Raw genomic sequence first — 144,179 nt, 5'->3', positions numbered from 1 at the left:
TAATTCAACTTCATAGCAACTCTATAAGCTATAAATAACATCAAATTAATGAAATGAAATGAAATGAAATCAAATGAATTACATTTTAAATTTCCATTAAGCAAATCCCAGTGATATGGTGGGAACTTATTCTTACTCAGAAGGTTCAGTTCTCTACTCATGTTGCTCCTGGGTACCTAAGTTTCAGTAGCCCATTAAGTTCCTGTACTAAGCATCAGCAATCACTTCTGCACTTTCCAGGTGCCCCTAAAATGTAGTAATTGTCGTTTCTTAGACAATGGAAGGGATAGTTCTGTGAATTTTTTTGCTCTTTTATTTAATAGAAACACAGGTAAATTTACACCTCTAGCTTCAACCCTATTTTGTCCTTCCTGTGTAAAGAAAAATGCCTTAAGTTCCACGGGAAAGTGCTGATTTCCATTCCCTTTCTTTGCAGGTAGATATAGAAAATCATTGTACTATAGAAAAAGTGCTACCAGGTGTACATTTTTCAAAATACTTCATGGCAATTTCACTCTGAAGGAAATTACTGCTGTTGACACATTAATATTTCATGTTTGGTTTTGACACAGAGATAACTTGGAATATCTCTACACCATCTTCCTTAAATCTTATCAGCCAAAGAGTGTCCTGCCATTGCTCACCACCTTCTGACACTTCAAATGCTGGAGTGTGTCTCCTTGGTGTGTACCCCTCAGAAAATCCAGAGATTTGATCTGACTGCTCAAAATGTAGAAGTCCTTTGGAGAAGTAAAAGTTAAACCACGTTATCTAATCAAAATTTCAAAACACAGTAAAAGGGATGAAACTCCCAAGACCTCGGTTCTTATTCACCTTTAAAAAGAACGCACTTCACAGAGTCATAGAATCACAGAATGGTTTGTGTTGGAAGGAACCTTAGTTTCACCTATTCCAACCCCGCTGCCGTGGGTAGGGACATTGTCTGCTAGACCAGGCCCTGAACATTTCCAGGGATGGGGCATCCACAGCTTCTCTGGGCAGCCTATGCCACTGCCTCACCACTATCACAATTAAGAGTCATCAGATTCATCTTATGTCAAATCTGCCAGAATCTATCTTAGTTATTCAATGCTGAAGGACAATACTCCTATAAAAATCTATGTTAGGCTACGATGCCATTTTCACCAGTTCTCTGTCAGGGCACGGTATAAAACTTTAATGGGAAAACTGCAAAACAATTTGCTTTTTTCTGGAGCATACTTTTGTCATGGGAACAAAACATGGCAAGGAAAAAGGGTACCCACTCTGCCTAGGGCTCCTCTCTCCTTTCTCTGGGAGCACTTCTTCCCAGCACCCCAAATGCTGGACTCTCCAGGATGCTGCTCTGATCACAAAAAAAAAAGAAGCTGTCTTTCACAAGTGAGTCTTTTAAACCTTTTGCTAATGAGTTCCCAAGTGCTTTTTGGCCATAGATATTAAAGCTTGTGTGTTTGCGATTTCCCTGGCAAGCTGCCGTTCGTAAAAAGGATATAGTGTTTTCTTGGTCCTTTGCCCAAAGTAATTTTGTAAGGAACTGTAAGTGCATTTAGTACATGTCATTCATTGGAGAGAAGTCATTGTAATTGCATTTGATCACAATCAGTTTATGGCTCTTTTATCATGTTTTCATGCTGCATATCTACTCAAACATCATAGCAAAACTTAATGGCTACTGTTTTACTTCTGCGTAAAACATTTTATGGCCTTTTTGTGCAACCCACATTAGGTTTCAATCACCATTGCCCCATAGAGAGAGAAAAAAGTTGGATGAAGAACTATCAAAAGTCCTTAACTACATAAAATTTTATTTTAGGTCAACTTCCCATAAAAGATATTAAATGTATTTTGTGGTTTATTCTGCACGTTAACAATTTTAGAGGAGCTGCAATATTTCGGGGAAAGCAGTATGAAAGGGGGAAGTTAATTCACAGAAGATGTTTTACATTTGGGGTAGTTTTCCTTTGTAAAAGGATGGATCTAAATGTGGAAGGGGTGGCTGGAGAGTACTGCTGGTGCATTCTTGAAGCGGCTTTAAAAGCTCACTGTTGCCTCCACAAAATTCAGATTTCTGAAATTCTGCTGAGCCTTTTTAATCATTGCTTTAAATTTTTTATGTTCCATTCATAAAACCCAGCACAATTCTCGTGCCTTAAATTATATCTTTGGCTGCCTGAGTGCTGCTGAAGTTCCCAGCTGAAAAGTTTAATTAAAAGGGAAACTTTGACATGCTGCTGAGAAGATTAGTTCGCATTAGAATGGTGAGATAAAAGAAAATTTACTTCTAATCTAATTAACACCAATTAAAAGATGTAAAAGAATTTGCATCAGCCAATTGTTAATTACGCATCAATTTGCCTTTCCTGTGACAAAAAAAAAGGAAAACTTGACCTGTTTTGTTTTAGGATACCTATAGTGTGATGATATTGCCACAGTCATTTTTCATGTGAATTGGCTAAGATGGTAACACTTGCTTTGCATCGTCCTAGTGCTTTGGTTTGTGTTCAAGACTTTAGCAGAAGGTTATTTCAGCTTAATTGGTCTGTAACTTGACAACTATATGTAGGGATGATGGAAACACAAAAAAAAATTCCCAGTTTTACAGAAATCTATTGCATGTATGCGTATGTTTCTTCTCCTTAAATGTGATCGTTTGGAGGTGTGAGAGGGGCATGCCTGTCCACTTCAAAGTTTGTCTGTGTATTTACACATGCTTATATTTATCTTGATTCGTTTTTAAGATTATAGCTGGGATTGTCTGGTAATAAATATGGGTTTATTCCCTGTGTCTTGACTATGCTTTTATGAATGATGTAGTATTTTGGGAGAAGTGGTATGGCTAGTGAGCTTCTCAATTTGCTTCCAAGTGGAAGGCAGAAGGTATTTTATCACTGTATGGAAGGCACTTGCTGCATGCTTAAAGTGTTCTTTTTTAAGTTTGTTCTTTTTTTAGTTTTATGTGCATTTGATTTTTAAAAATTTATTTCTAGTTTTGCTTTTGCAGCTTTACAATTTTAAACAAGATGTTGAGCTCATTATGAAGAAAAGACCTAGAAAAGACTAGGGACTAGAGAGTAAGTCCTGTGAGGAGCATATAAGAGAGCTGGACTTGTTCAGTCTGGAGAAAGGGAGGCTCAGGGGAGCCTCTGCAGCTGCCTGAAAGGAGGGTGTAGCCAGGTGGGGGTCAACCTCTTCTTCCAGGCAGCAAGTGACTCCATGATGGAAAATGGCCTCAAGCTGCACTAGGGGAGGTTCAGGTTGAACAGCAGAAGGAATTTCTTCACAGAAAGTGTTGTTAAACATTGGCATGGACTGCCCATGGAGGTGGTTGAGTCACCATTCCTGGAGGTATTCAAGAAATCACTGAACATGGCACTTGGTGCCATGGTTCAGCTGACAAGGTGGTGATCAGTCAAAGGTTGGACTTGATAATCTCAGAGGCCTTTTCCAACCTGAATGATTCTGTGATTCTGTGACTGTTTACATTCTTTTAACTACTTTTATTTTTATTGAGGTTGTCATATTACTATTTTTTATACAAAAGTATTTTTTTGGCAACACAACCAGATCATGGTTTGTGATCATGGTTGCTGCTTCAGCCATCAGTAACCTGGAGGTAAATTTAACACAAGTTTCCTGAATCCATGTTTACTTTATTATCTTTCCTAATGCTTTTACTCACTGCCTATCTGTGCAGCTGATGGTGTAGATACAGTTTGCCTTCAACATAGCAAGCCTAACAGGATTATAAGGATGTCAAAGCTCTAAGCAGAGAAAGAAGGTTGGTGTGTCCAGAAACCAACTACAGAGGACAGCAGGTGTGTTTTGGGCTCTAAAAGAGCAGTTATGTCAACCTGCTTTAGGAGAGACATATGGGAAGGGGATTTGATAGCCACATTGTAAGTTGTGGGAACAAAAAAGGACAGGGAACGTGTCAAAGCGAATAGAAATATTTGTGCTACTGTATTGTTTGCAATCAAATGGTATAGAGTTGTAACAAGGTCTTAATTAAGAATTGCCCTGAATTTACTCATAATATTAAAAAACATAAGTGAATTACTTACCTCTGTAAAAATGTATCAAGTAACTCTTCTGTGTGTCTTCATGTTATGCCTTGCTGAGCTGTTCTTTACGCTTTATATTGCCTTTTGTGAAAAGCATCACAAAGGTTCTTTCTAAAGAAAACAAACCAGGAGCTAGAACATTAAGAATATATTATATATTTGACCAATCACTTTTATAAAGTCTGATGCAAGTCTTTAATCTGAGATCCTTGGAGAATGCTTTAGTTTTTAATATTTCTATGACCTTCTCCAGGGGACTGAAAAATTACTTTGAAGTAACAAAGTGGTGCATGGAGTTTTAGCAGTGTGATTCCCATTAAAGTCAGTAGGAGCCAGGTAGCTAAAACTCAACACAACTATGAAAACACACTCCTTGTGCAGTGTTAAGTAGTAAAGCAATTCTGTAACATGGCAGTGACATTTTACTGCATTTGCTGGCTTTATAGCTCCACTCAAGGCTTGCATTTTTACTGAAGTTTTACTGTTCAGTGAAAATAATAAAAGAATATTCAAAAGCAGGTGTAGGCTATTCTAGTAAAAGGCACAGCTGTAAGAAAAAGCTGGAAAATTACCTATGTCTTTAATGTGAAATGGCAACATCTATTTTGCAAACTCTAGTTTATCACCTGCAGATTGGCCATGCTGTAAGCATTTGTTTGAGGTGCCTGAAAATATTTCTCATTCTCTCAGCCCAGGGCCAAAATCAGCCCTTGGTGACCAATGGTGCTGCAGGTGATGGGGATTTCTCATCTCAGCCATGCTCCTGTCCAAGCAGAAATATGAACCACTGCTTCCCAGAGGTACTGATAGGTAAAGCAACCATCCAGAAGAGAGGCCTGATCTGACTAATACAATTTCTTTCTGAAATATCTCTACATTTGTTGAATATATTTACAGAATAAGCATTCATTCAGTCTTTGAACCTCAGCAAAGGCAGAGCAGCTTGGGGGGTTTATGCCTTTTTTTTTTTCCCCAAACTATCAGGGTGAGAACCTCCAAGAGGACAAAGTGTTTTCTGTTTCATGTTATTTCACCTGTGGACCAGCAAGACAAGGCTTTCTATGGAAATTACAGACATTTTCAAGACTTTGAACTGGAAATTCCAGTATTTAACTGGAAATTCTGGTATTCCAGTATTGTTCTGATGATTTATGTTGGATAGATCTCAAGGAAGTCTGTCACCACATTTTAATAATTGTCACCAGTTTCCAGTAGGGTGGCTTTTCTTTCAGTTCACTAATATTTTTAGTTTTGTTTGTCAAAGATCTCCATATGTGGTATTTTATATAAGCTTCTCATTCCACTCCAAACCCTGATGCAATAAGTTTCATGCTGTATAAAACCTGTATGTATTATTTTGTGTTAACCATGATAATCTGTCCTACATTTCTTTCTAGGAAACACAATCCATGAAATCAGAGGTATTTTTTATTTTCATTAATAACCTTTTGGCTCTTCTTGTTTTGCAAGTGCATAGTTTGATTCCATATTATAAAATCAAATTGCTCCATGTAATGCTGTTTTTTTCCCTCTGGAGCTACATTCAGAAATCCACAGAGTTGTCCTACTCCAAGGACCATTTAGAAATAATTGATAATACACTACAGCATTAACAATGCTTGGGAAATGAGAGTATCACAATCTGTAAGCAAAAGACAATTCCAAATTTTTCTGCCAAGGTTATATTTTCTTTGTCTGCTACTTTACGAGAAGGAAAAGTGTTAAGAGGGGCTGGCAATCAGAGCTCCATTCATCTCCTCAAATGTGGGCTTTGTCCATGCTGAACTTTGTCCAGTCTGAAGTACCTGGAATCAGCACATCTCCTTTGCGTTCATACGTCCAAAATCAAAACACCCTCTAAAAGGTCACAACACAATGAAATTGTTAAATGCTGATGAAGTTAATTTACAGCAGTGTGAGGCAACAAGTCAGCTGTTCTATACATCTTTCCTAAAATCAGAAAGGAGGATTTAAAGCTTCCAAATCTTGCATTTCACAGCAAGGTTCAGTAGCCATCTGGACAGCCTTCTAATGACATCCCTCCCTGGGCCTGCCATGCCCTCCTGATCAAGAAGCAGAGCTGTCTACCAGTGCTGCTGGCTGGGACGTGCTCCTTGGTGCAGTATTAGCTCACAGATGTTGCTTCTGAGAGGAGTCCTCCAAGATTCAAGAGAGGAGTGGAATACCTGATGAGGTGTATTGTCACAAAAGGCTGTTCAGGAAATAAATTTATAGCTAGCTTATTGGCTTCACAGGAAGCACTGAAAAATCAAAATCAATTACTCCAGAATCTTGGGGCCTGAGTTCATCTCTGACTGACATGACAACAGCCTACAGTACTCGAAAGATAAATCTAGCCATTAACATGTGACTACAGGTTCTTGATACAGCCAATGGTATGCTGACATTTGCATTTTCACCCCAAAATTGTGAAATGTGCATAGTGCATCTCATTACCTCAGTAATACTGAATTTTTATGCTGCTGGGCAAGTGTATTTATAGTGTTCAAGTTATAGCATATCACATTTTATAGCATCAAGTGTTTTGTCATTAACACCATCATTTCAGGTTTTCTTAAGCTGACTAAAAAACTTTCAGAATTAAATAACATGGAAAGATAGCAGGTAGTGCCCATATGTCCTTAATTCCCAAGTTTTTATTGTGTGGGTCTCAGCACAGTTTACCAGGAACTCCCCTAGTGGTTTTTCATAGAGAGGTGGTGGTAATTCATCTCTAATATGGGCACAGAGCTCCCAGAAGCTACAGGCTACAAGGAAATAAAATGACCCAAAGCACAAACTGCAGAGACAAAAATTCTGTGTCAAAGAGGGGTTTTGCAGCACTTCTGTTTTGAAACAGGACTCTGCATTTGACAGATAGTGTTGACTTCCATGGGTTCATCATTTCTGTGAAATAGATTCTCTGAGTTTTCTTGAGGGTTTTTAAAATACCATTTTCATACGTTCTGAAGAGGCCATAATGATGAAATACTGACTTAGACAATCGGAACCAGGCACAAGGCCAAGGACTTGCTCAGTTTTCCTCCTCTGCTAACCCGTGCATGTTTATACTGACCTGTTGGACAATGTATATTGATATTTCTTGCTGCATGACAATACAAAGTAACTCTTCTCATATGGTTAATTCAAACTGATGTTTCTGTAATTTTATAATAACACAGTGTATGAGAGTGCATCTGTATTTTCATGTTAAATTCAATTACTAGAAAAATCTTGCCTTTGATTTGCAATACATAGCAAGCATCTGAAAAACAGAAGAAATATCATTACATTAGCTTGGTAGACTTTTCAGGCTTACAGATGTAAACAGATTATGATTTTATTTAATAGACTATTATTTTATCATTCATTTCTCTTTAATTGAGAAGTATTTTGAAGTATGCAGAGACTGAATTGAATTATCATTACATACCTGGTCAGGGATCAGTCTAAATGATTCTTTAAGCAGTTTGGAAAAAAAAAATACTCATTGAAGACTTGTTAAGTCGTGTGAGAATATGCATTAAATGCTTATCTCTCCTGTGGGCATGTAGGTATCAGCTACTTAGTTTACTGTGTGAGGTTTAATGCTTTTCTTCTAATTTCTAATGAACTTTACCACCAGACTACTTGATCATGACTAAGCCTATGAACAATGCAAATGGAATTGCCCCCTGATGGTGAGGAATGGGGCCCAGATGGCCCTTAAAAGGTGATAATTAGGAAATATAGCATATCTGAGTAGCTAGAAAGAGAGAAATTTGTTGAAGACAGTCAATCTGTTTGAAGCAATGGTCTTTCCCTTAATTATATAGATTTTCATTTAAAGCTGCTTTAAAGTAAATTTTCCCAGAAAGTTTTATTTGCAACTGGAATCTAGAAACCACTGATTCTGCTTCTCCCTGTTTAAAATTCTCAGTGGAATCTGTCATGTTGTCTTCATAATTTAGGTGACAGGCTGGCTGTGTGTTTTGAGACAGTATTTTGGGCTGTAGGTATTCTTCTGCTGCAAAATGGCAGAAAAAATGGGAAGCACCAGAGATATAGATATTAGTCTGTTGTAAAACATAGGAATTGCCAGAATTCAACTGTAAACTCTGCTGGATGAGGATTTACTTGCTTCTATAATGATTTGTCACTGTTTTGAGTGTTTCATTGCCTTTCGGGGGTTTCATAAAAGCTCAGATTTTTATTTGTCTATTTAACTTTATAACTTTATTAAAACACTGTCATTTGGAAATATATCGTTGCTTTATATTATGGCTCAGATGCTAATGAAATAGTACCACAGGTTGTTTAAGGCTTTCCATTGTAGCTCTCCCTTTACAGCTACCTTGTGAAATGAGGTTTCATGTTGATTGTATTTGCTGTGTTGTGAGAAAAATGCCTGTGGGGAAGGGACATCCATATTGCTAGCTTCTGGGAGGATAGCCACAGGGGAAAGGGTCAAGTTCTCTATCAATCCACTGCTATTAATTTCCTACATTCAGTAAACCCTGTCCCTGAGAGTGATGTGACTCAAAATTTCAGAGAACAAGTAAATAGATGTAAAGGGAGAGCCATGTCACATGTTCTTTAACATATATACATCCTGACTTGAATTCAAGTATTGAACACAAGCCTGTGGGAAGTGGTTAGCAGTGAAATCTGTTGGGATGGCCTGCTTGTCCCAAGCTTACATCATGATTCACCATGTCAGAAATCTTCATTACAAAGGTTTGGAGCCTTGCAGACTGTGTTTTATTGCCGTGTGAGGGGACAGATTTGCTGACAAACTAGGGAAGGTGCTCCAGGAGGATTATTTTGTTCTGTACAATTTTTAATTCTGTCTCATATTTTGTGTTTTAGGAAAAAGTACCATGTTCTGACCCTGTCACATTAAAATGGAAATACAGGGCTCAGCAGTCGCTGTATTGCCTGGGCCCAAAAGTGCTCTGATCATCATTGCCTCTGTTACCCTTCCTTGTGTTGTGTGTTGTCCTTAGTTTCTAAATGCATTTTACACAGCTTCTCCTAGGCTGAGTTAGATCACCGAAAGGTCAAGTTTCTAGATCTTCAAATATTAGTGCATTACTGCTTCCTCTTCTGCTGGGGCATCCTCTTGCTAGGAACCAAAATCTAGTGCTAAAGAAAAGCCAGCCTGAGAGGAAAGCTACAGGAATATATTTTCTTCTTCTTCTTTTTTTTTTTTTTAATTTTCTTATTTCCAAGACTAAGGTAGTCTAGTGCGTAGGATGATATCTACATTCAGTTATCACTTCTGTGTCTGGAAGTCTTACTGCAAAAAGTAAAAATATTTCCAAGACTTTGAATACACTTATTTGATGATACAGATAATATGAAATGGCACTCTTAATATGAAGTGAGATTAAAAACATAGTCTTTGTTGCCAGTTTGTGATAGGTTAATCTGATATTGTTGTAATAGATCCATAAGTTGCTCATCAGGCTGATAGTTGTTTGAGCTCCAAGATTTATTTTTTTTTATTGTTTTGAAGCATGAACGCAAAGTTTGCAAAATTCTCATTTTAAGAGAGTTTTAAAACTATTAGCTATTACATAGAAAACAATGTCAATTATTAAGAATAGCTCTGGCTGGCAGCATTTAAATTCAAATGAATATAATTTTAGGAGACGTGACTACTGAAGTGCCAAAAATGTACCAGCTGTAAGTGTGTGTGTGGGTGTGGAAGCAGTAAATAAACACAGCAGATTTTGTCCTCCCTACCTCACATATCACAGCATACTGTAAATAAAAGTACAATTTCAACAAGGCCTGTGGGATTCACAATGTGCCTGACCCAGGAGTGGTCCAGACACAGACCCCAGTAATCAGCACCCGTATCAACAGCCAGATCCAGCGTGCAAGCGAGACCAATCATGGCGAGAATTGCCTGTGGCCTTGCATAATTTAGATGATTTTGTGGGTGTTGGAATAGCACTGTGTATTTGAACAGAAGCAGTTTAGCAAACATACAAAAGAGGTTCTTGTTCTTCTTGAGTGCGAGGTTTTCACACGCTCAGATACATGTCCATCCAAAGCAAGCAGCACATCCAAGTGGATGGGGTTAAAGGTGTGTAAACAGAAAGCAAAGGAGGCAGACAGTTGGTGTCTGCACCCAAGGAGCTGTTTGCCTGCTCATCAGTTCCAGAAGTGACTTTCCTTTTGACAAGCCATGTCGTTATCTTCCCACTCCTCCTTCCTTACCTGCTGCCTGCTCCAAGAGACTGTGCCTCCTTCCCTGCCATAAGGGAAAGCTTTGCTGCCACCCCATTGTGTCTCCCTGGTCTCTTAAGTGCTGCTTTTCTTTTTGTTCTGTTTTAAGCCAAATAAGTAAATCTCATCTGCTAGGCATGCTTGCACTGCTTCCTATGTTTCTCTAGGGCCAACATTTTGGGTTCCCTTCAGCTTTGAATGGAATAGTTGGGGTTATTCTGTTGCTCTTTTGCAGATGGTTTAAAAAAAAAAGGAAAAAAAGAGAGACTCTTACTGCCATTAATGTTATTTGTTATTCAAAAAGTAGTTTTAGTCTTTCTATCCATCCCAGACTACCAAAAAACTTCCAGAACATTCCAGATTCTGTCATTTAACAAGTAATTTATTGCAAGGTTAATTTTACATGGCAGGAAGGAGAAGTCAGAGGTGGAGGGTTACTGCATGGTGCTCTGATGTGATTCAGTGTGCTTGCTCTGTTTATTATAATTGATTGGGAATGGTTAAAGTACCTAACAGCTGCCTACTATATTGTGCTGATATTTATATGGTACTTTTATATTCTGTCTGAAACCATAAGCACAAAGGGCTTCTAAAGAATTAATATAAAACTTGCTTGTAAAATTCCAAGGTTTATAGCACGATTCGTTTGGTGCAGACCTGTTTGGTTTATGTGGGTGGATTCTACTTAACTCTGAACAATCCTTTTTCATGTTTCTCTCATACAGAAAAACTTCAGGTTTGAAAAGCTTAAAACATTTTATCTTACTGAGACAAGCTTAACATCTTTTTGTAAGGAATTATTTCTAAAGAACGTGACAGGTATACATGCAAGATTAATGTGGCATAGATATCCTGAAGTACTTTAAATCACTTGGGTAACCAGTGGCTACTTTTCCCTAGCCCTTGAAACCTTTTGTTTAGGATTAACTCTTTAGAAGCTTGCTTATTTTTCCTGTCAAATAGACAGCCCATGGTTTGATCCAGGACATGGTACCAGTGCAAACTGGCTCAGGACCATCTTTTCCCTTTATCCAGTGACCACACTTGTCATGAGACAGGCCTCTTCTGATACTTGCTCCACAGCTGAAGTTTTGCTTTTGTGTGTTTTACACCTAACCCTGGGTTTGGGGCTCCTGGTTTCCTGCTCTGGGTGGGGTAAACCACAAGCTGTTTTCCTCATGAGTCTGTAGCCATTGCAAGGCTTTGTACCACCTCCATCCAGCTGCTTTGGCCTTTTGTTGAAAAAGCACAAGAAGTTGAGGGAAAACCTGCAGCTCTTTTAGGTGCTGGCAAACCTGAATGTTGCAAATATTTCCTCTGGAGCCTCTCCCACTACTACTGTGGTCACTTCTCCAATTTCAATGACTTCCTGGGAGCCACTGATTTCAGTCCCACAAAAAGAGAGCAGGCATATTAGTCCCAAGTCACTGGCTTTGCTAAGGTCAAAGGAGGTGTAATGTGATTTTTTTCCAAGTCCCTTCTTACTGCAGGAGGCAGTGGGGCTGTCTTGGACATTTCTGCCTCTTGGAAGGCTGCTCCTCCCCCAGCTCATAGCCTCTTGCCTTCAGGATTGGTGTTTGATTGTGGAACTATTGCAACAGGTGGGCCAGACCTGCCCCATGACAAACTGAGCATGGCTGAGAAGCAGGTCTGTGTTAGCTGTGTGTGACACTGAGCATTAATCCTACCTGATGCTGTCACCCCACTCAGTTGTCTTGCTTTGGTGTTGTGTCTGCTGGAGCACTTGAGTCTGATTTCCTCCCTGAATGAGGTTTCAATGAATTTGCAACTGAAACACTAAAACTCACAAGATTTCAGCAAGTGTAATAATAGTGCTGAGAGTATTCTGGCTTTAAACTGTGGGGTTCCCACATTTCCAAACTTTTCTCTGCAATCAGCCAGTCCTGAGATGTATCTTTTAAAAAAAATCATCATGTAGGTCTATGACTCTAGAAAGCAAGGATCAAGAAAAAGCAGCACACCATGTTTTATAATGCCTGTAAATCTCAAGAGCACAGTGAGCATCCTGTATGTTGACAAAAATGAGGACAGGCATATACCCCTGTGAGTGTGGGTATTTGTGCTCATTTTCTCTTCATGGGCTGGATTCAGTTTTAATGACTGCATCAGCATGGCAAGATCATCCCTGCTTCTTCCCTCCCTTCCCACCTACCCCCCTCCTGGTCCGGATGTTAGTACACAATGTTAAACATATTCTTTCCTGGACATTTGCAAAAGAATAGGAAGATTACCTTATTTTCATGTCTATAGCCTGAATCACAGATAACTTATTCCCTGTTAGAAGTACTTATACTTGAAAATAAGGCTGTGGATAATCTGCACCCACAGAAAACCCGTATTAAATAAAGAGGCAGAAGCAGGGTGGGATTAGAGGAAGGAAAAACTAATTGGTCACACAGAAGGACCTCTTGGGTAAGTGGAGGAAGAACAAACTCCCAATCAGATGCATACACCTTATTTTGTTTTGGTTTGTATTTGAACAGCTAACCCATGGATTGCAGACATGAAAATCAGAGAGTAGGAATTTGTGATTTGAGTAAGCAGCAAAGCTGCCTGCTTTAACAGAGTGCTCCGTAGTGGGATATAAGGATTGTCTTCACTGGGGAAAGCAGTTGTGAGTTCAGGTAGCTAATATACATCTGCTGAGCTCAGGTAAAAACACAGTGAAGACAAGGCACTTGGGTTTTGTTCTGAGGTCATACCCTGACTCCACATGGAGTTAACCTTCTGACAAAAATGAAGTATCTAGTTTCCACTGTCTTTCTACCTGCCCATATCTGCCATGCACAAGTTATTTCAGTAGGGAAAAAAAAAAAAAAGGCAAGCTGCTTTTTTATCAGGGAGAAGCCTGAGGTGATGGAATCCTCAGCCTTACAGAAATATAAATGACCAGGCTTTGATTCCTGCAGAAGGTTTAAGGCTGATTATTTTAAGAACCGTTGAAACCTGAAGCCGCAGCCCTCTGATTACAGTCCTAGTCTGTATTTGACATAGTGCAGTAATGATTTCTAACATCTATTTTAGTTTGGATTTAGGGAGAGAGAGGCAACCTACATTGAAGTATATTACCATGCTCTGACTTGTGTGCATTGTGTAGGAGGTTTAAGTCAGATTATTTTAAGAACTCAACAAGCCTGAAACAGCATTTTTATGATTATAGCTTTCCATCCCACCCCCCCTCCTCCCGCATCCTTTCCACCCAGAGCAGTACTGAATTCTAACATCTCTTTTAGCTGGCTTTAGAGCAGAGCCAGCCTACACTGAATTGGCCTCTTTTGATGCTACAGTATTGACTGAGGGGAGGGACAGATGGAACAAAAATCCTAATTGCCCAAACTTACAATAGGTTCCCAGCAGCAGCCGCCACAAAAGAAATGTTAATGCAGTAAAAGGTAAATGGAAGCAAGCTAAACCCAACTTGTGGACAATTCAAAACCTACATCAATTTATTTTAAACTGCTTCCTGCAGTTTGTGAACACCTTCCTTGTCATAGTAGCATTATATTTGTTTTTACATTAGTCACTGCTCTGCAGAAGTCTTATCGTGCTTCTGCAATTTGTAAAGTAACTGGAAAATGTCATCTGGAATGAGGAACAAATGACTTCCTATGGTCCAGGCCAACTCTCTTGAAGTTATTTTTTGCAAGTGGTCAACTTCCCTTGCACAGTCTTCACAGCTGCAGCTGAATACTGTCCTTTCTAGCAGTGAGAGTTGAGGGTATCTGCAAGCACAACAGATGGCAGTAGTATTTTGATGCTTCAGCCATAAAATGAGGGGGCAAAATGTCATTATTCATCCATCCATCTCACAACAATTCTACTAACATGTCATTCATCACATTTATATTTGCTATGTTTTCTGGTCTATTTCCATTTTCTGATACTCTTACCTGAACATTTGCCTTTTGAAATGTAGATCCTACATCATGGGAGGTGCATTGCAGGAAGTGTGTGTCCCTGTTCCATGCCATGAAAAACGTCCCCTCATTAAATGGATTCTAAGAATGAGTATCTTTGGATGACCATAATTACTTTTTCTAATGAGTACAGCTGAGGATCACTTTGCTGGTTTCTAAACTTCCACACTAGGCATTAATTCAAGATACAATTCAAGATACATTAATTTAAGATACAACTTCAACAACAATGCTTTTTCCTGGAGTGTAAAGGATCTGTAGTCACAGAGCAAGCCCCCTTATGTTAGAACAAATATTCATTATTTGGGAAGATGATCCATTCTCTAAAGAGACATCAGTCATAAGTAATTAATATGTAATTTTCTTAACTTTTGTTTGGGATGATTTTCACAGACTGTCTGGAGTCCACTGTTCTACAGTTGATGGATTCCTGCAATTACACTCTCAGGAGAAGCAAATACCACTGTCCTTTAGAATTAAAGTATGGGGGGAACTGATGCATATTTAGCCCAGAAGATTTTAATTTTTTTGTTCCTGTTGATGAAAATCACCCTGTTGATGAAAATCATTAACGAAAAACAGTAAGTTTACAAGGACTGTGACTGGAAACTAAATCCTGACATGACTGACTCAGTACCTTACTGAATTGGGCAGTCAGGCTCCTCCCCTTGCCTTGTCATGATCACACATGTCACACCAGCAAAGTCTCTCACATGGACAAGAACAGAGGACAAAGCCCTCAGCCACTGGGCAAGGAAGAAGAAAGTTATTAATGTGACTGCATGTTTAATTAGAAGCTTTCCTATTTGCTAGACATACAAATTAATAGACTCTGCCATCATGATAGTTTTCTAAGAAAAATTAATCTCTCAGATGCGACTGTACTTGTCCAGCCATGGAGTCACGTTCAGTGACATGGTTGGTGTCTCCCTGCTCCTCTGCACCCAGAAGGAGGCAGTCAGAGTCTTGGAGATGAAGCAAGAGATGCCTTCACTTTTGCTGGTTATTAGTGTGAATGTGTTTACATGAACATGCATGTATGATGATGTGTGCTTTTATTGCACAAAAACCCCCCAAAGTTATCTGTATGCTTTGACATTATTCCTTATGCAGCTCCAGCTGGGTTCAAGATTTACATTTTAATTATAAAGTGCTTTTTCCTACTTCTGCCTGATTATTAACCCCTTCTTTGCCTGGCACATGCACCACTGGTGGCAACACTGTGAAAACAGTGTTCCTGAGGTCCAGTATCAGAGGTCCCTGGGGAAATGCATCTGCTGCTACATGGAGGTCAGTAGCAGAAACATCTCCCCTTCTCCCATTTCCCTTTCTGCCTCCTTTTCCAGGTGACAAAGAGTGAAACTTGGGTTCTTGTGAGCCAAATTACTTCCATCCTGTAGTGGCCCACTACTGTGGGGCACTTGGTTTCAGTGCCTGGCAGCAGTGTTGCTCGCCGGTCCCCTCCATGCTAACAATTCAGGGTCCGTATGTTTAGTTATAAAAGTCAAAGGTTAAGTGATTTGGGAATAAAATGTCACTTAATGCGACAGAAACACGACAGAACTGAACCCGCTGAGGCTTGCGTTACTCCTGGGGTTTTCTTTTTGCTTGCAGGCTCAGTGTTAAGTAATTTTATTAACTGAGGAGGGGGAAACATATTATTCGCTAACATTTTTATCCTCATTGCAAAATTTATTGTGTGTTGTTTCATAAGGTTTTGAAAGCGACATAATTGTAAAGGCAAGGAAAGTAAAAATGAAACATGTTTGGGTTTTGGGTGGTTTTTTGGTTTTGTTTTTTTTTTTCTTTGAGGTGTTATTTAAAACATTGTGTGATTAGTTGAAAGATTAATTGTTGCTTGTGGCTAAACAGATGATAAATTTAAAAATTATATTATTACAGTGTGTCAGCATAAAAGCTCTGTGTCCCAAGTGTGTCGCCTTTTTATGTTTCTGTTGACAAGGTTCACATTTTATAGCACACTACCACAAAGTGTTGACACATATTCAGATCACTGATTAAATGTTTTAAAAACGTGCCACTCAGAAACTAACCCTGATGGTCTTGGAGACCGGCATTTTAGGAGTCTGAATGCATTTCCCTTCATCAGTTAGGCTGTAGCACAGTGAGCAGTATTAATTAACAATTCTTTTTTTCTTGAATTCTTTCTTTTTTACACTGTAGTACATTACTTAAGAACAGAGCAAGTTGTATTTTTCAGCACATGTTTTTTTGGTTGTCTTTAGTATGGTGTTAAAATTACACCTTAAATAGCTACTCTGAAAGATACCTAGACACTGAAATGGGGGTAGAGAAAATCATCTTTCTTATGCCGGAATTTATGAAGGTGTATTTTGGTTTGGAGGCTTTTTTGCTTTTGCTTATTGCTAACACTTTGGTTTGTCTGTCTTGAGACCATTGGACAATATTAAAAAGTACAACTCAGTGTGTTTGTAATTTCAAGCTGGAGATATTCTCCTTATTTTGAAGATTTCACTTATAACTTGTTCCAAGTCAGATTTGCCACCTCAGGTGTTTTCTTCTGCATGGAATTGCCTGCAGATAGTCAAGCTTCTTCCAGACCCACCATTCAAGTTTGCTTCAAAACTTTTTATTGTCTGGTCTCACAGGTTGCTGGGCAATTCCCATTCCCACTGCTGTCACAGAAGGGCTATTTCTCGCAGAAGACTCATAGAATAAAAAGCAAAACTAATCTGAAAGCACAGCTTCGGATGTAGGTGGTTCCTCCCCAGACCTGTTCTCTTTTGCAAATTCAGGCTTCTTTATAGTTTCTGCCCCCATCCATTTTCTGTTCTTGGAAGCCAAGCAGCCTGTATGCAGGATAACAAAGGTGTGCTATTAGTTGATTGTAAAAGTCCCTCCTGTGGCTTGTCATGTGTTTGAGCCTCTGGAGCCTGAGCCCAGCATGGGAAGCTCCTGCTTTGGGTAGCAACTTCTGGGTAGCTTTTTCACTGTCTGTCCTTCAAAGGAAAAGAATTATTCCTCATTAGAAGAGCATTACTTTTCATTTGAGATAGGCTGTAGAACTTAACCTGATATTTTCTGCTGCATTTTTCTAAGGTTGTAGAAGTATGAAACATGCTATATATTACTGTTTGTGACTCCTATTTCCTTTCTCAGTGTTTGAGACTATTTCTGGAGTGAAAAGTTTAGTCGAGTAAGAATATCCAGTTGACAAATTAGTCTTGCTATTTCATGGAAAAGGAATGCTTAAAATACTATGAACATACCTATAATTTTCTCATCTCTTGGTTCACTGGTAGATTTTATTGTGCCTATTATTGTCCATCAAACTCTATTCATATTATGAGTGCCATCTGTATTCTGTTTTGTTGTCTTGCAGTGCAACTGTTTAGAGATATTTTTGGTTTTGCTCTCAAAAACACTACTAAAATTTTGTGCAAATTCGGAAGCTGACTGGCTGAGTGAAGAAGGAATTTTCAATTGCAGTATTTATAGCCTTTTGCATGTTTTGTTTCCAAAATATTATCCCTCATGAAAAACAGGTGAGGCCTCATCTTCAGTTTCTAGTGAAAACTCCCTATTAAATATTTTTAATTAAAAAACATGTGACAGAAGACTTCTCCCCGTCCTTATGAATGGAAATAACCTGTTGTGGGGCAGCCAAGTTCTGTTTCTACATCTGTAAGCCCTGGAAAGCATCCTATATGTGCTTAAATAGAGCAGATGAGAGAGATTTATCAATCTCCCTTCTGCTCTTGATGTTGACCTGTCTCTTGTTTTCCTTTCCTGTTGTGCCACTGAGGAGCATTTCTCAAATGTCTGGGCTGTGATACACACCTGTCCATGGGCCCATTGTGCAGCCACATGTACGACAAGTCCCTCTGGTCACCACCTCATGTGAGACCCACCCTTCTTGTTTTGCTCCTGCCATGTTGGGGCTGCCACCCTTCTGCTTGTCCTCTCTGCCAGCAGGAGATTTGGTCAAGCTTGTACAACACAGGGTGGTAGGTATTTATTAAAGAGAGAGAAACCATGATTTTCCTCAGGAAGGTAGTTCAGCCCATCCCTGAGAAAGCTGTGATAAAGCATTCCATGGGGGACTGCCTCTTTATCAACAGACTGCCTAAAGGAAACATAACTTGTGTAAGGTCAATACCTGATACTTAGTTGACTAAAGAATGTTAAAAGGCAAACTAATAAAATCCTGGCTCCATTAAACCAGTGAGGTTTTGATTTTGTTGAATTCAGAGGTGTCAATGTAATTCTTCCATATGCTCTGGAAAACCATCTCTGGCGGTTGGGTAAATATCTGGACACGGGGCACCTGAAGCAAACCTCTTGTTTGGTGAAGTGACCGACACAGAAATGCAGGATCAGTGGGCTCAGCTTGGGATTTCCCAAGATAAACAAGAATGCATTACTTCAATATTGGCTTAATTTATATTTTTGAAAAATTAAATACCTTCTGAGCAATTGCAAATGGAGCCATCACAGCACTAACAGACATGAAAATGCATCCATCGCTTTGCTCACGCTACAAAAAAGCCTGCACCCAAACTCCCAGTTGGGTATTATTTCCTGGATTTACTACAAAAAGAACAATGCATGTTTATTAAAAACAGAGTGGCTTTTAGCAGCAGCAGTAGCTCCGCACACAATACACCAAAGCACAACAGGGGCCTTCTCCCGGCAATTGATGTGGAGAAGACCTTTGGCAGAGCAATATGGAAATTCGCATTCAGTGGCTTGATTAATTTGGAGTTTGGAAGCCACCTTCCCGAGATGGATGACAGTGGCTTATTAAATAAATAAATAAGGAGCAAGCTGAAGTCGCGCCGGCGTTATAGCATCAGATTTATGTCATCTGCGCAGGCAGAAAAGGCCTTTGTGGCCGCTATTGTTCGGGCTGTCAGCGGAGGCCTTGGCAGCGCCTTTTGTCAGGACTTGTGTCGGGGGTAATGATGGGGAGATGACGGCGGTTGGTCTGTTTGATGTAACCCAGTTTTATGGACGCCGGAGTTGGCATCCGCGCACGCGGGCGGAAGAAAATAAGCGTGCCGGGGTGCCAGGCCTGCCTGCCCTCGGCTCCCCTCCGCAGAGCCCGCTGGGGAGGATGCCAGCCGCGGCCTCGGGCTGTCACCAGCGAGCTGAAAGGGGAGCAAAGGTGGCCCTTGGGATGGCACATCGCGTCTGCTCCCCACCAGCGCGGCTCCCCGCTCCCCAGGCTCTGGAGCTGGGGAGCGTGTGCAGGTGCTGTGGGAGCAGCAGAAGCAAGCAGCGGGGTTCGGAGCACATGTGCCTAAAATTATGTGGAAGTAATTAAGAGTTGTCTGGTACAAATCAAAATAACGTGGTGTATGATTGTAACCTGGCACAGTCAGGGTAGAAGTAGGGTAGGAACATTAGAAAAAGTGCTGCACCACAAGTTACTGCATGACATTTTTAGAGGGGCGAAGGAACCCTGATTTAATATCTTTTCAGGAGAATTGATCTGCAATCCCTGTGGTTTTTGCTAAGATCTTTGTACTTTCACCTTGATATTTTAATGTCCAAAAAAGCAGAAGTCTTTAAAAAGAAAAACTTCATTTGGAGTCCCCTGTGATTCATTTTCTCAGAAGAAACATAAAAGAAGTTCATATTGCTCATGTGGGAGTCACTTAGCTCTTCCACACTACACATGAAAAGTACATAGATCACTGCAAGTCATCAAAAATGTGAGCACACTAACCTGAAGGGTGAAAGATAAAAAACCCTCTCATTTTAGAAACAACTAACAGCAACCCACTTTATTATGCCACAAAGCCAATATCATTGGGTAAAAAATTAAAGACTATTTGCGCCCACTGAGAGTACCTGTCCAGTCAGAGCTCTGTGGCTACAGATGAGTTTGCATGAGGACTGAACAGTTGCCATTCACATTGGAGGTCTCAGTCAATTAAAGTCAATTAAACTCCACAAATGCAGAACTGAATAACTGGGAATGTATTATAAAGTCTTCTTGAACTTCCTACTTTGGCATTGTTTTGGAGGAAAGTACCTAAAAGTGAACTGAGTTTAACATCAGTGAACCCAGTGAGAAAGATTCTTCATCCAAAAGCCATTTTTTGAGGACTGGAGGGAGGGGAGAGTGTTAGAACAAAGTCATCATGATTCTTACTTAATTTGTGAATAGATTTTATACAAAATTCCACAGTATTAAACAAACAAACAAACAAACAAACAAGCAGTAAGCCTGGACAAACTGTTAGTGTCTCATACCACTACTAACTACATGGTAAAGAGATTTGCCAGGGTGGAATTACAGCACAGAAGTTTGCTATAAAATCCACTGGACAGAATTTAATCTCCTTTGTATAATACAAAATCCATAAAAATACTGCTCATTATTCTGGATTATGCCCAAACTTTAGTCTTTTTGGAACCAGGAGTATTAGTTCTTTGTTGTGTGCATGTAATGGAGAAAAACGTTTTCTTGAACCAGCTTACTTACTCTTAAATTGGAGGGGGAGCTGAATGTAAAGAAGAAATCAATTTCACTGGCTAGTATTTCCCCATTATCTAGATGTGTGTGCTGCAGGTGACACCACTTTGCATGAGGATTCCAGAGGAATGCTTGTCAAGGTCTGTGATGTTACTAAGATTGCATGGTATAGAATTGGTATATTAACTGAGATCTGTAATAAAGTGATTTCATTTAAGAAACTGCGCATTCTGTTCACCTTCATGTAACTGTCTGAGTTCAGTGTGAGCAATGCCAATATGCTTTGAAAAGCTGTGTAGGTTGGTAAAACAGAACTGCTGTGGTAAGATAAGAAGGCCTGTACTGCATGAAACACTTAAAATTCAAGGGCTAAACTTTGTAGATAACCATACATGTCAATTTAGACTAAGTATTGTAAATTCGTGTTAAATATCTAACTTTGGGAAGTATTGTATCTAACTAACTTTGGAAAATATTCATGTTATATATCTTTAACTTTGGAATATATTTCAGTAACATTACATAGAATACTTTGTGTGATATTTTTAAATAACTCCTGCAAATGTACCATCAGCTTCTCAAAGTGGTTAATGGTTGCCTTGGTGCAGTTTTCATCCACAGCTGGCACAAGTTTTCATCCACAGTAACCTTCTAGAAACAGAAAATCCTCTTTCCAAAAGGTCTTCACTATTCTTTGTGACTTCAGTTGGTGAATTGAGAGCTTTGAGTATTTTGGAAGAAGCAGACCTCATTTTGCAGCATTTATCTACCCTAATTTACCCATGTAAAAACCCACAAAAACAACAAAAACCCAAAATTGTTTTTGAAACCTCCTTCTGCTGTGCATGCTGTGACTTCTCGTTATCTCTGGAGCTATTCTTGCATGTGCTCAGTTGTGAGTGCAAATTACTGTTAGACAATGTCTTGAGGTGGTATTCAAAATGTTTTAAAGAAATTAGGGCATGTATCAAAAGGAGGGCACCTAGTTATGGTTTGCACTGAAAATAGTACACCAAAAATCTGGAATGTTACTTGGGGTGAAACAAAGCCCATATTTTCATTTTGCAGAAGTATCAAGAACACCTTCTAATCCACTCAAATATTGTTCATTCACCACCACTGTAAACATGAATATAAGCCAGGCAATCACTCTGATTACCAGTGTAATGTTCAACACCTGCACACATCAGAGAATTTGTTTGGTTTGGCAGGGTCTCAGGTATACCACTGTCTGAAAGCCTCTGATTATCACTGATTTAGCCATGCAGACTCTTAGGAAGAAAATAGATTTAAACAAGATGACTCTCTTTAAATGTGTACCAGGAGTTAGCTAATGACATTTCTCTTTTTCCTATTCAGTCATGGAAATCAGTGGGAATTTTACCAGAGCAGTGTTTTATCAAGAATGTTGGGCATGTGATTTCTAAAGTAGTCTCCTTTGATAAAATGTTCGGGTTTGTTTCCTGATCTTTTTTTTAAGTATATGGGTCTGGTGTCCTATCAATCTTCTCAAATCTCCTTCTTTTCTCTCTATTTGACTACATTTCCTTTCGTACTGTGTAATTATGTAGGATTTACTCCTTTTTGTTTGCTTGTTTGTGGCAAATAGTTCCAGTTGCTTTTCTTGGGGGACAGGAAGGATTTTTAGGTGAGGATCTGGTTCCCCAGGTACTGAGATCACCATTTCAGTTAAAGCCTGAATTCTCAAGCAGCCCTTAGAGTGCAGTCAGACGTACATTCCAGGAAACTTTGTCCCACTAGCTGGCTGTACAAAGAGAGCAAGGCTGTTACCTTGACATTTCCTTTGCAGATCCTTGCACCCCTCCCATCTGGCCAATCTGATTAAGTTTTATTAGGAAAAAAATAGCACCTTCTAATTGGTTAAATGTTTTTGCTAAAATTGTTTTCCATATTCTTGATGCTAAGGGACTAGAAGAAAAATTAAATTCCAAAATTCCTCTTTGATGTATGCATTAATATATCTCAAGACCCAGAATCAAACAAAATTCATGGACAGCTATGTCTGAGAAGCAATGACTGCTTCAGGTGTGTATACCAACTAGTAAAAGATAATTTCAATTCAGAAAACTGTGTTTGTGTTAAAACAATGCACTTGGAGATCTTTCTACAGCTGTTTTGTAATGTGCTGAAATGTTTTTTGCTTATTTCTGAGCTAAGTTTCTAGGTCCTAACCAAATCTTCCAAAAAGAGAATGAAAAAGAGAGAAAATCTTTTTGGAGTATGCTCTGACCTATAAAAGCACCGCTCTGCAGGAGTTACAAATGGCTTTTTGGCTAAGTTCAGCAGCTGAAAGGGCCTCTACTTTTGTCTCCAGCCCTGACAATAGCTGTGGAGAAGAATGTCTTCTTTAAAATTTCTGAGGATCAGGCTGAACCTTCAGCTGCCAGAGTTTTGCCTCTCCTCTTCCCTGAACACTCCATCCCCTCCCCCAACACCCCCCCCCCCAAAAAAAAAATAAAAATTAAAGGGCTTAATCCTGCTTCCATTGAAATTGATGTAACTTTGTCACTTGTCAGTATTTTTTTTAAGGTAGGCTCCTCTCTTTGGGCTGCTGGAAGTATTTTTAGGTTACTTTTTAGTATACTTCTAGGCTGAAACCAGGTTTCATATTTTATGATACAATATAAAAATAGCTGAGGAAAGGAGACAAGATTTCTATTCTGTAAAAACTGTTTGGGTTTGCTAATAAGCAGTAGAAAGCTGGTGTTTTCTACATGGTTGTAGACAGTGTAAGCTCTCCTATTATTTGTTGCAAGCTTCTGTATCAGGGCTACAGGCAGCTGTCCCCCAGCACTGGGGATCCAGCACCAGCAGGCTCTCTGGATTCAGTAAGTAAAGCAGTTATTCCAGGAAATAGCTGAGCTCTCAGCAGGCCTCCTTGTTTATTTCTTTTTTTTTAAAGGAGTGCCTTGGTGCCTATATTTTTGATATTCCAGTGCTACCCCACCTGCCCTGGCAGTGAGATCTGGGCTCAGACTCACCATCGCTCTGACCAGGTTCAAACTCCAAAAATGCCCAAGTTGTTCAGCCATCTGCATTTTTAATCAAAGATCCATTGTTCTTCCTGTTGAAACTCAGCAAGAAAGAAACGCCAATAACTTCTTCTATAGCAGAAATGTATCTGTGTCTCAGTTCTCCCCAAACCAGCTGGTATCCTGGAGCACAGGACTTCTTGGAGAACGTGGGCAGTAGGGGACACCCAGGATCCCCTTCCCTGGGACAAACTCATATGCACAGTGACCTGCACCTCCTTTTGTCCAGCCAAGTTTTAGGACAAAGAGGTGCCTGTGAGGGAGCTCCTGCTGGACTGGAGATGTTCTGCTGTAGGGAGAGGACCCATCAGAGCACACTGACCATCCCTTGGTCCTCACAAAGAGCTGCAGAGGAACAGGAACATCATAGGAACTGCAGGAATAGCATAGGGACTGCAGGAATAGCATAGGAAGCTGCAGAGGACACCAGAATACCATAGGAAGGGTTAACAGCCTCTTTAACTGCAATTGTCTTAAATTACTAAGACAGAAGTCTTGAGATGTAGCTGTAGCTTTTAAAATGCAAGTTGTTAGGGTAACTTCTTGTTAGGTCAGTAAAGGGAGAGAGGCAGATCTTCCAACCCAAAGCAGCAGGCTTTTCCTTTGGAAATACCTGATTTTCTTGGTTGATAAATAGGGATCACCTACACAGGTAATACATTTACAGGTAATGCATTTGGTTACCAATATGAGATGTAATGAAATCCGCTTCTGAACTGGTAAAGTACTTAAATTGAAAAAGCTGTGATGCCACCAAAAAGGTGACAGTCCTGAAGTAGCTGGGGAAGCAGAAAAATCATTCTGCACCCAAAATAAGTCTCATGGTAAGCTGGTGAAAAAAAGAAAATATTATCCTAAAAGACATGGATTTCCAAAGGACTGTATCTCTGAATATATATCTGTGAATTTGTAGAACTGCTAGAAAAATACATCATGCTTTGCAGAGGAATGTAAAATGGGCATCAGATTGACAGATTTTGAGAGAATTATTGTAAGGGAATAATGCCGCATTTTTCATTATTCGTATTTTTCATATCAAAAGCACAGATCTTCAGTTTAACAGTTCCAGGGTTTTATTTGAAGGGGGAAAATGACATATAGAGACTTCCAAGAGACTTCTGGTAGCAGCAACCATTTTGAGCAGAGGCTGTGTTTGCTGGGTACAATACAGTGTCATGTAGAAAAGCTTAAATTACTTCTGAGTGAGCTAGCTCAGGAAGTCAGAGCAACGTAATTGCATTAAGTGCTCTACTCAAGCTAATGTTTTTTTCTGCTTGCACCAAGACAGCTTTGATATGTCTGATGGCATTACATTAGGTGTGTCAACTTGCCTAATGCACAGAGTAATGCATGGTGCCTAAAGAGCTGGAAGCCCAAGATAGGTGCCATGAAAGGTTCTGACACTGTGTTACAAACTCGCTTTCCTACAGCAGGGAAGCATCACGTGTGTGTTTGCGGGCGCTGTACGAAATCTATATAATCTATTTCATATAATGTCAGGCATAATGTAAGGCCTTAGAGGAGGATTAAATCAGAAAGAAAAAGGAACAAAAGTGGGATCATTTGGCCTCCTGAGGCCCTTAAGGGAATGGAAAACAAGTGTAACAATGTGATGATTGTAGCTCCAAGTTGTCTCCTTGGTGTGACACTGTTGTGGGGCTCCCTTGTGTACCTATGAACTGTGGGGTTTGCCTGTGCACCCCACCGAAGGCAGCCTTGGATGTGCCCGGCGCCACTCCAAAATCACAGTTCACCGGGATAAAATGGAGAGCAGTGAATTTCTTTAAGGGTAGAGAAGCCCAGAGGATAATGCAGTCATTTAACTGCCTTGCCTGGCTTGATGTATGAAGTGGATTCTCGAGTAGTTCCCATAACATTTTGCTGGTGGTTTAATCATTACCAAGAGAAAAGCCTAAAGAATGCAGAGAACAGGACACCGCACTTGTGGGTTTTTTTCAGGGGTAGTGTTTTCTTCTGTTTTTAAGAAACGCATGTCTTTGATGAGATATGGCTGCAGGCTACCATTTTACATTTTATGGCTGCAGGCTACCATTTTACATTTTATGTCAGCTACCTTTTGTCAGTAGCTCATTATTGATGCTGTATTCTGTTTTAATTCACACTGCTCTGCTAATCAATTACAGCATTTATCCATTAATCAGGTGTTCTGACAGGGTCAATAACTGCTTTGCAGTTTTGTGGAGTGTTGTGCCTTATCAAGCGAGTAGCAACAGTCAGTGGATTAGTTAGCACGGTGTTGTTTTTGCAGGATGGTGGACTTTCAGGGGAGTAAATACCTAGTGAGGCTTCTGGCAGTTATCTGGGTTTTTTGGATTCCTTGTCAAAAACCTCATCTGTTTGCAAAATTTGTCCTCGCTGGTGGGTGTGCGAGTGCAAGTGCATGAATGCGTGCGCTCACGCATGTGAGCCTGCATGCACCCATGTGTGCCTGCCTTCCCCCATCTGTGTGTGTACAAATAGATGTAGGTGCCCTGTAGCCTAAATATCCACCTTATAAAACGTGCCAGCTCAGCTCCATGGCTTGTAACAACTATACTGGTGGTAAATCATCACCAGCATTAAAGGGTTTTTTTCATTTTAGCAAGTGGTATAGATAACAGAGGGGGCAACACTTAATTGGACAGTTACAGTTTTGGTAGTTAAGTTACCGTCTATAATGATGGTAACAGGTTTCAATTATCTTTTTTATGACAGATGTACCAACATTTAATTGTTTCTCGTCAAGTGTGGAAAGAAAAGACACTTCTGTAGATTTTTCAATTCTTCTACATGTCACTTAGCTGTCTGCACCATTGTTTGAGCTCCTTTCTCTCATCCTTTTTGCAGCAATGAGTTGTGTCATTCCCTCATGATCAGCACTTTTGTTGTCTTTGTTTTTTGCTGTACCTCAGAAGTCCATCTTTTCTTTCATCTCCTTCCCATTCATGCATGAGGGAACAGTTGTGCTCTGTTGTGGGGATGTTCCGCTGGATTTCAAACAGTAGGGTTTCTTTTTATTCTCTTCTAAGTAGTACAATGGGGCTGAATGTCTGTTGCAGAATGCACACACTAATATGCCAGGTTATTTGGTTTCTAAGAAGTCAATAAAAATGCTACATTTAGGTTCAGTACTTGGCTTGCTTTTTTTCTGCTGTTTGCCTTTCAGTCTTCAGTTATAAATCTGTTTGTTTGTTTCTGGTTATAAAATATAATCCTTGATATTAAATCCAAGCGTGGAATCAACAAACACTTAGGAAAAAATGTTACTGGCGATGGAGTATTTTCACACTAGCAGATTTGGCAGACTCTGTCTTCCCTGATAAGGAAGGGAAAAGTGCCGCCAAATCTAATTAATGAGGTCTATAACAGGAAAGGAGAGAGAGGGAGTACAGGGCGGGGGGTAGATGCAATCATGAGTTCATCTTGGCAAAACTTTCTTGTTTCTTGGAGACTTAGCTAGTCTTTGCATTTAAGAAAAGGTAGCTTTAGTAGATTTCATTTTTAAGGAATTTTCCTTTTTGCTTGTGCATGTACTTAGTTTATAAACACTTGTTCAAAATCCATTTCAACAGCAAAAGGCTAAAGACATAAAAAGCTAGAGATATCTTCAGACACTTTGTTCTCATACTCGGGAACAATCTTCAAAATCCTTCTTAATGAGGTCATAAAAGAAAAAAAATCGAACAAGTGGTACTTGTGTACCTCTCTAGGATGTGTCATCGGGGTCACTTGCCACTAGGTTATCCTATTTAAAAAGGGATTGGGATAGTTCAATCAAGCATTGCATTAAGAGAGAGACTTTGATTAATTCCTTCTCTTCTCTATTGTGCTATAGATAATTTCAGTAAATTTGTGATACTTTCTTCTTAGTCAGTGTTGAGGCTTAGCGTTCTCAATGCGTCATGCTGAGTATTAGCATTTATTGGGCCTATTTGGCTGAAGTAAAGACGAGTGTAGGCTGCAGACAGCCCTCTAATCTTTGACAAGTGAGGCCATTCTTTCAACATTACCGTTATCTCAGGTCATAGAGAGAAAGTGTTCTCTTGCAAGGTTTGCTGCAGGAACAAATATGTCATGTAAAGGAAGGGGAAGAAGAAACAGTAAGTAGGCTGATGATTTATTACAGATTTCTTTTTAGAAAAAATAGACGTGACTTTTACGGAGAAAATTACTGTCTTGAGTAACTTGTTCGTTTTGTGACACAATGGGAGAGAATTAAAGAAAGGCAAAGCTGAGCCTTGTTACCAACTTGTGCCGTGACTAGAGACTTGAAATGCAGCAGAACTGCAATTCAGAACCCAGCTATGATTGCATTATATCTATACTTCTCGAAACCTAACTTTTAATTTTTTTAAAGTGATTAGCTTTGGTGGGAAATTTCCTTTTTCATTAAAAAGGAGAAAACCTCAAAGGACCTGTTCTGGCAATGAAGAAATCATGTTGTGTCCTATTTCTCAACTTAACATGCACTTTTTTCCATTTAAATGTAGGTCTTTAGAATTTTCATGATATGTCTTTTATTCATTGCAAAAAATTTCTCTCTTTATGTTGTTTGGTGTAATCTCCCTTCTCTTCCCCGGCTGATTTTGAAAATGTGTGTGATAGTTGCTCCGGAGATTCAAGGCCCTGTTGGGTATACACATATTTAGGCGCTCTTTGAAAAGTGGATTTTTGACCTGATAGACCGTAACGGCTCCCAGGGAGCCACTATGGTCATTGTGTAAATCCTTCTTAGTTTTCGGTTTACTCACTTGATATACCGTAACGGCTCTTAGGGCCGTTATGGTCTTTTGTGGTAATCCAGCTGCTGCACATGCGTGTGAAGCTTTTGTGCCTGGAAATCCTGGGGAAGTTTTGTTGGGAGCGTAGCGGGCACGTTCAGAATTGCTTCCTTTCTGGTGGGATGGGATGAAATGGCTGGAGGAAAAAGTGATGGCTCTTCTTCCTTTCCCTCTGGCAGTTGCCAAAAATACTGGGGCACCTAAAGGACCAACAGACTGCCAAAATATGTATACAAAAAAGTCACAAAACCTACTGTTGTATGTACAAAATGTCATATAGAAAGACTGATTTGGTTCAAAATGTTCACAAGAGTGTTAACAGCTGATTTTTATTTATGCAGTTGTTTCATTTATGTCTAAGATGTGTCAGGCTACTGCCCAGTGGGATTTTTGACAACTGAGTTATTGACCCTTGAAAACGGGGAGTTGTAAGTGAAAGGCTGATATAGTCGTAACTATAGCAACACTGTCAGTGTTCCTGTAATTATTAACTTTTTTTAATAAAAAAATTAAGATGCTGTTTCTTTTCTCAAAGAAGCCTCTATTACAAACTGATGATGCCACCATGGAGATGTGATATGTTGAAACAATGCATGTCAACTAATTACTTAAATAATTAAAGTGCTGCTAAAGTATCAAAAAGAACCAAACATCGCTTGCATGTATGAGTGAGGCCTATTGGTTCAAACTGTTCGTACCAGGCAGGTTTAGCCATCATTTTGTGCTGTGTAAACTGTTAGAAGGCTTCATTTTCATTACTTGTGCAACTTTTCACAGAGTGCTCTCCTGAGGGAGTCAATGTTTGTACTGAGGCTGCAGGCAGAGATTCAGACATTGATTTGGAGTTAATTCTTTTTGTATGGGACCAAGTGATTTGACTGCAATGCGTGTGCCTGCTCTTAGCATGGAGAGCGGCTGCGACTCCCACAGATGCAGTTTTCCATGGGCTGTTTGGCAGACAGCACTTCAGGTTGTGATGCCAGTGGATTGACAGAGCCTGTGCTGCACCCTGCCTTTGCTAAGAGCTGCCAGAAGTCGCAGATCTCTATCCTGGCATGACTTAAGCACCTGTGGGACATATCTTCCTTGTACCACTTCCCATGCTTTTCTCCCAACTCTTGCTCAGTGGTGGCTGTCAGCTGATGTGTTTCAGGTGGGGCACATTCAAAAAATGGTGCTGCTGTTCTGGAGTAACCTCTCACCCCCACAGGGACACAGTCAAAGACTGCCTGTCTCATCTGAGTATGGTTTTCCAGGACTATATGCATGCATGTTTTGGGGTGGAATCAAGAGGAGAGGGAAAGACTGTCATATTTCAGCAGGATCTCCTGAGCTGCAGACCACTTGCAGAACACTGTTATGGTTTTCTAAGGTTTGGCAAGTCTCTGAAGATTTTATGATTGACCTAGAGTTTATTTGCATTCTATAACCCACCTTCTCACAAGGATGAGAAATGTCTGTTTCTATATAAAACTTGAGCACCTTCATATTTAATGTAAGCACAGAAAGAATTTAACATTGCCACAAATGACAGCAAATCCTCTATTTTCTTATTCCTTACGATACAAACTATTGATAGTACTATATTTAATTGAGTTCTTTAATTCCTTCTGTTGAACAATCAGTTGCTAAGCTTTCCTTAGCCAGGTTTTAGATAATGGCTTTTGTTTTTGCTTAGCCATCTGTCCCTGTATTAATTGTCCTTTTTCCCTAGCAGTCACCCATAATTTTGGCAAACTGGTTCCTGAGGTTGGTCTAAATTCCTTTTGCTTAATTTTCTATTGTTGGACACTGTTACCTTTAGCATTTCACACATTTAATAGATGCAGTTCTGGCTACTGAATGGAAGTTCAGTCACTTGCACTGCGTTGCAGGGAGCTGAAGTTTCTTTATTTTTATGCAACATTAAGTGCTGGCAAAGCAATCTAGAGACCTAAATTAAAATGATTGTGCGTGTGTACAGAAAATCAGTGTGTAGGCCACATAAAAATATTTTTCTGTTTTCTCTATGAAATGAGGTCACAAGTCACACTTTGAAGGCTTCAGAAGAGATTCTTCTGGGATGACCATCGAAGTCCCCATTTAATTTCCATTCTCAATGCTGAATGACTGTGTTCTGTGTATTTTACACATCTACCCCAGCCTTTTGCTGGAAGGCTCCTCAACCAGGCCCTGGTTCACAGTGGTGGTTAGTTAAGTGATACTACACAAGTGCTCAGACTCTTCATATTAAGCTCAGCTTATTGGCTGAATCAAGATCCCACTGTCTCCTTTTTGCTTCCTCCTCTTCCTCCCTGGTGCTCCCATCCTTAACTCCTTTTTCCACTGCATTCCTCAAAGACTTATGCCACTCTACTCCTGTTTTCCTTAAGTGATACAGTTGGCTGCCCTGAGTTAATACTGATGCTTCATCAAGAGACTCCTCAGTCCCTGCTTCACTGATTCTTCCCTCACCACTGACCTTGTCCTCTTCCTCTTTCTTGCCTTTTTTATCTTTAAATTACATCTTCACCTTGTTCTTTTAATCTTGCCTTTGACCTTGTTTTCTTCAGACTTCCTAAGTGAATGCCTACTATGCCTTCTTTTTTGCATCCCTGGGTGATGGTGTGGTTTCTTTTCCATGGTCTTACCTTCTTTCTTTGTTCATCTCTCCCACAGTCCTTCCTTGTCTTCTGTGGTGGCTCGGCTGGGGACATACCCTGGCAGAGTCTGCCTTGCCACTTGCACAAAACTAAAACCCATTCCTCCTTGTGAGATGTGCCTGGGGGCCATCTCACCAAGACCCTAGGCATTTGTCACCCCTCTCCTGGCCAACTGGGTCGTCCTGCCTTGCTGTGTGCTGGCTGTTCAGGACTGCCTCTTGCTCTGACTCACCTCTAGAGCTGCTTGTTGCATGTTGTCAGCTTCAGTTTTTCGTGTGTGTGGTGCCCAGGTCCTGGGCTATCCTCACTTCATTACTCTGCCAGACCTGTAAGCTTCTTGTACTCACAATTACCCTTTCATTCTTTTCCTCCTGTTGATGATTTTTAGGCTTCTTCCTTACTGGCCCTCAAACATGAATAGTCTTACCAAGTTCTCCATCTTCTTCTCGTGTTTTTAAAGCCACCCGATTGTTCCTTGTGGTAGGTTAAACATTGGTTTGTTGATTGCTATTTCCAAGGAGTGGAAAAGGTGTACAGGGTAATAAAAGTGCATTTTGAATCAAGATGTGAATGTCTGTTAAAATAGCATGGTAATAAATATACTGCAGCCACCTGAAACCTTATTTGTCTTTCCGGCCTCTTTTGTCTTCACTTCACCATAATTCAGTCTGTCCTGGTCTAGAATCTGTCTTCTGTTTGTTTTCTTCATAACAGGAATGTTTTTGCCGAGGTTAGAAAATAATGAAACAGAATATTTTAAGATTAGTATAATTACAACCACATGCAACTTAACTACTGGTGATTTATTTTTGAAACTAATATAAGCCACAGCGTCATGAAAAAAGTTACTTACTAATAGTTATAATATCCTTTTTGTGGATCAAAATCTAACAACATCTTCAAAATGCTCAAGTTAGCATGTTTTCCCACCATGTTGTCATCTGCTTGGGACGGGAACAGAGTCTGTTCTAAGGCCTCAGCTGCAGTTTTCACAGCTCAGACTGGGCCCTTAGAAGAGGGAAGGAGAACATAATTTAGATTGGAAAAGACCCTTAAGATACTCTTGGCAAGAGTGTGCCCCACCTTATCCTGGTGCTTCTCAAAAGGGAAAAAGGAAATAATTGTTATCTATTCTCCCAAACCCCCACTTTTGTGGTTCAGTTTAATGTCTCTGCGTACTGCTGTAAATGCCTGGTTTAGCCATTAGTCTTTCTTCCCCTCTATTAACAAATACTGGTAATGAATTGGTGAAACAGCCCCTAAATCCCCTCCTTTGCCTCCAAAGTAGTATGAGCAGGGTCAAGGAAAAGAGGATATGAGTGTTCTCTTTTTCATGGCTAAAAATGTTGAGCTCCAAGAGACGAAGTGGAAAGAAGGACTGTCACTTGTGGCAAAAAAACACATGGCTTGTTTATTCTGCCAGGGGTTTGTCAAAGACAGCAGTAACATGAGGGGCAGCACTGCTTTGGCTCACTGAGACACAGCTTCAGTCTGCAGCAGCTGTAAATACGTAGGGTCACACCTGAACTTGCACGATCCACAGGATGCCCACAGTGTGTAGATGCAAAGACCTCAGGCTTTGCAAAAGCAAGGCAGAGCCCATCGATAAGTAATGGTGGAACAGCCTTCAGTCTGGAATATTTGGGGTCCTGGGGAGACTTTGTATTCCACTGGAGAACTCCCACTCTGTTGCCTTTGCTGGTGATGCAGGAACAGGTAGTTTATTCCAGCAAAGTATGAAGACTGTTTGAGACTAAAAGTTGGGGGGAAAAACAGTTTTATTATTCCTTGGATTTAGGGAAGGTAATTCTTTTTTGCCACTTTCCATTGATCAGTGCTGCTGTTGTACTATGCCATGTTGGGTCTTCTTATATACATACATGTATACATATGTACATATATGAACATTTACATAGGTACATGTATATGTGCACAAATACATACACAGATTGTGTATGTAGATAGATATATAAAGGCACACAAATATACAAACACAAGCATGCACACATATAAATATCCACCTCAGACTATTGTGGCTGCTGGCCAAAAGAAAACCTTACCTTTAAGGGTGGACCTATTTTAATGTCTGCTTGGTGTCTCACATTCTGTTCTGGCTTGCACACAGAACTAGTGAGGTCATTGTTTTGCATGTTCTCCTTTAAACACAAATGACATGGATAAAAGGAGAAAGGCTTTGCTTGCTGGATGTATTCTAGAGAAGAAAGTGAATATTTCACAATTTTTTTTCACCACATCTGATGTTAATCTCTGTCAACAAATTTTGCTATTACTGAAACACCAGCTCAACTAAACTGTTATTCAGGAAGAAGATAAAAATTGAAACATCCATAACATTCTTCCTATCAGCAAGGAAACAGATGATGCCAAACAAGGCACCAAGTGAAACTAAGACTGATTCAAACCATCCAAATTCCTGATATATAATATTAAGTTTGGAAGGTACTGTTTCTTAATATTCTTACAGATTACTGGCATGCACTGCAGAATTAAAATGTATCTCAATGCCTTTACACTAAACTATATATAAAATGTTACCCAAACAAAAAAGTTGGCTGATTCAGTAATGGAATAATTTTTCTCTTTATGCAGGACAAAAAACATGTCACCTAACTGCCTTATTTCTTAAGCCTAAACCTATATTCATGACACAGGTTGTTAAGTAAGACTTAAAGGAAAGCCAAGCAATGCCTTTTTGCATTTTCACAGGGATTTTTTATCCTCACAAGGTTATATATCAGTGAGTTGAGAGAGTCTGTCTGTCACTCAATTTTTATACGGATGTGGAATGCTATAACACTTACTTAAAGAAACACAGCTGCTCATTTAAATGTCATAAAAGCTGTTATGTGGAAGTAGACTTAATCCTATTTCTCCTTATAGATTTTATTTTCCTGTAATCCAGGACTTTTGCTTATCTATAATGTACCATCATTATGAGCTAAAAGCCATTTTCTTTATATGTGCAGATTGCAAGGGAGGCAGTGGATTTTTCTTCTTCACTTATTTTTAGATAAATATTGAACAGCCTATGTCAAGAATTTAGAGGAGGAAACCCCTCCCTCTTAAACTAAGTTGGAAGAATTTTTTCTTCATGGGTCTCCCAAGCAAGCTGTGTGCTTGGTGACCTCTTCTGTCTCTTTCTTCCCTTCCCTCTCTGCCAACTTCTCTTTAATGTCCAACTCTTCCCCTCCCCTCCAGGCAGCCATTAAAGACGAGGCTGTTTTCTAAATTTTAGTTTTAAGAGCGGGGAACCAATGATGAAGATGTGTGTTGTGATGCAGTGAGATAGGAAATCCCCATTTAACAGAGCTGCCATATCTGGGAGAAAAGGAATATCCTGTGGAACAAGGCTGCTGGTGAGGGGAGAACCTTTGGTTCTTAAGCTTTGCCTAAGTGTCAGTGGGCCTTTTCATGTGTTCACTGGCCACAAGTAATCTCACCTGGGAAATACAGAATAGAAACTTCCACAGGGCATGCCATAAAATAAGAGTGCTTGGACTTGCACTTGCACAGGCCCATCAGGTACCCCCAAAAAGAGCTGCTACTTGATAATTTGACCCTTTCTTTTTCTTTTCTTTTCTTTTTATTTTTTTTAGTGAAAAGAAATCTTACTGATTTGCAGAGAAGTTGATTTTCACCCCATCTGGCTTTCAGTCTGGATGATTTTTTTAAAGTGTCCATGTTGATGATGAAATGACTCTCAAATGGGATGGGACTTTCACAGTGGGGGATCTGAAACAGAGACCTGGGGAGCCATGGGTTTAGGTCAGGTTTCTGAGTTTCCTGGCATGTGGCAAAGCTAATCTGAAGAGTTCCATTAAAACGTTCAGAGATTTAAATTATAAAAGTATTTTAGGAATAGGGCTAAGAAAAAACCCCGAAACAAAACAAAACTATAGTAATCTTCTGATTTAGTGTTAAAATGTATTCCTTGGCTAATGTTTATCCCTCATCACACATTCATATTATCTGCCTGGTAGGTTCAGCACCTTTATGGTCTCTGAGCTTGCCTACACAGCAAAGGTTATGCCTGGAAGGACAGGCTGTCATGATATGACCGATGTGTTCCTTAAAATTGGCTCCCTGCTGTGGGCACCCTGGGGTGGGCTTCAGCTCCCCCAGGCATGCTCAGCTCCTCAAGGGACATCAGGAGCTGCCTGAGTCAGGAGGAGGATTATGGCTGCATCTGCCCTTGAAAGGTGCACCCAGGGCTTTGACCACTCCCCCCAGATATGCACCCATGGGGGTGCAGGACCTGACCCAGCAGCTCAGCAGAGTGAGGGGTTTGTCCCTTTCAGGGTAGCAAATGCTGATCGCTCACTGTGGGGAACTCTGTGCACAGAGAGGTGCTGAGCTTGAAGACACTGGTGGGTGCTAAATTTGCAATTTTTAGTTTGCTGACCTTACTAAGGAGATGGTTTTGGAGGGCCATTGCAGAGTTAGGGTTTGGCATTCCCATATAACAAAATTATCCTTCAGCTGCTTATGTGAAAGATCAAAATGAGCTGACAACTGTCATCTATTTATCATTAACATCACTGTATTTGTTATTCCTTTAATCCTGATTCCTGAAATCTCACCTTTAACTTTTTTTTTCTTACTTTTCAAGAAAATTTTTGTCTTTTAAAAATCTTGATAATACAAAGACACAGAACCAGAAAATAATGCCTCACCTTTAACTTTTTTTTTCCTTTTCAAGAAAATTTTTGTCTTTTAAAAATCTTGATAGTACAAAGTCAAAGACACAGAACCAGAAAATAATGTTTCAATATGTACTTTAAAAATACTGCAATTTTTAATGCATCACATTGTTAACAGTTTTTTTTCATTTTTGGAGGTCTTAGCAAATAAAAAATGAACAGCTTTTTTTTTTTTCAAGAGACGTATGGAATAAGGGACAGATGCAGGATAAATACTGAAGAAAATATGGATATTTCATTGTCCTCTGTACAATAACAGTAATAATGTTTAATTTTGTAATGTACTGGAAAAGGCAGGGAAAAAAGGAAGTTTCATTATTGTATAATAAAGCACCTAAATAGTGTTTATTTAGTGGAGATCATTAAGGTTCTGTCTTTATAATGTTTTTTAATCCACCCACTGCTTCTAGTTTCGTATGTTTTAACATTGGATAATAGAACAGAGATGTAGTTAAAGGCATGAAAATATAGAAGTCAGAATTTTCATGCATTCCTTGCTATATTTTGAAATTAATAAAATAAGAGCTGGTTTTCAATTGATATAATTTTCAAAGGAAATAGGGCTGGGCTTATTATTGTTACTACCACAATCAGCATAGAAAGAGTCCAACATTTTGCTAACATTGAGTAGTGCTAGCAGCACAGAAGATTCATTTGATCTTATATAATGTTTTCATGGTTAATAAGATTTTCATATGACATTTTTGCATGATTATAAGTGCTGGAATTTCATTGCAGTAGGCATTAACTCCTGCGATTGAAGTTAAGGGAGATTTCTTTCTTTTTTTTTTTTAATAGCTAATCAAGAGTTTAACTGCCTCTGGGGCATTTTAAGAAAATGTTATACTGTACTTAACGAACATTATACTACAAATAAGAGTGATATTCCTGTAATTAAAACAGTCTGGATATTGCTTAATGAATGTTTTTCTTATCTTAATGTGTAGGCAGTAAGGATTCATGTAGTTGCCTTTATTAACTTGTGGAGTTAGTTAAAAAGCTGGTTAAAACAGTAAGTCCATATCAGGTCAATATAAAATGCTTATGTAGGGATTTCATTGCTCTTATAAATCCACTAGTTAAAAAATAAACACAGATGCTTGTTTGTGCCATCCTGAGCCATATTGCAGGGTAGTATTTCTGCCTGTAGACATTTCCAAAGTTAAGTGTTGCCTGGAGCACTGCAGGATTTGTAAGCGTTCTTCTTTATCGTCCGTTTAGGAAATATTTTTAAATTTCCACCAGGCTTGTATTCAAAGCCAGAGAGCAGTTGGTTTTCAATTAGTGTGGCCACAATTGCTGTTGAACTAAAAGCATTGTGTATTCGTTCTTTTTTTCTGTCATATTGCATCAGCTTTGATGTAATTACAACATTTTCCTTTTTTTTTGGATGTAATTGCAGTGCATTGTAGTTTTATAGCTCTGTTCTTCAGCAATTTAATATTTACTAATTGCTTGCTAAATTGTTCTTCACTGCTCAGTTATTTGGTGCAGAAAACATTCTGAATAAGCCCAGTTTAATACAAAATAATTCTTTGATTTAGTAATTCCTCCACATAATAATTCTACAGAATAATGCTTGGCTAAACAGAAATGATATTTTTACTTTTAATCTTATTTTGAAAATATCATGTAAGTTTGCTTTTTTTTTCCTACAGCTAAAATTGAGCATCTTTATATTGTTTAAAAGATATTTACCACCTGGATTGCATCCGTATACATCTAAGTCTCAATTTTGCACAAGTCTCTGTACAAAAACCCCAAAAAAGTGGATTGACCCATGTGTAGTCTAAGAACACATGGAAATGGAACAGTTTCATAATTCAAAATTAATCCCCAGTACTGGAGGAACTTAAGCATATGGTTAACTGTAAGTGTTTGACTAGTCTTTTTGATTTCTCTGGGCTAGGCACATGCTCGAGTGGGTTTACAGGAGCAGTTTCAAAATGTGGAGAAGACTGCAATATTGCTTTTTCTTATATGGTGAAAATGTCTGTGCTTTATTTAGTATTATAATTTACCTATGTTTCTAAGTACAGAAATCATCAAAATGTTTGTGGTTTGACTAAGCGTAGAGTGACGTAAATTGCAAATTGAGATAAAATATGGTCTACCAGTAAAAAATTTCTAGAAGTGTGAAGGAATTGTAAACTATCCCCACCACAACCAAAACTATGAAGACAACAGTTTGTAATAAAATATCAGAAATTCTGGAAGACCTGAAGTGGGTAACAAATGCCTTCTTTCTTCTGACTTCTGCAGCACTCGTATATTGACACTCCATTCATTTCCTTCTGCCAAATATTGTCAGTCACAACTTCGGTGTAATTTTATGTTAACTCAGATATAAATCAGAAGTGATTTCAAGGACTGTACTGTTTTCCTTTTCTCTCACGCCATGCAGACATGGATATCTAACTTGCACAGGCTCTGGTGAACACAGTGACTCTCTGTTGTGGATGGCAAGATCATTTTAACAGGCAGGAGTGGCACTTTATTGATTCTGACTTTATCAAGTGCCTGTTTCTTACTTTGTATATAACTCATTAGCAGCCTGCCCCTAAACTGCTCAGGAGTCTTTGGATGAGTTTGGGACTCGGACTTTAATCACAGTAATTAGCGTGGAATTTTTGAATCCTGGTCTGGATCTTGACCTTGCAGCATTTAGCCAATGCGCGCACAGCTGGACCGGTGGCAGCGGCTGCAAGAGCTCCGGAGTGGGGATGCTCCCGGGGTCCTGGTGTGGGAACCGACGCGGAGGCAGTGGAGGGGAGTGGGGAAGAAAAGAGGGGAAAAGCACATTCAGTAAGAATAGAAATTCTGCCCAAACGTTGTTACCATTATTGTGCACGTACACCGAGATGGGTGGGTGCAAAGTCAGTGTGTGAAAAGGCTGGGACAGATTTAGGAGCAAGGGAAGTAAGTACCTGATGGAGGGGACAACTGGAAGAGCCAAGAGTGGTTTTGCAGTGATATAAAGAATCTCTTAAAAGTTCAGCTTTTCTGCAGAGGACACTGGGATGGGTCTGACTGTATAAAAGTGCAACCATTGCAGACTTGAGGGTTTTATATATTCACTTCCTAAGACAGATTTTGGCGGGGGATGTTCCAGGACAGCTTTTTGGTTATAGATGCCTGGTCCTCCCCTTGAGCTGGAAGATTCTCAGCCTCCAAAGGCATGTTTTTTCCTTTATGCCACACAGCTCTGATAACACTTGGTGCATTTTTGTCTGTACACAAAACCCAAAACCAGGTAAGTCTAAGCAAATCATACATCAAAGTCACACATCCAAAGCGAAATCTTCTTACTTCTCAATGCATACCTTAGAAAAGGCTAATTTATGTGTAGTTTTTTTCTAAATCTCTCAATATTGGTATTGGATCTTCATCTTTATTGTGGGATGTTTTTGTTATTTAAAATGTGTTGCAAATTTCTGTTGCAGCTTCTAGTTGCAATACTTTTAAAAAAATGTTATGCAAGAATTTTGCTTAAAAAAACACACAGCTAGAAAAAAATTTGCAATATCTCTTTACAGTGTTGTAGATTTTTAAAATGCAACTTAGAAACTGAATTAGTTAAATAAATGAAAGCACTTAAAATTTTCTTGAAACAAAAACTGTCCATACTTAGCATTTATTTCTATATCTTTATATTTAGAAAGACAGAGAAATTGACTGTTATCCTTACTGCATGTTTCCATGTGGCAAAGTGAATGTGTTACAGACAGACAGAGTGCTTTTCCAGTGGCCTGTGGTGCCATGGGTCTGATGAAGCAGCAGAAAGCATCCCAAGAAGCCCCATACCTTGTCAATGGTAAAAGCAAAGCGAGGTACAGCTCGGCTCGAGAATGCTTTATGGGCATGACGAGTTATTCAGAGTTATCCACACCGTAAGGAAGGGAGCAAAGCCTCAACTGTATGTCACATATGCTAAAGCTCCCCAAGACAGGACACCAATTAACCTTGGATGATAGCAAACACACACACACACACAGGCTGCCCGAGAGGAGCAGCCTGTTGCCATTAGTAGGAAGCAGCAGCCCTTGTCACCCTCAGCCATTATTTAAATCTCTTTTAAAATTCACTTCTTAAGTCAAAGGACCGTAGCACTCTCCTCTTCCTCACAAACAGGCTATTTTTGCTGCCCTGAAAACAGGACACGTTAGTAATATGAGAAGCCAGTGGTCCTTTTATTTTTATCCTCGCTGTCTAATTTGGCCATTTTGAATTGAGAAGAAAAAAAATGCCTGATCTTCAGTCAAAGCAATTTAAGGCATGATGGAGTTCAGAGTGAACCAAAACAACAGGGTCAAATGTAGTTGAAAGAACATGGTGGGGTAAATAAAAGGTCTTTTTTTTTTTTTACATTTAGTGCTGGTGGGAGGAGAAAGTTTGGTTAACTATTTAACCTATGATAGCCTTTTATCATTTTATAGCTTAGGGGTCCATAATTTTAAGGTTTTGCCAGTAAGTTCCTGGTTTGTATTCAATCTTTCCTCTTGTGCCCAGTTATATGACTTACATTGATTTACTGGAGATAGGAAAAAATTATAAATAAAAAGCAGACAAAGACACATCTTTTTCCTAAAATTGCTTTCCAGCATCTTTGGATTTGGTGCTTAGTTTTCATTTCCACTCACACTTCTCTGTGTCATGATTTCTTTTTTTTTTTTAATTTTTTATTTTTCTTTTTTTTTTGATCAGTGGGGCTCTCCTTCCCCATTTGGTTCAGCTCTCTGTTTTTTGGCTATAATGCAATGTGTCCTGATCACTTGGAGTGAGTGCTTGTGAAAGGTCACTTGGAAGCCCCCTTTACATTTCTCCCTGCAACAGTTTTTCCAGCAGGCAAGTGCTCTCAGGAGCAGCCCCCTCCAATCTGTCCTTTTTGATAGCCAAAGCTGGTTGTTACGGGGGTTAAATTTCGTAATTCACTGAGTTTTTGTGAGCGCTTCTTCAACTCACCACTCTCAGTCCCGCGGTGGGCGCAGACCGCCTGTCTCCCTTAGGATGCTGAGGGAGTGCTAGGATTTATTCTTTCACCTTCTTCACTTTTGGGAGGCCAATTTTATACCTTTATGTCTTCCATCAGCTTCAGGGGAATTAATCTTCACATTAAGTCTGTGAAACATAGCATCAGCCTTATGGTGGGAAGTTTAAAATCAGACAAAGCCTCTCCTGGTAAAGAAAACTGCTTGTCAAGAGATCTCAAACCATGAGAGCTGGTGGCTTCTGCCTGCCCTGGAAAGGGCTTGGGTTTGGGGGGGTTTCTTAATTAGTTTTTTGAGGGTCAGGGAAATGACCGTACTGAGTCTGGAACAAAGGAAGAAATCAAAATGTAAAGCTGAGTGTTTGGTATGTTGATAACCCCCCAGTTTTAATTTCAGCATAATTGGATCAGGGTGAGCGGCAGTTGTTACGTAAAGTTCTTTCCCTTACATTTTATTCAAAAGTAAATATTTTTGCTCTTCACTTTTAACCTGAGTGTTGTTTTTTTTTTTTGTTTTTGTTTTTTGTTTTTTTTTTTCCTAAAGAAGAGCTGCTTGCTTTGCCTGGATTTATTTCCTCTAGGACAGCACTAAGATTTTGGGGACCTGTATTCTGATGGTAAAGCTTGTGACATGAGCTTTTGTTTTCCATTGGAGGAAATGTTAGCATTTTTTCACATGTTAACTTTTAAACAATTAGGAGGAATTTCTTTTCCTTGAAAACTGCTGTCCTTTTCTTTTTCCTCCCCTTTTCTCTCTTCTTGATATTTTTATTTCCCTTTTATATGGAGACTTGTAGATTTTGTCACTTCAAACGTTAGCTGTTCCTCCTCTTTTCTTTCACTTTACAATACACACTAGGAGATTTTTTTTTTTTTGCATATTCCTTCCCTTTCTCTGTGAGATATTGTAGTTCACCAAATTTAAAACACTACAGTATTTAGAATCCCCGCAGTGCCATTTTAAGTATTTGGACCTGGAAAATGCCCCAAGTAATAACTACCTGAATTGCTTTTAATTACACAATATAGCTGCATCATTTTACTTCAGATTCTTTTTGATTGATGCTGTAAGGCAATTGTAACCATGGATGATGGGATTAAGTGCCTCTTGAAGTGACTTTAGCTTCTTGTGGGAACAAAGGGAAAGAAGAGAACACTTAGTCCCTTTTTGAGTGAACAGCCTTTTTTCACTTGCTATATAAAGAAATACAATTAACAAACATTATCCCCAGAGGTGAATTGAAATGTACATGCGGACAATAACCGCTCTTGACTGCAATTAGACATATATGATCCGAGGTATTTTGGCCATTCATTAGTGCTAATTGTTTGAGAAACAAGCCCAGAGAACAAATGATTAAAATGTTAGTGCCATAACCGGGATTATTAGCATGTGTGATAAAATGCATGCGCCGCAGCTGTACCAATAAAACTCTCCAGCGAGTCGCTTTGATTCGACAAACACTCAGCGCGGCTGCGAGCCCGAGTATTTGCACAGGGCCTGCTGATGTTTATAACAAACAACTTGTATCTTCTTTTCTTAATTAGAAAGAATTACTATGCAAATTGTGGGGCTTTGTAATTCCATAGAAGTTTCCTTTGTTTTTGGCAGATTATTTGTGTGCGGTAGCGTGCTACTCCCCGGTAAATTCAACACGGGAAAACCATTACATTTTCTCTGGAGTGGGGTTTTTTTGCACATATTGCAGAAATTATTTGTATGACATTTTCCTGCATTAGCTGGGTCTTTTTCAGGGGGGGTTGTGGGTCTTGGATCACTTCTGCCCTTCTTCCACAGCTCCACAGATATCAGTTACATGCACAGAGGTCAAAAATACATGTGGAAATTATCCAGATTTTTTAATAGTTTTAGTGAAGTGTCTAAAAATGCTCTTTGCAAACACTTTGCCAACACTGTGCCAAAGATTGTAGAAGGAAAGATTTGGCCTATTGAACAATGAATATTTTTCTATGTGTTTTGCAGGTCTTCTAGGGGTGATTTGATGTAGCAAATAAACAGGGAACAGAGGCACAGGTTAAAGTGCTGGAAATCACTTGTGCCAGTACTTTATTTTGTAACCATATCTTGTTGGCTCCAATGTGACTGCACAGGTGTGTGCATTTAAATACGTGTATGAGTATGAGCAATGCTGGAATGTGAAAATGCAGTTTACAGCAGGGAAATTTGCATAATTTGGGGTAATTTTACTCTTCGCAGTCACGCTGTATGGCTTCAAACTGCAGTGTCTCTTAGTAGTCAAATAGGTTTTCTTTGCTCCTTCCAGAGGATGAACTATTCACTCTTGGGTGAAATGGTTCTCAGAGGACCATGAGAAACTTTAACTTGCCATCTACTTTTACATATTTGATGAAGACTTTAGTAGAGTGTTATGTTTGCTGAAGAAATTTAGTTTTATTTCCAAGACCCAAGAGCACTCAGCATGCTGCCAGATGCTATGAATGAAAATATGCTGCTGTAAAACAATTTAATGAGCATTACCCAATAGCCTAGTCCTTGTTTTAACTTACAGTGCTTAAAGGAAGAAACATTGTCTTAGCAAATTCACTTGGCTTTTGTCCATGTGTTTAGTTTAAAGCATAGTCAAGCTTAGTTTGAATCATTAAAATACTTGGAGCCAGGAAACATATGTAAGATTTTCCTCCTCTTTATGGCACAGGGTTAACAGTATAATCGAGACTGCAGTGCTGTGTGGGTTTTTTGTCCTAAAAAAGCAACTGCTGGGGATTTTTTCATTCTATCAACATAACAGAAGTCAAGATAATCAGGGGAGTGTTTCCTACCAGAGTAGCTAACTGCTCATATACAGAGCACCCCAAGCCTTGCCACTGTTTAAAATAAGTCTATAGACAAATGGATCTATTAATTAATCCATGTGTTCCTCTGCTTTTTTGTTGTAGAACATAAAATATGACTTTGCGATGAAAATGCACAGCGAGGATTAAAGAATATATGTCAAAGAATATATGTCAAAGAATTAGCATTGATACCATTTACTGCAGTCATACCTAAGGATACTTGTTGAAAACTCCTATTTTATATGAATAAAAATAAAATTTCTAGAGCTCTTAGTTTTGAAAGGAGAAAGATTCTGTGTTGACACCACCTCTTGCTGTGTATATTTTTTTCCTGGCCATACTTTTTGAAAACATTATTTCTGCTTCAAGTTACTAAGATATCCCATAAAACTAATAATTTGACATGTCAACAATGTATTTTTTATAATAATTCATGTCCTGAAAAACCTGTTGTTTGAGCCTATGTGGCTACAAAGTTGTTTAGCTGAGGAGATACAATAGTCACTGGGAAGTAGCATTTCCAGCATTAAGCCTATTAAGTGATGGTGCTTTAATGGATTAAGTCTATCACTTCTTTGGAGTCAGGTGGTCTGCTGAGGAAGCTGTACTACTCCTCCATCTAAACACAAGTTCACAGACCTGGATGGTGACACCTCACTAAATCTGGTCTGCAGATAATGGTGCTTTCACCTACACAACACTGCACACCACGTGTGTGGCATGCGGAGCAGGGCTGCCTTCGTGGGGCTTGCAGCAGTGAGAGGGAAAACGGCTGGTCAAACAGCCCTTGGTTTGATGACAGCCCAGAAGAAATCCTGGGAAACGTGTGACAGAAGATACATCTCATCTCAGCATGCTCTGAGATTATGGTGTTAGCCGCGTCTATCAGGTTTCTGGCAGGTTGGAGGGTTGGTGAGAGGCAGTCATTAAGGGTGCTCCAGGGGCTGCTTGGCTCCCGGCTGGAGTTAACTATTAATGGGCTGAGCTCTTTGACTCCTTTGTGCCCTTGGGAACCACAAGGCTGAAGCCATCAGAGAAAGAGAATAGAAACTAATCACTTTTGTTCCCTCATATATGTTATGGGAAAGATTGCAGACTTCTTTACTGACCTCTGTGTCACATTGAAAGAAGATTCTCCTCTTTCCATTTGAGATAAACCACTCTTCCCCCTCGTCCTTGTTCTCCCAAAGTGTACTACTGCAAGAAAATGAGATTAAGTGGATTTGTGTAGCGGCCACTTGAGTTGCCACAAGTTCTGTCATCACCCCCACTTCAGCCTGAAGCATGGAACATGAAGTAGTTTGTGAGAGAGAGGCAAAGAGAACACTTTGAGGGGCTCAGTGGGTCTCAGTTGCATGTCTCCAGGTGTTGATGGGACCTCCTACACCTGAGTCTTGAAGCTGTTGCTGTTATTAAAAAGGGTAGCACTGGCATTTTTAATAAAATAATGTCTATGTAACTGCCAAGTTGTCCCATTTCTTAAACTGAATTAAGCATTACCAGGCATGTTGCAAAGAAGAGCCCAGCAGTGGTCTTTGTAGGCTCTTAAAATGGATCCACACAGGATATGCAGACATGCAGCAGATGAGATGATGGAATCATTTTCCTTTTCAATTTAGTTTACTGAGGTAAAATGTGATAAAAGCTTTTTTCATATTTTTAACCCAACTCTTATATTCGGCTTTGAGGGTGCACACTCTAGGGGAAGAGAGGGTTCTTCAACAGTTTCAGCTTAGAAAAGTGAGTGTTACAGTGGTCTGTCAGTGACATGCCACATTGGTTCTGATTTGGATTGACTGAACTCGTTTCCAGGCATTTGAGTCATGTTTGCTTTGAAGAAAACCCACATGTGTGTGTAGCCATGTGTCATCCAAGTCTAGCAACTTGGGAAGCATTATTAAGAGGGGCACAGGAAAATGCATGGGTCCCTGACATGATGTGATAATGACATGTTCAGCATGGTGCTAGGAAAGCTTTGCATTATTCAAAGTGCTGAATAATATACATGATAATGCATAATGGTGTTATATGGTAGGATTATTTTGTGGTGTAAGTGCCTTGTGCTTAGTATGAAGGTAAATTGTATTATTTTGTCCTCATCTTTGATGTAGCAGAATAGGCCTGGGGGGTACAGCATGCAGTGGGGAGGAACAGGAGAAGGCAAGGGTTTGGTTTTTTTTGGAAGGCCAAGAAATACAGTGGCACCCTCTATAATTTATTTCTCTGTGCTTGTAATTATGGAGCAAAGTAAGCTCCCCACAGCACTCAAGAGCAGTGTCCTCTGCAGTCCCACAGCCTCCAAGTGCACTAACCCAGCTCCTGCCTGGAGCAAGTCAGCTGAGCCCTCACCAGGAATATTGAGGCCCCCACACCTCACACCTACGGGCCACAGGGATGTTATCCTCTCAAGCCACGTGGCACCAAAGGCTCACACCTGCACTGATGTGTGGTGCACAAAGAATTTACAAATTTAAACAGAAATCACAGCCAAAAAACTGCTGCTGATGCTGTTGGGTTTATGAACTCTGTCAATAGAAGTCTGTGCTGTGGATGTGAAAGTCTGAAGAGAATAGCAAGGTTCCACACTACATGGGATTTTCATTCTTTTTTCTTCATTTCCCCCTCCATCCATCTTGCTTATTTAAAATTTGCATGCAAATACATTTGTTGATATAATGCTACGGTTGCAAAATGAACTTCACAAACCTGTGTTTGTTTTAACCAGCACCCCTGCTTCGTTCACAGCATGGCATCCAGCTCCTGGAGGAAATGTGGCAGATAGCAGTCTCCTCCCCAAAGCAGTCCTGATCCATTCCCAGCACAGTCTGCATCCTACAGAGGAGTCTTATGACAGGGAAAAAAAAACATCCACTACCCTTCTGTATTTCATACTTGCTGTAGCACCCAGAATAGGCAGTGTAATTAAAGCTACATGGATAAACCTCAGCCCTGGCAGGTCTTCAATTATGATTAAGTCTACAACTTCTATTGAACACAGTGGTTTTGGAGTTTTATATTGTAATTAACTGTAATACTGATATCTCCCTAACTTGTCTCTTCCAAAGGGAAAAAATATGTAAGTAGCCCAAAACCAGTCACTATCTAGATAGGAATGTTTTGCTTTTAAAATACAGTCAAGTATGATTTACAGCATTGCTGCCAATAGTCTAATTTCAACAATATCCTTTACAGGGTGGATTCTCTTCTGCCAGCTGGTGTTCTTAAGCTTAGCTATCGCTTTACATCATCACACAAGTATGTTCCCAGACGGGCTGTGCTCTATGTACCTGCGGATGATGAAAAGAAGATAAGAAAAATCCCATCACTGAATGTAGATTGTGCAGTGTTGGACTGTGAAGATGGTGTGGCTCTGAACAGAAAGGTAATTAAAAATTATCTGTGTGATATAATCAGCACTAAAGAGAACTTGTGGAAAAACATTGCCTTTGCCTTGAGGAAGTGACAACCAGAAAGACAAAGATAACTCTTAAGATATACAGAGTAATGTCACAGTGATAGGCTTTGTGAAGGCGTTGGGAAAATCTGGTTACCCAGAACTCAAAGAGATCCCGTGTGAGTAAGCGGGGAGGGAGTTTTGCAGGAATACAGAACTGGGCATAAGCTGTCATCACAGAAGAGTGGGAGATACTGTTATTATTGCAACACATTTCTTAGGGAAGAGGAAGAAACAGTCTGTAAGAAGAGAAGTGGGAAAGGAAGCGTTAGTTCAGAATCACCAGGTGGGCAGTTTGTTATTGAAATAAAAGCATCTTCAGATTGTGAGCAAAACAGCGTGAGTCTGTTTGGTGTGTAAGCATTGGGGTGTTTGGAAAGATATACTTGCTGAAATTTTGGGGGGGAATGCTGTTAAGGATGTTTCTCAAGGAAGGATAAGTTAGATCCTGACCATATCAGTGTTTGGAATGGGGATGGAGAGCAGAGTGGGAGATGGATGTAGATGTGTCAAGTATCTGTGCCAAGTTTTTGTTAACATTAAACTGGAAAAACAGAAAATGATCTAGCATGCATTCAGTTTTGCTTGCAAACCATTTTTTTTTAATATATGGAAGTAACCATTTTAGTATGTTCCACATCTTAGAACCATAGAATCATTGGAAAAGACCTTTAAGATCACTGAGTCCAACCTTAAACATAAGTGCCAATTCAGACATCTTAAACAATGTATACAAGAAATTGGTGCAAATGTTTCCTAATGAAGGCTATTTCTCAACAGGAATGTAAGTTTGCTGTCACATTATTTTCATATTTGTTGGTTTTCCTAACTGTGTCTCTGTGCTTCAGACTACAGCAAGCACTGTTTAGGGTTTGAGGTATATAATATCTATTTATAGGTACATAAATAACTTGCCCAGAAAGTTAGGAAAACAGGCTTGAAAATTTTCCCATGTCCTCTCAAAAATGCGGACAAAATTTTATGATTTTCTTTTTCTTGTGAGTTAATGCTTTCCAGAAGGACTCTCTTGGATAGTGCTCTTTAACCTTCAGCTCTTTACAGGTATGTTGGAAAAGAAAAAATTTACAGAGTTTGCATGTACCTATGTTTATTCTGAAAAGTGAAAGTAGCAGTCCTGGATGTTCCTGTGTGCTGCTGAAGATGATTGGAAAACATTTTTCAGTTGCTAAAATTCTGTGTTGAAAGACTAGGATTATATCTCCTGTCACAGTGAATTAGTATTGTTTCATCACATTTCAGAGGCTGCTGCTGTAAGATGATACAAGATGTAGTTGTGTATCAAACTGAAGTATTTTTAGGTGCAGCTTAATTATATCAAATAATTTATAGCATAAGCATTTATTTGTAATAAACGATGACAGAAAAACAAAATTTTATGATCAAGATGACAAAGTTGACAGTAGCAATTTCTCAAGGGTGGTAAAATTCTAGCTCTGTTAAAGTGAAGTTGTGCCACTGGGTATAAGATTTCAAGGAAATTAAGGGGAAAATTGGTAATGGAAACTTGACACGACAGATGAGCCACTGCCTCAGCTTAAATGCAAAAAGAAAGCAGACAAGAGGTAAAAGTGGAGACGAGCTACCAAGAAGTAACAGAAAGTGTGGTCCAGGCTCGTTAGGAGCAGAATGAGGAAGTTCAGAGCTTGTCTGGAATCAAAACTGGTGAGGGATGAGCAGAACAGCAAAAATGGCTGCTATAAATGTATCAGCAGGAAAAATGAGAATAAAAACCAGTCAAATAGATGCACTGCTCCATAAAACTGCAGGCTTTACTGTCAGAGTCTGCCCAGTCTCAGACCTAGAAGCAAAACTCTGGGGAGGGAGGGAGCAGCCACAGTAGGGGAGGATAGAGTTAGGGTCTATTTAAATAAGCTGGTTTGTGGGAGCAGACAGGACACTCTGGAGCCTCTCAGGGAGCTGTCGTGTGTCATCAGGAAGCTGCTGTCTGTCATCACTGAAAGGTCAAGGCTGGGGGATGTTCCTGAAGCCTGGAGAAAGGCACTTCTGCCCAAAAGGCCCTGGGTGCAGTTGTACAACAAGCTGCACAGGGTCACTGGTGTGTCCTTCAGCACGAAGCATCCCCCAGGGCCCTGCTGGCACAGCTGCACCCAGCAGGTCCAGGGAAGGGGCTGGTCCTTCCCCTCCACTTGTTTTTGACAGTGTCTTTGTGGAGTCCCTGTGCCAAGCTGTGGATCCCAGGACAAGAGAGAGGCTGAGCAGTGGGAAGGAGCCCATGAAGGGCCATCGGGCTGATCATGGCACAGGAGGAGAGGCTGAGGGGCTGAGTTTCTTCATCCTGGAGAAGAGATGGCTGAGTTGGGTCTTGATGGACACTTTGCTTCCTGAGGGGAGCTGAATGGGTGCAGAGCCAGACTCTTCTCAGAGGAGCTCAGAAATGGAAAAAGTTAAAAAACTGGGCACAGGTTGCATGAGGGGAGATGCTGACTGGAGAAATGGGGAAAACATGGGGAAGACAAAGGAAAAAAACAAGACAAGGGAAAAATGTCTTGCCCATGCAGGTGGTCAGAGACTGAAGAGATTGTCCATTGGTGGTGTATCCTTCCCCCCTAAGGGTATTCAAGCCTTGGCTGGATGAAACTGTGATTGGCCTGGTGTCAAGCAGTAGTTAGTGCTGCTTTGAGGTGGTCTCCTGAGATCTCTTCTAACCTGAATTAGACTCTGTGATTGCATGATTTAGTAGAGAAGCCTAATTCAAAGCGATTAGAAGTTTGAATTTCATTTTTAGATCTGCCACGGATAGACGGGAAGAGTTTGAGACATAGGTTCTATGAATGTGAAGCTGAAATTATTATTGCTCTTGAAGCTTAATTTATTAATGTTTATGAGGTGTTTGGAGACTTTGTGTGAAAGATATGTCAAGAACATGCATTGAAATACAGTGTTCAGTGGCCCATTGCAAATGGGTCATTTCAAACTGAGGGGAAAAAAAACCCTAGGAAACACAGCAGTGCTGAGTCTGTCCTTTATTCATTCTTCTTAAATGCTACTAATGAATTCGACTATTTATTGCTGTATCTTATATTACTTTAAATGCTACTTATGGACTTCCTTCAAACTGCTGCAGAAATGTTGAATTTGGGGAAAACCAGGACCTGACTAAAGGTTCACAGTCCCTTGGGCTAAACTAGCCTGTCTACAGATCTTTATTTGCATGAAGTCCAAGCAGCAAGCTTAAACCACATCTAAGGGGTCTATTTTAACAAGATGCTGTGTGGTTTACATTAGGATTAAGTTAAAATTTGACAGATCAATAATCTGGCATGTCAGCAGCTCTATTTGCTTGATCATTCAGAAGGAAACGAGGAAGATGAGCTTCCTATTACTGAAACTGGTAACATTTGCAAAACTACATTTGGTTGCAGTAGCAGCTTTTGAAGCTGGGGCCGTAAAATAAAAATATTTAACTATTTTCTATGCAGTATTTTCTCTCTGTGAAGTTTTGAAAGATTTCCTTCCCTGTGTCTTACCCTTACAATTATGTTTTCTAATGGCTGACAGAGAGTACCAAAAGGGGGGAACCCATACCCATACCCTAATCTCCTTACCATTTCAGTGCCTTCATTTCTTACCTTCAAGAACTACAGCATTGACCACAACTTCAGGTGTCATCTCTTTCCCCTTCTTTTGAATATCTGATATTTTGACTAAATAAAAAAAAAAAAAGTAAAAACCTCACAGCATTCATGAGGAGAAAATATTTCAGTGAATTTTCTGAGAAGAACCAGTGGGAAGAAATGGCTAATAAGGAAGTAGTTATAGTATGCTGAGTACTAACCCTCAAAGTAGGGTTAGACCTGGTATGAGTAGCACAGGGGCTTTTGCAACACCTTTGGGACCAGGCAGAGTGGTAGGAGGGCTTCAAAAATTCGGAATAGGAAAGCTGATAAGGAGATATGCTGGTGTTGCTGAAAATTTCTTTTACAAAAGAAAGTCTTGCTGAACATACCCTACAAGTCATGCTGTTCTCTAATCCTGGCTGGGGATCCACATGCCGTTTTTACAGGTTCAGATGCATAGTGCCATATGATGTAGACTGTCAGCTGCCTCTCAAGGTTTCTGACTCTGTAAGACTTTGGGTATTTCTACAAAAGTAATTTAAGTTTTGGTTGTGGGAACAATTGAATATTAGTAAAGGGAAGTTACCTTCTCTGAGGTACTATTCACAGAAAAAGATAGGACATCTTTGCCACTGATGTACATGTACATTTTAAAGAAATTACTCAGAATTATGGGCTTGGTGATATTTTAAAGTGAACAGTTCAAATAAAAATTCTAAACTTATAAAATTAGAAATAATACAGATTGCAGTGTTGATATGTCACAAATGCATCATGCTCTTAGAGACAAAAATAGGTTGTATCTATTTCAGCTCTTCACAGGAAAAGGTCTGAATATGCTTTCATTTTGATTGTAAAAAATAAAAAGGTTTTAAAAATGGCTGCATTGATATGCTTGTATGATTCATATAAGCCAGCAAGCTGAATTGCACCTTATGAAAGATCTCTGTGTAGGAGCTGAGCTGTCTCAAGGGCTCTCAGCCAAGCCAGCAGTCCCTGCTGTAGCTTTTCTCTGTGGAGCTGCATCACTCACTGTGCTGGTAGGTCAGGTGGATCTATTGTCAGGTGGAAACTTCTCTCTTCCTGTTGGAGGAAGGAAAATTTCCATGTCAGTGCATTCATTTTCCAAGGACACAGTGAGCTGAGATTTTGTAGTTAGTTCCCATGGGTTATGTAAAGTTACCACCTTTATAAGAGTTTTCTAGAAATGCATTTTTTTCCAGCAGGATCCTGTCTTGGTGGTGCTGTTCTTTATAGCATTCAGGGGGAGTTAGCTGCCAGGTTAGCCTAGCAAGAAAACAGCTGGGGTTGCTACTATAGCCTTTATATATCTTTCTGAGTCCTTGGCAAGAGTTTTGGAGAGTTTAAATGTCTCCAAACCAATGCTATTTGTGGTTTTATCTTGTTTGTGGTTGGCAGGGTGGTTTTGAAAACCTGGGTGCACTCTGCAGATCCCTTCAGTGTGCCATCAGGCCAGGCAGGGCACAGTCCCTCCTGCCAAAGATGACCTTTGAAAATTCTCACAGGCAAATTTTTAATGTGATAGGATTTGGCCTTTTCTTTCCAGGGGGAACGCCAGTGTTATAATTAAGAATCAAAACAAAGCCCCACGTTCCCTCTGCTCATGTTTTTTTTGTATCAGAGGTGTAAAAGCAATCCCTTGGAGTGTACATATGGCTGAGAAACGTCTGTGCACTCCTCTAACATAAATTACTTGAAAACAGGAAATTTTATTGTTGATCCTCAGGAACTATATAGAGCTCATTCATCCAATAGAAAATTATTGATATTCAGGGCTTCACTGTAAAATTATGTCAGACTGATTAGATTTTGATCTCCTAAGCTTTATTTAATGTGAATCATCATTATGTTGCTTTGTCTCTTAGAAAAACCTTGCTTTCTCCTCCAGCACTTAAGCAAGAGAAGCTGGGGAAGAGGAAACCTCAGCTCTGTCCTTTCTCCATGTGCCTTCCTTGAGAGGGAAGTGGTGGCTCCTGAGCTTCTCCTGTTCTTCCCAGTTTCCTCAGCACTGAGGGGAAATTTCGTTGTGTTAGGAGGAGGTAAATGGAAGGACCTATCTTACTAATCTGAAGCATGTCTTCTCAGAATCATAGCATAAATATGTTCCTACCTAACATCATGGAGCCACTTAAAAATTAATTGTGCTGTGTCATGGAAGAAGGAAAAATCATTTAATTATTTTGAATTGTCTGTTTTAAAAAAATAGGATTAAAGCCTGGCCACCTTTCAAAGTGTTCCATTATGAATAACACATATGTAAGAGATGACTCTTAGTTCATTACAGTTAAGAGCAGATCATCCACAAACATGCTGATTTTATGGAGATTTCTCCCTGTGAGAATGCCTCCTCCATCTCTCTAGTGATCTCATCCTGGGGTCAGAACAAACAGCACGCCAGAGAGAGGGCATCCTTGCCTACCATTTTCCCCTTAATCTGAGACCTCCTGACCTTTTTAGTCCTTATCATTGATGACAAGAGGCTCTTGCATATAAAACAACACTTCAACTAAATTCGGGGGTGGAGATAAATACTTGAAATGGGTCAGTGTGGTATACAAAAAAAAGTGAGGCTTTCTTTGTTGAGATGAATTTCCTTATGGATGTTATTGAAGGATTTTATAGTATTAGTGGACGAAAGCTCCTGTTGGTTTCCATAAATCTCTAGTTACTTCAATTAAACCCAACAGTTTTCCTGTATTATATGATGATAATCTCTTTTTTTTTTCTTTTTTTTTCTTTTTTTTTTAATAAAGCCATGTTGGTTAGGATTTATCAATGCTGCAGGTATTTCTCTAGGCTCATAGTGAGACTGTTAGCTAGTACTTCATAGGCACAGTTGCATGAAACATTGATAACTAGGTTATTTTACCAGGTCTTTGCTTTATTTATAATAAATTAGTACTGTACCTAATTGTATTCCTCCTACAGGGAGAAGGCTTGCTGATAAAGTGTGTAGAGAATGATTAAATGTACACAGGCGCATAGTAGGGTGACTTCTTTTCAAAAGATGCACAAAATTAAAATGGGAATGCTGCTTTCCCCACTGGCTTGCCATTATTAAAAGTCTGAGTAGCATGGGAAATTTCTTCTGTAGGAATTGGGGAGTCCAAAAGTCTCTCTGGTTTATTGTAGGGGAGCTTGACTGTACGGTGAAACTCTGCAAGGCCTTTTTGATCCTTGAAGAGTTCTGATGAATATACATTTTTATGAAAGTTGTAAAGTGTTTTCATTTCCTCATTAATCCCACCATGGTCCTGGAAGAACTGCCACTCCTGAGTACTGACTGTGACAATAAAAGTTTTTGTTCCTATTGTTTTACTCTACAAGCCAATCATCTTCCTTACATAAAGATTTGAGGATTCATAAGGAGATCGCAATATTCAGCAATTTTCTTCTTAATGAGCTCAGTAATGCCTGTTTCTCTTCGAGCAGAGCCTTTGAATTGCCAGTTATTTCTTTTCCACTGATTCAGATGTATCCAATTAAGTTTGACTTGGACATGTACTGATGTAACTATTACTGCTGACAGAATGGTGTCTAGAAAATTAGGGAAAATGTCTTGGCTCAGTATTAACGGGGTTTTCCGGCAGGAATACATTAATAGACCTGGTAAAATATTTTAAAATATACATTTTATATTTGTATGGACTTGTAAGTCACAATCCTTCACTTTTGTCTGTAGTCGACTGTCTGCAGGCACATCAGCACACCTGGGTACTAAAGGCTGACTGCAGGATTAGAATGGATTGCTATACATTTCTGGACCAAGTTTCAATATTTCATCTGTTCTCGTAGCAGGAAGGACCTGGCTACACAGCCATTGAGCACCTATCATTTAGTTTGAAGCTGTTATGTTTCAAGTATGCAACAGAAAACCATGCTAATTCTAAGAAATTCAGTTTACACGGGTAGCTGAGAAACAATCGGTGGGATCAAATTTTAGCACTTCTTTTGTATGCAAAGCCATGTTCTGTGTTGTGTTGTGTTGTGTTGTGTTGTGTTGTGTTGTGTTGTGTTGTGTTGTGAGGGCTCCAGTGGGGTGAGGAAGTTATAAAGGTACTGCCCCTGTCTTACTCACAGGGCTACTCAGCATTTAACACTGTTTGCTTCTTTGCTTTTTTTTTGTTGGCAATTAGCAGGCATTGAAAAGTGTTTGTTTATCCAAGTTTCTATTGCAATTAATCTTGAAACCTAGTCGTGAACTTCAGATTCCATTGTGCTCATAGCCAGTAGTCCACCCTGCTTATTCTTCCTCATTGCAAGGCCCACACTTCAAAAACAGAGTGGCGAGTGAAGTGTGAGGAAACCCAGAGACTCTCATTAACAGGGACATGGACCAGAAAGTGGTAGGACACACAGAGAATACAGCCCCTTGCCCTCTTTGGTAAACTTGTCTACAAGGTATCTCTATGGTCACACGTGGCCCTGTGGTCTGATTTGGGCAAGATAGGTAGGGAAGGAAAGGTGGAAATGCATGGTATTTTTCCCATTGCGTTGGCGCCATCAAAGCTGGACCTATCCCACTGAAGAGTGGGAAGAACCTCAGAGATACTCAGAAGATTATGAGGAAATCTGTGGTTTATTTTATCAAGCTGTTTAAACAATACCTCTTCACCTGGGGTTTAATAGCGTTATTAGGTAGCAAAACAAGGAAATGTGGTGAGATGCTGGGTCAGGTGGAGAAACAGCACAACCAAATATGGAAGTTGCAGATGGAGGTGAAGGTGTTGTTGTCATGGCTAGGCTTGGGAATCTCAGCAGGTGTCAGCTGCCAAGATACCCAAAAAATCATGAAGTTTAATGTCTGTGTCTTTGGGTTCATCTACTGTTCTTCTGGAGACCTGATAAAAGGATCCTAGCACTCAGTGGTGGGAGCTAAACCACCAGTACCTGTGCAAAAGCCTCATTTCCTTCCACTGTATGAGCAGGAGTCCACAGTACTGACAGTGCTATGGATTCTGCTGTCCTTATTCAGATAACATTTCACATTTCATGAATTAAGGACATTTGTGTCAAAATTAGTAACTCAGACTTAAGCCTTTAGGGAGTTTTATCCTCTTCCTCCTATACACCAGCATATATTGAATTGAAGTCATGTGAACTGTGCTGGTTGTGAAATAAGCATAGAACCATCTAAAACCAGGCCTTTATTTCCACTGTGAATCGAACCCCATGCCATGGCATCCCTTTAACTTAAAGTGGAGCAATTTATCTCTGTTCAACAGAAGACAAAACACATGGATTATGATTTCCTAAAGCCCTGGTTTTTACATATTCTGTGAATTACTTTCTTCTCCAAATTGTGAAAGATTGTAAAGCTGTGCTTTATATACCAAAAGGATACACTTTCATGGAACAAGCTGATACCCAAAATCTCTGGCTCACTGACAGTGGAGGGCATCCAGAGCCACAAATCTAATGTGCCCACACATACAGAATAGTGCACAATATGCAAATATTGCAATTTTTCTAGCCCCTGTCATAAAAGCCACAACAAATGGGGATGGAGCATTAGGAACTATATGCATTTTTAAATTCCCACCTAAACCTGCACAGCTCTGACGGCTCCACAGTATGCAGTAGGCTCTAAGGACATGAAAGCTTTTAACGCTTCCTTAGGTTACATATTGCCATGCCCAGAATTTGGGGTCCAAGCAAGAAATTCTTTTACAAAGAAGTTAAAAAACTGCCAGTTTTTAAAATTATTATTATGGGTAAGTCAAAACATCCAGCTGCATTTGAAAAGTTGCTGTTTTGACAGTGGTTTTTATAGCTGTATGGAGCATGAGCAGTTGTTAGCATATTTGAATGCGCTGTACAAAGCATAGTGTATTATTCTCCAAAAACAAGTGCACATGTCTGCAAATCCAGCCTGCTACAGATGTGGATGTTAGTGTCAGCTGCTTTGCTGAGGTTGCTCCTCTTTCTTTTTGGCTGTAATATCACAAAGTGAACTGCCTTTTTGTCTATCAATAAGGAAATTGATAAGCTGACTGTGGAGTTGATCAGCATTTTGCATCTTTTTGAAAGCATAAATGAAATTCTAGTGTTTTCTGAGTCTGACTAACAATTTCTATCTTTAGGGCAGCTTGGTTGATCTGAGATTACTGCTTTAACTCCTGCATAACATAGGGCTGCCTACTGTGGCTTGGTGTAATGGCTCTTTTGCAATCCTTCTTTCACTGCAGTGCAGTAGGGCTACCCTCTCCAGAACAATGTACTTACCAGTTATTTCAAGACTGGGAGAAAATGATTATAAATACTCTTCTTTATTTTGATCACTGAGCTCCAGAAGACCATAAATCCTTGTGTTGTTCCTCATTTGGGAGCAAATGGTTATAAAGATCCTGGCTGTTCATTTTAGGATGATTATAAACCATGACTTGCTCATTCTTTCCTCCTTATTTGTTACAGCCTCTTGCTAGATTGCCTCAAAATAGCTGCTCCTATGCCAGAGTTAAGATAACTCTATCTTCTAAGGTTTCACAATACAATTGTGCATTAAAAGGGGATATACGTAACAAATTGGTATTTTCTTCCAGTTTAGTCAGGTTATTTGGTTACATTTTAAGCTTTGATTCCGCACAGACCAAATCTTCCACTCATTAACCAATTATTTTTAAATAGAATATTTATAGATCATAATTTAGTATGCATTTTCTTGAGAAAAAGGGCAAATTAATACATGTAAACATGGATGAATTTATTTAAATATGCTGTCCACAAAATCCTTACAATATGTAAACAACATTTGTTATGCCTTGGAGATAACATATGATTGGACTCACGAGACCCTGTTTATCCTACCAAACAGTTTCTTTTATAACTTCAAAGGGAATTTTATATATTTATGGCAATTGCAGGGTGTTAAGTGCAGCTAGACAGAAATTATACCTCAGCTATTTAGTTAATGCCAATAGGGATTAAATTAGATTTTATAGCTGTTAGTAGAAGTCTGTTTTGTAGCTAACAAGTGGGATTTTTAAATCCTGGAAAGCATAATCCTATTATAAAACTGGCAGCTGAATTAACATTATCTAGGAAGCAAGTCTTCACGGATTAACATTTTTTGACATTAACAAAGAAAAACTAATGCTACAGGGATATTAGATGCTTTTCCCAAAAGTAGGGAAAAAGGAAAGTGAATATAGGACAAGATAAATGGCACAAATAGTGCAGGAGGGAAAAATGGAGTGAAATATGCATGAGGGGAAATCTGGGAGTGGTCATGTTCTGCCTCAAATACAAAAGAAATACACTGAGTAGGAAGAGATACCACAATTGATAATTCAAATATAACCCACACATTGATTTGTACGTGCCTTATGGCTAATTCTCAGTTATCCAAATGAGCATGGGACAGCCACAGAGGCCTTCTCCTGTCCTGGGAGGCTGCCTCTGCATTCCAGCTGTAGGAACACTGACAGCAGTGCAGAAGGAACACTGATTCCTTTGCTGAAAGGCCCATCAAGCTGTTCCACAGAGACCCTGATGAAGTTCTCCTTACACTCTTTGAAGAACAGTTCTGGGACAGTTGCTGTAGGCAGTGGAACAGGGGATGAGTGGGACAATGAACTTGCTTGTCCTGCAATACGTAGCCTGAATAGCTATAAGGGTATGTACCGTGTCATATTTAAATTAAAAAATCTTTGTCCACATTATAATTGCAGAACAAAATTTTTATTATTTAAAATTGTGAATTATGCATCTCCTGTAAATTATTTTAAAGGTTCTGTGGTTAAAATCCAAGGTTTTACTTAATCACAGTTACAGCACTGAAATAATGAAATTAGTAATCTTCTGTGTGGAGGGCTAAGAAGAATCCACTTAATAAACCTTCCAATCACAAAAACATGACAATTTCTTCTAGATTTTGCAACATCATATTCAGTGTTGTTGACCCAGTACATTTTATGTTTTATTTACGATTTTATGGTAACTTCTTTTGGCTTCCATCTTGTCTCATAAATTTCTTCTTTCTTATAAAATAGAGAATTTCAATAATTGCAAATGAGTGTGAAATATCTAAGCGGCCAAACTATCTGTCCTCCTCTGAAGGGAGTGCCATGAGGAAGAACCTTGGAGCCATTATTTCAGAGGGAAAACATAAATCATTTGGCATTAACAGGACCAACATTTATACCTCGTTGTGTGCATTTTGCACCAATGACAATGAACCCTAATAGGAATAAGAGGTAGTTGTTTGCCCACTATTGGGGCTCTTTTTCAAAAATCCGTGCTCCAAATGTGTTCTTCTATTCCATGTGCAACAGACTGTAAGCTTGGTGCTTTAAAGCAGACAGGGATTTTTTAGCCACTGCCACAGCCCTCTGAGGTGCTGAGAACGTTCAGAGAAGTGGGAGAACATGTGCCTGTGATTTCCCACATCAGGAAGGACGTGAACCTGATGTCTCCCCTTTATCATGAAGCACATGATAAAGGATCTATCTTTCCTTCCTCCTTAAATAATGAGCAATGCTATGGCATTTTGTTTCCAGGTTTGCTGTCAGAGTTGGAAGGTATACAGACCCGGCCTATAAGACAGGTTGTTTTTAAAATGTTCATCTATCGCCTCAGCTTGGGTCAATAGGCTTAGCTGTTCATTTTTCATATGGAAGCAGCTGTCAAATGAGAAATAAAGAAAGATTATGTGGAATGAGACTGTTATATGACCAGGGAGTTGCAGCCACATCACCTGACTGGATACTCATCATCTGCCTTCAGACTCTGGAAGACAGAGATGGAGATGCAAGCAGGCAATTGGCTTAGTGAGAGAAGACCTTTCCTCCAGATGATCCTATGCCTGCTGTGACTGGGTGCTGCCTGACTGTGAAAGAAGTCATTGAATGGGGAGGAAGGGATGAAGGATGCCTGGCTCTGCCACCCAGCACTCTTGTATCTGAGTATGTGTTTTTCTGGAGTAGATGCTTTGTAGAAGCTTGTTCAAGGCCTACATGTGGAAAACAACAGCAGCATCACCTGAACGTTGCCAGCCAGGGCACCTGACCTCAGAATCTGGCTTCATGTTGTCAAATTTGCTTATCATCCATGAAGTACTGTGGAAGTGCTGAGAAGAAAAAGAAATGCCCAGAAATGTGAAGGTGGGTTGTGGTTTTCAGTGCTTGAGGCTGTTACAAGCAGCCCTGCACACATATGCTTTATTTTGTAGCTAGAGGTGATCCGTACACTGAGCAACCTCTGAGTAGTGCTTGATGTGAATTGACAGAAACTAGCAGAAAGAGCAACTAGCTTCTGGCCTCTGACATCAATTCCCATTCCTGGTCATCAGACATCACCTCTTCCTACATCCACCTCTTCATTGAGGTGTGGTGCTACATAGCAAAACATTGCATGGTTCATGCCTTCATGGGGGTGATGTTTCCTGCAGGAAGAGCAGCAGCTCTTTGCCATAAGCAAGAGCTCTCAGAGACCTCCCCCCCTTTTCTTTTATTTTTTTTTTAATGTAATCCCTGGAATTTCATTGTGCTACTGGTGGTGAACAGAGCTACAAGTCTCACCTGTCAAAGCCATATAGTCTTGGAAAGCAGATGAAGGTCAAAATAATAACAATAACAATAACAATAACAATAACAATAACAATAACAATAACAATAACAATAACAATAACAATAATAATAATAATAATGTATTTTGTGTATATTTAACAGGTAGTGTCAAGAAGTCCAGATAATGGCAGAGGCAACATCTATGAGCTGGTTGTGTCCACTGTAGCTGGAGGTAAAGAGGCTCTTTGCCAGTGTGGTCCAAGAGTTGGCAGGAAGTTGGTTCCTCACACCCTCAGGAAAAGAGGGTGTGAGGAAATGCTAGGGAAGCAAATAAGGTGCTGCTGAGGAACAGTGGAACAAAGCAGCAGCTTCTCAGCTCAGTGAAGTCTTGCCTGGGGCTTCACATTGGGCTGCCTATAGGCCCTTTTTTTACTCTCACTCTTCAAGAGAAGAGAGCTTGTGCTACCTTTTAAATGGGCAAGATACACACAGGAAGTTCCTACCTTGTCAGCCAGACAAGTGGCTTTCTTACACCCTGAACTCCATAAGTGTAGTAAACTTAGAATGTGTAGTAAATCTGCTATGGCTATCAACCCAAATTCCTTGAGTGAAGCAGAGCATTTATAGAATTGTGTCTTTTTTTGTTTTACTGATGAATGTATCTGGCAGGGGAAAGTAGAACTTCCATTTGGGATCATTTGTCGCATTAGCACATTTTCTTTGAAGTTGCTTTATGCAGCAGTGTCAAAAGCTTTCTCACATCTTGACTGCCCTCCACAGTCTCTCAACACCTCTCTCGAAGTAAGTGGCTAAAGCTGGAGGTTGTATTTCAGGAGCAGCTTCACCAGTGCTTAGTAATTATCATGAAATCATGACATCAGCTTGTTTTGAACGGTCTTCTTTACCAAGGTAGAATTAATAGATATCATGAACAATAGACTTTGTTCTTACTTCATCATGCAGCTTCTCAATTTCAGATATTTTGAAGCATCCTTAGCACTGGAACATGTTAAATTTAGACAGCTGCGTTCAAGAGTGCTATTCCTAGACACACTGGTGATCCCTGAATGTGCTCTTAAGTGCTTGAAAGTCTGCTTTTGTGCCTACTCAGCAGAGTTTCTGTCTTCTCCTGGTGGCTTGTCTCTTTGATGCCAAGGTTATCAGACATATATATTCTGTCTGAGGCCCTTGAGCAATCAAAATTTGCCTAGCAGACTCTGACAAGAGACACATGCAAAGCACATAAGCCATGGGGTTTTTATTTTAAAATGGCTAGGCTAGGACGGAGGAAATATGCCACCATGGACATAATGGTCATGTCCATGGTGGCATGGGTAAAAGGCTTACTGAAAGCTGATGGATCAGGGTCAGAGGAGAAGCCAGAATACAGGAATGCCTTGATGGTGACTGATGAAGGAGAGACTGTGGACAAATATTTCTTTTAACAATTGAAGGAAGTATCTCAAATTCTTCTGACTCTCATGGAGAACTTTAACTATGCTAGAATCTACTGACAGGAGCATGTGATGGATCGCAAGAAACCCAGATTTCTGGAATGCAAGAAAGACAAATTTTTGGTGCAAATGCCGAGCAACTAACTAGAGGAGATGCTTTGCTGGAATCCTGAATGAAAATAAACTGTCAGTCAATAGCAGTTTTGGCTGCAGGAGCTGTCAGATGCTGGAGTTTATGATCCTGAAGGCAGTGATGAAGGCAAGGACACAAGACTTCAGCTGGTAGACAGAATGATTCCACATTAGGCTTTCCCTTAAGGCAAGGAAGCTCATAAGGGCTAGTCAGACTTCCGTGACAATCTGCACAAAATGCAAAAAAAAAAAAAAAATCATCTGAAGGGTGGAAGAACAGGCAGGCATGGCAGACGGCCAGCTTGCTGAAAAGGGAACTCTTGATTTAACTCAAACACAAAAATGAAGCATACAGGAAATGGATGCAGGAATGGACTGCCTAGGAGGAATGCAGAAATATTACCTGGGTATGTAAGCACAGAATAAGGAAGGCCAAAGACTGGCTGGAATCAACAGCCACAGCCTGCCTGAAGGAAGGTGCTGACTGGAGAAAAAGGGAATAAAGTCTTTGCCATGCAGGTGGTCAGATATTGAAAGAGGTTGCTCAGTGCACTGGTCTATCCTTGCTCCATGGGAGCATCCAAGCCCTGGCTGGGTTAGGCCCTTATCAGCCTGGTGCAGAGTGGTAGTTAACCCTGCTTTGAGGAGGCAGATGGATGAGGTGATCTCCTGAGGTCTTTTTCCTTCCTGAAATAGACATGTGATTGCATGATTTTCTTGGTGGTTAGAAGACTTGTCCAGGAAGCCAGCAGTACAGGCCTATTTGTCCTTATCTGGAGTGATGGCAGCAGCACCCTGCTTGCTAAATAAAACTCTGGTGCTCCATCTGTATGTATGCACCCCTGTGGCAGAAACATCCTCCACCTTGCTTTAAATAAGTAGATATTAACTGGGCCACAGACCAAATCTAGGCCTGAACCTGACTTTCTAGCTTAGTGATCAGGACACGAACCTAAGAAAAGACAGACCTGGATTTTTATCTGTGCTCCAGGGACAGCTTGTACATTTTGGTCTATGGCTTTTTTTTTTCAAGCATCACAGTGCATGTGTCCCTGTATGGTTCTATTCCTCGTTTGCTGACATAATCAAGAAATCAGGCCCTCAACAGACATGAAACTGATACCATTGCTATACTACCAGGGAAATTTTCGTTTCTGCATCATTAGCCTGCCAGCTCCATGAGCAGCTTGTCCTGTTTAAAGACCTTGAAACAATTTGTGCAGTTTTTACTGCTTTTCTAATTGTAACTGGAAAATTATATATTTTACTTATAATTGCTAAGAGCTATTTTCTCCCTTTCTCTGTACTCTTCCCTCACCAGTTGCATGATTGCAACCACAATATTGTTGCAGTTCAATAAACAATTCTTCCCTTTGTTGGCAGTGCCTGGTTAGAGACCGAGATTATCAGAAAAATTAAAAAACAATGTTCTTACAGCTGCTGAATCCAGCAGCTGGTTAGTACCAGTTTCACCATCAATGAGGCTGAGCAAGTGTTCCTCAGATCCCATTAACAGGTCAACTTTCCTTACCATTAGTCTGAGAATTATCAACTCTTACTGTCCATAGCCATAAATATTGTTAGCAAATTAAAGGCAAGATTTCTCAAAGTCAGAGATTAAAGGCAAGAAGCTTGCTGTCAACTTTTTCTTCAACAGAAGTAGAGTGTTACACTGTTATTCCAAATTATGTTCATCTAGAGATGTAGCTTTGAAATGAACAGCTGCAACTGTGGTGTGCTTGAGCATTTTGTAGAATTAAGTCAGAGACTTCACTGATACATATTTTATTTGCAAGTAAAAATTCAAAGCACTGTATCACTCCGCTGGGCTGACCCATATGTGAGGGTCTGTATGTGCAGCAGGTTTTACTGATCCTTTTGTAGAAGGTGGTGGAGGAGGAGGAGCAGCTCAACTGGGTTAAGCACAGTAGATGGTTTAGATAGGAGCTTCTGGCTACCCTGCTGCTCTTGCAGTTGATTAGCTGTTTTCAGTAATTATGCATTTCCATCAGGGGTGCAATGGTTATCACCTCTGGTAATGAGATTACTCCCATTTCATACAAGTGTAATGTTCTGCCGGTTCCCTTTTGGCACTTTACACGTTTCCGTGCCTCGCGCTTTCAGCACTCGCCGAGGTTGCGCACCATCTTCTCTCCTATGGACCCATCGAACCATGCAAATGGGTTCCCCAGCATTTGTCAGTCTCATGGAAGCAACCTGTAGGCCTGCCAAGGTAGCCTCACAGCATGTGCAGTAAAGAGCTTGCTTTGCAGTAACCACAGTGAACTAGTTCTGGGGTTTTTTTGGTTGTTGTTGTTGTGGTGGTTTTTTCCCAAGTGGCTGCACCAGGCTGTCACAGAATGGGAATTACGTTTTTCATTTATGTGAAAGCATCACTGTAACCCATGACATAGAATCCCAAAGCATGGCTTTGAGCCCCATTCACCACAGTAGGAAAGGCACCATCCTTTCATGACAATATTGAAAAACTTGCAGACTTTGCTTGGATTTCCTAAATACAGAATACTCATTCCCCAAAGCACTGTTAAAAATCATTACTGTCAATTACAGGACAAGCCAGAGAAGTGGATACTAATGTTGTATCTGACTTAGACAATTGATTTTTCCATTCTTCTGGTGGAAATTTCCCTGGAAATTTTTTAAATGGCAAGAAGGAGAGATACCCTACAAAAGGAGAAGTAAGTAATTGAAGAAGGTACAAAATTGTAGTGCACACTTCTGGAGCATAACAAAGAGGAAGGAGTACGCAGTGAAACATTATACTGCACAGAGCTGCAGATTCCAGGCATTCCTTTTGATGGAGCCTCTGAAGGAAGTATAGAGGCTGTGTATCCCTTTTGAGGCAGCTTTACAGGTCACAGATCTGGCCTAAACAAAAGTATTTTTTTTCTAAACTACTCCTTTCATTTTCCTCCTCCTCATGTCAGGACTCCAGCAGAGTTTTGTAAGCAGTCCAAGGGCCATCCTGGCAGCATCTACCTCCCTGCCTCTGGGGACTGATTCCAGGTCATAGATCAGAGGGAAGGTAGACTTCACAGAGTGCCTTGGCGCAAGCACACCTCCTTTCATAGATTTTTTTTTCCTTCCAGAGTGTGGCATGAAAAGGGCAACACTGTAGGCTACCAATCAACCACCTCCTTAAAATAAACCCCATCATCACAGTATCTTTCATGTAGATATCCCAGGGAGTAAGCTGTGTGGTGCAAAGAAGGGCATCTGGTTTTCACCCTGTTCTGGAAATCCAGTGAGTACATAAATGCAGGTTCTGCCAAGAAATGTAAATGCCAGTGCTTGAGCGGCAGCCTTGGAGTGTGGAGACATCCTGGACTCTCCATGTGATTCCAGAAGCCACGTGACAAGTTCCTTTAATGCTTTTTGTCATTAAAATTGGTCCAAGATACCAAAAGATAAGCTATTAAATTCCCCGTCTGTGTGAAGCTGCCAGATTTCCAAAAAGAAAGAATCCTATCAGGAGACCAGAAAACAACACTACCTCTGCAGAAAACCTCTCCCTGTCACTTCCAGAAAAGGTCTTCATCCTGAAGGTGCTTCTAAAACTAAGTGCTTCCAAGCAATGGCATTTAGGGGAAAAGACACTGAAGGTGCCTTCTTTAAGAATGGGAAGACCTGAGGCTCCAGAACCAAGAGGAGGCACAAGGAGCTGCCAGAGGAAGCCTGCTGCTCAAAGAAACAGTCTCCTCCCTTCCTGCTTTTCCATGGATCGTTTCTTGCCCAGGGCTCTTGTTTGCAACATGCTAAAATGAAACAGGGTGGTGCATTTGCTCTCTCTGAGCTTTAGAGGGTCAGGCTTTTGGAGGCCAGGCACCAATTGTGACATTAAATTGAAAAGATCTACATTTCAACAGACTCAGACATTCAATTTGTGCTTGAAAAGTCAGAAGCCCTATTTCTGTGAACCTGCTATTTAAGAGAAGATTTGACTGTGCTCTTTAATTCAATCTAATATGCAGATTCTAGTTACATACTCATTTCTTCTCTATCTGAGAATAACAGTAGTATAAAAAAAATACAAAACTTGAGATTTTTTTCATCATTGCATGAGGTCACTAAGCCAGGGTCATGTATGTGTTGTGAAGACAAAACCAAATTTTCATTGAAAGGGTTTTATAAGGGACTTGCATTGTTGCAGAGGGAAACACACGTGAAAAATCTCACTATTGAACTTGTTACTTCATGTAAAGCGGGAGCTGCAATAATAAGAAAAAAAAATCAAATGTAATTTCCTGAAAAGGTGGGAGGTGGAGAGAATGTATTTTAATAGCAGTTATATCATTAACTCTTTGAGATTCCAGTGTATTTCAGTGTTCTCCAAACACAGCTGTACAGTAAAAGTGCCAGTGCTGGCACAAGCAGCATCTGAGAAAGTTCCCCATTGTGCCAAGACTGTGACATTGCGTTCTGCTGGAGATCTCTTTGGCTTCGTTTCATGCATACCTAGCAGATTTAGCAGATTGTGAAAATGAATGTTTTCCATTCTCATGGCTGATTTTTGCATGCATCTGTTCACTCATCTAAACCTTAGTTACATGCTGCTATGAGAATGAAAGGGTATAATTTTTTCCTTGGAAATTGGGATTGTTTCATGCACCACAATTTCTGCTTAAGGATCCTGCACAGCAATTGTGAAACACTTGTCTCACTAATGTCTTAGAAAAAATTATAGCTACAGGGATGCATTTCTCTCTCCTTCTGCATGCATATCTGGGCTTCATGTAGTAGGAATTATGTGCATAAATCAAGAGAAAAGTACTCCCCCTAGAATGGAAAATACCTGTTGGCAGGTACCAAAAGATAAATATTTAAACATGGCATTTGCATATAACATTAATAAACCCACACTGATTATGTCGCAAATTCTGTATTGTAATTCACAGTGCTTACTTCATATACCAGGTTGCAAGTTACTGCGAGTGCACAGAGTTTGCCAAATTGTTTGAATATTGTAGCTGTGCTATATTACAGGGCTTACACAGGCATTTATGTGCTGAACGCTCCTCATTTTATTTTTCTTGAAAAAACATAGCCTGGCAATTAGGTCGATACAATGAGCTTGAATAGGGTTATGAGAGAAAATGGATGTATGTGACACTCCAGAATTAACAGTGTTTGCACTCTTGCTTCTTAAAAGTTACCTTTCTGGCATGTAATATATTTATGCTGTAATTTCTCTGTGTTAACCATTGTAAATAACCTTTAATATTTTTTTTTTCCATAAAGGAAGAGTTAAAATGGCTTAACCACCTTCTCATAGGAGATCTAGGCAAAGACAAAGGCTGAGATTCAGATAGCTCTCAGCCCACACAGCCCTTGCAACCTGCTAGTAAACAGCAGAAGTCTGGAGTTTTTCTTCAAAATTATTTGTGTTCTGCAGATTTGTATTGCCTTTGTTGCAGAGATGTACTTCTCTGAGCCTTGTCCCCATGCCACCAAAATTAACATGCACCATCTGAAAGGTAAAGACAACAATACAAAGCCAAAAAGCCATCAGTAGGAGCATTGTGCCCCACAGCACTCTTAGCACACTCGCTTCTTGTGCATCCAAAGCACCCATTAAACCTTTATATCACTCTTCAGAGACTTTAATTTCTTTTTCCATAGCATAAAGTTTACTGGTTCTTCTCTTTTCTAAGGCACCCTCTTTGCTGGGTAGTCACACAAAAGGAACAGAGCTAAAAAGTGAGTCACATTAGTCATGCTGCGTAAGGTCCAGTGAAGTGGATTTCCAATTATTGCTAATTTATTCAGGGGTAAATTGTTGCACTGCGAGGGGGCTAGCAGTAGGGGTGGGTGCAGAGCCAGCGGGCGCCTGGCAGGGCACGCTGTGCTCAGGCTGTCATGGTTGCTGCATTTCCCAGAGCCTGGCTTCAAGCTGCAAGCACACACATGCAGAGGCCCCTCCGCCATCTCACAGAGGGACGAAGGGAAGATTGGGTTTCATTGTTCCCTTGCTCCTCTGGTCTCACTGTGGGGACCCAGATTGCACATGGGAGCAGAGCTGGACTTGCTCACGGGAACATCAGCTCTGCCCTTGGGCTGGGTCCTACAGAGGCTTCTGTGAGGATGGGGTGCTTCCCACTCATCTCTGTCACCTGAACATATAGCACTGCTGTAGGCAACACCCAGGGACCCAAGAGGTCTCAGGGTGAGCCTGCACTGTCACACACACCAAGCCACAGAGACAAATGAGAAAGTGTGGCCATCAGCAGCAGTGTGCTTTAGCTGGCATGCTGTAGTCCAGCGAGCTCTTTGTGGAGCACATCTCTTCTCCCTTGTGCCCTGACAGTGTTGCTCCTTTAGCTTTGTCAACAGAGTGTGTTCCAAACCATTGCACACCAGGCACTGCTCAGCTCTGCATTATCTTCCTTCCAGCTTCCATGGCCCCAGTAAGGACACGTAGGAGAATTTGTATTTCATTTTCAAGACCCTGTCTTGTGCAAGCTAGTACATATGCTGCCCACGTTCTGCAATGTAGGGTAGGAAAAATCCCCATTCACCTCATAGAGCAGCTAGTCAGTGCTTTCCTATGCAATTGGAAAGCTCTCATGTATGGGCACCTCAGCCAGTGTGATCAGAGCACTGGATAAAGACACCTTTGCAATTTTTAGCCACACAGTGTTGTGGTTGAGAGCGGCTGGTTTGGTTTTAGTGGTAAGCTGTGTGTTTCTGGCTGGGCAAAGTAGCTGCCCATGGGAACCAAGTCTATCTGGGCCCTTCCCCAAGGGCCACTCTCTCTGCTCTGACTAAAGGGTATTTCCCAGTTGAGCTTGCCAACTTTTCTCTGGAAAGGAGCTAGCTACTAATTTTCACAAGCTGTGTCTTAGTGAACTTTTCAGGACCTTCTAAAAAGCTGAGGATCTTTTCAATGAAGTTCAGACATGCTACTTTAAAAGTCTCATTTAGCCCATCCAAACCTCTAAGTCAAAGACAATCAAAGTATTGTTTCATAGCAATTTTCTCTGCTGAGGGATCACGGTGGTACTTGCAGAGCCAGAAAATCTGTATTTTCCTTCTTAGACTAGGAAGAAATACACTGAAACAGGTGGGGGTTGGAGCTTTACAGGTTGGAATTAATCCTGCTGTCTCTTGCAATAATTTAAAATTTCCATTCTGTTAAACTCAAAGGAAAATAATTTTTCTTCAAGGAAACAAAATGCCCTTAGACTTTTTATGACCCTGCATGCTAGGGGGTAGCAACAATAAGAATAACCAATCTTATTTTACCAATTCCTATATAGTTTATGATGCTTTGCAAAACTTTCCTGCATATTTTTAATATGTGTGTGCTAATTTGTCATAGAATTACAGGTTTGGGCAAAAGGTTGTATAGTGTTTACACTTGTGAAGATTTTGTTAAACTGGAATGCTGCTGTATTCTCCACTGGTCTGATATTTTACATAATGGAGATGTAAGGTTTCTTCTTGCCTTCCCCTTTTTTTCTTTTTCCATTGCAAAATGTAAGAGCTGAGAAGCAATTACAAATGGTGTTTTTTCTTTTGGCAACTAAAAACTGTTAATAGTTGGAAAGTTATGTTTGCAGCATAGATTGCTAATAAAATTCGCCTCTTCCTGCCAAAATCAGAGATTCCAATTTTCAACATCTCCCCAGTCTCTCTCTCTGCACGAGCCATTCACACCGAACTCACTGCACTTCTGGCTGTTTTGCTCGTGCACTCTGTCAAAAAATATTTTCTGCATCTCTAATTTCATCAAGACATGCTTGACTGCGAGTGTCAGCATCACCGAGCAGTGGTGTTTAATTCAAAATCCGCTGCGTCCGTGGCTGCGGCAGCTGAACAACTGAAATATCAGTGAGGAACCAGACCACCGAGGTGCCGCGGTTTGTTGGCGTGTTTGTGCAATTAGGTGGGAAACGTCACTCTTGTGTGACTGCCCGTGCTTCAGCAGTGCTCTGTTGACCACCTAGCATCCATTTCCAGTATTTACGTCAGCAAAGGGTAGCATGTAAAAGCTCAGGATGAAATGGTTGTGTGTACCGTGTTATGAGAAATTTAAAAATTCTCTCTTTTCGTCTTGCTTAAGTCATAGTAACACATTTTTAAATAGCAGTCTGCAGTGATATTTATCTCATCATGCAATTGCCAAGGTATTTTTTACACTGAGACACAGTCAGCAGTGTTCAGGCTTTGGTAGTTCTGAAGTCAGATGTGGGTAGGACGGCAACAGTAAGAGCAAAGACTTTAAAAAAATAGATAGAAAAATGTGGGGTGTCTTCCTGTCTCTTAAATATGGATTATTTTGGTGAACATCAGTCTCTTTTGAAGTCAAGCTTTAACATCAACGTGTCCTCGCTTTCACTGTTGATTGTGATCTACCCTGGACACAATGGTGTTTTTCTCCTATCCTGGCTATTTTATTGTCCTTATTTTATTGCCCTGCTTTCAGCTCTGGTATGCTGGGAGAGGTGGATGCCCAGGCTGTCAAGTGAGTGACATCAAGGCATTGCACTTCTATTCAGAGCTGGACATGGTATTGTACAGTGAGGGGTCACGTGTTGGGAGCAGGCAGCTGCCTGGGCACTCAGAGGTGTGGGGTACAGCTGGGCCAGTGCGCCCAACATGGAAAACTGGCCAGTGAACTCAGTTCACATTGTGTGTAAATCCAAACATTGCTGATCTTCCCCTGAACATATTTAGCAAGGAAATTAGGTTTAAGGGGTGATTGTTTTGAATGATGAGCTGCTCATTACATCTGTTTTCCTTGACTGCTGATGTGAAATAATTGACAGATGAAATGTGAGAGGATAATTTCATGTTTCACACCAGTGGGTCCATTTTGTTTGGTACCCTTCTCACATGATTGGGGAAGACTAGTGTCATATGAATCCTTTGCCTAACTGAATGGTGAATCAGCAGGTCAATGGTGAGGTCATACCAAGACCTCCTGAAAAGCTTTTTATTGTTATTTGCGTTGAATTGGGTTTTGTGTCTGAGTAGGTTTCATGATGCAGCATGCAGTTTAAATACTTTCCCCTTGGTTCACATTTATTCCTGTTTGGCACTGCCAAGGATTGCAACTCTCTGACAGAAACAATACTTGGTAACAGCCCCTTCTCTGGCAGGTTTAGCAGAGTCACCAGTGGCTGGTCAGACACAGACAGTGGCCAGTGCTTGCAGTCCAGGGATAAAATCTTTGTCTTGACAATGAGCAGTGCTTGCATGAGCTTATGTGATACCTTTTTAGAGGAAAATGGGTTATTGGGCTCTGCCTGCATCAGGCAAGCTCAGAAGAGAAGGGCCATACACAAGTGAAACAAAACCTATCGTAGGTTTTATCCTGGTAGACAGGCCTGAAGTATCCTTAACTGCTTGCTTTGCTTCAGATGCAACTGGCACACAGCAGAGGAAGCCCTGTGTGCTGTGAAATGAAATGACTGATCCAAACCACAGCAGGTAGTCATGGTGGAAATGAGACCTTAGTCACAAGGAACAGCTCCCCAGAGCAGTCACCAGTGCTCAAAGGCTGCTGCCCGGTGCAGAGCTTGCAAAACAAGGCAAAAGTGCAAAAATCAGCCTTCTTTCTCCACTAGAGATGGGAAGTTAATTTTTGTGTTGTAATCCTGAAGCTTCGTGGATATCTATAAAATAGTATTTGTCTCATGTCTTTCTGTGGCAATGCTTGACTCTGAAAAGATAACAGCATTTCCTTCTGCCGCCCCCGTGACAGAAGAGGGTGGGTGAGTCAGAGCATGGCTGCTAATGTGAGCACAACATTGGTGACACCATCCTGGCATTCAGAGTGCTAATCCTTTCCGTATTTCTGAGGTGCCTGTCAGTAGAGTTTCCTTGATGCACCAGTGCTCTGGGAATAGAGCAGATTTCTAACTTACAGAGGGCTCTGCACAATTGCCACCTCACACACTCCTAGCACAAGATAAATAATTGCTCTAGGTTTGTGCTTCTATCACTGGTACTATTCTTGTGGCTGTTCCCGGTCCTGATGCTCGGTCTCCCTGCCAGCAGGTGCGGGAAGCTCAGCGAGGGTGGTCCCTGTGAGAGGGTATCCTGTGTTTCTCAACAACAGCTTCTCCAGCCGGCGGATGAGCCCCAGAGGGAGTCCTAGACAGTCCTGCTCTGGGCAGAAGAAGTTGGCAGCCACATAGGGCCTCAAGGATGTCGTTTATAAAGCCGGGAAAAAATCCCCTCCCGTGGTGTGGTGCTCTGTGCCAAGGCCATCATCCTTCCAGCCAAGGCGGGCTGGATGGGTCTCCCACAAGAGCCTGTCAACCCCTTTCATTAGGCAGCCAGAGGGGCTGCTGCTGAGTGATGCACGGCACCTCCTTCCACCCCATGCGTGCTTCCTGCCAGCCCAGGAACAAGAGGCTGCGATTGGAAATCAAACTGCGGTTTTTCTGCATGAATGTGCAGGGCACATTGGTATTAGAAAACACCACCCCCCCCCCCCCCCCCCCTTTATTTATTTATTTAAAATAAACAGTTTGGGTTGTTTGTTTTTTCCCTGGCATCAGTGGTTTTGTTCTCACCCCCCCACACCCTCGTCCAGAGGCGTGTGTATGTGGGGGGTTATTCGGGATGTGGATTTCAGGGTTTTGTCCGTGTTGTTACAGCGAATGCATCACCTGCGTGACTCAGTCATTCTTTGGCTGCCTGGGGAGAGAGGCCTTCAAGAGCAGTTGCAACAATAATCCTGTCTCATTACGGCCCATGGCACTGCTGCTGTGAAAGTAGGCAAGCTAGCAGATCTCCTTCTTAGAAAATACCAGTCTAGCCGTGCGGAAAAACTACCTTCTATTACTGGGTAGTCAACACTCTACTGTGGGCTTCCGTAGATGGGGTAATTTAAATCACAATAATTAAAATGAAAAAGTGATGCCAGGATAGAGCAATTTCCTTTTCCTTCAACTGATATCTCTAGTGGGAAAAGAAACTGCAAAAATCTCTGTTGATAACAAAAGAAAAAAATCAAATAGCCTGCAGGTATATTAAATATTTGTAAAAAGCAGATTTACAAAATCCTCATGATTCTCTGTGTTTGTCTGGTGATCTTTTCCCCTGCATTTGGGGGAAAATGCTCAGACTCTCTGCAGTCAGTGGGTCCTACTTTAAGTCACTAGCTCAGTTCCACTCTAGTGGTCTGCCAGGCTTTGCAAAACCACAGCCCATTCACTGGCATTTCCTCCTTGCCACACATTTTCTGGTGAATACCCATCCTTCAAGTATAAGGGATGGAACAATTTTAGGTAAAGATTTATGAAATCCTCTCCATAAGAAAGAACTGTGAACTGTCACTGAAGGCACTTCCTATGAATTCATCTCTTTCTGTAAAACTGTGGTTCTATTACAGCCTTTGTCCTGCTATAGCAACAATCATGGGGCAGCAGAAAGCTGCTTCCCTCAGCCCATCCTGCAGCCATGGCTTCCCCAGAAGCTTTCCCTTTGCCTGCTTCCAGGCCCAGCCAAAGAGCTCCCTGGAGCTGCATGGGGCCCTCCAAATGGGGGCTTCTGGAGCTGGAGTTTGGCTCACTCACACTCCCGCTGAGTGGCCAGAATGGCACTGCCGTATTTTAGAGAATTCACTGCAGGAACATCCTCCCAAACCATAGATGTCCTTGCCAAGGAAGGGTAGTCAAGCTTATGTTTTCCATAAGAAAGATGTTTCCTGAATGATAATTTTTTTTCTCTGATTCTCTGTATTAACTTTTTTTTTTTAAAGAGAAAATATTTCTTCTCACATGTGACTGTGTATTTTAAATATAATTAAAGGAAAACTAGTCCTTTTTTTCTCTCTCTAAAGAGTTGAATTTATACATTTTAATATGAAGATATTCTCAGTAGGGAGCAGGAGCCTATCATTGGCTTCTAATACAGGCAACACAAATTGCAAATCTAAAAGAAAGGGCTATGGAACAGAAAGGGGAAGCGAATTTTAGATGCAGAGGGAGAATACAAGTATTTAGACCATATCTGTAGCTATAAAGCTAGAGATAAAAGGCTTTTTCCTTTATATTTTCTTTTTATTGTTTTTTTATAGTGCAGTACAATACAAACATTACAACCTGGCTGACTCCTGCAGAGATGCCAGGCACTAGCATCGTGTCCAAAAATTAGCTTTATACATATGCTAAATTAAAGATTGGCAGCCGCAGCAGCACAAATCCCATATTGGCAGCAGTTTGCAAATCCCACGTTGGCAGTCTTCTCCACATGAAAGAAGAGAGGAAATACAAAGGGCAAAAAGCCCAAGAGTCTTTCTCTAGCAAATAGCAGCGAATGGAACACAGAAACTATCTGCAGGGGAAAAAAATGTCCAGATTACTGGAGATAAAAGAATATAGCTGAATCTGTGATGAGCTCGAACAAGGGCCCATTTACACCTTTCAGAGAAAGAGACATTATTAGTAAGCAAGTTATTTTGGTGGAAAGGGTGGGAGTCTGCTGCCAGACAGAGGACAGCACTAGCCCCTGCACGATCTGCAATCAAGGGGAACTGGATTCTTCTTCAACACTCGTGCAAAGATTCCTTTCAATCTCTTTAATTTGGCTTTTGCTAAATATATTGGACCTAAAGCATATAGGGTGAATTGGGTTCTCCTTTAAAAATTGTGTGTTTTGATTTATCTGCAGAAAAAAATTAACTGCATGTTTTATGAACCAATCAAAATTGTCATTGCTTTTAATTCATTCATCCAAACATCCATGTTTTCATGTTAATTCTGTTTATAACTGTGTTCAGGGTGTGTTTTACAGCAACAAGTGGTTTCTCTTACATGTATGGTTGGCAGCAGGTCAATGTAGGTCTGCTCAGTTGGGATGGATTACTTAGCTGCATCAACCTGCCCATCTATGTAATTTTGGCTGGTCTGGCTCGCTTCTTTTGGGACATAGGTCTGGGGCACAGTATCCCCTGCCCTGCTGCATTTGCCTTTCCCCCCCCACCCCTGCAGAGTGTGGGGCACTGGTCACCATATCAGATAACCTGCCATGGAAACTGTGCCATTTCCAGGATGCTGTTTGATTTTCAGCAGCTCACACAATACAGAAGCATGTGCTGGGAGAAAACAAAGACCCTATAAAGGGGATCAGAGCTGTGCTTGGAGTCTCCAGCCACCAGTACCGTCTCCTGTGCCATCCAGGCCATGCACAGGGAGAGCCAGGATGCAGGTGGATCTGGAATTACAGAGCACTCCAATGTCCGTCCTGCAGGAGAGGGAGAGGCAGGGGGTCCAGCAGCCACAGTGAAGATTTAGCAGCAGTGTGAGAGCTGCAGGATGAGAAGGACCACATAGATAGCTGATGAACTCCCTTGCAAAGAGGGAACAAAACCACTGCTATGGCCACCTGGAAGCTGGTGATTGCGCAGCTTTTTCTGCTACACTGCCAAACATTCATGACTGCAAAGTGAAAGCCAGCAGAGCTGTTGGCCCTCTCTTCCCACAGGTGATAGACACATGGGTTGTCAAAGTACTCCTCACTTGCATTGGCTTTCCAGCTGCATCAAGAGATGGAATCTAAAGGCTGGACATGGGATTTAGATGCAGAGAACGTGTTGTTACTGTATTATTCATTAGCTGACCTCTGCTAGTCATGCTCTGGACAAAGGCCCTTTCGTTTTCCACTGAGGCACTCACTGAAGCCTGGCTATGCTCCACATTTGTGGTGGCTTTCTCTGCCAAGTCTGATTTTGCACGTTCACTCTGTGGAGTCTTCTCTCAACTCTGCAGCCCTGGTTTTGTTCCCAGGGTTTCTCTAGAGCCTGTAAGACCAGCTGTGTCCTTGAGTTGTCTGCCTTTGGCTGCGGATGCCAAGATGCTTCAAACAAGAAAAATTACCAAGTGGCATGTTCCAAGCAAATCAAAAAGCAGCTCTGTTTCACACAATGAATAGTGAGAATCATTTTCCTTTCTATAGTGTGGCAATGAGCATCAGTCAAAAAGCAAGAGTATATTCATGAAATAATCCAGTCAAGGACTATTAATCACAAAGGGCCTGCCACTCCTTCCAAGGATCTCTCATCCGGTGTAGGTAGAAGGAGGAAGTTGTTTTCTTCCTACTCCTGGGAACAGATAATTTTTGACAGCCTCTCTGAAAGACGAATGCATTAAGACCCGCTTCCAAAATACAAGACAGTGAGGAGAAAGAGCTTAAACTGACTTTTTGGTGATGACTCTGACCATATGAAGGCATCACACAGGCCAGAGGATGTGACTTGGACCCATGCTATTCTAGGCTGATGAACGCGCATCTTGGCTCATGCCAAGCATATCCTTATTCCGTGATTGCATACTGTGCCTGCAGTACATTAAACCATGAGAGAAGAGTTCTGGGCAGGTTGGTCTGGAAAAGCTTGCTGTGCAGAGGATCTCTTTTGTTATCTCAAGTTCAAGTTTGATTTTTATGGATCCTGAAGCATTAGATGAAGTTTAGAGGAAGATCTGTAATTATGTGTAGGCTTTGCTGTGTAAAATTCCTGGCTCTCACAAAATCAATATCATGTAATTCATAGCCATTAATCCTAGTGAGTAAGCCTGTAAGGAGAAAGTCCTTAAGCCATGGAAAGTTTAAGCCCTGTGTCTGCTCCTGGACACAGAGAATTTTTGACAGCCTCTGTGAAAGATGAATGCATCAAGAGCAGCTTCCAAAACACAAGAGAGTGAGGAGATAGAGCTTAGGCTGACTTTTTGGTGATGACTCTGGCCATTTGAAGGCATCGCACAGACTGGAGGATGTGACTTGGATCCATGCTATTCTAGGCTGACAAATGTGCATCTTGGCTCACGCATCAAAGTTAAGCTACTCTCCTCATGAATCATCATGGTCCTGCACATAAGGGAAGGTAACCACATCCAAGGGACAGCCAGGTGGCTTTGGAAGGGTGGGAATGGAAGGGGAATGAGAAGGAATCCATGAGAAATCCATGGTTAGCTGAGGGAAGTCCAGTCATTTTTGTGCACACCCACAGCCTCTGATCTGGGCCAAAGTTGCCCTTTTAGAAATTTTGAACAACCTTCACCTGGCAGAGGGACCTTATGTTGCATCAGTGCTTCACATCATGTGGTCAAAATTATTTTTAAATCTTGGATTAGGTGCTTTAATCATTAGGCACACTTCCCCGCTGACAACAGCTTTGGTTTTTGTAACTTCATAGTTCTTATCCAAAATGCTAGTGATGATTCTCTTTTATTATGTTCAAGAACTTACCGCTTTTAGTGAAGTGTTCAAACACTTGAATTATTTGTACATCTTGCATCTTGATTATAGTTAAACCAAACAAGACATATTTATCTCTTTTAATCTCTTTTTTTCCACTTTGCTCCTTTTTGCTTCCATAGAAACTTATTTCTACTCATTATGGTCTTTCTGATGACAAAGTGACCAGAATTAGAAGTAAAAACTGGCAGTGCTGTTGTTGCTGAGCTGTGAAGAGCTGGAGATGACATGATACAGCTCCATTGGCCCTTTTTTTGATTACTGCACAGTCGTATAGCACATCCCTCTCTCATTCTCATCCCTCATTAGCCACACTGCCACTTCAGCTTTGTCTTTTGCACTCATGGTCCGTGGCTTTGAATTTTGATTTTATCCCTACCTCTTCTTTATTTAATTCTCATCCTCTTGAACCTTTTTATTTCCTCTTTTATTTCATGCTACGGCCACTAGAAATTTTTACTAGGATGATGTTCACATTTTCTCCAAGACCATCAATGCAGATGCAAATTAGAGAAAAAATCCAGCAGGAGTACCCTGGCCACTTTTCTTAACTCACTCTGATTATTTAACGTTTATTTCAGCTTATGATCTGCTTAACAATCTTTTCCAGCAATGCATCTTTTCCCCCACTGAACATTAATTTTGTGTGTTCAGATCGCAGTGGTAAAACATGTAAATTGCACTGAATATGTGAGAAAATCTTGAGCAGTAAAATGCTGCTGCAATGCATAATTGTTGGAATTGTCCTCCTGACTCCACTGCGTTATTTTCCTTCTATTATATCACAATGGCATGAGCACATATATCAAAAAGCTGAAACGTGTAGGAATCATGACCGTCTACTCCTCCCCCATGTCCTGTCAGTTTCTTCATCCCAGATTAGTGTCTGTTGGCTTGGGAAGCAAAGAGGGAGCAGATGGACCACAAAATGAGATTCTGTAACCTTCTTACCCAATAGATCTGCTTTCTGCATGTATTCAGACATATTTACTTACTGTAGTGACAATTATCAGTTTTATTTCTTTTAAGAAAACCAAACAACTTCAGCTCAGTATGAAAGAGCAAACTAATTTGTCTTCTGGCACTGTTACTGTCCATATAATTTCAAATCAATTAGGAGAAATGTGGCTGGATTCCTATCTGCACAATACCTGAATATGCCCATTAAATTCATAGACATGCTTAGGTATAAGGGGACAAATACAGCATGTACCTTCTCTGAACCTTTAGGTAACTTTTAATTCTTCATAACACAGGTCATAAGAGCACAGTTGCTTGTTTTCTGGTATACTTTGTTTGAATATATCATTTGGACAGCCAGATAAAGCATCTTTTTATTTGCTAATAAAGGGAGTTGGATACAAACATAACCAAATAATAATAACTAAAAATCTTCAAAACCATTCTGTGATTCTATGAAAATGCATCAAGCAAAAAATTCCCTTTATTCAGAAACTTGCATGTTTCCTGTGCCTTATTCAAGGTGTACCCATTGAGAGCACTACATGTATTTTAAATGAGAAGAAATAAATAAATGTTTGGTTAGGGTGTAGCTGTGAATGGAAACTGCCCTTAGCCATGCAGTATGTCAGGACAACCATACACTGAGCTCAGATCCACTGCTAGTGTAATATTCTTATGGCAGCTAATATGTAAACCTCTGCTTTACATATTAGCAAAATGCTGTGTCTCATCTGGGATAGGAGACACCAGCCCTGAAAATGCTGAGGTGAGATTCAGCTTGACTGTTGTAACTCCCTAGGAAGAAGGTGCTTCAGCTGTGGGATCTGGGTGTCTCCAAGGAATAAATAATCTCAATGCCTCAGGCAGCCACTCAAGAAGATAAATCTCCTTGTAGATATACTGACCTCTGTAACAAAACCTCTAGAAAAAACCTTAGAGCAGACACCAAACTTGTAGATGACTCAGGCTGGCTGCAAGGAATCCAAGTATATTGTGACGACGCATTTGGCCAAATACAATGCAACAAGCTCCTGTAATGAAAAAAGTGCCTTCACTCTCACGCTGAGCCAATGGGACTTGTCCAACAAGTATATGGCACACATATGGCCCTGCACTGGAAGCACTGGGTTTCTTCCTTAGGAGGAAAAAGGAACGTGTTAAACCTAGTGATTAGAACCCAGAGTTTTAGGATGTTTAGGAACTGGGGAAAATAAAATCAAGATGTAGAGACTCTGAGATCAAGAATTGCCTGGCTGCCTTATATACACGAGTGCATTGCCAAGAGCTGCAGGTGTTCAATCAGGCTGCTTTTATTTGAGGTGCCTAACATGGATTTTGAAACCACCATGTAGGCAACCCGGCTTGAAAATTGACCTTAATTTCTTCTAATTGCATGTCTTATTCTTCATTATTTTTCTTGTTAGAGACAGAATTTTGAAAGGCGATTCACTAGTGCAGCTATTTTTGACTCATCGCTGCCTGTCTTACTTTGTGTTATTTAATGGGTTCCAGTGGCCATATGCTGCAGAGAATCCTGGAACAAAGTGAGTAAACTGGGAGGCATTGCTCAGAAGGATAAATTTCACAGTTGGAAACACACTTAATACTAAGCCTTCTAACCAGTTTTTCCAGAAATCGCAAGCTTGATTGCCATGATATCTGAACATGGCATTAGCTGCTCTAATGAGGAAAATAATTGATATGCTATGGAAATTAGGTCTAATTAGATCTTGTTAAGATAAATATCTCAGTTCAGCTGAAAACTTGAAGAGATACATTTTGCAGCATTCCAGATTATAAATATGACCCTTGTTCTTCACCCCCCTCTGCGTCTTGGGTTACTACTGGTAGAAATGGATGTGAAAAGCCTCCTTATCACAATCACTACATTCTATACCCACTTGACATGGAATAGGTGACAAAGATGCTGGATAGTTTAAACTTTACATAGCTTAAAACCCATGTAGTTTTTACATTGGCTTTAGACAAAGAGACAAATTTCAGAACTGTGCAACAAAATGTGTTCTGCATATTCATTTTCTTATATTAAACAAATATATTAATGTTTATAAATTTTCAGATCCATGGCAAACAATGTTCTTCAGTGCTTTTTACCACTGTTTTCAGTGACTTTAGAACAACATGCATGCCAAATTATATCAATACCATCTTAATGGAGGACAAATATTGAATGCAAATGCTAACAAAATCAAAGCTCCTTTTAAATTTAGAAGGAAAAAAGAAAGCAAGTGAAAAAATATATAAGGTGGGCCATCCAAAAGGTGGCTAAATTTCATTAGTATTTAGACCAAGTAGATGACTTATACCCTCTAAGTATACTTTTCAAGGTACTGCCAAGCAATGGGCCAAAGTCATCTCTCCTCTTCATTGGTGGAGTTGCCATGGGACTCAGAGCAAGATGAAACTTTGTGGGCAGCTGCTTTGTTTTCTTACATCTTGCAAAAAAACACAGATTCAAAATATTTACTGTCCCACTGGGCTTGAGCTTCCATCTTGCACACTTCATTAGTATTTAGACCAAGTAGATGACTTATACCTCTAAGTATACTTTTCAAGGTACTGCCAAGCAGTGGGCCAAAGTCATCTCTCCTCTTCATTGGTGGAGTTGCCATGGAGTTGACACTTCTGCAGTGCGAAAGGGACAGGAATCAGTCTTCTGCAATACTTTTGGTTTGATGTTTTTCCATTCTCACAGAATAAGCTATTTAAAGTGTATCCTTTAGAAGTCTGTCTTCAGATATTGTTTTTTCAGATCCACTGAGCTAATGACCTACAAGCCCTAAAACAACTTATCATGCAACATCACAGGCCATTTTAAAAACGTAACATATCAAGGAGTCACTTTCCCTTATTTGATGCAGTTCCTTTGCCATCAGCCTGGCAGGGCTGGCAGTTTTAGACAGCTGTTTCTGTCCCCTGCAGTCACCAGCTTGCCTTCTGGGGAGCAGAATGTGCTGGGGGCAGAGCTCCCTCTGCCCCCTCTGCAGAGCCCCAGAGACATTGCCTTGGTGCACCAGTGCCACTGGGAGCCAAGGGCATGGGGAAAGCACAGGGGACCAGTCTGGGCTGGGGGATTTGTCCATGAGGATACCACTCCAGGAGGCAGATCCACCAGGCAGTCACTGCAATGATGAGGGTCTGATGGCTAAAAGCACAAAATCTTTTTTTAGGCAAATCCACCCCCTTTGAAAAACAAGAAAACAAAAATCCATCTGTATGTCCTCTTCGTGGCCAGTCTTGAGCAAGGGGAAAGGTGAATGATCTGATGCTTGCAGTCATGGTTCCTGACAGCTTTCCAATGTCCCTGTGTCTTGATAAATACATACCTCTGTCCATTGACCTTTTTTCTTATGAGTGTGGGGAAAACTAGCTCGCAGGGCATCTACTGTGTCATTTCCCTGGATGAAGGAGAATAATAAGTGAGTAAAACAAGATGACTCTTCCTATGACCTTTAAATATTAATAAATTAAATATCTATTTGCATCACTCATTTTCTATTATTAATGTATTTCTCTTCTGTTTTTCTTGGTCTGCCTGGTCATTAACACCAGAAGATTCTGCATCTTCCATTTCAGAAAGTACTTGCAAGAATTGAGAAGATTCCCAAAGATTCCCTCCATGTAAATATGTACATATATAGTCACTGGATGAGATACCACGCAGACCAGCAGCAGATGTATGCAGATTTCTTCTGTGGCAGTCTGTAGCAATGATTTCACTATTTAAATAGCACAGCACTAAAGCAGCAGTTGGGATTTTTTAAAAAAATCTATTTACTCTTTTTGTTACAAACCTAATAATTGCAGAAATGAGAAATCAGCCTGCAAACAGTCCAAATTTAAATAAAATCACCCCCACACTAGACTATAACAGTGGCAGATGGACAGAGGAAGAAAGTGTATATAGTCATATTTTTTGCCATTATAGTATAGACCCTTTCAGATTGCAGCAAGCAACTTGCCATCTGCAAATCTGAGTCTTTCCTTTTCTGCTGAGGCACTGATTCAAAAATCATGATTTGTGAAGTTTGAGTTAAAGTATTAAGAGGCTTATCTCTCATTTTAAAGGCATACTGATCTCCTGATTTTACTTCAAACACATGGGAAAAGCATCCTGAAAATTTCCCCAGCTTCTTCTTAAGACAAAACCCAGAGCCACTGGCTCACTCTTAGGTATGTGGTGAGGTAATGGGTTCTGCACATGAATAGCTTTTTGTCAAATAGTCTCTTATTGCTGTTGTTCCCGGCCTTTTGTTTGGTTTACTCTTTGAGGAAGCGATTTGCTCTATGCCTATAGGATATGTAGATCACACTGGGCACCTTCCTTACAGCAGCACACGTACTGACAGCAGCAATGGGCATTGGGGTTTAACGCTGACCCTCTGAAGGGAGAAGAATCTGATCACTGCATAAATGTCATTGATTTTTTCGGGCCAGATCTTCATTTAAATGGCTGCTGATTTAGTGGGTGTGTCAATTTAATACAGATTTTCAAACAAAATCTGGGCACATTTTAAAAACGTTTCATTGTGTCTACCTGCCTCTGCTTTCCACAGTTTTATCTTACCTTAAGTTTGCAAAGGATGTGACCATCACAGAGATCAGACAAGCATACACAATTTGCAGCCTACCGGGGTTTCTGATGCTTTCACACTATGGGCAGGGAGTTACTTCATCTAAGGGTCAGGACTCTTACACAGGTTTAACTTACCAATAACCAAAAAATCGCCTCTAGGTATGAAAGCCTATTTTGAACTTGTTTAAGAAGAGGAGGATGCAATTAAATTCTGGCAATTCCCTTTCAAGAGGTGCTGCAGTATGCTTTGCATTGCAGTATTTCTAATTTTCACCAGGTCAGGGTTGCTCTCTGTGAAGCAAAAAAAAGAAAAGGTTTATTTTCCTAATCATACATGCAAAAGCCATGTACAAAATAAAATATTAAATACAGTAATTGCAGTAATTTTTGTTAAAATGTTTTTACACAATAAACCTTTGGCTTTGAAAGCTCTACCAGAAGCAAAAGAAAAACAAACTGTAATGAAAAAACTGAAATCTCTAATAACACTAAAGGGAGCCCAGAAGCCAAATTAATGTTTCTACAAAGAAATACTTTTCTACACCAGGCAAATTCCTAGTAAGACCTTTACCTGGGTCTTTATAGACAGGATTCAGATTTCATTTTGAAGTATGTTTTTTACAAACTGTTTAGTGTTCATATGTCATTACCACTGTTGGGCCAGATTGCACCTGGCATCGATATAAACAAAGCTTTGGCAAGAATTCTTTCCTTTGGGATGGAGACATCTGATTTTCAAGCTGAAAACATGTCAGTGTTGCAAGACACTCCAAATAGCCTGTTTTACCAGTGCAGTAAATTAACCCGCCTGGTGTAGTGTTAAATGCTTTACAAACATCAACTGAAGGTGAGGGAGGGAAACACCAAAAAAAACAAACAAAAACATTTCAATAGCTTTTTGACTACAAGCAGTAAAAAAAAAAGTATAAGGAAAGCTTGAAGGGAGGGGGGCATGCCTAGGACATAGGACAGCAGAAAAACAAATTTTCATATTTTTTTCCTGCATTTAACCTAGAGATTGTGTGCCATGGTATGGGAAGACACAGAAGGAGAGAACAAGTTATATAGATCATAGAAAAAGCATCTTGATTTGAAAAGCAGATCAGGATAACAGCAAAGAGTGACTCTAACTCATCATTGTCTTGTCTAGAGAAGGAAGGTTTTTTGATAGCTGTCGCATGAAAGAGGTTCACCTTTAATGCCACAGAACACTGGTGGACAAAGACTACGTAGGCAAACCAGAGGATGAAATATTAGGCTATCCCCCTTGCTTCCCCATTGTTCAGGATGAAAAAGCTGAGCTGAACTTCTGGGCACGCGGAATTGGCTGCGTGAAAGCTCTCATCGCTAGATCGTGCATTTGTGCCAAGCTTGAATGGTCTAGAGGACAATGGGGTTCATCCTGCCTGTGGCTCTGCAGTGATTCTGCAATATAGATGTGAAACAAGAATAGCTGGAAAGTAGGTCCACATGCGTACGGAGTCAAACAACGGCCTGTCCTGAGAAACACAGGCAGAAGAAGTATTCTTAAATACATGTCTATTTGTATTGCTGTTAGACTGAAGCCATTTTGCTACTCATCTTGCTATTTTAATTGTCCTAATAGCTGTCTATTTACAAACATGCATGTAAGTGGGCTAGAATAATTAATTAATATTCATAAGCATTCATAAAATGTGACGAAGTTTATGTTAGGGCAGATGTTAATTCCCGAGAGGATTACATTTCTATTAAGTGTAAATTTATATTAGTGAGATCCAGCATGACTGATTCTCGCTTGGCCAGCAATAGAGGACTTAGCATCCATACTGGCAGAGATTATATCTGGTCAACAGGAAAGGAAAACTGGCCAAGAAACTGCCAACACAGAATCTGAAGCTGTGAAACCTGGTCAAGAAGAAATAAAGCCAAATAAGCAACAGATGAAAAATTATCTTAAAGCAAAGATCAAATCACTCAGTTGGAAATGAGAATTGTATTGGAAAAGGTGATGCTGAGAGCATGAAGGGACATGAGAATTTTAAAAACAACAATATTAATAAATAAAATGGAGTGCTGATTACTAGTATTTTTATACGTGGACCTTAACATAAAAAGAAAAGTAAACAGTTTTAATATGCTCAAAGATGCCTGTCAAAGAGCAGAGAGGACTTCTAAACTTTGCAAATCATGTGGAGGGAAATGCCAGAGGTACCAGTATCAAGAGCCATGGACATACTGGAGAAACCTCAGGAATGGGCTCCAAAACAGTTGAAGGACCTGGAATATCTCTCCTCTGAGGGCAGGCTTATAGAGCTGAGACTGTTCAGCTCAGGGGGATCCCATCAATGTGTATGAATACCTGCAGGGAGGATGCAAAGAGGATAGAGCCTGGCTCTGCTCAGGGATACCCAGTGACAGGGCTGGAGGAAACGGGCACAACCTGAAACATGGGAGGGTACAAGCAGTATCAAAAATCATGATTTGTGAAGTTTGAGTTAAAGTATTAAGTGGCTTATCTCTCATTTATCTGTCTCTGAACATCAGAACACTTTTTCACTGTGTAGGTGACTGAGCACTGACAGGTTTCCCAGCAGTTGTGAGTCTCCATCCTTGGAGATATTCAAAAGCTATCTGGACAGAGTCCCAGGTGTGCAGCTCTGGGTGTCCCTGCTGTAGCTAGGGATTGGACAAATGACTCCCAGAGGTCCCTTCCAACCTCAGCAGTCCTGTGATTCTTTGGCTTCATCTGAAGCCTGGTGGGGAAGGTGATAGATCAAATGGAGAACCAGCAAAGAAGGAGGCTTTGGTAAGATAAACTTTACAATAGTTTTCTGGTACTGTTGTATCTTGCACCCTCAGAAATTGGAGTGGTCTAGTGGGTTCAAGAAGGACTTGTTTCTGCACCCATGCTGCAGAAACCTACTGCCTCTAAAGAGGGACTTCCTAGGAAGTTTATTGATGATTGCTTGCCAAATCAAATAGTGAGGAGAGAAATGGGTAGGGGACTTGCCAACAGATAAGTCAAAGAGCATTAATGCCACTGTGTGTTTTGTCCTCGGAACAGGAGTGAAGTGCTCTGGATGTAGGGTAACCACAGGACCTTTTTGGACTGTGCTGGCTCCAGCCCCACCCTAGGCAAAAGCAGAGACACCTTAACCAGGGAAGAGCACCAACAACCTTCTGTATCCAGCAGCATAAGCACACACCAGCACAAGCACTGCTGGCACACTGGCAGGGACAGTGCCCAGCTGGAATGAGGAAATGGAGCCAGGCAGCTTCCGGAGGGTGAGGGGTGGCTGCCAAACAGACACGATGCTTGGTGGCAGGCTGGCAGCACAGGGAGAAGCCACTGCCAAGAAAAGGGAGGGGAGCATCACCTGAGTCCCACCAGGGTTAACCTGCATCTGATGCAGGTGATGGGAGTGGGGATTCTGGCTGGAGAAAATGTTTCTGAGCACTTTGGGGGGAAAACTACCTTCTGTTCTCAATGCAAAACACATTACTACTGGGGTAATCAAAAAATATAAACAGGTTTAGCAAGTAAAGCAGAACAGGTCCCCAAAAAAGATATTTTTTTTTTAGGTAAGTAGAACGCATTTTCACTAATCTCTTTTGGCTGTCCTTCATGCAGAACAAGAAGGAGAATCATATAAAGTCAAAAGGACAAAAAAATTGCTAAATACATACTTTGTTCAGACAGTTACACAACAATAAAGCAAGTTCTGCAAAAATATAAGAGCAAAAGAAAGTGAGAAAAAAGGCAGTTTAATGGGTGTGAAACTTGTAAACACTGAATTCTATTTTATCACCGTTGGTTTAAAATTAATATAAGATAAACAAAGCAGCAGTACTGTATTAATGCAGTTATATTGCTGTAAAATCCTGATTGTCCATGAATTTTATTCACAGAGGAGAATAAATTATATTGCTAGTAACATTTTAGCAAATAGTTTCATTCCAGACCATTGCATCAACTTAATGTTATTGGTGTCAAATAAATCTGAAGTAGTTAAATCAGTACAAAGTCCAGGCTGACCCCAGCATTTATTGTATGTTTATAGAAATGGTTCAAAGCTGAACCCATTTTCTTATTAGTATTTTACTTACACTACATTTGGCAGAGTCATTGTCCAGAAAGTGAGAGAAAATACCTGATAAGCCATGTGTAAAGAATTTGAACTCAAATCCTAACAGTCTGCTTGAAGTGAATGAAATTCATGTCAGATTTGGACAGATGCAAGAGTAGCTAACAAAAGCGCAGGTGAAGGAGCCCTGCATATTCAGGTCTGGAAAAATGTTATGAAGGGAACCACATAAATGAAGGCAAAAGTTGTGTTAGTGAAGTAATCAGTAATTTAACAAGGTGCTCTGCTTCCAGATGCCCCTGTTGGTTATGCTGAGGTAATTTTATGGGGAAATACAAGATGCGAGAATGGGGCTTGTGGTGAGGGTTGTTAAGGGATGAAGGCATTTGCTTGAGTCCTACCTACTACTCTCCTCATGGGCACAAACTAGATGGGTGCTCTACAGTGGGTGCTCAGCTGGCTGGGCTCTGGTGGAAAGAAAACAAAAAACAGGTCAAGAAGTACCTTTTTTCATGTTGCCCTTCCTAGCTGCTTATTCTTCCTTTGCCATGCCCTTGCTTGCAGTGGTGCAATTGTTTGTTTGGCCAGGCTGTAAACAGGACTGATTAAATGGGCTGGGGCTAAAAACAAAATCCTACTCTGTTCTGTGGGAACACAGAAAAACCTGAGTTTTTCTAGTGGGATTGCTTCAGTGATCCAGTTTGCATCTCAGCTCAAGTAAAAGTTCATTGGAAAAGCTTGCATAAGGAAAAAGAAAAGCATGGAATGGGAATAAGCAGAAGAGGGTCAGAACTGCTTAGATGTTGCAGAAATAATCACATATTTGTTTATTTTATTGTTTTATTGGGAAATATGCAACAACTTTACTTTAAACTTCATAGATATTCCAGAAGCCCCACTGAGGAGCACTTTCTCAGTCAACATAGTATTTAAAAGTAATTTATTTCATCAGGGAGGTAAGTTGAAGAAAAGCTTAGGGAAGGAAATGTCATGAGGTCTAATAACTTGTTCCACTGCTATCAGGAATATCTAAGTAAGGAACTTAATCAGGTTTTGAAGAATACCAGTAAACAATTCTCATCATGTCAATAAAGGTGTGTATTTTATTGTACCAGGACAATACATCTATCACTGATAGCAGTGATGTACAAATACCACCCTACAATCCTGAAGGATTGACAGAGATCTGACCTAGAAAACAACCACCTTCTCAGGTCCCACTTTCAAACTGGAGAAAAATCTCAGTTCCTTTGACACCAGTCACCTAGGCCTAGGCAGGGAAAAAATCACATTGTCAGGTTTTGCTTAGGCCACAGAACACAAGTGAATTCATTTCTAAAAGGTTCATACTCCTTGCCATGAATACATGAGTCATGGAGTTTATTTTTAATAATTTTATTTGTATCAGGGATCACTCTCTGCCTCAGCTAGTCACTGCCAATATGGGGACACATGGGACATGGTGTTCTGGTGCTGATTCCCCTCTCCCACTTCTGGGGTGTGGGGGCGGAAAGAAGGGAGGGCAACTGCTTTTGTACCACTGCTCATCCTTCAGGGACTCTGCCAGAAGGTGTAGTGGGCTTTGCCTCATCATATGGAGCATCTGAGAAAATGTTGCCTGCAGGATGTGCTAAAACCTGCATTTGTGGTGAAATGGGATTGCTGGGTTCCTTGACTCACTACAGTCACCCATACAAGTGGGATTTCTATCAAAAGGAAGCCCTTCTTTCAGTAGAGAAAAAAGGATTTCTGGCAAAATCCAGCTTAGTGAGGTGGATATCTGTTAAGGTGAGCACTGGCTGAGAAATGAAATTATAAAACAAGTTTGCTTTGCAGGAAGGCAAGAGTTGTATCCATTTAGTGCAAAGCTCGTTAGATCAAAGTTTCCTGTGTTGAACATCTCATAACATTATTCTCCCACGGAAGTAATTACTGCAATTACAGGCTACCTCTACAATGCTAAATGTGTGGGATCCAAGGAGAGATCCCTGCTGCCCTCACCTAGTGTGGCAGAGGGGTTGTGCCCACATGGCATAGGGGCAAATCTCTAGAGCAGGCTGAGTGCAGTGCTGCATAAGTAGCACATGGGTGCCCTGTGTCTCCTCATGGGGTTTTGATGGAGTAGTTAGGTTTGTAGTATGGTTAGGTTTTGGGTGTTTTTTTCTTGATTTCCAGCCTATGAGCAGTGTGGCATACCCCCATGAGGTTTTTAAACTTTAACTGAGGGTGTGTTGCACACCCTGGGGCTTGACAAGACAGCTCATGTGAGTGTTTGGAGGGACACAGGCTTTGCTGGAGCTGTGCCACAGGAGCAGGGTGGGGGCAGCTGAACTTGGTGCAGTCCTGCCCAAACCACTCTCTGGGCATGATGCCTGAAGAGATCTACCTCTGAAACCACACCTGTATTGTGGTTTGGAGGAAATAGATTATTCAGTCCCCCAAAGGAGAGTCTGGATGTACATGGGCAGTTGTGCCTTGTGGGCAGCTGAGACTCAAAACCTTCGGGTGAAGCTGGGAGCTAAATTAATCCAGAGGTATAGATTTTCTTAAAGAGTCTATACATGGACATTTATATGAATGGCATGATCTCACAAGGGCATATGCAATACTACACGAGGTAATTTCTACTTTTAAAAAATGCCTATGGTATGAGAAGGTTTCAGAAGTCCTCTTCTAGGTGGCTCAAGAGCCCATCTGGTGGGAGAACTTCTGGGAGTGCCTTTCCCAGCGTAGGACACCTGAGTGACCAGTTCTGCTCTTGAATCCCCACTGCAAGAAAAGACATGCATCTACAAGGTGACATCATTTAACTTTAAAAATGTACGTTGAAAATGAAGAGTTGAGAGCTTTTTTGTATCACTACAGTTTTACTGTGAACACTTGGACTTAGGGCATTCTGTGGGGCTTTGATCATTACAGAATATTAATTTGCTAATTTACCGATGCAGATAAGGCACTTTATGAAAACTGAGATAAGAGCTGTTAATCAGTGTTTGCACAACACCAGAAACATAACTGTTGTTTCAAGCCTTCTCTTTGAAACACATAGCTTTGTTGAGACTGTAGGTATGCTGGGAAAAGTTTATTCCAGAAAAGAGGACAGATAAAAGATGCCATGGCACATCTAACCTGATTTTTCTTAATGCCTTCCTCATTCCTAGGAACTATTAAGCAGCTTGGGGCAGACACTGGTTCCTCCAGTACAGGCAGGCATAAAGTTCTGGCCAGTTTGGGGTTTTTTTTCAGAAAACCTCTGTTTACCTCTCTTGGCTTTAAGTATTTTTTCAATCAATTTATTAAATAATTGAGGCAATAATTTGCCAGTCTTCGAAACATTTGATCTATATCTCACTTAGAATCAGCACATCTGATATCAGCTGCTGAATAGGGATTGATAGTTTGCTAAAGCATATGTACTTTTGACAGACAGCAATGCATTTCATTATCAGCATTAACAAAAAGATGCGCTTGTAACAAAGAAAATAGATGCCTAAACACACACATTTTCCATAGCTATCTATTACATACTGCCAAGTAAATGCATCTTAAACTGTAATATTTTTTAATAAAAATTAACATACTGTTAAGTTCAGATGAAAGAAAAGTATAATCCTTTTTTTAGCTGATATATTAGATAGTATATTTTATGGCTTTATTTCATCATTCAGTAGCTCATTTGGACTGTCCAGGAAGACTAATTAACACTAATGCTTCTAAAGAATTTTCATTTATTATGCTAATCTGTCACAAAACAAAAAGTATCTTCAGAAAGCCAGGGGGAAAAAGTAAAGAGACTACTTCTTGCAGCCAGCTTAAATTAGTGCTAGCTTGATTTGTGTTCATTGAAAGGTTGTTTACATCTCTTTTGTAAGTGTTTATAAAAGTTGGCAGACAGAAGAATAGCTGCCTACCTGCATGAACGAAACTCTGATTTATTTAAGCTGCTCAATATATTACTATCATTAAATATCTCTTGAAACATTTCTGTACACATAATCTCAAGGTATAAGCCTGTCTCTGTGTTTATGTGCACACAGACACACACACACACACACATATACCGTGCTGTATCATTTTTGCTACTGAGACATTTATACTCAGTCTTCATATTATGTGAATATTTCTATGTGCCAGTGTCACTATAGGACACAAAAAAACCACAACGCAAACATGCTGCAGTTCTCAAGGTAAAAAAGGGAAGTTTATTTTCTGACTCCAACGTTTATAGATTTCTAAAGGTGACAGTGGATTGGAGGGTGAAAGTGTCACCTCTCCAATGACACTGGACAAACCAACAGTCCATCAAATTTCTCCTCCTCCATGAAAGAATGCAAAACAATAAGTTATTTACAGAAAATATGTGAGAAACTTTGCTACAAGAATGTAAACCTCAGAAGGCTTAGAAAATCTTAAAAAATCAGGGCAACATGCCAGTTCATTCTAGCAGCCTACTGGCCTCTGTTTAAATTTCTCTGAGATATATGCAAGTCAGAAAAATACCTTCATGACAACTTGTGGAAATGTCTTGCTGTTGCATTCATATCCACATCCTTGGACAGTCAGGGTGTGCAGAAATTTAGTACTGACATAGCTGAGCACCCGTAAAGCTTTGCTGGGATTCATGAGCCCTGGCTCCTGGCTGCTGGCTCAGACAATCTCAGGCTCTTGCTCACTGGTTCTCCAGATTCACAGCGTCTCACTTGACCACCATATGTGGAAATTGCCCAACTCTGATGGTGTTGGATAGACCCCCACCTAATATCTTCAGGATCCACATTGTCCACGCTAGTAGAGGGAGGGAGAGGCTTGCAAGGCTGACATGGCAGCAAGCACTCCCAGCTGTTCCTGGGCAGCTTTTAGACATCTTGTCTTTTAAAAATACAGCGTAGCTATTGTTGATAAGTGCACTGATGTGTTCCCAGACCTTAAATGAAACTTCTAGGGAAATAGGCAAAGAAATCTGGTTTCCTGAGCAGAGCATAATTAAATTGCTGCTTAGTTCACAATGCTGACTGCTACTGACGCTTGCATCATTTCAGTGTTGCTAGACCATGTACTGCATGTAAGGACAATTAGCAGAGCAGAGAGAAAAGCAGCAGATGCTAGAAGTGCACAGAGTTAGATGACTCATTTTTATGTCATGAAGAATCTTTTTCAGACAAGTGAAAGGTTGGTATTAAATAAAATAAAAGACAAAAAATTATTAAAGAAATAATATTAAGATTTCAGGAAACAGTAGCAGCAAAATCAGTGTCTTGCAGTATGCTAAAATGTATGTTTACCTGAAATACAAAGGAAAGACAGCAACATACATGATGAAGACTCTATTCTCCCCACTCATGCCCCTTTTTTCCTTTAGGACTTGTTACATGGTGGGTTGGGTGTGTTCCATGTTGAACCAAAAGAAAATGTGCTCTAAAATTTCTTAAATCTTTAAAAACTCGTTAACTGATTATCTGCTCAGAGGTGAAAATAAGAAAATATTTAATGACCACTTCCTGGATGTTTTGTGCATATTTTACAGCACAGTTTTTAAGTTTTTCAGTCTACCAAGACTAACTAGAAATACGTACTTGCCATTTCAAAGGTTTATTCTCATGAGTATGTGATATATATAAGGCAGAAAGCAAGTCTCATGAGACAAGTACCTGCTGTCTCAGAAGTGCTCTGCTCCACATTTACAGTTCTCTTTGTTTCCTTAAAAACAAATGTGATTTGTCTTTTCTCTTGCCAATCCCATTTGTGAATTTGAAACTAAATGGCAATTGTATGGCATCATTCTGTATGGCATCACTTCATTGATGGAGAGTTATGCATGGAGAAAATGTCAGGCTTTCCCTCTGCAGAAACTCTATGATGCACAAAAGCTACTATAGGTATATAATATGCAGGTGCTCTTCTGCAAAATTTTATTTGAGAGGTGCATTTGTATGGAATGCACTAATACAAGTGACAAAAGATTCAGCAATGTCAAGTTCTGCAAACAAACCACTTCAAGGAATTAACATTAACACATAATTGTATGTTTTTACCATGTCAGACATGTCACAAAAAAAAAGAACTTGAATTGTGATTATAGTAATTAATTTTTCCTCTCTTATTTGAAACATGCCAACTTATTATGGCATTGAGGATGATGGATTCTGGCCTGCCATTTTAGTGCATTATATATTTACATTTCCATATGAAGAACTGTTACCAAAAGACGTTAACAGGATGAGATCTGTATGCAAATGTATATTTAAGTATGACCACTATCTTTACACTAAGACCTGGAGGTCTTTAGAAAAAAAGGGGGAGGACTAGGCAAGAAAAATAAATCAAAACAGAGATTTTGTCATCAAAATCATGTAGGTACTAGGTTTCTAGTACCTCAAAATCAGGTACTCTTTTTTATAGAAAAAAATGCTGAAAAGCAAGATTGTAGGGAATTGTACCAGTTAGAAAAGAAAGAAGAAAATGTAATTTTTCCATCTGCTGTTAATCTGACCATCTTTTGCTGTGTTAACAGTGTGTCCAAGGTGAGTGGGTGGCTGAACTTCCAGCTCTGTGGCATTCTTCCTTCTTTAGTTTTTCTCTTCTGAAGTGGAAATTTCTATGTTTTGACGTATAACATACAGAAAAAAAAGGAGAAATGGAAAGGTACCGATTCAGATGATGGGAAACTGTTTCCAAATACTGTTACCAAAAGCACACATTCAGGTGCACTAATACAGTGCGGTTTTATCAACAAGCCCAAGGGGCTCCTTCTTTGCCGCCACCCCCTTCCCCGAGTCTCGCGCTCTCTGCCTGCCTGATCCCATCCGACAGTAGAGCTGATACCGCACTAATCCCCGCAAGTTTGGGACTAATGAACTAACTGCTGGGCTGCCGCCACGGAGCTTGGTCCCAAACTATACTGTACTTCACACTCGATTTATTCTCCAGATGGCGAGACTGCGCAGCCCTGCCGCGAGGGACCACCTCTTCCACTGGAGTGTAAAAGTGGACGGATGTTGTTTTCTTTGCAGATTTGATAATTCAGAGCTAGAAACTCATGAGGATGGTTAGTTATTAGGTTTAATGGGTGCCAGTGGAGCCGGCAATGTGCGCATTCCCATTTTTAATTTCTGCGTGTGTGTGTGTGTTTGGGCAGCAATGGATTTGTCAGCAATGCTGTGTCATCGAAACCTTTATCTTCACCAGTTGGTGTAGCTGCACACAGTAATGAACCTCTTCCTGTGTCCTCTTCAGAGTCAAACAGAAGGGCTGCTAAAGTAGCCACCCTGACCAACCATTTTTTTCCCTCAGTGAGCTTTCCAGCACAAATTTAAACTATTTTAATAGTATCACTATTTACCATGTTGTCTTGTTCAGTTTGATAAAGAACCCAACTCACATGGGACCCAAGGAGGATACCACCATCCCAAGCTACTTGAGCATGAAATATTTTACTTAATGATTTGCTTTATTTCTTTATCAGCTATTCTTTCATGACAAAGTATCATCTGATGTTGTAGTTCTCATGTGGAGAACAGGGCAAATATTTTTCTCACCATTCCTTAAAAATTCTAGTTTTTCCAGTGTTGGCAGTAAGGACATTATTGTACCAAGGGCTACCTTTTTCTCTGTTACAATTTTGGACTTGTTTATTTAGGTTAGGATTTTAGATGTTGCACGAATTCTACAATAAGAGTAGCCTCTACGTTTCCCTGCCTAACGAGGCAGAAAGGTCTCTCCCTTTTCTTCACGTTTTTAGTACATTTGGTCAAAGGTTTTAGTATATAATTTTTTTATTTACCCATGAAATGTTTTATTGGAGACCTTTATGGGAACCTGATACTCCCCACTAACATCAGTCAGATTTCCTCCATTGTAGGAAGGGTAGGCACAGAGTCAGCCCCCTCACAGGCTCTGGCTTTGGCAGCCAGGTCCCATCAGTTTGTTCAACAATTAAAAACACAAATTGATTCTTGCTGTGGAAACTATAGTGACTAGAAGTATTATATCATGGAAAGGAAACATTTCCATTCCTGGGGTATCTAGGCAGACAGATCTAATACATAGCAGTTCTAAGAAAACGCATCAATTCTCAACCCAACAGATGGCATGGGTGTGTTAACTAACATAGCAACATATTTTCTATTAAAATATGGGAAAAAACATCAACCCCCTCCCCATGTTTGTTGGTTGGTATAAATTCAATGAAGTTGTTGGTTATTTTTGGGATACGTACCAGAGGGCTGCACATTTAGTTTATGTAAATTGATAACAGCAACAGCCTGTTAATAAGTGTTTTGTATGGAAATATACCTAGAAAGACACGATCTGTCTTTTTTGGGAAGGGAGTTTGCAGACTGAGGAGAAAAATAGATATGAGATGGTCTAGTGCTCATTGTTATATTCTGAAAAAAAAATCATAACAAATTAGGCTGCAGGTTTGCTGGAGATGTGCCTTCAGCTGCAATTGAGTGCTGCCTTAGAGGATACTTTGGGAAGATCTGTCTATTGCAAATCGCATCGGTGTGTGCTGAAACGGTGATAATCTGACTTTAATTAAAAGCATAAATTGGTTTGGAGTGTGATTTTAAGCTACCCTTCTGCATCATGTCCAGAAACTTTCAGCCCAGCCCTATAAACCTGTTACCCCGACTCAGAGAGGGAAATCATAGGGGATTTGTATTTCCCAGTATTGGCATCATATGGTTGGGTTTACCTAATTTGGAAGAGACATTTCAGACAGCCACGGGCCGGAGCTGTCTTCCAGCTGGACGTGTTTGTACTAAACTGTGTGCATCTTTATGTGGCTTTCCTAATGGCTCCAGACAGAGTCCATTCACAGCAGTTCGAGTGTTTTGGGTTGCATTTTGCAGAGATTCCCTCTGAACGTGACCCTTGATCGCAGCCCAGGGATACATACCTGGGCGCCTTGTTCCCGTCTGTCCGATTAGCGGGCATATGCTCCCAGCCTTCGGAGGAGCACGGCTAGTAGCCCCAAGCTGAAGGCTGTTCGCTTCAGATTTCATTAACTTTCTGCTTCATTATTCCTTCCCTTTAACCAGTTAGAGCCACCAATTGCTTTTCTCTAAACTTACCCTAATTATCAGGGGTCCTACCCCTGTAAATCTGCAGTACGGTGCAGAGCTGTCTTAAAGTGGCCTGGGAGACCCTGTTCTCATCGGTCCTGACAACTGTAAGCTACTGTTCCCTCACACTGTTTAACTCAGACCACATTGGGAAACCACCTCTGCCCCTCTTGCCGGCAGAGGTTTGCATCCGTCTGGTTTAAATCTACTGTCATGTGCTCTCTTGCTGATTTGTATTAGCCTGGATATTAACTTTGATGATTTCTTTTTGTTGTTTTTTTTCCCCCTTGAGTTTGCCTTTTTTTCTTGAAAAGCATCTCTATTCAGCGACTGCATATTGTTAAAGTCATTCCTGAGCCTCCTTGAGTCAGGAGCTTTAAAGTTTTATTAGTCCCATAAAAATTCTTCACAAATGAAATGATAAGTGTGCATTTTGACAATGCAAATTTGTTAGGGGCTGTTGGTGAGTGGAAGGAATTTGGGGTTGCAACTTCAGTTGGCAGGAAGCAAGGAGCCCAGCACCTTCCTTCAACCCCTACCCCCTTCTCCAGGCCAAGAAATGCATTACATTTCAGAAAAGCATGCCAGTAGTCTTCATGCAAATCAACCATTAAACAGATTTGTAAATTTACATTCACAAAAATAGCAAGCGACCCAGGGAAACGTGTGTCTTTGGAGATTTTATTTTGTGCCAACAGAATGCCCTTTCATGTGGCCTAAGTAAAACCTTGGAGTTATTTCAGTGTTGTTTTTATATGCAAGTTGTGAATTCTATTACTGTCTTTAATGTACTTTGAATACATGGAGTAAAGGAAAACCAAAGAGGTATGTACATCTGTACTTCTTGACATTCAGGCAAAATTACAGAGCTAAATTACAAAAATTAATTTTTTATGCAAATTTAAGTCTGTGCCATTTTTGAGAGAGCAGACAGTTAGTGCCACACATTATGTTAGCATAAAGATTTATGTTTGTTGCACATGTTCAGTACTAGCAGACACAAAAGTCTTGTTTTCTGCAAGTGGTAGAAACCCCATGAATTGCATTTACCAGTTATAAAGAAACAGTAAAGAGGAAGGTAAAACTGTGAGGTTCTGGTGATGACTGCTTCAATAAAGTCCTAGAGTGACAGACATTTTGGGGAAACCATTATACTGGCTGTCTAGCTTTTCCCCCATGTAATTTCAACAAGTTTTCTTCTCAGTGTGTTTTTCTGACAATAGAAAATATGCTTTCTTTTTCTTTTCTTGTGCATCTGAACTTGTATATACTGTAGAGAGAAGCAAGACTGAACATCGTGAAAACCCTTGAAGAGTTTGACTTAGGCCAAGGTGAAAAGTGTGTCAGGATAAACTCTGTGTCCAGCGGCCTTGCAGAAGAAGATCTAGAGGTGCTTTTGCAGTCCAAGACCCTGCCTTCAAGCATGATGCTGCCAAAGGTTGAAAATGTTGAGGAAATAAGATGGGTGAGTACCAGCAACACAGCAGCTTTTGACTGAAGCTGTTGGGCCAAGTTCACCCAGGTGCAGAGATGAATGCCTGTGAGTTAAGAGGAAGGCTGCAAATGCCATATGATGTTGTTGCTCGGCTGAGGTAATTGGGCAGTGCATCCACTTAAATGTGTCTGTGATGTGCTGTATAAAAAGCATATATGGAACACGTTTATAAAGAAAACCAGGTGTATTTCTCCCACTGCTGACAAAGAACCAATATTGCTGTCAGAATATATTATAAAAAGTAGAAGGGTAAGTGCCTGACTCTTCTCAGACTACCCTAACAAGCAAAATTATTGTCTGTCCAAGAGCCTTAGTTATGTGCATTGGAAGCAGGAGATAGGAAAGCATGTTAGCAACATATGAAAAAATGGGTTGGGGGGAAGGTCACTCCTTGGGGCAACTGGAGGAACAAACAGGAAGCTTTTAACTAGTGTTTTTAATTAGCACAGATATTATTTCCTGAACAGTTCTCTACTTCTTCCTTTTTAATTGCTGACAGGTGTGTTTGTGTTTCACAACTGACTTTTCAGCCAATAAAAACCTGAAATGTAAATGGTTGGCATGTCAAATTACTTAAGAAAACTTTGAAATAGACCTAATTATGCTATAATTGTTTTAATTGTCAAAAAAAAGGGATGCTTGTTTGGATATACCATTATTGCTGTAACACACCAGTAAAGGAATAATACTTAGTTATTCACTTTATATTTTTTGCAAACCGCTAGCTGAGCAAGTAGCACGCGTGCAAGCTGTGATGAAAGGCAGGCAGGCGCGTTAGGATCTATTTTAATCTCAGCACCTAACCTTGACCAAGCCATGGAGATGGGCCTGAGCGCACAGCGGAGCACGGCCCCGTACGCCGGCTGTGGGACAGGCCCCGTCCGTCCCGTGCCGCTGCCCCTTCAGCCTCCACTGCTCACCACGGAAGGTTCGCCATCCCCTTCCACCAGCGGGTAATTAAATTAACCAGAGTGCACCTCTCAGGGTTTACAGCCGTGTAAGTGTTAGACAGAACCTGTCAGTGATGAATATTCATGATACCAAAATGGCAGAGCCCTTGCTGCCACCAAGTAGTTTTTGCAGGGAGATGGGATGCCAGGGCTCTTTGTCCCCTCATCCTCTTCCACCTTCCCTCTCGCTAACTTTTATTTCCATCATGGAAAACAAGCCAACCCCAGAAGCTTCTGCCTCATGGTCCCTCTTTTGCTTCACTCTCCCTTTGCCCAACCTTTACACACAAAGAACATACTCTGCCTAACACCACTGCCTTCTTTTCCCAATCCTCAAAAAATTCACTCCAGCATGATTTTTCAGCCTCCCAGAAGCTGTTTCTTTCCCCCCACGCACACCCGCTCCCCCCCTTCATTTTTATTTATGTGCAGCAGAAAACCTGGAGGCTGATGCACAACTAAAAGATGGGCTTACTTGTTTTCTTTTGTGTGAGAATCTCTTGCTTTCCTTTTGTCCCTAGTGTGGGTACTTGTTTGACTGGCATGGCTTATTGGACTATAACAAGCGTAACTCTCCCTCCTTTGTGGCGGGACAATTCTCCCACAAATCCCGACCAGTGTGCATTCTTCCCGACACACTATTGGGTGTGCACTGGAATTGAAAGAATTGCTGAGGCCTTGCTACTTCATCCCCTCCCCAAGCTTTGTGGGGTTTTTTTTCCTCCGCCTTCTTCTTTTTTTTTTTTCCTTTCTCCCTGAAATGAACACTTTACCGGGCCGGAAACATTTAATCGTCTCCTTTTGAAAAAAAAAAAAAAATTAATTGAAACTTCTCCTCTCGTTACCTTTTGTATTGGTGCTTATTGCAAATCTTTTACAAGGGAGAGGAAGGGAGGCAACATTTAATTAAATGTGCTCTTTTTTTTTTTTCTTTACCTTCAAAACAAAAGATAGCAAAAATTCCAGGAGTGTGACTTTAAAATATTTTAAAATAAAACAAGAACTCTGCTCATTAACTTGTACCTAAAATATGCACATAGTAGCACTTTTTCCTTTTTTTCCCTCTTAAAAAAATTAAAACCAGGTAAGAGTCTTAAGAAGATATACTGATACCATTATATTACCTCATTTTTTGCATTTGCCTGGGTGAACTTTACTGTTTTCTGTAGTAACCTGCCATACTGTACAGAGTGAATTGAATTGATTTTTTTTTTCTCCTTGCACATTTTTGAGTGGAATTCTCTTCACTAAAGAAAAGTTATCAAGAGGGCCATGGTGATGATGCAGAGCAGAGATGGGAGAGTGGAATTCTTCATCAGAGAAAGCTGTGATTTATTTTGGCCTAATTGTAAAGTTACTGCAAATTGCTGGAAACCTTTTTTTTTTTCAAGATCTGGGTGATTAGATTTTCCTTCTTTTGGGGAGGGGTGGTGGGGGGAAGCTAAAAGGGGAAATAACACCTCTAATCCAGCTTCTGGTAAATAGGCTGCCAGCTTTTAAAATGAGTTTCCTTTCTATTAGTCAGAATATTATGCTAAGCCTTAAGCATTAGTTTTTTATGTTGCCATAGCAGCCTTATTCCTGCAGGGTTGTGACCTGCGATGATTACAGTACAAAGCTTATAGGGTCTTGAAACCCCCTTTGAAGATGAAAAGTCTTTGATGGTTTATATTTATGCAAATCTCTTAGATATGATTTACCCAACTGAGACTGAATGGAGAGATGATTAAAATTCCCTTTCCTTTGATATCCATTAATAGTTGAATATTCCTTAAATTTAAAATATATGCATATGTGATTTTTGTCTTTATTTACTAACATTTTTGCAGTACCTGCAATATGTTTATCTTAACGCAAATTACTCGATCTGGACAGACATAATACATTTACAATATAAGGCTGAAGGTTCCCCCCCTCTTTTTTTTTTTTTTTTTTTTTTTCCTTTTGAAAGGGGAAAAATCTGTGCAAGAGCTTTTGTATGTTTCCAGATGATAGATTTTGGAATTTGGGCTACCCCACTGGCAGCTCAGAGCTAGCTGTGAACTGGTCTCATGGAAAAAATTGGCAAGCTTTGGTCTTCAAAGAATTAAACTTCCTTTTTAAGGCCTTCCTAGGTAAGCTAAAAAATTATGAAGAAAAGCCTATTGAACAAAAGGGTAACGGTGCCGTAATGAATAATACGGATGCCACTTAGAAGGCTGGGGAGCGCTTCCAGTGATGGCAGTGCTGGACCTGAAACAAAACAGGACCTCAGGTACAGCAGCACTTCATTGTTTTCCAGAGCCCATGGATTTGCATTTCACTAAGCCAGGGTGAGAGGTGCTGAGCTTGGATTTTTTTTTTTTTTCTTGCAAACCAGCCTCCAAATTTAGAAATGTATGGGAATGCTGCAGTTTCAGATCACAGGCCTTGTCAATAGCTGTTGTAATTTTTTTTTAGTTATCAGGTTTTGGGGTGTGGAGGGGTGTTTGTTACAGTCAGGTGGATATTTGCCATGTTGTGTATACATGTAGACTGTTCTTTTTTTCCCTCTGATAGCTCATTCTGTCTAGTTTTAGTTTTCAGACAAATTCTTACATCACCTAAAAGGCCGAACACTTGTAGAACCAATGAATTTTATCCCCTTTGTGGAAACTGCAATGGGCTTGCTCAATTTTAAGGTAAGAAAGTCTTGAAGTGTCCATATTTTGCCATCTCAGCAAACTAGTATAAGCAAAATACGCCTCAGTCTCTCCCTGATTTCATCAAGGAAAAGAGGTTAAATATTACAAAACTTATTGTTCAATCCCCAAAAACATTTGCACATTGAACTCTGATGTTTGTATTATAAAGGCCTTCATAAATTCAAAGTATTCCAGCGACAGAACAGTTCCAGACAGTCCACACCAAATATCAAAACCTCTCTTCATTCCTGTTACTGTTTTGAACACACTTGGAGTGGAAAAAGGCCTCTCCAAAGATTTGGAATACTCAGTGTTGCAGGCTATTTAGTAGCTGTCAGATACAACTTTTGTGTAACACTTAGTTTGAAATAAGAGTTAATCATCATGTCACTATTGCTAAACTTGCTTCTTTATAATGGTTTCTACTAACAACATTACAACCAAATTCCATGTTATCGTTTCTTTGTCTGTATGATGGAGTGTTTAACGTTAAGATTAGAAACAGAATTAACTTTGAAAATACCTGAAGAACATGCTCATTTTTTAGGATAATTTTAGATCAAATCTAATGTATTAATTTCATTTTAATATAAATCATTCCCCAACCCTTCCTATCGAGTCCAGATTTTTCAGAATGGCAAGGCAACATGGTAATGAAACAGAAGAGCTCGTGCATGCACAAGGAACTCTGCATTCCCCTCCCAAGCTCTAAGGGAAAAGTTTCAGACCAGCTGAGGACACACAGATCAGAGGTACCTCCAGAAGTACCTCACAGGCAGCCTGATCGTTTGATACAGCCATTTATCTTACAGCACACACTGACCTATCTGCGAGCACGATAAAGCCATAACCAAATGGACACGCTCCTGTCCGGTGTGCAAACACAGAATTAGATCATATATTAAACCATTGAGCTTTTTCTTCACCTACAGTATTTTATAGTGGAGGTTTAATGTTGTAGTTGCTGATGCTGGCAGGAGAGTTCCCTTTTAAAGCACACTCTGTTACAGAATAATTCTGTGTCCCACCAGCTGCCATAGAAGAACACCCGATAGTAGAGCTGGTAATTACATGTCTCTCCCCATGTACCTTAGCCTTAAAAGATACCAATATTATCCAAACAGCAATATAAAATAGCAATACTACTCTCCTCATGAAAAAAGCTAGAGCAGAAAAATTGCTTTACTTTTATTTTAATGCTTTTCTGCAGCATTTGTTGCATTTTTAACTTCCTTAGCTTATTTTTAGTTATATGTAGCCAGAGACTTTAAATTGGTAATCCTTCTATCTTGTAAGGAACTTAAAATAATTGTAAACCATTAATATTATTTATTTCATAAAAGAGTTTCTGATCTTTGTTTCTCATGCAGATATACTGCTTGTTTAACTAATCAAATTTAATACTTTTTGCTTGTTGTTAAGCAATATTTGCCAAATGTTTTGTTTCATATTGCTACATAAATGTCTGAAGTAATGGTCACAGTAACACCTGGGGCATAATGTAAACCAGAAGGTGGGGAACCTGTTATTGATGTCCAGTATTTGCTGTCTGGGTGCTTAGGGAAAGCAAAATACTTTTTTCTTTTGCTGAGTCATTTTAAAGCACTGTGCATTGTCAAGAACCTACAGTGGCTTTGCTTAATAGGAGCAATATTCTCAGAAGGATTTTGGTAACACTGGGTTGCTGTAACAGCCTCTGTAGTCTCTCTGCATCCTGCATTTCTGTAGACATTAATACTCTGTTCTCATTTGAAGGCTGTCTGTGAAGAAGCACTGAGAAGAGGATCCCAGGTTGGCTTCCATTTGGATGCAGTTGTCTTTGGAGGAGAGGATTTCCGTGCCAGCATAGGTTGTTACTTGTCTCTTTATTATAAATGTTTATGTATGGCATTTGCTTTGGAGAAGCCTGTGAAATTTCTGACAGCAATAATTAAAGTAATGACACTTGAGCCTGCATTTTACGTTTTTGTTTTACTCCGTAATTTCTTTTCAGTGCAGAATGTACCACTGGCAATTTAAAACATGGTTCTTGTGTTACAGGGCACTGAGACTTTCTTGTGCATTTTGCCAGTCAGTACCAAAAGTTAATGAAAAAAAACAAAAAAACAAAACAAAACAAAACAAAAAAAACCCCCCAAAAAATAAAAAAAAACACAGACAAAAAAACCCCCACCCTGTTGAGTCACTGAAATAATTTTAAAATATCGTATGCATAAGCAACGTTCACATGCTTTTTAGAACTACATTTGAAAGTCCTAAAATTCTGGTGTCCGCTTCACCACTTCTTTACATACAACTGTCACTCAGGCTTTTGACATCAAGCACAAATACTCTCCTGCTACATTTTGCTTTTCTAAATTTATTTTAAAGATGTCACATGTCAATACAGCCACATATTCACATGAAAGCACTATTAGTCTTCCTAAAAAATAAAAAGTGCTTCTCTATTTCTTTTATAAGAGGGCACTTAGCTTCTGATTTAATTTAAAGATAAAAGCACAGAGCTATGAACTTCTACATTAAAAATAAGTATGTTAATGTAAAAATCAGCATTGCTTCACTAAAATATTCTGTACAAACTGAAAATCTCTACCTAAATAGTAACCTTATGTTTATTATTGTTATTATTTTTCCCACTAGCCTTAACATGAGTATATTGCTTAGCTGGTAGCCTGTGAGCACATGAAGTCTCATGAATACTTTTGCTTCTTCTCAGAAGTCATCTACCATCAATTTTTCATTCAAATACTAAAGCTTAAATATTCAGCTTAGGACATCAGTTGTGACAAGAATCAGAACCAAGGAAAGTGCAATTCTATTCTCAGTGTGAATTTTTTAACCATTTAGTTGGACCCAGTATATCAATTTGTGTAAAGCTTCTCTTGCTGTAATGCTTCTCACTGTACATGCAGTAAATAGTAAAATCAAATAATTACTTTCATTTTAGCCAAGTCAGCAGTCCTTACCAGACAAAGCTTCCACTGACTTCAGGCTTTCAACTTCTGATTTAAACTAAATCAAAATCTGAATTTATAAGCCAGTGTTTAGAGGGACATTATTTTTTATTTTTGCTAAAGTGTCTTTCCTTTTCTCCTCAGAGAAGAGTATCATTTTGACTCTACAGTATAGCCTTACATTCCTCTTCTATTTTTTAAATCAGTTAAATATAGTCTCAAAGTTTTCCCTTTTCTTTAACATAAGAAATATTTAAAACAGAAAGGTTTAAAACACTCTTGTCAGCTTTTCTTTGTTCTCATTATTTTCTTAGGTGCAACAAGCAGTAAGGAAACTCATGATATTCTGTACGCCAGGCAAAAAATCATAGTCACAGCAAAGGCATTTGGCCTTCAAGCAATAGACCTTGTTTACATTGATTTCCATGATGAAGATGGGCTCCGCAGGCAGTCGAGGGAAGGCGCCTCAATGGGATTCACTGGTACGACTTTCTGCCGATGTCTCAAAAGAACGCGGACCTTGTTCATTTTAAATAGGTCACTATGTTTACTGTCACTTAGACAAATAACTTGATTTTTGTTTCAGGGCACTTATTGAAAAACTCATTGATATCAAGCTCTTCTATGTTTATTACCATCTTAAAAATTGTGGCTGGAAATTTTGCCTGAAACAGACTGCTTTTCGAAACCGTATGCCATGAAGCGTGTGACCGGTTTTGAAGAGAAGTTGGGGTAGAGGCTGTGCAGTGATTCCTCCCTTCCCAGAGCACAGGAAAGGCAATGCTGTACTCTGCAATGGCTCCTCCACAACTGGAGCCTGTTCTCTTTGTTTGAACAACAGCAGCAGTTAAAAAATACTTTTTAGGTGAAAAAATTGAGAAGTAAATCTCATATGGTAGCTGCTAGGGGAAAGTTATTTTCTTATTGTTTTCTTTGGTTTGTTTGTCATCTTCTGGCTTTCCCCGTGGTAAGTGCTGGTGACACCTATGGGTATTGGCAGACAACAAGAGCAGCAGGGTCCTTGCCCCACAGTTCTGTAATGCAGCCTGTTACCCTGTGATTGGTGTAGCAGGTCACTCGAACACATCGCTGGGACAGTGCAGCCAGCAAAGACTGGGAGTTGCAATAGAAAGCAGCCATTTGACACATACAGGAGAGAATTCTAACACAGGACAAACACCACCTTATTTTTCTCTGACCACCATCCAGGACACATGTATGAGAATAGTGCATCCCTTAGGTTCCTGTTACCAAAAGCATGGGTCCTAGCAATGCCACCTAGCAAACTCTGGTTTTACAGTTAGCTGTATATGATATCTTAAAGCACCAACCAAAAAAATAAGGGCCATTTTAAGTGACCTTGGCATGCCAGCGAAAGAATAGCAATCAATGCTTTTCGGCATGAATTCTGCTTTACTGTCTATTGAGCTTTGACATTTGCAAACCCAGGTCTTGTTTTGGAGGTGAAATGGTTAGCTCCTCACAGCTACATTATCCACGGCCGTGTGGACTTCCACCCTTCCCTCGGCTGCCTTTGAAGTTGGGAAAATAATAGAGCTGCTGAATGGTAGCACCTGCTGACGGCTACCTAGTCTCAACCAATATTTCCTAGCTTTAGGAAAGGCTTCATTTTTGAAAAAACATAAACATCTGAACCTCCTGTTGACAGAAGATGGAGTTGCAGGTGCCTAGACCCTTTGAGAGCACTCTTTTTGAACGCTTAAAGTGCATTTAAATGCTTAACTGAGGCTGTCAATTTAGGAAATTTAGAAATGTTCAGCATAACCAATGCTGATGGTGATTTGGACTCCACTGACTTTATGGTGGAGGTTGTCTGACCTTAGAACAGGGTCCAGACAGAAGACAAATAAAAAGGTCACAGAGCAATTTAGGGTGCAAAATTACTTTCTGTCTTGGCTGTACATGTGTCATACTTGCATTTCCATACGAGAAGTAAGGGTCCATGAAAAGAACAGATTTTATTAAGGTGCTCTCACAGCACCTGCCCTTTGCCTCCTGCCTTCCTGCAGCTATCATCAACACAGTTCCAAAATTTAGCAAACAACCCAGCAAACAATCAGTCCAACTGTAATTAGAGATGGGGCAATACTGACTCTACTGATTTGGTGGGGGAAAAAAAATAAAATCTGTTTGAGCGAAAACAAAATAGCATTTTTCCTTTTCCTCTGGAAAAAAAATATTTTTGGTCAATCTAAAATATTTCACTTGTTCTTTGGCTTTTTGCTCTCAGTTTATCTGATATTTTTTATAATCTTTCCTGCTTCTTTTGATTGAAATAAAATCTAAAAAACTGATAGCAAAATCATCTTTTTCCAAACCTATGCAAGTTTTTTCCAAATCTATATAAGTGAAACATTTTAACATTTTCAATTTCACATTCATCACGGAAAATTACAAATGGGCCTTAGATTAATCCATGATGTTGTATAAAGCAGAAATATGCACATTGTATTTGCCACTGACAGCCCTCTGATAATGTAAAGGTATTGAAATCTCAACCTAATAACAAATTCAAAATGTGCAATTCTTCTAATTTTTAAATATAAGATCCCTCCCTGCTACTTTTTAAATAAAGAATCAAAATCATTGAAATCAACAGAACTAAAATGAGATGAGTCTTGCAAATTGCTCTCATAGCTGGGGAACACTCACTTATTTTCATGAACAGGGCTGAACTCACCATGCTCAAAAGCAATACAAATCCTAAATATTTAGCAAAATTGTATGTCCTTAGATGTCCCCATATTAGGCCAGTAAAATTTCCCTTAATGTAATCAAATAGCTTCCCTCAACATTAAACAAGCAAAATAATATAATGAAGAATTTACCAGCTATTTAAATATTATTGCAAACCTCACGGCTTATTGCAGCCAAGTTTTCTTTTTCAATTATCTTAAAATCAGCCTGGTTTTCCTTCAGTGAGTGTATAAACATAAAATCAAATATTTTCTAATGTAATCCAGCCAAATTAATAGTACTTTCAGATTTATATTTATAAGAAATATATATATTTATATATCCATAGACATCCTTCGAGATATTTTACACTACCAATACCTGTGGACTTTAAATCAGTGTGTTGCCTATATAAATGGGCATAGGTTTTAGGAATGTTTGTGTAAAAAATTAGGTAAGTCTTGCCATAAGCTTTAACAGCTGACTTAGTCATTATAAAAATCCTGTGCTACGTGCTGTGAGAGCAGATATAAATACGAAACAGTCTAGGTGTCCTCTCCTTTTCAGTCTTTTGTAGAAGACTAAAATGACACCATCATACAGTTACCTAAAATACTTGACAAGTATTGATTTAAAACACAATATATCAAGTGGTACTGTAAAAAGGATTTCGTGGTCATAAATTTTAATGTCTTCCAATTTTGCACTCTCTCAGTAACTTGTCAATAACAACAATTCTGTTTAAAATATTTACTTTGTTCCTGCATGGCATTGTGTCTGTTATACAGTTATTTGGTTAGGTAGTCTGTGACAAAAATCAACCAACTGCTATAAATCAAAATTAGATTATATTCTCCCTAAATTGTTCAGTAGTGTTTTAATGATTGAAAACATTTTTACTACTATAGATATCTTTATCAAAAGCAAGTCTTTTTACAGAAATGTTTTACACTTTTAAAGATCATATTTACATAATTTTAATTTTCTTATAATTAGAGATTGAATTCAAATATAATTTAAAATATACTCAACATTTTTTTCCAAAAAGTTAAGCTCTGCAGGATTTTTTAAGAAATTGTGGTACACACTTCAATTTTGGAATTAATGGCTTAGCTATGGAGAATTTGTTGTATTACAATTAAGAAACATCATCAGCTTATTAATTATGAGATTTTATTAAAATTACTAAAAAACCTCTGAGTAGATTTAGGATAAAACACATTTGTTAAAAAAATTATTTGTGTCATTTCTTTCAAAAATCGTGGTTCTTGTTGGGGTTTAAATTTTTACCTATATTCAAGGTATTTTAAAAATAGTTTTGATATTGAAATTTCAAACTAATATTTGCATGCTTGTAAAAGCATAAACTAAACGTTGTTTAAGAAGAAATAAAATTGAGCTACTTATGGCATTTTAGCAAAGGAACGTAGCAACACTAAAGCACTACTATTTCTTTGCTCATTGAATGAAGCAGAGTTTCTTTGTGCTCCAGGTTATCACTCAGAGCCACTGCAGCCTGGTGAAAGCAATCCCGGGGATTTTTGCAGTGGTTATTTCATGGCAAATAGGTGCATTCCTGCGCTCAGGCGTGAGGCTTCTCAGAGCCGGGGATGGGCTGGTTCCTAGAGCACAGCTGCCTAAATGGGAGCAGACCCCGTTGTGCAGGAAACCTCCCTGGGTCCTGCCACTTCCAGCTTGTCCTGGCCAAGTGCAGAAATGTCGCTGGCATGAGAGGCTGAGGGACCCTCGGTCTGCAGGGCACTGCTCACTTGCTGGCAGCTTTGCAGGAGCAGGCTCGTCCCTCTGACTGGTTTTGTTATGTGGCACCGAGGAGAGTCATTTCTTCCGAAGGAAGCTGGGAGTTACGGTAGCCTCCCTTTATTAATGCACCTTAAAAGCAAACCACAGAAATCCCACCGGTCTGTGAAATTCCCATAGAAGTGAACTAATAACGTCAAACGCTGCACTTTTTAAAGTGTCAAACAAATTAGACGTGTATTTGTTTTAAGGTAGCTAAATTCAATCACAGATTAAAAGGGATTATGTGGCTGTCTATTCACATTTGAAAATCTCTAGTGAAAAAGACAACATCTATTTTTATTTTCTTAACTTATGTTTATACAAGAAAGGATTAAAAAAACTGCTTCATAAAGCCTCAGGACACTGCTGGTGGTTCTTTGCTATACCAGTGACTAACTAAATATTGCAGCCTACCTGCAACTACCAATAATTGCAGCAACAAGAGTTTGTTTAAACAACATTGAGGATTACATGATGCTAAGCCAATACTGAGAATTTAGGGAATGATCCTTAGGGTACTGGTAGCTTTTCAGCCCTATAGATCTCTTGCCATCTTCTTCAGATCTCATTTTCTGAACACACTTTAATACAACTTATTTGAGAGTAGCTGGGGCTGTTATTTACATAGTCAAATTCAGAGATGCATTATACTTAATTGTTATTGGCTGCCCAAGACAAACAATTGCATCTGAAATGACTGAGAGAAAATGTATGGATCAAAATGGGGAGAGAGAAGAAAGAATCGTGGGTTCTCTCAAACTATACTGAATGTAAGCATAGCACAAGGTATTCTTACTTTTAAAATAATCTGCCAAAAAGCTATCTGCCTGTTTTCCAGTTTGAAAAATAAAATAAACTAAGTAAAATAATTAGTTAGAGAACAAGAAAGTCTGCAAGGCATATGAGAGCCTCAAGTGGTTGGAACATTTTGCTTGAACATCTGTTTGTCGATGCATGATTCTGGTGTTATTAATCTTCTTTGTAGGTAAGCAGGTGATTCACCCCAACCAAATTGCTGTTGTCCAGGAACAGTTCTCTCCGAGCCCTGAAAAAATAAAGTGGGCACAAGAACTGATTTCTGCTTTTGAAGAACATCAGCGATTAGGCAAGGTAAATATTTTGTTAATATGCCATAGTGGAACCAAATTTGAATAATATTTAAGATTCTATTAGAAAGGTCGGTGATGGTTCTTTGCTTTTATCTTATGAAGTGCTGTAACTAAGAGTATTGCTTGTGAAAGATGTCTCTGGATAGTGTATATTATAAATTTATCACTTCCCAATATATTTAGAAATAGAATTGTTATCTTTTCCTTCCTCCCCATTTTAACTTTAATTCTTTGATTACGCAGCCTTTTAAGTACCTGCAAGCATCTACAGCATCGGAGAATTAAAACTGCTTCTCCATTATGCCACATAATCACAGTGTTACTGTCAGAGGAAAATATTTGCAACTAAAAGTCAGGTAGCCTGGCAGAGGACTCAGACTGCTTGCACAGACATCATTTATGGAAAGAAATAAATGCATTAGGAAGCCTTTGGTTTCTAAAAAAATCTCTGCATTGGTAGACCTGTTTCACTTTGGGGGTTTGATCCCTCAAACATGCCCAGTAGTAATTGAATGTACTTTTGAGTGAAACTGCTTGCAGAATGTGGTTCTTAATCATTAAAAATGGGAATGTTTTATGTGCATTTGTACCAATTGCTGGACCTGAATTTTGGATAGAGGAGAAAGCAAATTAACACTAGAATATGATTGTTCCTAATTTAGTGCATCATTGAGTCTCACGTTTCCTGCTCTGTGGGTTTCTGCTATGTAAATATTGCGGTGGTGATGCACAATCTGTCTCCACTTTGTGCCAGTAATACTTAAATTAGGGGTCGCCTGAAGGAAGATTTTATGCTAGTTGCGGCATTGTCAGTTAATTATCTTAAAGGTTATTTGCTATAATCCAGTTTGCCTCTTTTTGAAAGAAAAAAAAGTTGCAGCCAAACATGTTTATCTTAGTCTTAGCCAAGCCTGGGCTAGTTAAAAAGGAAAGTCCCAGTGTCAGAATGGGTACTGCAGATGAGTGGGAATGGTTCACACGTGCTTGTGTGGCATTCAAGTCGGAGACAAATCCCTCTGGTCGAGAAGTTCATGTATAAGGCTGTGCATAGGGTCTCATTTCACTGGTGCCATATAAATGGTTTCTGCACATTTTTTCCACTTTCTAGTGGGTTAGAAAAAATTGGGATGTCTGCCTTCCCTGCTCCCCTGCATTTCTGATGCTATGGATGTCGTGCATTAAAAATGCTGCAAAGGTCAAAACAGAAATTAGGCTTTCTTCTTACAGTTAAAGTGTGACAGGGTATTTGCTATTGCTCTGCCTTTCTCCTTGCTGGGTTATTGCACCCCCTTTGTGGTACCTGGCTGTCTCCAGTACAGCCATGACTGCTCTTTGAGTGCTGTCCAGAGCAGTGATTTCAGGATCTCTGTTAGGATGCTGTATGCCTGAATCTCTTTGTTGTCTTCACCTCAATTTTGACATGTAGCTCTCTTCTTGCAAGCAATATAGAAATAAAAAAATATGTGACTGGTTTCACCCATTATTCTGATTTACAAGGTTTGGCTCCCTCACAAAAGGCATCATTACAAAGATACTGCTGGTGCAAATGTGTAGGCAGGTACATGCGGCAAGAAAAAAGTCAAACTACTTATTCAGCCAAATATTTTTTATGATGTGCTTAATACTATTCATTCAGCTGAATTTAGTGTCAGAAACTCATCTAAGGAACAGCTCTGTTGTATGAACAGTCAACTAGGAGACTGGACCAAATTTAGCTCTAGTCCCAGTACCACTCAATCACTAAGCCAAACATGTTAAATATTGAATAATTTAATGTTAGGCAAGCATTAGTCTTTAAATTTATTTTGAAATTGCTATTTTACTGACATAATGCTGAGGTTTTTTGTTTATATCACCCATTGGAGGGGGTTTATTTGGGTTTGGGGAATTTTTTTTCTCTTCATTAATGCTTTTAAAATATGTTATAAGCTTCTATAATCAGCTGCAAGGGCAAATTTGCTGAGGGTTTGTGGTGCAGGCTATTTTTTTAACCAACCAGGTTGCATGCTTCATATATTTTTGCATGTAGCCATCTATCAATAAAAAAGGACTGGCAGGTTAATATGTGAACTTCTGGATCTCATAGCACTGTCATATTATGGAATTTTATAACAAAATTGGAAAAATAGTTTTCCATGTAATGCTGGAAACTAATTAACTGAGTTTCTAATTTGCTGTTATGACTGTGTCAGTGAGGAGGGCTTGGACGGTCTGATTACTTAATTTTTTTTCCAAAGCAAACATATCTCACTGAGGGATCCTCTCTCTCCACATCCTAACGACATGCTAAAATGTGAGTAATAACTCTTCCCCTACCACCTCCTGGCAAATGCTCCACACAGCGGTTTCAGTAATCCTCGTGTCCTAATGAAACACCTCTTCTGTTTTCCTTTCCCTTTTATTATATTAAAGTGTTCATGTCAGTGGGACTAAAAATATAGCTGTGGTTAATATGGTTGAGACTTGCATGGTTTTACCATGTTATTAATCAAAGTTGAAAGCCTGGAAAAAATAAATGTGAGGGATTTGTGCAGCTGTTTGTGTGGTAGATAAGTTACTGGTCTGCAGTCTCTGGGATCATAGTTTGTTATTAATTTGGTTTAAAGTTTGATGCCCTTAGTTAACAATATTTTACATTAAAATACAGTAATAAGTTTTTATAATCTATTCTGATTTGAGACCTACAATTACCATAATAATCTTCTTTTGAAAGAAAGCTGAACCAGGCTACGTCACCCTGGACGCTGAAAAGCTTTGACATAGTAGCCCCCAAATGTGAGTACTGAGGTCAGGAAAAATTAGGATCTCAGATGAGCATTGTGGAATTAGAGATGCTGTGTCAGTGTCCAAACAGAAGGAAATTAGAAAGCTAACCCGCTAGCTAGAAGTATTTGGGCTTGCCTTATGGAGATAGTTCTGTTTGATGGGTTACTTTGGTTTGGTTTCTGGGTTGTTTTACTTGTGGGGCTGTTTTTTACATTTCTAATACAACTTAAAAATGGCATGTCCAGGAAATAAATGGTAATGTATTTTGGACAAGTAGAAACAAATGTTGAAAAAGTAAATTTTGTATTTATTCAACTATTTATTAAGTGTTCTCTTTTGTCTAAAACTTTGAGATCTAAAACTGAAAAGTGCTTTAAAAAAAGTGCTATTTCCAGGTAATTTTGATATTTTTCCAGTAGAACTGCATTACTAGGGGATATGATTTTCAAAATTAAAATATTCATCCTAAGGAAAGCAGGTATAGCTGTAGAAAAGTCTCAATATAAGATAGGTGTCAGTGTGCTCAAAAATAAAAAAAAAGGTGGTAAACATAATTCCAGTAGTCTAAAGGACAGTTTCTGTTAAAAATTTTGAAAGCATTTGTACTACTTTAAACAGGGAAGTGATCTTATAAATACAGATAAACTGAATCTAAGGGAGTAGAGTTAGTGGGAGAAGTTATTAGCCTATTTTAAGAAAAATATCTGATTTCTAACAATGAAAACATAATAGTCTTTACTATTTAGGTAGCTCCTAAGTTTACGTTACCAGTACACTAGATACAGGACTGTATCTCTTCTATAAGTAGTTAGTGTTTATTTATTACAAAAATGTAAGACATTGAAAATGCATTTTTAAGCCATTCAGTGTGTAAATACATCAGGCACAATATCATTATTGAAACCGAATCTCCCCAAATTGCCTTACTTTTAAATGAAATCCAAATATAAGGAAAAGGAGAAGATAAAGTAAAAGGTTGATTATACCTTTATCTAATACTAATTTACAAATGCTTTCAATGCACCCACATATTAAACTAGGGAATGCTGCTAAGGTCACTTGTCAGGTAAGGATTATTTAGAGTTAAGGTAAGTATATCACAAATCCAAGTTGCAATATGGGTTGAATATTTAAATCCCATAGAGCAAATGAAAATAAATATTTGTATATGCCACATACAAATGCACAGAGTGCTTCTAAGAAGACCTTTAGCATATGTTTCTTGCATTCTATTCTGTGCCATTGTATATCGTGTTCCCAGCAGCTGAGGAATAATATATATGAACTCCAGTGATTTGGCAAACTATACAGTTTCATTTACGGCCCTTTCCAGGATTATGAAAAATCTTAGGAATGCATTTATTTACACAGCATCAAGCCAACAAAGGAATGGAAATTTCCAGCAGTGGCTCTCTTATAATGCTCTTTGTTTAGGAAAAGCTACCCCAAGCCACTGTATCTTAGAGACGATGCGCCCTCGTGCTTCGGCCAGCTCCAGCTCCCACCGCCTTACAGGGAGCTCTGCTCCGACTTTCTTCCCTCTCCTGGCTGTGCCGTGGACCCCGGGAGGGCTCCCCAGCCAAGTGGGATCCACCCTTTCTCAATCCAGCCCGTGGTTGCCAGGAAAGTGGGACCAAGTCCAAGGGATGCCTCTTGGAAGGAATGCACGGGAGCACCCCTCTGGCATGGGGCTGTATCAAACCCCATCAATCCACGGGGATTGTATTGCACCTTACAGGGCACTATATCTCAGCTTTATGTAGAGCTGGGAGTGAGGGAGCAGCCCAGGCCCCCACTCCCCTTGCCCAGGACAGACAGAGTTTTGAGATGCCACCAACCAAGCTGGATCCCATCCCAGGGCAGCAGCACAGGGTACCTCTGTGTGTGCAGGCTGCAGCGCTGTCAGCCCTCCCTCCGAGAGCACAGGGCACGTGCTGTCCTTTATGTCAATTACACAATGTGTATTCCTTTCTCTGCAGAGTGGGGGATTCAGGAATTTGTGATAAATTGCCACCTTTAAGGAGCACCAGCCTTAAGAAGTCTAGGCTCAGGTGCACCTCTATGCAAAGACGAAGAGTGCTAGTGGGATTTAAGCATGGGCCATGGTTATGTTGTTTGTCTTTTTAAAAAGTGGCCAAATGAAATTGTAATGTCAAAACTGAGATCTAGAGAGCTCATATTAGTACTCAAAATTTCCCTATACAATTTTACTATTTGAAAAATGCTTTATAAATGTGTTTTGTGTCATGGTTGAAGGCTTTTCTCGTAGAAAGATCCATCTGGGGTGGATTTTGAACCTCTACAATAGAGCAGAAGGGGCTGTATTAGCTAATTGCTTGTGCTATACTGGTTCCTACATTGGTGCAATCAGTCCTGAGGGAGTTATGCCAGGTGGGGAGAAAAGGAGACAGATTTTACTACAGGGGGCTGCAAAAGCTTCTAAGCAGGGCAGAAACTCATACAAAACCATTTTCTTGCCAGCTTCTGCCCTTTCCACTCCCCAGCAGGCATTCAGGGGCTCTTAATCTGTTTTCCTCCACTCTTTAAAGACCTGTGTCCAAACCACAGAGGGAGGAGGACTCGGATGGCACATTGCTATTTCCCGCGGGGGAAGTTTCGCCATGAGCCGGGAGCAGGATGGATCTGTGCACCTCCATGGCCTTTCCAGCCGGAGGTAGCCCCTGGAGGGGGCAGCTGCTCCTGTCCCAGGGGACACAGGCCCTGCAGAGGATGGCAGCTCTCTGGGCTCCTCCTCAGCAAGGCATGACTCCTCATTCCTTGTCAGCTCCAGGAGGTAAATGCAGGGTGAGTTGCTTTTGGAAAGGCCATGCTGTGTCGGCACATTCCCAGTGCAGGCACTGCTTTGCTATGAGCATGGAGTGGGAAGACACCCAACACTGCAGACACCTGCCCACCATCCTGCCAAAACCTGCTCTGCACCAAGCAACACACCAAGGCAACTACCACCTCCAAAATCCCTGTTTAAAAAGCATTAACGAGTGCTCATGAGCCTCATTTCAATTTCCAAAGCAGGCTCTAACTAGAGAGGTAATGTTCTGACCAGATGGCTCTTTTTAAGCCTTACTGAGGGAATTCAGAAGCCTGTGCGGCCAAAATATTGTTTCAGTTAATTTAAGTAGCAGCAGTCTTGCTGCCTTTTCACTCCTGTCTGTGCTAGCCAGCTTTTTCAGGGACCTGGAGTGGCTCTGTGCAAAAGCTCTATTGGTTGAAATAGAGAATCACAGTGAAAAATGGCTGTTCAATCCTATTTAGAAAATGAATCTGAAATTAGAAAAAACACAGAATACGAAAATATGGGCAATCCCATGCTTGTTGGCAGAACAAGCCTCACCATTGTTATTTTTCTCAACTCCATTGTATTTTACAGCTACCTCTCCCTTCAGCATCAAATGATGTCTGTGTGCCCTGTAGTCATTTACTTTCAGACTGAATTTTCTAGTTTATATGTAACAAATTGCTTCCATGACTATAAACCTCAAGTTAATTCCAAATTACTAAATGAAGGGCATCTGAGGATCCTAAACTCTTAATAGCAGTTACTTTTCACTTTTCCATATAATAACCATGATGCTCACTAGGGAGAAAAAATGCATGGTTGGATAGGCTGTTTGTCCAGGAAGCTGCTTTTGTGCTATAAAATAAAGATTTGCTTGGCAGCAGCAAGTGTGCTCTCTAGGATTCTTCCGTTCCCAATACAGTATAAGACAGAGAATGAAAACCAGTGGAGAATATTTCTGATTTCTAGAACTTTCCTCCACTTCTTTAGTTTTATTCCTTCCTGCTCTAGAGGAGCACGCAGGAAGGCAGCAACCACAATAAGAAGATAACTAAAGAAAATGCAAAGACAGCAATAAAAAACTCTCCTATCTGCCTTTCATTCAGGGATCTTAAAAAAATTTTTTTTCTCAGGGAGAGGGAGAGGGAGAGACTTTGAGGAGTTTTTGGCGCTGGACCAAGCAGCATCCCCAGGCCCACCCCAGCTGAAAGGGCTATCCCTGGTGGTTCAGGGAGCTTGGGGGACTGTAAGATGGAAAAACAGCTTGTCTGGCTCACACAGCAGGGCAAAACCCTCATATGTGGGCTGGAAACAGTACTGCCAGGTGGAGAAGAAATGAAGGACCTTGTAGGTCCTTGTTCTTCATCTTTCCTGCCCCACTGTGGACTTGAAGGATCACAAAGTCCTTTCTACCTGTTGAGCTTTAGAAAGGGTTTCTTCTGTCAGAGTTCTTGCACTGCTGCTCAGGAGTTATTTGAGGGAAAAATCAATCTCTATTTCATGTGGTTGTTGCTCTTTCTTTCTTGACCTTTTGTGTCCTTCCATCTGCTCCTAGAGGCAGAAGCCTATCTCAAACAAACAGGCCTGCTTCTGGCTTTACAAACTGATTTATTCTCTGAACTCACTGACTACTTCTACTCCAGTGGAAGATTACACTGGCAAAAAGAAACTAAAGGTAGTGATTTCTAATGTTTTCTACCTATCCGCAAAAAGGCTACAGAAATTTAATGGTGATGATACTTTGCAGAATTCCCTCCTTGTGGTCACTTCAACAGATCAGAGGCCCACTGAGCATCTCCTCTTGCCAAGAAGATATCTTTGACAAACCTTTTCTGGGGTCACTTCTTTTCCCCAAAGATTTTGTGTACAAGAGTCTTTCCACCCATAATATTGTTACAGAAAAGGGGTGAATGTGAAAAGGTCCAGAGGAGAGGCTATGGAAATCTGTGGCCCAAAAGGCTTTGTCCATAGAGCTCACTGCCTGTGAAGTCTTCAGTTTGTCATATGTGACTGCACTGGTTACTTGAGCATTTCTTACCTACTGCAAAGACACCTAAAGATAGCCAGAGTTATGTGTGAGCCTGCTCTGAAGGCAGGACAGGCCTGAGCAGAGAAGAGAGAGAGGCATTATCTTGTCACAGTCTGGAACATACTCTCAGTTGACCCAGATTTCACTGAACACCTCCTAGCAGCTCACTAACCTTTGGAAGTTCATTATGAGAAGGTAGAATCATGACCCAGCTCTTTATGACAGCTCTTTGGCTACAACTTGCAGAAGAAAAAAAAATTAATTAAACCTGCATTCAGCACCATCACAGCTGTTAGCTCTTGACTTCCCCAAAAATATGGTCTCAACCTTCTGTTTCAAGAGAAATCATTCCTTTGTACTGAGGATAATCACTCCTCCCCCAGGCACAGACCCAACACCATTTGCTGTGACCAGGCTCCTCTTCTCCTTTGTTCATTACCTGTAAGCAAATCCAAGCGTTCTTTTTAAGCCCCAAAGCAAAGACTTCCAAATTTCCTCTGCAGGGAGTCACTTAAACAACGTGTGTTTTCATTAATCCTAGGGGAATTATCTTCATGAATGCCATGCTTTTTAGGGAGAGCCTTTGCCATACACCTGCTCCCTACCCTCCTCAGACCAAATCTGCCCTGCTTGCAGAACTCTTATTGCCTTATAATAGCTAATAATGTACAGGATTAGAGGCAATGTTCTCAGACCCAAGCAGATTTTAGTGCATTTATTCCTAGTATTTTTGATGTCTCCAGAAAGTCATAACTACACCGTTGGGTTTCAGAAGTGGGTGAGACACTGGATTAGTATGGAAAGAACTCGTGCTTCTCAGATAACTGTGGATCAAAGATTTCTTGTGTCTGTGGACTTGAGGCTGCTTGTCTGTATGGGTTAGGAGGTACACAAGGTTTGCCCTGGCCAGCTGGCATCACCCCTCCTGCTCGTTTCCATTTAGCCTGGCATCTGCCCGCGAGTGCCGACACAGGTCAGGGGGGTTGGAAGGGGACTTACATAATTACTGATTTACACAAAGGCTGTATTCACACCAGCCTCTGGCCCGTGATACCAGAGCAGTGTGGGAGCTCTGTTTGACTCACGACATCTCCTAATGATGAAGGGGGTGGAGGAGAGAAGAGTGGCTGGCTTGTTGGTTCCCTTATGCCCATTTCCCCCATGTCCTAGGTGCACATCCCCTCCAAAGACAGCCCAGTAGGCCAAGGGGATAACCAGACTGCCACACACTCTGCAGGGATTTGGTCTGCAAAGGAAAGTATTGCAAAACTGTTAAAAAAAGCAGTTGGAAAAAACCCAGTGCCCCAGCCCCCAGTGGGGCACTGTTTCTGACTGTGTGACAGCAGAGTACTGTCCGAGGACCCCCCCTCACTTGTGAGACTGTCATACAACCAGTAGTCCCTGAGTAGGGGAAGAGGGGTTTTGGGCAATTTCATAAGCATTACATAACTTTAATTATTTAGACCTATTTTAGACCCATACTTAATTCAAAATTCAGCAGCAGGTGGTTTCTTGTCCATATTGCTCTTCCCTGGCATATTATTTTGTCTTGCTTTTCCTTTTTTTTCCACTGGCCTAACTACCCAGCATGTCCCCCATGCCAAAGCCTTACCTACTCCCAGGACCCCTTAGCACCTTCATCTGGTGATGATGATCACCCCCTGCCATCTAAGTACCCTGACTAGATTTCCAGAGTAAGCTGCCTTTGAAAGAGTCAGCTGTCTCTACACAGTGACCTAGGACAGCCCCTCTATGGACACACACAACAAATTAACCCAGCACTATTAGTGATATTCTTTTGTCTGATGGAGGACAATTGGGATTCTCTTTCTGCTGTGGACAAGCCACAGTCTTAATGTAACCTATATAAATGTCTTTGAGAAAATCCTGGCAGCATGGGAGTTAAAGTTGTTGGCTACATGTATGATGAAATCAAGGCATCAAGGTTTATCAGCAAAGGCTGGACAATGATTGAGTGGAACCACAGCAGTGGTTCCAAAAAGAGAGCACAGAGATGTCCAAACCGATGCTTGTGCTTGGAGTCCCACCTGCCAACAGACAGGGAGCCAGCAGACTCTTTGGAATTTACAGGAGTTATTTGGTACTTCAAAATTTACATCCTTTCTTATTTTCATACGTACTTTTGCATACAGTCTTCATATTCAGTACCAATGCAGGTGATTAATAGATTACAGTGGTCTAGGAACTGAGGGTCTGCAGCAACCCTCTTAGTGAGCTCATTGCAGTCGTTGGGATGGATGTGGTCAGAGGCACAGGTAACCACAGACAGAGAAAATGCTGAGGAAAAAGCTGCAAGCATTGGCAGGTGCAGGAGTACATCTAATTCTTCTGTATTGCCAACCAAAGGGGACTAGCTTGTCTGATCACTGTCCCACATGTCCCAGAACAATTATTGTTTGACTTTAATTAACTCAAGTACTCCAATACACAACTCAGAGATAATTGTGTCACATTACTAAGAGATGCCTTAAATGTTCTGTATTGTGGTCGTTTTACCCTGCTTATTTCTCTCCTTAATCCAGCAGTACATAAAGAAATAAAATATTGTGAGAGTAAAACCCTGTGTAACATTGTGTATCATATAAAAAGGTTTCAGTACAGATGAAGCAGTATAAATGTTTACATTCCCTGATCTTATGGAAAAACATAGGGGTACCTCACTTGCCATCCTGTCCATCCCCTGTGTAGTCAAAGTCAACACAGCTCCATATTTAACACATTTCCATTATACCATGATAAACACCAGCACCTATATCATTGCTTCCCCTCTCCTGGTTCCACCAGAGAATGCTGATACACAGACAACACTGAAAGAGTAGACCCTGACTCCTGTCCATTTGACTTCTGGAAAGGTAAAAATCTTCTTGTCATTAAAAAACAGTATTATTCTGGTTATGAAATGCTCTTACAGATTTATCAAGCTCTTAACTATTCTCAAAAGTTTCACAACGTAAATATTCCCAAATACAGGAGAGACACACACAGAAAGAAGAGGTCTTCATGTTCTAGGAAACACTGCAGCAATGTGTTCATCTTTTGCCATGGCAAATGACAGACCAATGCTGAGACTCTTTCTGTGACTTGCTACATGTCATTTCTTGTAGACAAAGGAAATCTTTAAGGATGACATATAGATAACAAGATGACATATAGATACCAAGAGCCATCTTCAAGATTCATGGCAGCATGCAGCCAGGGCTGTATTCTAAGTTGTCAAAAAAGTGCCCTCAGTTACATGCTGAACTTTGCTAGGTCTGAGCTGTGCTAGAGTGGCTGCATTTATCTAAGAGGAAGTTCATATGATCCAAGCATAAAATCTGCCAGACTTGTGTGTTACAAAGTATGGTTGTGCCTTTCTTCAGTGTCTCCACAACCACCTGGAAATTTGTTGCGTTTGTTATTCTTATTGCACAATTGATTTGCCCTCCTTCATCATGGTGTTACAAAGTATGGTTGTGCCTCTCTTCAGTGTCTCCACAACCACCTGGAAATTTGTTGCATTTGTTATTCTTATTTGATTTGCCCTCCTTTGTCACAAGCCTGTATCTCCATGTCTTGACCTGTGAAAATGACTGTTCTCTGTCAGCTGTGCCTTATGGCTTCTCTTGCCTGTGGGCTGGATCCTTGCATCACTTGGAGCTGACCATTGTCAATTTCCATTTTTCCAAGATTATCATTTGCCATTACCTCTGAGGGGGGGGAAAAAATAAAACCACTAACAGCTGTCTATAATTATAATTCACTTGCAGCTGTTTTCTATATTTGCCAAATCTTCTTTGTCCCCATCCTCACAGCACTTTAGGATGTACTGACATTTGAAGTAGAGCTGTTAAGACCTTACTCAGCCTGGCCTGCATCTTGCATAAATTTCTGTTATTTTTCAAAAATGTTACTACTGTCCTAATTAGAGCATTAAATGTCACTGTGAATAATACTTCATGCCAGAAGGAAAAACCTTGAGTCTTTCCTTGCTTGTCACTCAGTTGGGAAGGACTTTTAGATAGTCTGAATGATGACCCAAACAGGGAACGCTGCCCATTCACTTTCTTCCTTGATTCCTCCTTGGTAGTCTGCCCTGCCAGAGCTGTAGAGCCATCAGGCTGAGGGAGCACAGACGTTTTGTATTTACAAACTCTTCTGCTTGTGCAGTGTGGACCAGCCAAAGTGCCCTTACAGCTCCATACACTGCAGACCAAAGTCACCCTGTTTCTCAGAGGGTTTGCCTTCAGCACATTCTCTGTGTGGCTGCAAGGAGGATGGCACTGAATAGGCACAGCAGAATCTATGCCGTGTCACTTCAAACAGGGGCACACAAATCTGTCTTTGGCCCACAAATCTGCCCATTCCTCAGTAGGGCTGCACTTCCAGACTGCTGGCTGGTGAGTGCCACAGTTGTCCTCCATTCCCCCACTTCTCATCCCAGCTGAGTTATTTGCACCCAGGTATTGTCACCCAGAAGCTGTGCCCATCATCCGTGGCTCTGCCTCCTGCGTGCTCCTCCTCTCCACTTCTCCATCAGCCTTTACCTGGAGGGCCTGTCTCTTCCCAAGGCAGGTCTGACACATTTGATTAGCCTGATGGCAGAGTCCCTTTACAGGTTTCTGAAAAGGCTCCTTCTGAATGATTTATATGGTTCCATGGTGAGCAAGAACCATGAAATGCGATGGATGCAAATCCCAGCCTTGCTTTACCCACCTGCCATTGTTCCTGTTCATGCTGCAAGCTTCCTTAAGAGCAGGCCCTTGGTCCCACAGTAGAACTACTGGAAATCTAAGTGCAGACTGGAAGTGTGAGATTGTTGAGAAAATTAGCCAAAAACAAAATTTAGATCTATGGCTAAATTAATCCCCAGATTAATGCTATCAAAGCAAATGGTGTTTATAGAAAGTCTTGTTTTCTTTATATTCATGTGAGAGAAAATCAAAAGAATGCTAGAGGCAAATTTCGTCTAGCAGAATTGGAAAAGAGAGCATGGGGACAAAGCTGTAATTACCGGTATTTCCTATCTGTTGAAACCTGTGGGTGCAAAGAGAGTCAGTGAATAGGGTATATTCAATGGCATTAAAATTAGTTTCTTTTTCTGGACTTTAGCTCAACACTGCAAATTAGCAGGGGGAAAATAAGCCTCAGAGTGAACAGGCAGGGAAGCCAACTTCATGTTACCCTTTGCTATTAGGGGAAAAAAAGGCATTTTTTTCCTTCAAGAATTCAAATTCCTAGCAACCCGAAGTACAGCTGCACACTGACAAGCAGGAAATGTACTGTGTTTCTCACGTGGTTCAGTGTTTGTGTGTCCGTGTCCACACCATTATCCTGTTTTCCCTTTAAACATATGACTTTAATGAAGAGAGGAGAAGCATGCTGTTTAATTAACTCTTGCTTTATAAAGACATTCTGGCCCAGATTCATCATGGTACAGCTTAGGGGTATCTGGCTCGGGGTATCTGCAGGGGTATCTGACTTTAGATCATTCTGTATCCAGTCAGTGGAAGGGTTGAGACCCTCCCAGCCATGGTTTGGACCACCAGAGATCAGAACTGACATTGCTAGGCACCATCTCTTTCTGCAAACCATTGCAGGTACTTAGAATAGCTGTACTCCTAAGTCAGCCTTTCACAGAACTAGGAAGGATGATTGGAGGCTTCAACATATTTCTACTTATGACTGTCATCCCACATGCAAATTTCTTCTGTAAGTGATAGCTGTTACTGAATTAGCTTTACTTTTTATTTTGCTGCTGAAATAGCTGTTACTGAATGGGCATTACTGAATGCCTACAGAAAAAAAAAAACAAGTAAACAATGTTTTTCTTACAGTTAAAAAAAATGTACCTTGCAGTTGTGATCACTGCATAGACCTGAATTATTCCAAATAAGTCCTATGTCATAAAATGTTTACTTAGTTCCTATTTTTTTTCACAACAGTTAATAAATTGAATAGCTTGAGACTGCATTTTCTTTAAAGTTTTAAAAGTATAACTGAGAATTACAGAGATGTAGCTATAATTAGAAGTGGCATATTATTAATAGTAGTAATAATAATAATATTGATGTTGGGTACGGTAGGATTGATTGATTGCTCAGTACACACAAAAAAATCCAACTTGAAGCACCAATGCCTGAGTATTTGTAGGTACCATTCTCCAAACCTACCTGAAATATTGCAATTGTAGTAGGAAAATCTACTTTGAATAAAAGAATTGGTTTTAGTATTATGTTTTCAATGGCTTTAATGCAGCCTGTTTTTACGTGCAAGAATCTGTGTTAGATTGCTGTTTAGGGTGGATTTTTGTCTTAATCGTTCCAGAACATGATTTAGTATTTAATTAATACTGCTTCAGTTTAGTTAGATATCCACTGGAGCTACACATTTCCTAAATATTTTTGTAAATGGGTTATATTTTCACTTTACTTGCTGGAGTTATCTACTTAATAATTATCAAGCCTCAAATGAAACCAGAAAAAGGTTTGTTCTCCTGTACGTTTCTCTCATGCACAGACACACGTGCTGCTGTGGACTGTACCTTGCTCTTGGTTAGCCTTGCTCACTGTCAAACCCAAGGCCAGCCTGTGATTCCATAATGACTGCAGCAGGACATTAAAAGGGTGTGCAGTGCTTCTCAGAGCCTCCCTATGCACTGCTGGGGCTCAGTGCTGAGTTCTTCAGGGAAGGGATTGCACCTTTGTACTTGGATTTTTGGGGTTGTTGTTTGGGGTTTTTTTAATGTTTCAAACTCCAGTTACAATTGCGAAGATATATATATATATTTTGTTTTGGTTTGGTTCGTTTTTTGGTCTGTTAAACTTCAGCATGTGCAGTGCTTCTCAGAGCCTCCCTATGCACTGCTGGGGCTCAGTGCTGAGTTCTTCAGGGAAGGGATTGCACCTTTGTACTTGGATTTTTGGGGTTGTTGTTTGGGGTTTTTTTAATGTTTCAAACTACTGTTACAATTGCAAAGATTTTTGTTTGTTTGTTTTTGTTTTGGTTTGGTTGGTTTTTTTTGGTCTGTTGAACTTAATGCAGTGTTTTATCTTCCAAATCCTACTTCAGAGACACGTGGGGATTAAAGTATCTAAGGGAACAAGTCAGGTTTGACAGTATTTAAAGCATATGTCTGTTAAACTTCAGCATGTCTTAATGCAGTGTTTTATCTTCCAAATCCTACTTCAGAGACACGTGGGGATTAAAGTATCTAAGGGAACAAGTCAGGTTTAACAGTATTTAAAGTATATTAAAGTCTTCTGTTTAAGATTTAACTATGATTCATAGTTAATTGTTTTAAACTTGTCACTATGGTACCAGCAAAAACTCCTTAGGAATACAAAGTGACTTTTGAAACCTATCCTGACTCTCAGATTGCCACCACTGAGGCACACAGAGTAGTTCTGCATCCATTTGGGGAAATTCCCCAAATGTGGTGCTCAGGTGGACTTCACCTTGGCTCCAGAGGAGATTTGGGCAATATTATTGTGCCACCCACTTGGTTATTCCAGCTTTCACCCCAGTCCCTGGCTCTCAGCACAGGCCCAGCCTATCTTTAGCACTGGAGACCTAGTGGAGAAGTGCAGCAGCAGCACAACCTCAGCAAACCCCCAAGTCAAGAAAAATTCCCTCCACCCCCACAAACACCCATTGCTGTTTGCTGACAAAGGAAACTTCTGCCTTTGCCCTCTGTCTGCAGGCAGTTTCCTGCTGGCCCTGTGGCACAGGTCTGGATGGATGCTGGATGGTGATGCTGGAGGTGGGGAACGGAGCTGCCCCAGGTGTGGGGTCTGCCAGCCCCTGTCTGGCACACACGGCCTCCCTGCTCTTGGGCTCAGTGTTTGCCAGCTAGAGAGGCTCAAACAGGCCAGCTGCACCCTGGGCTTCTCTTTTCTCTCTCTTTTTGCCTCCTCTTTGGAAAAGCTTGTAGCCCTTCACATTTCTGTAAATGTGCTTGCCCTGTCTCGATGAATTTGCCTCCTAAAGCTTGTTCAGGATTCCTGAGGGAGATGATGTTTCCTGGCAAACAGATGTGTTTGTAAAGAACGAGACAGGCCAGCTACAATTTCCAAAGGTGTCTCAGGAAGTTCATATTCTCTCTTTTCCAGGGAGCGTTTACTTTCCGCGGGAGCATGATCGACATGCCATTACTGAAGCAGGCACAGAACATTGTTACACTTGCCACAGCCATCAAGAAAAAATGAGCTGGTAAATGAAGCTCTCGCCATGGGGCCCCAGTAGCTGTTTTTTTAAAAGATGACTATAATACTTTGGGGGGGGAAGGGGGGTGTAAAATTAAAGACGTCAGGCTTAAACAGAAATTCATTTCCATTTTGCAGATCTGTCATAGTTTGCTTGCTGGAATTGCTAATTACTAAAACTATTCCCAACTCAAACCACTGCTCACTCCTGCATGGCCCATGCTCTGCTCATAGCCTGCAATGAAGTTACATCATCAAATCTGTGACATCACAGTAATTACTGCAAATGTGGGAGTACGACTTCTCTGAAGGAGAAGGGCAAAACATGAGCCCTGAGCTCTGTTAAAAGAGCAGATGGAAATTAATTCGATTGTTTCTATTTCTTTCTGTGCTTCTTCCTGCTCTGATGCTGAACTCCTGGCAGAAAGGAGAAAGCCTTGAATAATTACGCACCAGTTGAAATAACTGCAATGAAAATCTTTACCCTGTGTGAGCTTTGCTTTCCCCCCACACCGCCCTTCTGTAAATGTGCAACAGCCATTAAAAATAATGCTCCAACAATGCAGGACTCTTGACTTTCTTCTCTTTTTTTTTAAAGCAGTCTCTATTCAGAGAGTTTCCTCCTGGAAGCGTCCAGCCCGGGAAGGGTTGGACGGCAATAAACTTGTAGTTTTTGGAGACACAATGCAGCAGAACTTGTGCATATGGTCTCAAGTCAGATTTACATCACATTAGGGATACGGCTACAGATCATGTGGGCTGTGTGGTTAACGGGCTTAGTAAAGCTGTTTTGAAGAGGTTAACCCAGCTTGTAGTAAGGGTAAATAAACATAACAACCAGGCATTGTCCTCTATTCAGCATGTACTCTTATATGGAGGGCTAAAGGGTATTGAAGCTGCAGAGGATCAACTTGTGGTTGCCAGAGGACTCCAATGAAGTTTGAAACACCAACAATCAGAGATTTTGTTTCTGTTCCTCATTAAATCATGAGCTTTTGTGCTCAGACTATGAACGACTGTTCTTTAAGAAATTAACAGAATGGGAAGTTTTAAACTATGCACCAACCTTTTCATGACCTACACAGCAGCAATGCTGCTGCACTTAGACAAACACCGCGGGGAAGGCTGTTCTGTTTATTTAAAATTGTAAATAGAAAACAGTTGTTTTCTAGTTTCATTTCTCACCGCCTCCATGGCCATTTCACGTATGGAGCCACAGTGCCTTATTCCTCCCGTTTCCTAGCTTAGCGTGTTTCCCCTCCGTCTCCGAGCAGCGATTTCACTTATTTGGGGTTATTTTTGGTTTAATTAAGAGGAGAGGAAAGGGGGGGAGGCAGCACCGCACCACCCGGCCCGCGGGGAAGCAGCGGGGCCCGGGAGCGGGGGCGGCGGGAGCGCCTCTCCGCGGCTCCCGGGACGGCGGGGCCGGGATCGGGAGAGCCGCTCAGCTCCGTCCCTGCCGGCAGAGCCCCCGCAGCCCCTCCGCGGAGTTCGGGGATGAGCAGCCAGGGCCGACCCCCCTCGCTCCCCCTCCGCCAGCCGGGTCCCGTCCGAGCGCTGCGCCGGGGCATCCCTGACAGCGCGGGGACCTCCGGGCTAATCTGATTAATTAAAGACTACCTGCTTATATTGCAGCTCCCCCTCACCCCCGCGCCTTTCAGGACACCCTCCGTTATTAATTCCAGGCTGACTAAATTATGGGCAGCACTATTAAAACATTATCAGAACTAATGAGAAACAATTACTTAGGAGATGAGCTGGGACGAGCCGTAGCCGGGCACGCGTGTCGCTGTCCCCGCAGATTGCGTTAATAAATCATCAGGTGCACGGCGAGGCGGCGGCGAGGCCTGGCGCGGGGCACGGAGAATAAGATATATGAGATAAGGGCTCTTTGGGGTTGGTTGTGAGTTGGGCTTTTTTCCTTTTTTTTTTTTTTTTTTTGGCATAATTTTTACATTAATCTCAATAGGACGCGTGTGGTGTAGATGGTTTTATTCCCTTAATACCGCGCAGGAAGAGGGAGCGGGGGCAGGGAGGACGATTTCAAAAACTAATGTCTTCATTGTTTTACTGAAGTCTTGGTGGCCAGGCGGGAGCTGCGCGGGGCCGCGCCCGCAGCCGCAGCCGCAGCTCGCCCGCTCGGCGCCTCCTCTCCCCGGCAGGCAGAAGGGACGGGGATACACCCTGCGCTCTCCTGAGGTGCTTACGCGCCCCCTCCCTCCTCCGCAGCTGACTGCTGCAGGAACTTGGTGACCCGTACGCGGAGAAATCGAATATGCAAATAAACTGCTGGATGTATTCCGAGTTTTCCTTAAATTTCCCTGACACCCAGCCCTCCAGCGGAAAATCCCGCTTCTTTTTAACAGCCTTAACGATTTTTGCTTTATCAAAAATAAAATCCGATTTATTTGCCTTTTCCCTTTACTTTCCGAAGCTTTCCGTGATTTTTCCGGCTTTATTCTTCTCCTCTTTCTTTCTTTCTCTTTCTCTCTTTTTCTTTCCCGCCTGGTGCTAGGCAAGCAATTGATGAAACAAAACAGATTATAAGATTAGCAGCAGGATTTTGTGCATATTAATGATAGGGAAGGGCACCGAATGGGTTTGTAATTGCAGATCTTGCGCTTGGGATTGGGAACTGTAGCCCTGCTACAGCAAAGACCCCCCTGTGAGGTTTTCACATTGGAACTTAGGGGAAAAGTGAAAAAGTAATTACCAGAGCACAACACTGAAATGTTAAAGCACTTATTCTTTCTTTCAGCGTTCTGTTTTAAAGGGGGAAAACGGGCAAAATGGAAAATAAATTGCTTTCAAATAAGTAGGTTAGCACCTGAATGCTGGTGCGCATTTTCCCGGCTTTTTTTTCCCCTTCTTTTTTTTTTTTTTTTTTTTTTTTTTTTTTTTTTTTTTTCCGAATTCTAGCAATTATTTAGCCGGGCATTGCCGACCATCCAAGCAGCAGAAAAGGGGGAAGGGAGGGCAGGGAGTACTCGGGAACACAGGGGTACTGCTCCTGTGAGATTTGAAGCAAATATCTCCAGGAAAACTGTTCAAAGCTGCGCTTGGAAATTTAGTGGGATTTTTCTGGGGTATTGGTTTTTCGGGGTTTTTTCCTTTTGTTTGGTTTTGGGGTTTTTTGGGGGTTTTGTTTAAATCGGGACTTTAAAGGAAAAAAGATTGTTTTGGTTTTCTCTTCGACGCGAACATCAAACGGTATTTTAGCAAGGGATGCATTTCACAAGCACAAATCCCTTGCAGGAACGGAGTATTCCTCGCAATATCGACAAGTAACCTGACACTGAATTTTAACTCTTATTAAGGGTTTCTCCTTGTTTCTTAAGCTGCTTCAGCCCACTCTGACCTTACTTTTCCTAAACTCCGGCTTTTTGCGTTTCAAACCCAGTGCTTCTTCACTGACTTTTCTGATCCTTCTCTCCCGTGATTAACAGCCAGAGATGGTTTAGCTTTAATGGCACCTACTCGAGCTTATTGTTTTAATTCTGTTTTCAACGGAAAATCAATGTATCTGGTGGAAATTAGGCTTTGAAAACTTTTTTTTTTTTTTTACTTTTTTTTTTACGAGCCAATAAAAAGGAGTATCTGCTCCTCGGGCAGTAATTCCTGATTTTGAATGGGGTGGGGGGGGATCGAGGGGAAACCAACTTTGCATTTCATCCCTCCCATCCCTCCAGCCCTCTTCTCCCACTTTCACCTCCCTGGGGTTCAGAGCGTGGCAGAGCCCCGAGGCAGGGCTAGTTTATAACAGCTGTTATAAAGATTAAAAAGTGGGAAGGAGGGAATGAAAGCTCGTGCGGGCAAGTCCCTGATCTTCCCTTTTCCCCCTTTGCTGCGGCTGGGGAGCGCGCACTCCCGGAGGGGAGCCCCGGGAGCCGCGCCCGGCGGGGCGGGGGGAGCGCCGCGGGTGCCTTTGGGGCGCTGGCACTTGCGCGAGGTGTCCCGCAGGCGGGAGGGGTGTCCTGGCCACCCGGAGCTGAGAGGAGGCAGCAGGAAACTCCCGGAGCACTCCGCACTGCCGCGGGACCGCCGGGCTGCGGCCGCGGGACCGAGCGTGGGACGGACGGACGGACGGACGGACGGACGGGGGGATGGATGGATGGATGGATGGCAGCAGGGACCGGAACTGTCCCATGACTTCCTGGGCTGCTGCCAGGAGCCCTGGACGCAGAGGAGGAAGGGAAGGGGACGGAAGGCAGAAGGAGGAAGAGGTGATTTAATCACATTCATTAGTCTGCCACAAAAACGGTCTCCTCCAGCCGCCCTCAGGCCCACAGCATCCCTTCAGTCGGGAGCAGGGTGCCCGTGGAAAGGCCACCTCCAGAGTGGTACTCACTCACTCACACACAGACGCACGCACGCACTCACTCACTCACTCACTCACTCACACACTCACTCACTCACTCACTCACTCACTCACTCACTCACTCACACACAGACACACACACGCACTCACTCACTCACTCACTCACTCACTCACTCACCACTCATTCACTCACTCACTCACTCCAGCGTGGCACCAATGGTGCCTGCAAGGGACAGCACAGAAATTCATGCTCTCCATTTCCATCACACCTCCCTTCCTCCTCACTATCCCCACTTGGATCCCTCGTGATGCTCCTCAAACCCACCTTTTCCTCCCAGCACTGGGTGTCCCTCAGTGGGAACAGAATGGGGGCTTTCCTGCTCACACTGGGGTGCAGGGAATGGGATGCACAGTGGAAATGTCCTGCATATGCCCACACTTCAAACAGGGGAGAGATCAGACAGCCTCACTGTGTTTAGGGTTATTGCTTCCCCAATTAATTCTGAAGCTCCCAAAATGTGATATCAAAGCCAGTGCCATAAGGTGATGCTCAGAATGATGTCTTCAGAAGTGCAAGAGGCCCTGTTTCTAAAGCTGTTGTAGGTGCCCACTGCCTGCTGGCAGCATTTGAAACTGATCATCCTGATGAGAATGAGGAGTAATAAATGCCTATGCTACTTTCTTGGGCCTCTTTAATTTAAAGTGTGATTCCATGTAGCTTTGGACCATGTATTTAGAATTTTGTTCCTACTTCTTCTAGTGCTGCTAATGTTATTAAAGCTGCGCTATCAAGCACAAACACCAGTTAAGAATTTTCTGAGCTGATGCTTGCTGAAGATAAAAGCCTTTTGTCTGTGTGATACATGCCTGCAGTAACCTAGAATTTCTGGCAGATGTTCATGCTGCTGGGAAGACCTAACCTAGACTTCCAGATAACTGACTTCCTTCCTGGCCTGCTTTTGCAGTGGTCCCTAATATATTAAATAGTGTTTGTGCTTGTCTGTTGCTCTATGGGATGCCACTGGAAGTGCTTTATGTTAACTCTGCATGTCCTGCTCTTCCTTAAAATGTAGCTTAGATGCAGTCAGTAGTGCATGTATCTCTGCAAATCTGACCATCAGTGACGACCCTGCCTCCAGATTTGTCACCAAGAGGTCTCTGCTTGTACAATACAGAACTAAATACTTGCAAAATGAGAGGGAAACCGGTGGCAGTGGATGTGAAAGAGCTGTCTGGTTACATCACTGGTATTACTGAGTGAGGGCACAGGCCAGGGGAAAAAATCACTTCCACCTCTTCAATCATCAGCACCTGGGTCACCAGCGAAGAGTTTGTGTTTTACTGCAAACTACTGCAGGAAGGTCCCCAGTCTGTGGTGCTTGGTGGGAGTGCAGGGAAGAGCTGTGGTCTCTGCCCACGAGATGCCTCAAGAGGAGCTCGCCCTGCAGAGGCTGCCCATCCCTGCCTGCCCTGTGTGACTTCTGGGGCACTTGTAAAGCTACCTGCTCCTTTGAAAGCATTCAGGCACTTTCAACTCCACATCGTGATCCGCTCAGAGACCACTCAAAATATGTAGTAGGGAGAGACATCTGTTGCTTTCTTTTCAATCAGTTTTGAAAAAAAAAAAACAGTTCCTCCTGAAAGAAAAGGCCAGTCTGTAGTAGGGAGAGACATCTGTTGCTTTCTTTTCAATCAGTTTTGAAAAAAAACCAGTTCCTCCTGAAAGAAAAGGCCAGTCCTGTGCTAATGGCAAACCCTCTATTGATGCAGTTCTAAGGTTTTGCAAGGAGTTGCAAAATTGAGAGGCAAGCTGCGTTAACTTACTTCACCATATGGACTAGTTGGTGTCTAACATTTTGTTGAATATTAAGAATGTGCCATAATTTACAGAAAAAGACACACAGTAAGTTCAGTAACAAAAGGTAAACATGTCCCTACATTGTGGCTATATTCGGAATTCTTTCTTTAATGTTTAACAATTTAACCCATGGCCCTGGGTATGTGAGGGCGATGTGTACAGAGCAGATTTACTGACAAAGCCTAAGGAAATAAATGTGTCTTTGTGCCTAGGTTTTCCTAAAGCATGCACGTTCCTGAGTATAGGCAGCCAGAGAAAATTGGAAGGCTGTCCCATTTCACATGGAGGGAAGATGTAAAGACATGTGCTTGGTTCCTGGCCTTGCTCCCCCATCACTGACATCAGTTTGTGTCAAGTTTACCAAAAACCCTGCTGCTGTAACACTCCATTTGAGAGGCAGGGGGGAAAAGGATAATAAACTTTTTTTTTTTAATTGCTTCCCTGGCTATAAATTAGCATGCATTGGGCTAATTTTTTTTTCTGTGAACAAAAGCACAATTGACTACAATTGCCTAAGCAAGGCTTAGGCAAAAGTAGGAAGGGAGTTCTGAGCCTCAAGGCTCCCCTGTGTATTGAACCTGAGCAGGGGGAGGTCTTGTCTGTGCCCAGAAGTTGAAGGGCACTGAGAGCTACAACAAAACAATAGGGATTTTTATTTTCACTGACTGTTTTTGCAGCTGCATCTTCCCTCCTCCTTCTCTCCCCGCATTATTTCATATGAGAACCAAGTATGGAAATGGAAGCCATGGCTTTCCCTCTGGATACAGTCAACGTGCATAAAAGCAGGCAGACACCAGCAGAGAGTTAAGATTGGTTATAACTCAGCATTATGGGCAAAAGCAGAAATTGTTTTTTGCTTCTACACCATGTTTCATGCCTGTTAGCACAGAAGCAAAGCAGCGCTGAAGCCCAACTGCACTGTGAGCTCAATGTACTCCTCTTTGCATCACCGAGGCTCCTGATGGCGTTTGGAGAGAAGCTGGCAGAGCCCACTGAGTTCTGCCTTTACAGGTCCCCTTCCATGCTTGCCTCCCATTCAGTCCTAGAATATCTGGCAAACTGTCTTTTCCCATGGCAAAATCTCATCTGAGGTGGTTTTTTTCCGGAGCTGTCTGTGGAAGCCCTTATGCTGCTTCTCCTCTGCTGCATCCAGTTAGCAGCCTGAACAAAAACCAACTCCAAGTAAAAGTATATGGGCATGTAAAACAACTTGCAAAGCAGATGTTAACAGAGAAGTGGCCAAAGAGGTGGGGGAATTACTGGTAGAGAGTGGCTGACAAAGGGCTGAGGAATGGGGGTGCAGAGGACAGATGCATGGCTACTCCCTCATACCCTGCAGCAGAGTCATCCCTTGTTCTTGGCATCCATGAGCATCCTCACTATTTGTAAACCAATAAAGAATCTAATTGAAGACCGGTTTCACAACGAGATGAGTTGCTAAAGAAAAGGAATGAAGTTTCTCTAGAAAAGGCAGGTAAGATAAGCATTTGCCACAGGGTCTTCAGGAGGGGGTAGACTAGGTGTCTACCTGAGGTCTTTTCTAGGAATTTTTTATACTGTAGCAAATCTTTGATGCTGTAAAATGTACAGGGATGGAACGAAACAAAAGGATAAAGAGGACTCTTAAAAAATGAACAAGGGAGGAATAGGAAATTTACTTTCTTACCCCGATATTTTTTCAAGATGTTCTTGCATCTTAGTTTGCTGCCTAGATAGCTACACTAATGAACAGCTTCTCCCCTTGAAAAAATTTTCTTTCTTTCTTTCTTCCTCTTGCTCTCTTTCTTTCTTTCTTTTTCTTTTCCTTCCTTCCTTCCTTCCTGAAAGACCTACAAACTACTACTGAGAGCAATAAAGAAGTCTGTATTTTTGCATGGGAGCTCCCTGATTTATTCTATGTTCTTCTTAACTCAGAGCACCTTTGCCTCAGAGCAAAGTGGTGGTGGGCTAGAAAACCCAGATTATGGTCTTCTGAAATGGCAGGTACCCTGCCTCACCCACTAGGCATTCACTTGCAGAGATATCTGTCTCCTGAGGTACCTTCCCATCTCATTTATAAGGAGCCATGTGTGAAGGCTCTTCTCCCATGAGTGTGTCAAACCTCCCCCATCCAGAAATCTGAGCAGATGCTGAAGGTGTGACCAGGCAGCTGTGACTTCCAGGGTGGGTTTTCTGTCAGGTAGTGACTGCATTTCATGTATCAGTGACATTGTAGTGACTCCAGAGCACAAAATCTTTCAAGTTAAAGCATATTCCTACTGCTGGTCAGGTTCTGAAGATGTCTACATTCTTTAAAATATGAAGTTTTTTAGTTTGCATCTTATTTTAAAACAGATTTTCCCCAGTGATAAATAATTCTCTTCTTGTTGTGTTACAGAATGGAACATTGGCAAAAATCATTACAACCCCCATATTTGAATCAATTTCTGACTAATGTCCTGTTATCCAGAGTTGCCAGGTTTTTTTTTTGGCATTATTTTGGGTGATTTTAAAGTTGGTATGTTCTTCACTGTTGCTATTATAATTATATAAAGCATATTGTTTACAGAGCTGTGAAAATGCTTTAGAAGCAGCAATTGTCCAAATTGAAATTTATTTCATCTGAAAAATGTCCTGAACATCCGGGTGGTAATAAACATTTTTCAAACTGCATACAAACTGTGAATTGTATTTGAGATTAAATCCCCACATTAAAATCTGCATTGCTGAGCCTCCCACTGGCAGGCACTGTTCTTTGGAAAAGTGACATCTTCCCCGGCGCTGGCGGGGCGGCAGCTCTGGCACAGATGTTGCTCAATGGCTGCTTATCACTCTTCCCATACTGGGACTTTACAGCCACACACGCCAAAAAAGTACAAGGGATGCAAGGTGTGTGAGGAATACAGGAGGGGGCCACCTCAGATTTAGTAGCTGTAGATGTTTTTGTCCTAATGCACAAGGGTGGGAACCGCTTTATAAACCCCTATTAAAGCAGCATATTGCTGATGTCACAAATTATGTCATTTTTCAGCAAGCTGTTAGGTAGCAGCAGGATGCTTAGAGGTCCCAATCTGAGTGCACAGCTTGAAGCCTCATCATCCATTGAAGTCAAGGAAATACTCCAGTCCCCTGGCCCTCTGTTTACAAATAATATATCAAGAATCAGGATGCCCACAAATGAACTTTCAGGCACTGAGATAAAGGAAATATGCTAGTGAGTGTGTATCTCTAGGCATATATACATCCATACCATATATTAGTCTATTTGTGTATGTGCATTTGTGAGTAATACAACTGAAGTCTGCAGTCTGACATGAGATTTTCTTTAAAACATAATTTTTCTTTATTCCTTGAAATATAGAGTGGATTCTTTATGACCAATTTTGCACGTGGAATCCCCTCAAAGTTAGAGCTATCCACATCAAAAAGGGATATACCACGTACTCTCATTTTTTTCTCCTCTTTAAAACAGTGAGGGTATAAAAGACCTCTGATTTAACAAAAACCACATAGTAAGAGGTCTATCTATAATGGAGTTGTGCAAAATAAAATAGCAGAAATGTCTATACACTTACTCATTAGTACAGCAGAACAGCTTGTTGGAGGCTCTCCTCATCTCTTGGATAAACCATATTTACTCAAATACATGCTTTTCCCCACACTAGAGTGGAATACATCATTGTGTTTTTCCAACAATTCACATGACTTGGGAGACAGCAGCCTACATCAGAAGACATGAAATACATAGTATGTGGCCTGAGGTTGCAAAACAGATGAAGAGAAGGAATTAAATCCAAAGCTAGCTGTGCCAAACTCATCAGTGGGTGCTGTAACCCCCCCTCCCTGTGTGTTAGTGGGAGCTAAAGATGCAGTGTCAAGGCATAGCTTTGAATTGCCTGATTTTTGCCAGCGTGCTAGCATCGCTCCCCTGGCAGAATGAGGGTCCTGCCAGGGAGATGGATTAGATGGCCAAACATGGCATTTTAGTCCCTACACCCTCTCCCTACACCCATTGCAGTATTTTGCTGCTTATTTACTGACGTAGTTGGCGGTAACTTCCTCTACTGGAAATATTACAGAGCTGGATTAGCTTTTCCTCTGCAGCTATCCCTGATTTAATTACCACTGCAGCTATCCCCCACTATCTGCACCATAAATACTGTTGCTTACAGAAACATGATTACAGGATTAGAGTTATTGGGCCCCCGCCCAGACGAATGCAGTGACACAGCATAGCACTGGCACCTCTGAAAGCTACACTGACCTCAGGCATCTCTACATCAAAGGCCACGGCCACAATCTGAGCTTCATTAGCTTTCAAGGCTGAAGTTACAGGAGCACTACTTCCTCAGCCACTAATGGGAAACATTCTCCTCCATTTGCTGTTGAGGTGTTAAAAGTTTCTCTTAACATCAGTTACTGAGCTACAGCTTCACCGGTATCCCAGTAAAATAAAAATGAGTTGTGGAGTGGGAGCTGAGCTCAAATTGAAAAGCTATGTTGGACATCCCTTACTGAAGGAAAGGGCAGTCACCAGTGCAGGGATGTCTCGTGAGGAACTACAGGGGGAGGTGCACCCCAAATCCTAGACTGGGAGCCATAGGGAAATTCCCACAGCTCCTGAAGGGTTTCATGTGGTTGTAACCAACTGTTTAATGATGGAGGTATGTGAAGGATGCTCTGTTTTTCATTTGTAGGATGTGATTAGGGTGATTATGCAGCTAGCTGCAGCTCAGAGCATCATCAGGTCCATATCCACCACGAGAAATCTGTGATCTGTGGTGGTAACTCCTCCAGCCCCCCGGGTGGATCAGAACCTGTGAAGAGCAAACCTGGGAGGTAACATTTGATTCCAGAGAGAAAAGCTACTCAGAGAGAGAACCAGAAGGTGATGAAGCACTAAATCCGACCTGACTGGATTTTTTCTCCTAGCATACATTCCCTATGTGGAAATTGCTCTGAAACTTCAGCATACATCAATTCCTCTTTGCACAGCTGGAACATTAGTGTTTCCTTTGTCTTGTCTATTTAGATGATGCATTCTGGCACACAGGTCACCTCTTACTGTGTTTGCACAGCTCTAGCAAGGTAGTTTGGGACTTGCACTCTTCACCATAATTGAAGAAACCAGGTAAGTGTCTAGATGATGTGAAAGAAACCCCAAGGTTTCATGACTCTCTGTCCAGAAGGGGGATGAGATATTTGTTCCATGAAAATATTTGAGAATGGTAGGACATAGTCCACCACAGTGAGCACAGAAAAGCAGGAACTGGCTTTGTATGAGAATTAAGAGGCTGAAATACAGAATTTGCATTAAAAGACCTCAATAAGAATAGTTTTTAAAATATTTTTTTTTTAAAAAAGAAAGAAAAAGAGGAGAGTAGAATAGAGCTAGAGGATATACACTGAAGGGCCTACTTTTCTTTCTTCAGTCCAGCTAGCCTTTTCTGGTGCTTTGCCTATGGGATTATAATTTCTACTTTTTGAGCTGGTGCTGAATAAAGTGGCTTGCCCATGAGCCTCCCAGCTGGGCCAGCTGGATAAGGTGGGCTGGTCAGGTGCTGCCAGGGATAAGGCTATGGAATTACAGGCTGGTTTCTGGAGCTAAGCTGCTCCTCTCCTCAGGAGGTAGGAGACTTTCCCAGGTCTGAGGAGCTCCTTGTGGCTGGAAGATTTCGCGGAAGATATTAGCAGGCTCACATGCCACCTTCAGAGTTTTCTCCAGCTTGTATGTTTGATAAAGCTTAGAAGCTTTCTTCAGCTGGCAAATCTAACTTAATCTCTTGGGTTTGCTCTGCCCTAAGCATTCTGTTCATGTTATCAGAGCTCATTTCAGTTTCCCAAGCTTAAAGCTGGGTTAGGAACTGAGGCATGTTTAGAAACTAGAGTAGGAAGAATTCTGCTGATTTTCAGCTAAGTACATTTTCACCACAGAGATTTACAAAAAGGCATTTATTTCCTAGGAAGTTGTCACTGGATTTCTTCTTAAATTAAATTACTATCATTCAAAGAAATAGGAAATTCCTTCTTATGTGTACATTTTTCATGAATTACTGATTCTTTCCAGGCTTCCCCTTTTCAGGGCAGTGACCCCCAGCTCAAACACTGCAACAACTCTCTGACCAGTGACGGCTTAAGTATTGCAGCAGCAGCCACTGCTGTTACAGCAGAAATCCAAGCCCTTTGCTCTGCAAACCTGGCAAGTATGTGATGTTAATTAGAAGCACTCATTCCCTTTACTGAGTAAGATCAGGGGTGGTGTGAAGGCATAGGTTGACCCAGAGAGAGCAAAGAGGGCTCCTCTCCCTGTCATCACCAGGACCTGCAGCCCTTACTATCATTGCACATGACACACATATAGCTCTACAGTCATTTTCATTTTCATAATTTCATTCATCATTTTTTAAAGTTTCATAATTTCCATTATTTTCTTATTTTGGGACAAGGCAGAGTGTGGAGTGTGGTACAGTGAAATGAACACAAAAAGGCTGAACAGTGGTAATGGGGTCCAGGTGAGAAAGTGGCTCTTTAGAGCTGGCATGTTCTTTAGAGGTGATGTATACCAGTTTCTGGTGTGTCACTAATTACTCCTGCTGTAATGATTTTAAGGTGCTCAAGGCTCTGTTGAAGGGTCTAATCCAAAGCCTGGAAATGTGGACAGGAATTTTGTATTGAGAGCAGCCAAAAACCCCCCAAAGTTTTAAAGATATGGAAAAAAATAATTCTAAGATTGTCTTTATATAAGAAAATAAAATGGGGAAGAAAACAGTTTCTCTCTTCCTCTGGCTTGCCAGCATGCTTTGATGGAAAACAGGGAGGTGATTTCAAGAACACTTGCTCCAGCCTCCTGTTCATAAGTAGCAGGAAGGCCTGTCAAACCTGTCAAGCTCCTTGAGCTCCTGGGGTTTACAGACTTCTCTAAGCTACCCCAAGCTAAACCACAATCCCATAAAGAAGCCTTTTCAGTAAAACCTTCTGCCATTTGCCTGAAGCCAACATATCACTCATTAAAAAAAAAAAATCATTTGGAAACATCCCTTCCCCCTGTGCTCGCTCTCTCCTGGTGAAGCCCCGAGCAATGGCCTTGCACCACCAGATTTTTGAGGAAACCTGCCACCACAGGGTATGTCAGAGCCCAGAATCTGCAGTCCATACAGAGACCAAAGCCTTGCTTGTCCAAGGAGAGTCTGGTTTGGGTAAGGACTGCAGAAATGACCTGGCTTCAATCAGAGCTCAAGGTCAGTGTTGGATGGCTTGCATTCATTTCTGTGCCTTGCCTCTTGGTGGACTTCTCTGAGCTCCTTGGTTCCAGCTAGCTGCCAAGGTGTATGGCCTGAACTCTTTGCTAGGGGTCTAGGAGAGCCCTCCTGGCAGCCTGGCCTCTGCCCTTTCTTTCACTCCCTATTTTGCCTCATCCTTTCCCTGAAAATTGTTGTGAAAACAAAAGCACTCAGATAATTGCCAGCAGCACCAGCCTTCGTCTTCATGCTACACCCAGTGGCTGCTGCTCTCCAAACTCCCCTCTGTACCTGCCCTGCCAGCATATGGAAACCTTCAGTGCCACAGATCCAAGATTCCAGCTGGCGATGGAACAAATATCCTCAATTCTCAGGACCACTGCTCTGTTATGGTGTCTAATCCAGTGACAGAAATAAATAGTAGCCCCAAAAGAAGAAGGCAGAAGTGAAGCAACAGTCATTTCAGAAGCATTTCTGGATTTGTTTGAATGGAATTGCAGGGGCACATTCTGCCATGAGAGACCATGGGTTTGTCAGCTATTTCCCAAAATTATTTTGGGCTTGTCCCAGCTGGCATATGCATTTGGTAATTATCTAACTGCATAAATGTCAAATCATATTCTTTGATTTATAGGTGGCAGATCAGAGGACAATACTTTTTTTTTTCCATTTAATTGCTGCGTGCAGCAGAATCACACTCAAAGTCCATCATGGCAGAACCATAGCAACACCATAATGAATAAAACAATGATTCCTCAATGGGAGCAAAATGCAGCAACTTCAAGCTGCAATTTATTCCCAATGTAGGATGCACACTCTGGCAAGAGTTAAACTCTCACCAGAACATGTATCATAAAGGCAGAGGTAGAGCAGAAGTAAATCTGTTGACAACACAGTAAACAATGAAAACATGACAACACAGTAAACCATAAAAACTAAAGCAAAACTTAAAACATACCCCAAAATACAGGTTTTGAAACCTGGCACTTAGTCTGTGCTATGAGCTGAAATCTTTCATTTTACATCTGCTCTTACTTAGCAAACATCAAAAAACTCTTCAGCAGAGGCTGCAATGTTCATACTGTGTGAAAAAGGATCAGTACGTGGACAATATCGTAATTGTTGTTGTCCAGAATGCAAAATATGAAAACAAAGTTAAAAGGAGAGAGAACCAGCTTAACATACTTCCTTAGGACCTAGAGCTACTGACTCCATAATTAAGCCCCTTAATAGACACAACCAGACAGATGACAGAAAACATGAATTAATCTCCAGTTCATTACCCAAGTTCCCATGGACTGGGACTTCTCCATGGCAAAGGAACACACACAGGTTTCAAGGCAATACTCATCCACAGCCATGGATTTTATCCAGAAGTTGTGCATAGCCCTATTTACTAAGAAACACATACAACTACTATAGCTGTTGATTTTATAAATGTACTTGCAGGAAAGAATACAAATGTAGCAAGAACAACGGACAGAAATACTTAAGATGCACTGACAAAAACCTCCTGCCTTGTCTTGAAGCTCTTTTCCCTTATGCTTCATGCTTTTGTTACTTAAGCATAACCACTGTGGTTCAGGATGAATAATGGCCAGCAAGCCAGGAACCCTGTGTCCAAGGGTGTGTGCTGGGTTCCCAAAGAAAAGGATGAAAAGCACAGACACTTCCAGTGCACTTCCACAGCCCACTCACCTCCTCCATCTGCAAAGGACAGCGAGATACCCCAGCTCATTGCGCTGTCTCAGACCGTGCACCAACACTGATCTGTGCTTTGTAAGGGCCACAGTCCTTACAAAAAGTTCACGTAAAGAGCAATTAGGACAATCTATTTATTTGGGACCTGAGCAGCTAAGATGAGTAGTCGCTCAGACACAGTCCTGTGGCAGCCTGTGCTTTGGGTGTTAGGTCATATTTTTTAGTACAGCCAAGGCTGGAAAGGTATGGGGGAAAGTTGGAAAAAGTTTCTTAGTTCTGATAAAACAAGCAATGTCCTCAAAATTGTATTTACAAGAAGAGAAAGAAGCCAGTACTTTGTCTCAGTTTTATGCATGGTGTGCTAAAACTCAGAATTGTCACACCAATGGGCTAGGGGGAGGCAGAACAGATCCCAGGACTGTTCACTTTTTCTGGGAAAGAGTTGACAGGATACACAAAACCAACTCATGCTCCAGGCAGCCATGTTGGCTTCTGCTCCACTGTAAAGAAAAATGTTTGCCACATGGAATCAGAAAACATTGGCAGGAAAATAACTTTAATTTCCAAACCTGAAAAAGAGTGTTGCAAGCACTAATAAATAAACAAATAAATAAATAAAAGTTTAAACAACAGGGAAGGAGAGGAATAACATTCACCTAGACTCTCTGATTTCATCTTCAAACTCTGACCCTATGATGGGCATGTTTGAAATAAGTGAGTTTGTGAAAGAGATCTTAACAGTGACTTCTGAATGTAAGATGGGGAAAAGCATGTGTACCCATCACCTGTGGGCTGCGACAAGGATGAACAAATACTTTTTGGAGGAAGGCAATGCAGCTCTTCCATACCAGAGACGTGGCTGGTGTTACAGATATAATATGTAGTTATATACATGTCTTGGAAAAGGCAGTGGAAGAAGTCCCAGCTACAAATGCACTTTGCAAACATCCAACCTTCTACATTTCTCATTATTTCCACCTTGAATCAGCTTAGGACTCAGAATAAAGACAAAAAGGCATATTTATTTCTAGCCAGTGTCATCAGAGAGCAACAAAAACTTTATGAGACATTTTGTCTCATCTGCAGCCTTCCATGCCTGTTGTCATTTGCCTCCTGAGCCTAATGGAAACCTGCTCTGGATGGTCTGTTCCTTGTTATTCTTTCAATTTCCTTGTCTTTTATTTATTTCCCTTGCCTCTCAAGAGCCGTTCAGAGGTCCTATTACTTCCTGCTGGCCAGGGAAGGCTATGAGAACAAATAGTTACATTGGATTAAAATACACACACTGTCACAAGAAAAACAGAGGGAAGGGGGCAAGGGACTTGCTTAGCAAAGGGTGGTGGAAGTCGTGGGACAGAGAGCTGCCAGAAATATTAAAGCAGGGTTTTATGTCAAGACTTGTTTTAGACATGATCTCTGCAAGGAACAGAGCATCTGAATTCTTACTGTGGCATTGCTGCAATTTGAACCTGCATATATTGAATTAGTTCAATGTTTCCTTTGGATTTTAAATGAAAGTGTGCTTGAAATAATGCAAATTACAGGTTTTGGCAGTGTGGATTCTCCTGGTAGTGGAGGGGCCAGTTACTGCTACAGCAGGAAAAGGAGAGTTCACACAGTGTGCTTCCCCTCTGCAGCAAAGAATTCACAGAGAGGTGCTACACTGCCATCATCCTGGAGGAACACAACACAATTGCCAGAACCGTGGACATCATTAGCCCCCCATCTCCAGGGCAAGTGAACCCTGTGGTCCATGCTTGACCCAGGCAACAGCAGATTGTATCTGCTGCATTTGGAAGTTTTCCTTTCTATAATCTGTTAAAATAAATTATTAGCAGGTGCTGAAAATTGCAGCCTCCAACCTAGAGACCAAGAGCCAAAATACCAGAGGGGGAAAAGTCACTTCTTGACAACCACCTGACTCCAAGGCTGGATGAGCCAGAGAGACAATCTGCTGCTATGGGAGCTGCCACATCAAAGGAGGGAAGTGGTAGCACCTCCTGCAACTTGGGGTTTTTTGTTTGCTTTTTTTTTTCTGAAGCTACAAGTGGCAAGGGCCAGTTCCTTGCCTCTGTGGAGTTATAAGCTTGGTGATCCTTTCTGGTGCCATAAAAGAGTTAGACCAGCTCACATCTGATCAAAAAAGGTTAGGCTACCTGTGCACCACCCAGAATAACAAACTAGTCATCTAACATTACCTGTGTAAATGGAACTGTGCTACGTATGTGTATCCCAGTGAACACAGGAGAATAAATTCTTATGTGCCATGTAATCACACACACACTGGTATAAAAATGGGCTGATATAAAATAAATATGCATATAGCTATGCCTTTGCCTATTCCAGCCTCCGGTTTATAGGATTGCCAATGTGTTGACATAAAAATGCAGTTTTATGGATCGCATCTCAATAGGAATGTGTGAAAAGGGATTTTGTTTTGGCTGCAGCTCAGTCTCTTAATATAATTATAATTACAATTTTTACTACTACTACCACTAGCACAGTGAATTGGGAGCCCCCTTGGTTCTACGTACGGTACAAATAACAAGAACAAGCCTGACCTAAAAAGCAGGACAGCTGAAAGAGGGACAGACACAACACAATCATCTCCAAGATGGAGTAACAGGACAGGAGGTGGATGTAGGATTCAGCTCTCTTAAATTCCAGCCCCCAGTATGGCCCAGGTCCTCTCTGCCACAATTTCATACATGGGAAGAAAAGAGGGGGGAAATTACTTTATTGGTGCAATATGGGGAGTGGCTTTTGTTACGATTGGTGTGGCTTTGCTCGGTGTTCCTGGTGTTTTTGCAGCAGAGATGGAGTTAACAGTGGTGAGGGCTGTACCGTGTGTCCAGGGCTGGTGGCCCTGGCCGGTTTCCCTGGGACACTGCGGGCCACCACGGTGGCGGCTGAGCGGCAGAGGTAGCAGCTTGCTCAGGTCACAGGCACACTGACAAATATGTGGGGGCAGGAGCCAAGCAAGCACTTGTTTCTTCCTTCCTTTCTTTTTTCACCTGCCTGCCTTTTATTAGGGCCATAGTGTGAGTCACTGTGCTTTGTTTCAGCCTGAAAATCAGAAATATCTCTCCTTGACAGTTTGCCAATATAGAAGAGTTTTTAAAAAATCTCTCTCCAAGGGCAAAAAATTTCGCTCCGAGTGCCATTTTGGCATTTACCAGATCTCTTGTAGCTCCATGCTGGGTGCTGCTGGGTGCTTTACGAAAAACACTCTAAAAGTGCTGCTTTATTTCTGACAGTGATCTTAATCACGGACACATAGCCCGTGGAGCCGGGAAGCATCCCCACCACAGACATTGCTCTGTACCAGCCACACTTGTTCTAAGGTAACTCTTTTCTGCCAGCTCTGGGGCTCAAAAAATGAAATAAAAGCGAATAAGAGCATGCCCTCCCCTCCCCAAAAGGAACATTTTGAAAGAAAGGGGCAGAAAATGCAACATGAGCCTCTTCAGCAAGCGGCAGTGGGCTCACGAGGCCCAGGAAAGCTGTCTGCCAGGAGGCCAAATGGTTTGCCTGCAGCTCCAGAAAAAAGAGACGCTATTTTTGTTGAAACCGTTTAAAGAAAACAAAGGATGACTGCTACATGCCTGCCCGTGATCGTCTGGAGCACGGTGCTGTTGTGGGGTACTGATGCCAAGCAAATGGCAGCAGAATGCCGGCGCGTGGAGCAGGGCTGGGCACAGGCATGCCTGCAGGACCAGCCCCGCACACCACAAACAATGGACCAAACCCAAGGAAGGGAGGATGTCCCGCTCATTATCTCCGTTTTACAGGTGTTGAAAGGGAGGCTGGGGATCTGCCACCAAGGGGGTCTGTCACAGCTGGGATTAGTGGT

The 144,179-nt window shown here is 40.9% G+C and overlaps 1 protein-coding gene across 1 annotated transcript; it reads left to right on the top strand.

Moving 5' to 3' along the window:
• The first annotated feature begins 38,549 nt into the window (after positions 1-38,549).
• On the top strand, positions 38,550-125,800 carry CLYBL (citramalyl-CoA lyase). Its single transcript, XM_039730436.1, is given in 10 exon segments — positions 38,550-38,683; positions 39,589-39,768; positions 46,875-47,064; positions 97,045-97,233; positions 100,772-100,873; positions 102,632-102,725; positions 104,145-104,312; positions 109,313-109,437; positions 125,140-125,223; positions 125,225-125,800. Coding segments are annotated over 10 exon segments (1,314 nt in total). The 3' UTR covers positions 125,273-125,800.
• The last annotated feature ends 18,379 nt before the right edge of the window (positions 125,801-144,179 follow it).

This window comes from Passer montanus, unplaced genomic scaffold (assembly GCF_014805655.1).
Source record: "Passer montanus isolate IOZ18808 unplaced genomic scaffold, ASM1480565v1 scaffold72, whole genome shotgun sequence".
NCBI classification, from domain to species: Eukaryota; Metazoa; Chordata; class Aves; order Passeriformes; family Passeridae; genus Passer; species Passer montanus.
Note: the sequence above shows the minus strand (reverse complement) of the source record. Positions and strands in the feature narration are given on the sequence as shown.